Genomic DNA, 144,179 nt, shown 5'->3' with positions numbered 1-144,179 from the left:
TTGAGCGTATCTATCTATCTATCTATCTATCTATCTATCTATCTATCTATCTATCTATCTATCTATCTATCTATCTATCTATCTATCTATCTATCTATCTATCTATCTATCTATCTATCTATCTGTCTATCTGTCTGTCTGTCTGTCTGTCTGTCTGTCTGTCTGTCTGTCTGTCTGTCTGTCTGTCTGTCTGTCTGTCTGTCTGTCTATCTATCTATCTATCTATCTATCTATCTATCTATCTATCTGTCTATCTGTCTATCTATCTGTCTATCTATCTGTCTATCTATCTATCTATCTATCTATCTATCTATCTATCTATCTATCTATCTATCTATCTATCTATCTATCTATCTATCTATCTATCTATCTATCTATCTATCTATCTATCTATCTATCTATCTATCTGTCTATCTATCTATCTATCTATCTATCTATCTATCTATCTATCTATCTATCTATCTATCTATCTATCTATCTATCTATCTATCTATCTATCTATCTATCTATCTATCTATCTATCTATCTATCTATCTATCTGTCTGTCTGTCTATCTATCTATCTATCTATCTATCTATCTATCTATCTATCTATCTATCTATCTATCTATCTATCTATCTATCTATCTATCTATCTATCTATCTATCTATCTATCTATCTATCTGTCTGTCTGTCTGTCTGTCTGTCTGTCTGTCTGTCTGTCTGTCTGTCTGTCTGTCTGTCTGTCTGTCTGTCTGTCTATCTATCTATCTATCTATCTATCTATCTATCTATCTATCTATCTATCTATCTATCTATCTATCTATCTATCTATCTATCTATCTATCTATCTATCTATCTATCTATCTATCTATCTATCTATCTGTCTGTCTGTCTGTCTATCTATCTATCTATCTATCTATCTATCTATCTATCTATCTATCTATCTATCTATCTATCTATCTATCTATCTATCTATCTATCTATCTGTCTGTCTGTCTGTCTGTCTGTCTGTCTGTCTGTCTGTCTGTCTGTCTGTCTGTCTGTCTGTCTGTCTGTCTGTCTGTCTGTCTGTCTGTCTGTCTGTCTGTCTGTCTGTCTAGCCACCTACGACTTTCAGCTTTCCTGGCCGTTTAGATAATAGTATCGATACCAAACTTGGTATGGCATAACATGACTTTATGAAGAACATATTTGACAAGTCATAACATGAAAATCATGATGTATGTCATGAATGTCATGATTTACATTTCATGGTCCTGCAGCTCTTGCGGTGGTTTCGTTCACATGGCATGTTGCTAAACTGATATGGCATGGCACGGTTGCGTGGCGAACACAAGCGACAGATCCTAACATGAAAATCATGTCAAGCGTGTCATGTAACAACATGACTACATGTCACGCTCATGATGCGCTGGCGGCCACTTCACTAGCTTCACTTGTACCAGGTATTACAGTACGTGAATGAATGACGAAGGCATGATACTGGTGCAAACATGATAAATATGAGATGCGTGTCATAAGACAATTTGACTACATGCCACACTGATAATGCGCTCGCGGCTGTTTCGCTAGTTTCACAAATGCCAAAGTTGCTATTACGCGACGACAATAGATGACGAAAGTTTGTGAGTGGTGCAAACATGATAATCATGAGATGTGTGTCATGTGAGAACATGACTACATGCATAGTCAAGACGCCAATACATTTCGACGTGACGCGGTGTGCCTGCTCGCCGGCGTTCATTTCGTCGCGTCACGCCGGCGTTACCACGCCAGGCGCCGGTCCTGCCATATACTCGCAGGTGTGCGCCGAGCTGCGTTGCTTTGATGCATGCGCGTTTCAGTGCGTCCGGCGTCCATCCGCCACGAAAAGAGTGAGACGCAGTGTTGTCTGGGTAACGCATCGGCGCGAAATGCAGCATGTCGAATTTCGCGCCAGTGGCTGTTTGGCCGCGCTGACGGACACTGGTCGCGCCGTTCGCACCTGGCGTTTCGCTAACGTAGCGTCGCTGTGCCCAGCGTGCGTGCGCGTCAACGCTACATTGGAGTATATTGGAACCTTCATGATGTGTTCACGGCCATTTCGCTAGCTCCACATATACTTAATTTGGTGTTACATGTCGTCATTGGATGACAAAATGTATGACTAGTGCAAACCTGATAATCCTGACACGCATGTCATGTAAGAACATGACAACATACCACGCTCATAACGTGCTGGCGGCCGTTTCGCTAGCTCCAGATATACCAAATTTGTATCAGGTTGCGCGAATAAATAAAGGTAAACGACACATCCGAAAATGATAATCTTGACACGGAAGTCATGTACTGCATCATTTACTTCCACCTTGTAACGTTGTGCTGATTTTAAAGTGACATATCAACATTTCTCAATCGTGCTTGGCGAATCATCGATTCCCACTGTACTTGGGATCTGGCCATTTTTCTTGACGCAATGAAATGGGGACACTCTCATGGGGAATGGACAGTTTATTATTTTTTTTTTCAGCTGCAGTGATCGAATGTAAGGCTGTTGGCCATTCCAACCCGATAGTAGTAGGCATGCGGAAAGGTCGCCGGAAGCCATAGGCCACACGGAAGAGTTCCCTGAACTCGAGATAATTCATACGGAAGGCGGAGCTGGACATAGGGATCCAAGTTATGTAGACGAGCGTTGTACAATTCCCCGAGTTCCACTACCACTGGGCAAGTATTATTTCACGTGCCAGCGAATGAAGCCTTGTAACTGCCTCGGCTGTGGATAATAGTAAAGTGGTGGAGTGGACATATTCGCCAATCATCTGCCTTGTCGTTACCGCATATATATATATATATATATGCAGCAATGCTCGGTAAGCACTCATATGACACGTTTTGTTTTGCAGTTTTTTTTATCGCCTGAGGGTTCGCGCCTGATGCCCAGGCAGAGGCGGAGGCAGTTCCCTGGACTCTATAACGTTATTATTTCTTCTTTTGCGTAATAAAGATGTAGTCATATCAGCGCCTACGATTGCTCATTAAGTCCACAACAAATGACGGCATATGACATCGACGACATTCTTTGGGGTCACGGAAATGAACCCTGCTTGTAAATGTTCTTTGACGAACTCTAAAGTAGCTTGGAGGGTGGAAAGTTAAGTTCAACAGCCATTGATGATGCGAAATTCGAGCATAATAAAGCCACCACAGCGCTCTAATGGCCTCAATCCAATCTCGCAATAATCTCAGTGTGCACACGCCACTGTTATCAGTTATTTCTAAAGAGTGTCCAAATGACCTTGGTACCCCTTCGGTTATACAGACACAATGATAATCTGGTATTGCCGCTGCGATACATGAAGTAAAGCGCACTGGGTGACCGTATACTACGCAGTAATGAGAGTTCTAGTGTGGTAAGTCGGTGACTCTATACAAACACTCGGCTCTATATTATTCTCCATCGTCCTTTGCTTTCTCTTCCTTCAGAATTCGGGGCTGCCAACCACGATGAAAACATTGTAATCACTAGAATAATGAAGACGAATTGATTCGTTTACGGAACACACCTTGCTTATCTTTGTGCTTTTCTGGTTTTTTTCGCCGCATTTGTGGGGTCTATCACCCCATATATCGTGGTGATGGATGTTCAACCTCACGGGGCACCATCCGAGTCCGGTTTGACCGCGGGGACTGCTTCGAGGAAGCGAGGAAACGCGTCCAGTGAGAGTGAGGACACTGAGCTGCACTCCGCATCAAGCGACGAGTCCTCGGACGACGGCTTCCAAGCCTGTACCACAAGGCTAAACGACGGATCGTCAATGCATCTTCGGCATCAAGCACGACCACTGTGAAAACTGCCCCTTAGCGATGGCCTCACTCTATCCTGTTTGTGCCGCTGAAGGCTACCGACGGTCTACGCGGGCTGAACAGGCAAGCGCTCTCTGTGTATCTCGAGAATATTACGCCAAATCAGATCAAAGAAGTACATCTAAACGCAAGAAGGAACATCTTGGCAATCGATGTGCTGAACCCACGTGCACTAAACGCGCTTCCGAAAGTAACGCAACTGGGTAACATCAATATCCAGTCTATAATACCAGCTGATAGCACCACTTCAACAGGAGTCATTTATGACATCGCCAACGAAATTCCAAACACGGATCTCTCAGTGCTAATGAAACCGGGTAATGAAGATAACGTCATTGTTAATGTCAGCCGCTTTCGTAACACACATTGTGTGAGAATTACGTTCAAAGGGGACTGTCTCCCCTCCCATGTGGAGGTTGGCCACTTTCGTCACCAGGTCCGACCATTTATTCTAAAACCTATGTGATGTCATAAGTGCCAGAAGATCGGCCATGTGCAGGGAGCGTGCAGGAACTCCGAAGTGTGCCCCCGATGCTCAGAACCACACACCGAGGACAAATGCAGCGCAACCATACTGAAGTGCCCTAATTGTCAAGGTGCCCACAGTGCATCTTCCAAAGACTGTCCATGCATAAAGAAGGAGTTTACTATTCTTAGACAAATGGTGCGAGACAGCTCTACCCACAAAGAGGCCACGGAAAAAGTCCGGCGAAGACGACGACGTCACCGTCGAAGATCTTCGCGAAGAACACAGTCAACTACAAGAAGTAAGTCAATTCATCTGGGAACGGCGCCCACTGCAGGGTTCACCGCGGCGAACGCAGACGATGGAAGAGAGAAAACAAGTAGATCTCTCTCTACTGAAGAGTGGCCGCCACTTACGTGCACGCAACTTGTGGAAGAACCGCATCAGAAGCCGCATTCATCAGAGCAAGCTGCGACAACAGAGGAGCAGCGAAACTTAGATAAGCAAGTGTTTGCTCTTATACGACCCATAATTAATGCCATTCGCACGGTGTTAAACAACGTGCGCACAACGTCAGCCAGAAGTGCACTTCAAGTACTGGACGCTCTGAATCTTGTACTGGCGGCTCTTGAGTAGATAATGGCCGACCAGCCTGTGTCTTTCAGGGAAGAGGTAAAAAAAGCAACATTTTTTCAGTGGAATGCACGGGGACTAAAATCACACATTGCAGATTTCCATCGGTTCGTTTCCACCAATATGTTTCCCATCATCGTCATCTGCGAGCCAAATTTATCGAGCGCTATCAGACTCTCCGGATACGAATCATTTATGTCGCCTTGTTATAGTGGAAACAGCAAGGTCCTACTGTTTATTCGACGTGACCTGACCTACATTCTTCGGTCTGTACCCCCTAACAACGATAACCAATATATATGCTTAACAGTGAAGAAAAAGGGTCTTATTGTCACTGTTGTCGGTGCATACCTGTCGCCATCAAGTAGATTTGACCACAGAAGACTAGGACACATCCTATCATCCACTCCTGGCCCATGGGTGATCATCGGAGACTTCAACGCCCACCATACGCTATGGGGGAGCCCGAAGATCAGCGCAAAGGGCAGAAGTCTGATAACGTTTGCTTCAGACAACGAGCTGTGCTTGTTAAATGATGGCAGCTCAACATTTTTACGTGGCCCTGGATACAGCAGTTGCCTTAACTTGGATTTTGTTTCTCGAGGTCTCGTCAGATGTGCCGGATGGTTTGTGGACATAGAAACACATGGGAGTGACCACATTCCCACATACGTCAAGATCAGAGGATTATCACCTTGCAAGGTACGCGAAACTATCCAAAGAGTGGACTGGACCACGTTTGAATCTCTCATGGAAGAACACTGTCAAGAGAACACCTCATTTGACTTAGAAGGGGTGATCAAGTCCACTGTGCAAGACACAATGTGCACCCTCACATGCTCTTCGAGAGTAACCGAATTCGATGTGGAATTAGAACAACTTCGGCTCTCCGACGGCGTGCGGAACGAAGGTACCGACGCACGAAAGCAATCGACGATTTACGAATCACTAGAAGTCTTCAGAAGAAGATACAACGCCGCATAGACAAGCTAGAGTCACAACGTTGGGCAGCCTTCTGCGCATCGTTAGATCCTCGCAAGCCTTTATCACACTTGTGGAGGACAATAAGAGGGCTCCGGACAGCTTCCATTCAGCGGTCTCCATTCAAGGCACTAGCCCTCTCTCAGCAGAGATCGGAGGTCGACGTGGCAGAAGAGTTCTGTGCCAACTTATCTGGTCAACTCGCAGATCCCATCTCCGCGCTCTCAGGTGTTGGCACGACATCACACAATCACCACATAGACCAATTTTTTTATTTTCATGAGCTTAAAGCAGCACTAGCTTTGTGTAGACGGACATCAGCACCCGGGCCTGATGGAATATCATACAGAGCACTGTGTCACCTTGGTGAATTTGCGAGGAGTGCCCTCCTCGAGATATACAACGATTCGTGGCGAGAGGGCACCCTCCCAGTTAACTGGAAGACCAACCGTTTGTTTCCATTACTGAAGCCTGGCAAGTCACCATTGGTGCTCACATCATACCGCCCGATTGCACTGGCTAGTTGCTTGGGCAAAGTGATGGAGAGGATGGTACTTGAACGGCTAGAATGGTTCCTGGAGCATCACAACATCTACCCGGACGCTATGACGGGATTTCGCCGTGGCCGGTCATCAATTGATAGCGTCATAGATTTGGTCAGCTACGTGCAACACGAAAAAGGCCGTAAGCGTCTCTGCGCTTCTTTATTTCTTGATGTTAAAGGGGCGTACGATAACGTCACACAGGAAGCTGTCCTCACCGCTCTCAAGGAGGTAGGAGTGGGTGGTCGGATGTTTCAGTGGCTACGCAGCTATCTCTCTGAGTGATCATTTTTCGTGAGAACCGAGGATGGTGACACTTCGCTACATTACAGCCACCGTGGTGTTCCCCGGGGTGCACACTTAGCCCTGCACTATTCAACCTGACGCTAATAGCTCTCAATGAGCATCTGCCAAGTACTGTCAGATTGTCAATGTACGCGGACGACATCTGTGTTCGGACGTCTGCAGTAACACGTCTACAGCTGCGAGCGCGAATTCAGAGAGCTGCTACTCAAGTTGCAATTTACCTCCGTCAACGAGGTCTAGAAATTCCTCTGAGAAATGTGCGCTTGTGGCATTTACGCGCAAACCAATGCAGAACTACAGCGTTCTGATAAACAGCGAAAGGATACGTCACCTCCGATCATACAAGTTCCTAGGTGTTATAATTGACAGAGACCTCTCATGGAGCTCACATGTATCATACATGAAAAGGCGATTGACAGGCATCTGTCATTTGTCCAAGTTCTTCGCTGGAAAGAACTGGGGAATGTCCACAACAGCTATTTTGCGACTATACAGGATTCTTTTTCTTGGATTCCTTCGGTACAGCCTACCTGTGTTAACCAACGTAAGTAAAACAAGCATACGAATGCTTCAAAGTGTCCAGGCTCAAACACTCCGGATATGTTTAGGCTTGCCCCAAAGTGCGTCAATAGCGGCAACTATCGCCATCACAAGCGACAACCTCATCAAGACCCATATTAATATGGAAGTGCTGAGGACACATATACGACACCTTGCTCGAACTCCTCGACATCACCTAGCCTCTCTACCAGTGGTCCGACCATGCACATCTTACTGCAAAACAGTGACCGCACATGGTAAGTCGATCCCAACTTCATTTTCTCCTGCCGCTATACCTGAGACTCCGCCATGGTGCCTCGCTCAACCAATGATTAATATTACATACCTGGCGTCCAGAAAAAGGCCAATTTGTCGTCATCCGCTCTTCAACAGCTCACACTACTTCTCTTGTATATATGAGAAATACCAAGACTCCACACATATATACACTGACGGATCGGTTCAGCCGGACAGCTCTACAGGAGCAGTAGTGATACCAAGGTTGGCCACGACAATTAAATTCAAGACTTCTCACGCAACAACATCAACGGCAGCAGAATGGGCAGCACTTCGTGCTTCGTGCCGCGTTGCAATTTGTAGTTGATCAACCTACGCGCAAGTAAACTATTTTCTGCGACTCGAAGGCGGCACTGCAGTCTCTACTATCAGCCTTACGCCGTGTACCACACGAGCAGCTGGTACTAGAGATAGCAGAAGTTATACACCACCTGACTGAGAAAGGGCACCAAATTACATTTCAGTGGTTGCCCAGTCACTGCGGAATCATCGGCAATGAACGGGCCGATCAAGCTGCCCGCTCAGCCCACACAGAAGATCATAAACTACGATTACCACTTTCTAGGGCAGATGCTGCACGAAAGCTCCGCAGGCTTGCTCACCAGCAAACCACATCACAATGGAATCAGCCACATTTCAAGCATGCCCGACTGTACCCGCTTGAGCCTACGCTAAGTCTTCAAGTCCCGTCGAGGCTTTGCCGAGCAGACCAGACCCTGTTATGTAGGCTGTGGTTGGGCGTTGCGTTTACCAACGCCTACGCTTTCCGCATTGGGATGGCCGACACCGCAGCCTGTGGCCACTGTGGCAAAGAGGAAACAATCCAACATATTCTTTGTGACTGCCTAGCGTATAGTAAACAATGACTATGCCTTCGCAAGGAACTCAACGAATTAGATGATCGGCCTCTGTCGGAGCAGGGAACTCTGCAGTATCGACAGGATGCGACTTCACAGAATAAGACCCTGAAAGCGCTACTACACTTTTTACGATCGACCGGCCTTACTGAACGGTTGTAGCTAGGACGTCCTTCCTGTGTGTGTTTTCGTTTTCTTATGAGTGCGCGTGCGTGGTTTTCTCTTTATTTTTCCCCTTTCTTGCCCCTACTTCCCCGCCCCCAGCGCTGGGTAGCAAACCAGATGCCAATATCTGGTTAACCTCCCGGCCTTTCCTTTTTCACTCTCTCTCTCTCTCTCTCTCTCTCTCTCTCTCTCTCTCTTGTAATCACTAAGCCTTTGACTTATATCTTTCTCTTTGTCTCTCTCTTTATTTCTTTGTTGATGTCTAGCATGAGCCTGCATTAAACATGAGCTGAAAATTGCTGAAACCAGGAAATACTTCATTTTGTGCTCGAAGGCTATAGTAGACAGCGCAAGGTTTTCTCGCAGTAAAATCATAAAGAACAATTTATCAGCGTTAATTTATTTCGAAGTGCGCATTTCATTGCCACTTGAATAACACAAAGAATCGATCGCAGCAGTAGTAAATATATTACTTAATTAGCAGCGGCATAAGCATGGAACTAAAAATTGAAGGGTCATTAAATAAATACTAAGTCTTAAGAAAGTATCTTATTTGAATACAGAAGAACATGGACGATATAACGTGACAATTATGCGTTCGTAACTCCTTTTCATTTGCTTTACCTTAATTGCCGCTAATTTCAAGTATATAAATCACTTGAGAATGACGGATTGAACTGATTCAGAATTACTTTAAAAATGTTGAGTCTTCTTCACTCGACGATTCGGAAACTAAGGCTTATAGCAAGATTCCCTCAGCACTTCAATAGAAAATTCGGGACGCACATGGAAGTAATTCTGTATCGGACAACTCCTTTGCGGCTACATTACACTATAGAGATACGTGCTTTCTCAACAGCACGTTTCAATTCATTGTTCCTCCCCAAAACCTGCTTTGTTTTCCGGTTCCCTGCGTTGGCGAACCGGACACGGGAAACTATCACACGCGACCAGTAAAACGCTCGACAACGATCAATCACGCTACTCACTCTTGACACAAGCCGTCAAGTGCCGTTTCGCGTTCCTTCAATCTCGTGAGTTTTTTTTTCTTCTTTCCGCCCTTGTTCTATTCTTCTCACGCTCGCGTGCCTAGGCACCTTGCCCCGCCCTGTCGTGTCTAGCGAGCCTGCATGGCGCCAAGGTTCCGCTTGTCGCGGGTGCGTGCTTCTCTCTAGGCATTCGCCGCGTTGCTTGGCGGCGCTATAATATCCTACACCGCGCAACATTACACGTCAATTCAAACACGGATCTTTCCTCTTCACCACCTGCATTCCCGCCACAGCACCTATCTTCTTCATTTCTATGTGGGGTTGTTTCCAGCACATTGTCTACTTTTGACCACAGACCTTTGTTTTGTTCTGTGCTGTGCTGTACTGCTCCGCTCAGTTCTATTGTAAATGCCTTGCTATGGGGAGGTTGAGGTATGTTACCTCGCCTACTCAGAAAGAAAAAAAAAGAAAAGAAGCTTACTCAACATGAACAATAATCCGCCGAAGAACACATATAGAACACTGAACCAAGGTACAAAAACTTGGTAATGTATAGTTTGCTCGCAGAAGTTCACACTGCAATTAGGCGTCCCCACACACAGTTCTATGTTTCCACACGAACCAAAACATCATTCCGTATTCAACCACACATATTCGTATATCACAAGCACTTATCCAGTCTGGTGTCCATTAAGAAGTCTTTCAGGAAGTTGTCCGTCTTTTTCTGGAGGTGTCCACGGTATTTCTGTTATGTGAGGGGGCGTCTGTTCAAACGTGCTAGTTTGTTCCTTAATTTCTCTTTTTAATTCGCGCGCTATACGTGCTACAAAAGAATATGTCCACTCATTCTCATGTTCGTAACTACAGTAGCATTCTGGTGCGATGCATTGGTGTATTTTGTGAAGGTATTTATACGCTACTTCCAGTCGAAGTCGAAGTCTGTGGAATAGAGTCTCCGCGTATCGTAGGATATCTGCCTTTTCACCACAGACAATCCAATGGTCTCTAAGGTATGTACCACAAGACGACTCGAAAGCGAAAGCTGTCTACTTCTTTTCCATCTCATCGGATGTATTGATTCCCTTCGGCTCCTTCCGAAAGCTTTCTGCGCTTAACGAGGTTCTGAACTGCTACCGTGATCAGCTCAAGCTTGACCAAGCGAGAATGTCCAGTGACATGCTCATCATGTGATGTCATGGTGCTGCGCCTTTTGGTAATCACCAAAGTTTTCATAATCAGTAACGTCACACTGACGTCATCACGTGACTTCTAGTAATATCTTAACTTGTCTTCACGTCGATGCTGGGGGATGCTGGTTGATGATCAATTTTAGTGTTTTAGGAGGCATCAAACGCTTTCGCCTCATTGTCCCAGAGACCAGGAAGTATAAAATGAAAATGTTCGGCGAGCAATAGGATAGTTCTTGACGTTTTTACCGGAGAGTGGCTTCACCACCAGGCTCGGCGACTACCTTCAGGAAAAATAGGATGCAAGTGACTTTCATGTGGCAGAACACGAGTACATGTCAAGAATGAGGATAAATAGTTTTTTGAACACTATCGCCAACGTTATCTCTTCTTTTGGGTTTTTTTTTTCACTCATTTTTCCTTTAAGCGGAATAGCAGGTCGAACAAACAGCTCCTCTGACAGATCTCTTTCCTTTTCACGCATGTAGGCATTTCTACCTCCCATTATCCAACGTCACCTACAGGCGTTCTTTTTCTTTTTTTCTTTTTCTCTCCCGCTATGTATTTCCTCCTCACCCTTGGCCTTTTTGTAAAAGGTAACGCGAACGCTTTCGCGTGACGACACACATCATACGTCGCTGCGCGCGAACAGCCGAATACGCACGCGATAGACGACAGTCTGATTCGAAGTCAATTGGTCGTCAATCACAGCGAAGTGGGGCCCGTTTAGCTTCGGAAGTGAGAACAAGAAAAAGACGGATATTTTGATTGACACCAAGTGGGGGCGTCTGGAGTCAAACGGACTGTCGGCGGCACCGTTGACGCCCGTGCGTCAGCACACTGTGTACTTCCGCCGCCCCTTGATTCAACTCGAAAGGCGGAGATAGTGTGTAGGAGGATAAATGGACCTTTCGGAGTGCGACCACGCGTTCGTCAGCGTGAATGCGACAAAATGGCCGCGTGATTCTATGCAACAACGAAAGGTAGAGAGCAAGTGGGTAAGAAGGTAGAAAGCTAGATTAAAAGAATGTGTAGAAGGTCATTCTTAAAAAAAAAAGTTCTGCCATATCCACGAAGTGAATGATGATGAGTGGGTGAAGCTCCGTAGGTAAACCTGGTAAACCACGAATCCTCCGTACATTTTGCCCACTCGATTTTATTACAACGCTCCCCCTAGCGTTCGTCGCCGCACTAAATCGAACGATTGTTTTTCACCAATCACATGCGCCATATGTGAAATTCTCCCTATTTTATAACATCTCGCATCTTTCATCATCAAATACAAGTACCGCGGTCTAGTTTATAACATCTTACATTTCATCATCAGCTACAAGTACCGCCGTCTAGTGAACACTGCAAGAACTAAACGAGAGGTGGCTACATACAGCGGACGCACCTCCTAACCCTTAAGGATCTTGGCCGCTAAAAATATGTTTCACTCGTGCAAGAACCCTTTGTGTGAAGCACAAATCACAGCCACTTTCGCGGATCTTCGTTGCAGCTGTCATGCCGAATCACTGCATATCGTGCAGCCTGAAAGCGTCGATAGAGAAAAGTGCAAATGCATTTCAGAGGAGGCGAAATATAATTTTCTAATACTACTCAGAATGTGCCAAAACAAGACAGCGTTATTTCTGCAACGCACACGCGTTATTCGAAGGTTGCGAATTCAAACGCCACCGACAGAAAGAGTGATTTGTCTCCACATTAATTCCTTTTGGTTTAAATGAGAACGATTATATTTAAGAACACACAAATATTCTTTCTACGTTTTTTTTTAAAGTGGAGTGCCTGTCGGTTTGATTGGTCGTGAATAATGGAGAAAGTGAGGCCCACGGGCAATTCTCCTTGTTTCGTACATGCAGTTGTGACGCATAAGGTCTGCTACTGTTAAAAAAAACTCCCAAGCATTTCCCCGACGGTGAACATGGTTAAGTGCGAATACACGGGGTGATGCTATGAGGGGTATTTATTAATTCGCACTATTATATTTATTAATCACACTATGGTGCCTTTATGGTGTAATGGTTCCTGGGAATCGCAATTTGATCACACGGGGGAGTTTACGTTAACTCACTGGCGAATGCCAACGGATTTTAACTTTACTCCCCCTCACGACCCGCTCTCGACGGGAGACTGAGAGAGAAGGCGGGCGCGCGAGAGAGAGGGGTGCGCGCGCAGCTGCAGCGAGCGAGGAGAGCGGAGGAGCGAGCGAAGGGGGAGGGGGTATAAGGCGCGTTACTGACACCGATATCAGCGTCGCGTCCGTGGCTTATTCGGTAGAGCGTCGCGCTGCGGCCCGCCAAGTCCTCTTTCTTTTAAAGATAGAGAGAAGACTGTGGACGCCGCCGACGGCGGTGGATGGTTTAGGGTCGCTTATAAAGTGTATTCACACTTAAAAATATCTCCCATTTATAACAGTCTCGCAAGGTAATCAACCACACATGTCATCGTCTTCATCGCAATTTAAGATGCTCTACATCACGAGCTTCCCAAGGCTGTCTTCTTGTCTTTCCTTTTATAATCTTTCCTGCGTCATCGTGCTGGCCTCGTGGTTTCTAGTTGCTGCTTATCATCGGCTGACTAGCCTCTTTAGCCGTCTTTGACACCAAAAAAAATATATAATAATACCTAATTCACCATATATTGTTGAACCGAGTGGTTCTCCTGTTGATAACTTCTTTGCATTAAATTTTATTTGTCATCGGACTAACCAAAGTCGACTTCGTTTCTTTACTGTTCAAGCTGCAGCATAAACAATGTAACGATGTCATTTGTACTGCTATACCCTACTTTTTATCAACTGATGGTATGGTTGTATTTTTTTACTGTATACTGCAAATGACTCATAGTAGGCCGTCACCTCAATAGTTGTAGAATTAAAAGCGTATGTATAGCGATGGCAAGTGCTCAGCTGTGTGACGAATGATCTTCAAGTCCGCCAACATATCTACACGCACAAAAGCGTGCGCATGGCGAGCAGTGAGAATGCAGTTGTCGTGAAAGAAAAAAAAACTACTACATTGCCAGCACTTCTGTCTGTCAAGTGCGCCCATTTTAAGCAGGCTAATAAGCATGTCGCGGAGCTTATAACAGTGCGATATCGTGGTAAATATGCGGATCAGGTGTGAAATGACACCATGTCATTATGTTAATTTGGTGTATTCATAAGAACATAAAATGCGAAAGCACACCAGTGATATTTAGTTACACGCCACCACTTGCAGATGCCACGGGTACCTAAAAACTTCAATAAACGGAAAAGCAGTCTCCAATTGTTCAGGTAATTAATGTACAGGTGTGGCATTAGTACCGACTGCGTATAACATGTGTGACGTGGTGTGCCGCGGCATCCTAAACAGGCGTTTTATTTGCAAATTTTTTAAAAATAGTATTTTAAGTGTCAGAACAACAATATCAGCACAATGTACACTATGACGGCTGATTATGGTATAATTTTGAACAGCTGCCGTTCTTAACAGGGCCTCTGAATCTAAGTGCAAAATACGTATTAGCGGTTCCGCCAGGAAACAAATTCTGCATGTCGTGAAACCAAACACCAGTCTTTCAACTTGGCCGCGTGTTAACGCAGTCGCTGAGCTACCAGAGTGCATATATGTAAGTCTTATTAAATTGGCAAATGTTAAGCACACACTAGTAGAGATTGTTGAGTTTGGTTTAATCTCGTTCGCTGCTACCGATAGCTAGTATTCAGTGATAACTACTTGTTAGCTGTTTTTCCTGTTTCAACAGCAGAGCTGCTTATGTTTTACTGGATGCGAGCGGGGTGACATTTTGGCTTCGCTGCTATTCAGTCGTGTAAAAATGCGAAGCACGTTTTCATGCTATCTGACCAAGTATTTGCCATTTAGTACGTGGTAGAAGTATTTTAGATGTACTCGCGGCAAGGAAAGAAAACACTATATTTATGCTGATCAGAGCTTATTCCTACGTGGGCATACCACCCTTTCTATCACACACTCTCAGAGTCCGTTGTTAGTGACGCATCAGAGGTCAGCTCCAGCATAGAGCTTTTATCTCTACCAAGTGTACAGCGTTCACTGGTAGACAGAGGTATTCTACAGCAAAGCTGAATATCGACAGGTCAAAATAAAAAATTCATTCGTCGTATGCACACAAAAACTGCTGGAGCGTATGCGCCACAGAAACTGGGAAAACCCCAGTAATTATGTCTGGTTCCCTAATTCTGAAGCCGTCCACGGGCAAAAAAAGATGTCCCACAGAAGTTGGGCAATTCCCACAGCTCACAACGAGTTCACTAAAAGCTAAGAGAAGACACGGGTTACAAAAGAAAAGTATGACTTCTAAACAGACGTAACGAGCATTTGAAAAAGACTTCAATGAACTGCGGGCATTTACCCAGTGAAAAAAAAAACACTAGGGACGAACGATCTATTATTTATTTATTTATTTATTTATTTATTTATTTATTTATTTGTTTATTTATTTATTCACAATACCTTACAGGCTCCTTATCAGAGCATTGTGTAAGGAGGACGATCCATGGTAAAACATGACTGGTGATTCTTATAAAAAAAGATGAAATCAAAACGGTACAATCTGGAAAGTGCACTGTATGTAAACGGCTGCCAGAAAATCAAGAGTAACACTCCAGTAGAAAAACTAAACAAATGAAGAGCATGCACGAAACACGAACTTAATTAACATGAACAGTCAGTGATTGTAAAATAAAGAAAATTTTGGCAGCGTTTACAATACTACAACGTTAAATAATTTGTAACATCAGATAACACATCTAGAGAGAATAAATAAGAAATAACTACGTAAGCATGAAATGTTCGAGTAGGCAGTAGTGAAAGGCTTTGCAATTTGTGATCGAAGTGATATCACCAGGGAGATCATTCCAAAGCTGCATGGCAAGGGGCAGCGCAGAACAATTAAACGCCTTTGTGTTGCCGAAAATGCGCTCAAAACTGCCACGATTATGGAGCCGCCTAGACGTGCGCAGTGGGTTTTCAAAGAGAGAGAATGAGGCCTGGTGTTTTGAACATATCCATGATGCAGGCATAAAAGGGAAACACACCGACGAACCTGAAGAGGGTGCAGCGAACTTTCGAGTTTTATTTTAGTAATACTGGATTTTCGTTCGCAATTTCCCGTAATAAAACGAGCGGCACGATTTTGAACAAGCTTAAAGTTAGTAATGAAGTCGTCTTGATAAGAGGACCAAATAGATGGCGCGAATTCTAACTGCGGGCGAATGAAGGTAAGATACGCTAACTTGCGAATGTTAGGTGGCGATTTGCGGAGGTTACGACGAATGTATCCAAGCGTTTGTGATGCTTTAGCACAGAGAGCGGTAATGTGGGGTGCCATGAAAGATTGTGAGTCAAGTTTATCCCTAGATACTTGAATTACTGAACACGAGATATGACAGAGTTGTTAATGACGTAGGAAAAATTAGAGTTAGATTGTTTGCGGGTGAAATAAATGAGTTTACATTTTCCGGAGTTCAATACTATGAGCCATTTTTGACACCACATATATATAAGGTTAATGTCACTTTGCAGGATGTGGTGATCCTCGGGAGATGTTATTCTTCTCTAAATGTTACAGTCATCAGCGCACGATCTAATACTTAAGGAAACATTATTGGGCAGGTCAATAATGTAAATAAGGAATAGTAAGGGGCCTAGACCTCTACCTTGAGGGACTCTGGAAGTTACATCAGCTAAGAGACACACACAGTCATTAATTACAGTAAATTGATGGCGAGATGATAAGAAATTTTTAATCCAAGATAAGCTAGCAGAGTCCAGTCAGAGGGAATATAATTTGGAAAACAATCGACAATGGGCAACCCGGTCAAAAGCTTTGGAAAAGTCAAGAAAAATGCTGTCGGTTTGTAGATTGTTGTCCATGTTAAAGTGCAAGTCAGTAGTAAGTTCCAACAATTGCGTATCACACGACACATTTTTACGAAATCCATGTTGATTTATGAAAAAGAAATTATTAGTCTCCAAGTGGCGGTAGATGTGCGATGCAATTATGTGCTCTAGCATTTTACAGGAAATGCAAGTTAGGGAAATGGGGCGGTAGTTGTCTGGTTGATTTTTCTTTCCAGCTTTAAATACCCGAATAACCCTGGCAATCTTCCAGTCTTCCCGTCGTTTCGCATCTCCGCGTGCTCGGGCTGATCCTACAGTCCAACCGCCATAATACACACACCATAGACAAGCTCTCGCTCTCGGTGCAGCAGACCGCACGTATGCTCGCCCGTGTCCGTGCGCGGCGTGAGGGCATGCGAGAACACGATCTACTTCGCCTTGTCGACGCTTTCGTCGTTTCCCGCCTCACGTACGGCCTTCCTTATACACGTCTCCTAAAATCGGAACGCGATAAAATTGACGTCCTCATCCGCCGGGCATACAAGACTGCCCTCGGCCTTCCCCCCAACACGTCCACCGATCGTCTTCTCCGTTTGGGTGTACACAACACGCTCGACGAGTTGATTGAGGCTCACCGCTCCGCTCAAGTGCAACGCCTTTACCGTTCGCCGACCGGTCGCCACATCCTTTCCTCCATCGGCCACGACACCTCCTCCCACCCTCCGGATCTGGTCTCATTACCCCATGCTATTCGAGCGGCGTTCTACATCAAGCCGCTACCTAAGAATATGCTGGCGGGCCACCACGACGCTCGCCGCCAAGCCCGTGCCGCCATGCTTCACGCAAAGTACGCCGACCACCCGGCCGTCGCCTACGTAGATGCGGCCCGATACAATGCACGCAGGGACGCCTTCGTAGTCGTTTCCGTGTCGCCCTCCTCAGCTCCTTTGGGGCCGACCATCACGGCTGGCACCGTCAGAACGCCTTACGCCGTCGAGGCGGAGGAAGTGGCCATTGCTTTGGCCGCGACCTCGGCTGACGCAAGCGTCATAATCAGCGACTCGAAACAAGCCATCTCGAATTTCGCGCGAGGTCTCGTCTCGCCTACCACCCTACGGCTACTTCGGCCCCTACTGCAGCAAGATGAGCAGTGCCGCATAGAACTGATCTGGGTCCCCGCCCACTCGGGTCACCCCGGCAACGAGACAGCTCACCAACGCGCTCGAGGATTCGTCGACCGAGCGGTGGGCCACTCAGAGTCGGACGCCCTGGTGCCGGAGCCCCTGGTCACCTACCACGACATCACTCAGCACTATCGCCTCGAGCGATATTTCTATTCACATCCTCACAGCAGCCTTCCCAAGCGGTCCGAGATCGCCTGGCGTCGCCTACAGACCCGCACCTTCCCGTGCCCCCTCGTGTTTTCATACATGCACCCAGGTGCCATCGATCCACGCTGCTGCCTGTGCGGCAACGTTGCCTCGTTGAACCACATCCTCTGGGGCTGCCCGGAGGATCCCCCGCCCGCCGACCTCCTTTGCTCACCCCCCACCGAGGGACAATGGGAGGCCCTTCTCTCCAGCAACGACATAGACATCCAGACACGGGTCCTGAAACGAGCGGAAGAAGTCATCGAGAAACACAGCCTGGCAGCCTTCGTGGCTTAGCCTCCCTTACCCCTCACCCCTTCGACTAATAAAGTTGTTACTCACTCACTTCCAGTCTTTAGGTAGGTGTCCAGTCGACAATGATTGATTAAATATTCTGCACAGTATTTCACTTGAAAGCGGTAGGATATTTTTCAATATCTTCGCGTTTTAATTATCTACACCAGCCGATGTTGGTAGTTTAAGCTTATTCATGAGACACGCAACTCCATCCTCAGTGACCGTTATTGGTGTCATGTAAAGGTGGCCTAAATCTGGAACGTAAGGCATGCACATTTAGGTGATCTTCTTTAGTAAATACCGAGAAGAAAAGTTTGTCGAACTCGTGCGAGTATTGCTCATCCGTTAGTGGTGTGTTGTCATTGAAAATACAGATTTGTCACGATTCATTTCCAGGAGATATGGTTTGCCAGAACTTTCGGGGATTTGACTGCAAGAGGGAGCGTAGGTCATGTGAGTAGTACTTGTTTTTGGCGGAACTTATCGCTGATGAATATTCTTTCAGGCATGTCTTGTACCTTTCCCAGGAAGACGCACTGGATGAATGTTTGGCTGCAGTGTAGAACCGCTTCTTTTTATTTCGCAGTTTGCACAGCTATAAACTGAACCAGGGATTTTTGTTATAGTAAGCAATATATATAAGAGCAATATATATATATATATATATATATATATATATATATATATATATATATATATATATATATATATATATATATATATATATATATATATATATATATATATATATATATATATATATATATATATACACCTGTCCACCAACTCTGACATTTTGTTCTTAAGTGCAAGCCAATTTTCAGCCACAGACTGAAGAAAGAACGATTGTATAAAAGACTGATGGAAGAAGGCCGCTAATTCATTGTTCACGCCTCTGTAGTCCGCTCTATTGTAGTTACGAATGAACTTCGTACCCATGGAACCTATGTTTGGTACCTGTTTGTGGATGTTGAGTTGCAGGAGATTGTGGTCAACAAAACCATCACAGTATTCGATTGTGCCTATTGTATCAGTGCGGTGGTTAGCACCAAATCTAGAATATTAGTAGCGCGTGTCGGTTTATTTACCGCTTGTGAAAAGTTTAAATCCAACGAAAGGTTAATGAAATCAGTTCAAGTTCGGCAGGGCGATGATAAAGTGGGCCAGTCGATATCGGGTAAGTTAAAGTCACCAAAAAGGTACACGTGATCCGTAGGACATCCCTTGAAAGCAGCCGAGATGCTCTTTCGCAAATCATCTAGAAATAGCGGACTAGCATCGGGTGGGTCGTTGTCGACCCTGATCAGAAAGATCAGCAGCGCCAAGCGAGATAATGCTCACCGAGGCAGACAGTGTCGACCCTTACAGCTGAGTGCATGAATGGCGCAAGGAAAGCCATGATCCAGATCCGAGAAAGAATGCAACCTACGTTAGCAGTACCGGTAAGTGAACCATCGTAATAGCGGTGTTGTGCCCCTTCCCGGTTAACTTCCCCGGTTAACTACCTGTGTGGAGTGCGTGGCCAGGCGGTGAAACACTGTAGTGAGCCATGCGCGAAATGAGTAGAAATGAACAACCAGTGCACATACATACACATACATACATACATACATACATACATACATACATACATACATACATACATACATACATACATAAGTACATGCATGCGTACATACATACATACATACATACATACATACATACTTTCATTCATTCATTAAGGATTTGGAATCCTAATGACTGATGACTTTTCGCAGCGAAACTAACAAATTGAAAATAAGTAAAATAAGATCACATCAGTAGCAAAATTGTAAAAAAACACAATGAAATAAATACAGATAATAAAACTTCGTGCACTTGCCCATTACAAGAGATCATAGAGATTTATTTTTGGTAATGTAAATCTTCAGTGGTGGTTACCTAATTGTGGGGAATGACGAAGGAAGAATAATCACCCAGCTGTGTCTGAGTTGATCCAACATTGTCCGGATTGAGCTATGGACAGTGAGAGGTGCCGCTGCGTTCCGCCGTTTCACCCTTCAACAACCGTCAGTAGAGACGAAGGACTGGTGATAATTTGGGATCCTATGCTCCTATGGTATTGAAGAATCGTATTTGTACCTGTATTAAAAGTACTACATGGCGACTTTATTTCGTAGCTTACCTACCCTTAAATGAAAGGTCGCAAACGCCATAACACTACAGCTGTGAAATGCGCGAATGAATTACCTCTAACGCGCTGATGTGCAAGTTGCGTAGCCTTCCCAGCCGCTGAGTTCATATCAAGCCGGGGATCGTACACAGGTATAATTATTGATGTGTTGTTTAGCTCTCTCATTTTGACACATGTAGTGTTCAACTAGCAGTATAATAATTAACTAGTGGATAGTATAGATAGCGGGAGTTAACCAAACTGCCAGCATGTCTGATAAATGATACCTTGATGGGCCGAGGAGCAAACAGACAACAAGTTTTCTACGTGGCATCCATGACAACTGAACGCTGGTCACGGCTTTGCTCTTTTTCCGCTGTCGGTCTATCGAATGCCGTCACGCACGCTGCACTCATGGCTGCGCTTCCTTAATAAATCATGCCTGTCTGGCCTTCGACATGACCGCCGAGGAACCCCGACGTGAGGCGAGGTTTGTAAGAGCGCCTTATACCGCACTTCTGTGGCATGCAGTCGCCGCCCTGCCACTGTACGTGTCGCGATAAACGACCGCTGGCCTCCCTGCGAAGCGTTAGCGCATCGCAGAGCGAACACGTTTTATTTTGACAATATATCTCCAGTCCCAGTGAGAAACAGCTCGAGACTGCCGTAGCCTCTACCGGTCCAAGCTACGACATCAGGCATTGATTACCTTCGCTCTTTTCTTTTTCACCAATGTGTACGTCGATATGCTGTTTAGGAGGGTTGTGCTCTAAAAACAGCAACAGTATTTTTGATATACAACTCTAGTTGCGTTCCCGAACCGTTAGTCCCATGAAGTAATACTGTGGCGTGTTAGCAACTTAGAATGCTCTAAAATAGCGTTACAAAAAGAGAAGCAGGAAGAAAGAAAGACACGCGGAAAGTCTATGCTTGTAATATTTTATTATTCTGCTCTAGCGGAGTACCAGGTATTTTGGGATCACTTCGTTTACATATATATCTCTTTATCGTTCTCGGCCTTCATGCAGAATGAGCAGCAAGCTAACAGTAATGTGGATATTTTGATGAAATGTGTGAGGGACATGCTGTTTTCAAATACAGAATACGCTCTTACTACCTGTCTAGCTACAGCATCTTACTGACTAAACGCACGAGTCTCGATTAAAAAAATATAAAAAATAAAGCAGCGTCTCACCAGTGGTTTCAAGCCTGAAGGAAGTGCAGAACTGGGCTGCCTTTTTCGTTTCTTTTCAGTTTTAAATGCAAATAATTTCATAGCGAACTTCGGCTACTTTGAGCGTATCTATCTATCTATCTATCTATCTATCTATCTGTCTGTCTGTCTGTCTGTCTGTCTTTATGTTTGGGTGCTTTCGTGGTCACCTCTTAGCTTGGCGTGAACCAAAATTAGCATGGGATGGTCAGATAGTTTCACAAATATGACAGGCTGGTCAAGACATGAATGATGTCACAATCCCGTCGCGTGCGTCATCGAAAACTTTCCGCCAGACAGTGGCGCATACCCACGGGCGGGTATGTGCCGCTTGTGTGCGGGTATGTGCAACATGTGATTGACACTTAGTATATCTGCCCAGGAACGTCGAGAAGAAACACGTGAAATTTTAACGCGTGGGCGTTAAGCAACACCCGACGTCGGTATATCGTCGACCCAACGAAGGCATAGAAAAAATTTCAGTGTTACGAAAAACCTGATATAGGCAGTGTGGACCCCCTGACGACTAGAAAGAATAAATTTTAGGTTCCCAGCAGGAATCGAACCCACGCATTCTGTGTGGTAGTCTAGCATTCTACCACAGAGCTACACCAGGTGTCGGAACTGTACATTTAAAATAGACGCTAATCTTCGTGACACGTCAATAGTGGCTGCAGTGCGGCCTACCCAATTTTATAAACATTCCATATGTACTCGTTTGATACAGCCGTCATGACAGCTCAACGTCAATTGTGGCTAAGGTGCCATGCGCTGGCTATGCGATGTATGTGGCTTTGCCTGCATTGCGCCTAGCGTTGACGACAGCACACGATAGTTAGGTCTCCTTAAGTGCTTCGAACTTAAAATTGATGAGGGGCATGGGAGTTCGTCGGATTGAACCTTATGGCTACTACCTCACACTAAAGTTAATGTAACGCTTGTACAGTCGTTTTTGCCTGCATTGCTTGGCGCGGTTCTTGAGGAGAACTCCATCTTGGCCTTGTTGGTACTGCTTCTTGTTGACATTTTCCCGCTCTTTAGTACAGCACACACAAAAAAAGTTGATGGAAATGTCCTGATGTTCTTGATTTCTTTGTGTTGTATTTACTAGTGGTGAGATGTCAAACAGTGTTGCGTTTCTGCGAATATTTTGTAGGCTAGTATTAGTTTCACGCTTTCATGACTGTCGGCATAAGTACCAAAAACAAACAAAACGAAAAAACGAATAGGTTACACTCACGGGGCTTCACTTTTATTCAGGTCAGAAAAGACGGGAGTGGTAGTAATAGCATCGGCGAAGTGCGAAGTGTTTTCGTGATTTTTAAGATAACAGCCGGGCGTGCCTATGCATGAGAAAACCAACGTAGAAACTGCGGAAGGTGGCGTGATGAGTATCTCAAGAAGGCTACTTATTTTCACCATTGATTTTGTCACTTTCTTACACAGTACTTTTATTGAAGATTATCGAACTCAAAACAAATGGCCACAAGAAATGGCAGGTCCACACTGTTTTAATGTATCCTTGTGGACAAAATATACACGAGGTATAACCATGAAGAAAAGATTTGAAAGCAGATACAGAGCGACGTGGTGAGGGGAAAGTTGATGCCCGTGTCGGCCACTGCCAATCGGCGCCACTTTGAATATTATACACGATTCGCCTTGACGTGTGCTATGCAATAATAGTGAAAGCGACCTGCGGTTTACACTCGCAATTTTCACATTATAATTAGTCGGCTGTCAAGACGAAAAATAAAATATGTATCTAAACAGAACGGAGGTTGTCTTGTTTATTAGACAGACATACATACATACAGACAGACAGACGAACAACTTTGTTATTGTTTATTACAAATGTTTTTTTTTGTTGTTGTAGCCATAACCATGGTTGGCCATAACCCCGTCGTAACCAACCGTTATATACGCTTTGAAATCGTGAGCACTGACGCGAGAGGTCACGTTATAGAGGCTCTTCGTACTCGTCGTCTCTTCACAACAATGCACTGACGTGAAGGAAACGATCGGAACACCGACAGCTCAGCTCGTCATCGTCTTCTTAACTAGGGGGCCGTCTTTTGTTTACCAGTAATCCTAGCATAACTATTCTCGATCAGGTCACGTTCGAGAACTGCGGACATCGATTTGCCCCGAACAAAAATGTTCCAAGGCTCCAACGTCCCTCGCATCCCTTCCCCGCTCAGGGGCGCACAACGCAACGTCATGCCGCTCTTGTCTTCTCAGCTCAACCACCGGGGGCTCGGTCGAGACAGCCGTCAAACACGCCCCTAGGTTTTGATTCCTTTTCCTTTCTGCTTTCTCGTTACTTTGCTCGCGAATAACGAGAAGCAAGAACGAAGAAAAGACGCGCGCGCGCTCTTCGAGAGAGGCCCCCGCCGCCGAACGAGAGTGTTGCGCGAAAGGGGGGACCCAGTGGGGGTTTCGTTCCAGCGGGGGGGATCGGGTCTGGCGCGTCTTCTCCTCTCCTTTGTTTCGGGTCACGTGGTGGGGTCCGTTATAAAACGGTCAGTGAAGACCAATCGCGTCGCTCGGAGCACGTAAGGTTCGGTGACGTGTGCGTTTCGTGGCCCGAAAGGCGTCCGCGGTTTCGGTTTCATCCTTTCCCGCGTCCCCCACCGCCGGCCGCCCGCCCGCAGGCGAAACCGAAAAGACACAAGACGGGGTTGGAGTTCAGTCGGACGACTACTGCCTACACGAGGACAAGCACCTCTCGGCTGCCGCCTTTGTGCGTGGTCGATAGCCTGCCGTGATCGGAAACCTCGCGGAATCGTGACGCCGAGACCCGCTGAAGGGACCGCTTCGACCCCTTAGCGCATACATCGACAGCAGCAGTGGCAGTCAGTATGAGGTGGTGTGAGTTTGACTGACCGCCGAGTTGCTACCGAAAAAAAAAAAGAACGAAAGGAAAGGTGGCTTGCGACGCGAGCCGAGCGCATTTTGGTATTGAGGCGAAGTGGTGGTGCTTTTTAGACAAGGATTGCCCCGGTCGGCCACACAGTCTGCAGCCATGGAGTGTTTTGTGACAAGGACAGGACGTATTTTCCTACTGGGTTGCGTTCTAACTGGGTGAGTGGTACTGTTCGTACCATATGGTCATTGTCCGAGTGCTTTTCTTTTTGTCGTTTGCTCTATTTTTTTCTTGCTACTTTCGTGTCGGTACTGTGTACAGCGTATCTTAACTGTCTGAATTATTTGTTTTTTCTTGGGGGACACATTCACTATTATGGAGCGCGATAAAAAGTACGATTCAATGCTTTTCGAAAGATGAGTGTGAGCTGCTTAATCATATATCACGTGTCAGAGGGTACTTTATTATCTCTTTTTAGAGATCTTTGTATAGGCGAATTGCAGCCTCATTCTGAAACACCACTTCCGATTCACACTGTTATTTCGTTTAGATCAATCCTGTCAGAAACAAATTTTTTCGACATCCAGTACCTCTCAAATTCATTCGCTTGTTTTGCTATTTCTTATCGGCTTATCGTTATTAGCTTATCTTATCGGCTCGGAAAAAAAGAAGAGAATTGTCACACACAAAGAATACTGTCTTTATATAAAGCAGAAGTTTTTCTCAGCCAATGCTATTTTACCATGACGGCTACCCGTTACTGCAACATTATTCGAGAGAACTATGATTCTACAGCTACGGAACTATGCCCAAAGATAAGCAAAGCATTCGAATAAATGCGCTTGTGTTTAAATAAATCCGGACTTCAATTACCATAGACTAGTCCTGGCCTAATACTTATTGATGTATACGGTGCGCCAGGGCGTAGTTTCCTAATAACTGAATACCCCTGCATTAAAACACCGTTCCGTACGTAACCTCTTCCTGATACGATGAAGCTGACTGCCAGCAGAGCGCAGGAGTTAACGCCTCAACGAGGCGCTCACGTATGGCTGCTACATAAAGTGTGTCTCTTGTATAGATTCCACTTTCGTACAGCGGTCTTCATTACTCTGGAAAATGAAAGTAAGCGAAACGTTAAACGGGAAAGTATTACTTCGTTGGATTTGAAAATATAAAGCTGCATGTAACTATTATGATCAGGCGTTTACTTGGCCACACATCATAAAGTATATTTGCGTACTTATGAGCGTTTGAGACCCTTGTTCAGACATTTCTAGGAAAGCATGTGCGTGTATTTGAAAAAAAAAACATCCAGCTCTCAAATGTCAGGTTTTTTGTACATTGTTTTATGGAAGGAGTTAGAAGCCACTCTTGTATACCCCATAAAAGATGGAATACACGGCAGAAAACATTCCACATTGGGCACGTTACTTTTGATTGAGACCGTAATTATTCGGTTAAATGGCGAAACTTGTTTATATACACATGAACTACTCCTGTAATATTTTTTATTGCTAACAACTATATCATGTGTTAAGCCAAGGGAAATACAGGGCATACGCAGTCTTCAGGCGTTTCAATATGTCCATGTCTCCTGCAGGTTATATCTCTGCTTCTATTTCCTTCTTAGGACCTACCATCCCCACTTACCCACTGCCGTAGCCAAGTTTCAAGCCTGCTAAAGCAGCTGTTTTTTGTGATATGTCCTTTGCGGAAAGACATTTTATTTGCTTGAGCAACATTGGGTCCTATTAGGAATATCCAGTGATGCAATGACATAACTTTGCAAGAATATTTTGCCTAAACAATTATTCCAATAAGATCAACTGTGGTTTACTTTTGTTGAGAAGAGTCCGTGCGCGCCTAGCAAAACTTTTTCAATGGAAAGCTGGTTGATAATTAGAGGATAAACGTCATAGATCTGAGAAATCATAACCAAGGCACACGACATGAATTTATGACAGGAAAATCCCCTCTCGTAGTTCCTGTATCCTGCTGTGTAATATATGAGCTGCCACGGAGAGACTGAGTTGGAGCACCAAGTGTGTGACATCTTCTTTTAGCGCTGCAGTTTTAATTTTCCAGTGAACTGATGTTTAGTAGCCATATTTTTAAAAAAATATTATTGCATCAATATAGATGACTGGGTACCACTATGAGTTGAATGTTTATGTAATCTCTCTTTTAGAGCTGCGCGAAACGAGAGTGAACGTATTTGCAGCGAGTGCTTTTAAAAAGGTGACTGGCGTTTGAATGAACGAGTCGATTGACTGGAGTCGATGCTGTGATTTCAGAAATGAATGAATGAATGAATCAATGATCTTTATTTCACTCATATCCTATACAAAATAAGCACAAACTGTATGGTCCCATAGCCAAAGGCTAGTGCGGGTCCCATTGAAATTATACATAAGTGAATCTGTAATAGTTCTAATTAAAAATTAAACAGAAGTAAACAATTCAAATTTGGTATACAAGAAGTAATGTTTATCTGCTAACAACAGTCCCATGAATTCGATTGAACATAGAAAAAAACGAAAGTACATAACTTGTAGCACACACAAATATTTGGTGATTAGTGGCGTACAGAACTGAAGAATGATACTTGTAGTTGCAAGTATCAATAGTAGTTCTCTTATATGGCTTAATATAGAAAACAAGGGTATTGAAACATCTTTCAAAGAAAACATCTTTCAAAGAAAACACTAAACACATAAAGGGCAATATATATATACATAATGAAAAATTACAACCTAAAGTATCAGTCAACTCAAACAGAAAAAATTGCTTCAAAGTAGTATTTTTTCAATCATCTGGAAAAGTTCTGGGTATTCTTTATATAACGCGGTATGCCATTCCAAATTTTCACTCCGGTATATTGTAGTAGACGTTTGCTATAGGCATTTTTTATGGTATTGTGTAAATGCTGCGAGAATTCATACTTCAAATATGAATGGATACTAAAGTGCACCGGCACACAGCTGGAGACTTAAGGATATAGACGGGGCAACGCTTGATTCATAAGTGCAGACTTGTTTCTCTCTTTTCTTCAAAACGAGTATTATATTTTTTTTTGTGGAGTGAAGCATCTTTCAATGCTAGGGGTTTAATGAAACTGAATATGCAACCCATGCTTGCTACTTGTAAGCAGAAAAAAATGTGTTACTGCATGTACACAATCTATTCAATGGTCTTTATCTATTAGTGGATGTCTATTCTGTCTGCTTTTTTTTTACATTCGGTATGTGTCTCGGTGCCCTCGAAGACTTGCGAAAATATTAAGCTAAACGAACTTTGTCAGCTCGCCATCCTGTTGACATCACGTTAGTGAGACATAACCACTCTTGCTGCGAGTACACCGACATGGTAAAAACCACAGCAATTAGGAACGCTAAACAGAAACGGTTCTTGCACTGCATCCGCCATCAAAGTGAAGACTCGCTTGAGTGCAGCTCAAAACTGCGCGGAAGGCGGACAGGCAGGATACCACTACAGAAAGGAGCAAGAAACTTATTTCCGCCCGACCACAGCCACTCTGGCGCATTTCCAGCTGCTGGGGTGGAAAAGTTGTTGAAAAATCACCGCTTAGCGCCACTTTTGAGTGTAGCCTGTTGTGTGCCTGGGTATTGGTTTATTTTTCAAATCGACCACCGACTAGGCAACCGCCAAGCCAAACTGCGGTGAAACTGGTTTTCGTGTTTATCAATATTGCCTCGTACATTCTGTGCAACCGCCTTTTTTCTTTGTACACTGATGAAGGTCACTTCTTTTCTTGAGCTATTTTTTGTAACTGAAACTGCTTTCATTTTAGTATATAAGGTTCGAAAAAGATACATGCATCTGAAGATCTTTGGTGAGGTTGAATTGTGAGCTTCATTCTTTACCGTTGAGCATTGCACCACCGTGTGTTTGCTTCACTATAAAATCCGGTGATTCTACTGAGCCCACTGAAGCAGTTATTTGTATCGAGGAAACTTCAAAAACACTTCGAACATCACTTACTCAAATCTACACATGAGATTACAAACTGAAGTTGCAAATTGTGTTCCTTATATATTCTCCATTCACTCAACATAAATGCGTACTGAGAAAGCCGTTGGCTCTCTCATGCAGGCGTACGCCCGATTCCGTGACTATACCATGCGGAAATAAAAAAAGGAACTTTTTGGGTCTAACCAAACTTTGGAGGTTTCATATGCTTACGGATGCTCACATATCCTTAATAAATCTGTCATTGCGTAGCGATCACCATTCGGCTATTGAATACTAACTTCAAGGAAACGATTAAGGCGCAGGTCTTTGGAGGTAAGCCGTATGTACGTCTGGGTGAGAACCTTCCGGGTCTTTCGCATATAGCCAGATAAACGAACAAAAAAAAATAATTCATGCCTCGACGTCTGTTGCGGGGAGTGTGCAGTGCGCGTCTTGCCTGCGTCGTCTTTAAACCGTCAATCATGCGAACCAACCGGAAGGAGACAGCGACCTCTTCGACGACCAACGGCCGCGCGGTTAGCGTGATCCGAGCGATGTGGCCGCCTTGAAACAGCTTTCTTTCTACTGCAGTTGTCAACTGTTAATAGTTATGGACAGCGCGAAGCGGAACTGTGAACAGCGTGTTCAGCATGGGAGACTCGTAAGAAAACTCCTTTTCCATCCAACTAAGAAAATTATATGTTGAAAGTCATCTTTATTTTCCATCTAATTCAGTGTATATATTGTCTCCCGCCTCACTGCGAAAGCTTTCTGCACTTAGTTTAGAAAAAGTTTATTTACAGCATGTACAGAACACAAAGGCTTCATACCATTCCAGCAACAGGGCACATACACTTCTGCACATCTATATTTCACGACTAACATCACTACGTCACAGTGAAGACATTTGCTCTAATATACATGATTATGTTGGCATACATGTACACAAAAATTCAATGTGATATCACAATACAAGGGTATAACGATACAATAGATCCAAATAAAACACAATTTGTAACAAATGAAATCATATATAACAACTCAACGGGCGCTGCTTAGCACCAAGTTGGTCGAAAAATTAGCTGTGTCCTTTCGTGTTCCACCTTGACGAAAGGGCACGACCAATGCCGCAGAAACTCTTGCTCCCCGAGGAAGAAAAGCTCTTCGGAGAGGAACGCGAGGATCTCTCGTCTCATTCTCCCCAGTATCGGCCACAAAGCACGCCGGCGGCAATTGGCAGCTACGGCCTCACATCGGTTTCTCCAAAGGCTGAAAAGCCCCGCAACGGGGTTTGTAATTGCCTTCAATATCGCGGGTATTGCAACCTTTCTACGCCTCGCCTGGCTTTTTCATGACCTCCGAGATCAGTCCACCTTTGAGCGACGAAGCTGATGGGATCACGTCATCATATGGCATCACGTTAAGTGATCTCACATCAACGTTACGACGACTTCACGAGCTTCACCAATTTGTTAACTCATATGCTAACGTCTAATCATGACGCCCCCATGGGACGCTTTTTCGCATCACTCATCTTGACGCCGCCGACGCCAGTGGCCACTGTTTGTGTTGAGAAATCGATATCGTTCATCTTAATAAGAGAGCAGAGTTTCAGTAGCCTAAATAGGCTACATGGGCCATATATAGAAAATCCCTGCATATAAACCAGATCACATAACACCTCTGCAAAAAATGAAGCTTAGGGCGACAGAATGTCGATCTAGTTATTAGCGACTTATAGTGGACAAAAGCACCGATGCTATGCTTTGCGCTTTCCTTACTAAGCGATATGTCATCTGTGCTCGTTTCTGTCCACTAAAATAAACCAGCTTATGCTGTTTGTCAAAGTCTAGCAAGAAACATCAGCATGAAAATAAAAATGAGCGTAAGCGACCTTTAAAATTCAAGGCAAGGAGTGGATCTATAAATGTTCGCTTAGCACAAGTTGCGTGTAGTGGTGATCCCATAATGGCATGTGAAGTGCCGACTTGAAAAATGTTTAGTAAAGATGGAATTATATGGTCGTTCCCATCTGCCCAAATCAAGAGTACACGACCTGGCGAGTCCTGGTTAGCTTATTCCAATTCGTCTCCTTTCGATCTTCCTTTCTAAATTCTGCGTACATTGTAGTAACATAACGGCTAAGGTGGGGTGTTTTTCAGCCCAAAAGGCGTAAGTTCCATTCCCTGACATGGCAGCCTCCTATCAATGGGTGCTAGATATAAAACAACAAGCTATGGGAAGGGTTCATCTAAATATTATGCAACCCGCATTATGATCTGCATCCAATGAATGTGTAATATTGATACAATATAATACCAATGTTCTGAAGACCAAATTTAAAGCAAGTTAAAATGTAAGCCTGTGCTTCTGTATTTAACAGTCATTATTTTTAAATACGGTGATATAAATAATGTAAAAATTGTACAGTCTGTATGTAATGTTGCTTTATGAACAGTATTAAATGACCCACTTTATTTACAGTTTTATGCTAACACTGCGCATTCCTAATGTCGCAAAAAAAAGAAAACTGACAGGGTCCGTCAGCTAACACGTTGGGAAAGCAAAAACAATTTTTTCTTTAATCAATCGATGTACTGACCCTGCTCCGCCACTGTCCCAAAGCATTCTGTACCTAAAATGCCCTGCCCCCAAAATCACCGCCACCACGCTCGGTTTTTTAGTGCCTCCGTGATCAGCCCAGAGTTCACCAACGTATACGGCATAATGCGACGACGTCATTATGTGACGTCAAAAACATTGATGATATGTGACGTGTAACGTCATCGCGTGATAATTGTTTTAATCATCCGGATTGGCGCCGCCGACACAGGACACCGATTAATTTTCACGTTTGATGAAGCATCTGAGGCTCTCGCTTAGAAATTTATTATGCCTGCTGAAACACTTCACGTTCAACGTCACGTCAGAAGCGATGGTGTCTAGAAACCTATTTCAGCTAGAAGTGATATAAAAAAAGTTTAACCAACCAGAACGCTTAATTTCTCATTACTATTAGTATCTGGAATTTTACGTCTCGAAACTACGATATGATTACGAGAGACGCGATAATGCAGGCTTCAAGCAATTTGACCACCTGGTGTTATTAGACGTGCAGTCATCGCACAGGATACACGGGCCTTTTCGCCTCTATCGAAATGCGACCACCGAAGCCGGGGTCGAAACCACGGCCTGTTGTGCAGCAGCCGAGAACTGTAACCCATGAGCCACCACAATGAACTGATTTCTCTTAGCTTATAGTGTTCTAGTTTCTTGTTTGGGATGTGTGTACAGAAATGTCAAATGTATGTCCCGTCTTCTAATGAAGACGCTGTGTCGCAAAAAGTTTTTTTAAAAGTGCACAGTAAAGAATTTCACGTGGCAAAATTTTTCCGGTGTCCTCGGCGTGCATCATATTTATATTGCCGTTGTGCTACGTAAAGCTTCAGGACTCAATCGAAATAACTGGTGGGTTGGTTGGTTGATCATTATAGCGTAATGGTCTTCTCGTGAAACGTGGATGTTTTCGTGAGCCACACAACTATAAAGCTTCATCTGAAAGGCATAATTCCATATTGGACCAAATTATAAAGTAAAAACAAACGCAGAAAGACAACTGTAAACCATAAAGCATGTTTCGTCATGGGTGGAATGATTGGGCTGCTCGTAAACAGAAGCCTAAAAATTTGAGCAGAAGCCCTATTTTGCGGAGGTTGATGTCTGAAATTTCGAAAGTTCAACGAGTCACTTTCGAACAAAAGGAGAGAAAAAAAAGTGCCAGTGCATTTGTATATATCCGATTCTAGAGTTGCCCGAGCTCTCGTCGCTTTTACGTAAATACGTGGTAACCCGCGAAAGAGAAATGCTTTTTATACGATTGCGGCAGCGGTACCATCGTCATGGCTGCTACACACACTATAGGGACCAATCTGTTAACGCACACTCTCCTCGATAACGCACCGGGAGGCTTGCGTCATCGAGAAATAAGGGTTGTTAAATGTGCCGCTTTCTTTCACGAATGAGACGGAGCCTCTCAGATGTCTTTCCTGTTCTTTCTGCGCGTCGCTTTTTATGGACAGTTTCTCCGAAGCAGAAAGCATGCATGACCACGAAAAGGAAAGTAAACTTATGCACAAAACAAACGAATAAGTTAGGGGGCGCCAGAGACAACGCATATCCTTCCTTTCTGATGGTGCTTACTGGAGCGTGATGCGAAACAAATATTCAACTGAATCCGGGGATGGTTTTTGTTCATGCGATGCCATAGAAAGCTGCGAAAGAAAGAAAGTGGCACAGTACGTATAGAGCGTGTATGTTGTCGGTTGGGCAGCAATTTTTCTTCGGTTGGTAGTGAAGTATCACAATGTGCGTAAAGGAGCCAAGGTGTTGACGCATGCGCAGTAGACCGCGGATGGTGCCACTTGCCGATTCGGCACGGCGCGAATGACGAACCCCAGAGCACGCCTTCGTTTCCAACTTGGCGTTGCTGCTATGCAATGCACGCCAAAGCAAAGACACTGGCGTAAAGAATCTCAACATCATAGTCATTGGTGAGACATATGTGTTGTAAAGATCCTGTTTTGGCAAGGTCGGCTGTGCTCGGGGCCGCCTACATAGTCAGGAGGCGTAACACGGAAGCACGCATTCAGTATACAAATTTGTATGGCGTCACAAGAACTCGGCCATCAAGGATGCGGGTGTTATTTCTCATGAGGCAGTTGAGGCAACACGGAAAATTAAAGCAACTCAGTCATCCGTGCGCAATAACAATGTAAAGACAAAATACACTTTACTTAAAGCCTAAGCAAGCGACAGAAAACGAAGCCTAAATGTTATGTGAAACTACAGGATGACCTTGATAGGTGTAAAACTATAAAGGCTGGCGCGAGCTGGCTTCCAGACTTAGTTTCACTTGTAGACACATATGCATTGGGTATGCAATTAATATCAATTTTTGAGAGCAAATATAAGCTTTAGGAGTCGAGTGAAAAAGTGAGCAACTGTGACGTCTGTAGTTTTGTTGAGGTATGCAATGGAAGGAAGGTGTAATATGATCGAAAGGGACTGTGCCTCACGTTCACTGTTTGTGACTATTACTCTTACTTTTTTGTTATTATTCTGAAGATCTAAATTGGAGAACATCTTAAATACAAAATGATAGGCACGTTGCTTTTATATGCTTTGCACGCTCAGTCTCATCAGTATAATGAGCAAAAACGAAAGCAGCACACAACGTAAGAACAACTGCACGTTTATCAGGCGACATCGGCCTTTACACAAATATTGAAGGCGTTGTTTTTTCTAAAAGAGTCAAATGCAGAAACTGAAACTAGGCCAACTTTCTGTCGAACGTGGAGCATGCTTAAGTATTTTCAATTTCTTGAACAGTTATAATCGAAATGGGACAATCCTTTATTGTAACATGAGCCCAAAAAGGCAGTTTATAATAAAAAAATGAGTCAAGTACTCCAACTATTTCAATCAAAGGGAGCCACATTCATGAAACCAGCACTGCGCCAACAGACGTTATTGAAAAAACCAACATGGTCCCACCCAAAATGTTTCAGTAGTGTCTTAGTAGCTTAGTTATCGTGTTTACGTTCCACAATTAGGTTTTCTAGCGCGAGTTGACACTTACCTAAGGACAAGATGTTCAGGGACAAAACTCGACAGTGAAGGGTAAGAAGCTGACTTGATTACTTCTTTTTGCATCTAAGTGATTGTTTTTGGCTTTAGCTCAACAGTATTCTGTCCTCAGTTCACTGCAACACGGTACAATTGAAATACAACAGGAATGAAATAAAGATGTCGGGCGTCTATTTATTCTCTAAAGAAGAAGAAGTGGTCGGAAATGTCACAGCATAAAACTAACTGGAACAATTTTCAAGCTATTCTATTGATGCCAGCAACAAGAAAACACTGATGACAGTCCAGAATTGTGCCTCGTTTGCCAGGAAGGACCCCTCACTCTTAGAGACTAGTAATCGCTATTACGCCTATGAGTCGAATCACGGCAGCAACGGAAGCAGCACAAGTTTGATGTCAATTAAATCGCAAAATATTGCTATACCACGTATTTGGACCATTTTACACTTATTTAACGAGCTAATTCATGTTCAAATTAACTGTTTCACCCTATATGAGCCGAATACAAACTTTGCTCCACAATACTGGCGATATTTGGCTATGTAGATTTTAGCCACATTACAGATTTGTGGTACTTAGGGGAGAGGAACATACTGGCAAAAAGTAGTTTGAGCAGGTCCAATCATAATGTCAGTAAGAAAAAAGTGCGCTTTTCTCAGTTTAACTTAAAGTGCATTTGACTGTTTTAGAAAACAAACGCCTCAATTTTATCGGGCTTACCTACGCGATACTTCTCCGACACCCCACAACACAAGGCACCTTCTTGTATGCCCATCTTCACAGCCAAGCTTTGTTACGTCGGCATCATGATCAAGCCCGTAGAATGTCTCATGCTATCAGCCTCAACATTGGAGAGATGAACGATTCAACGTGCATTGACCACGGCGCGTTTTCATGCCGCACGTGGCACCTCACGCGTGGTGCTCATTATGTAAGCAACGCCAAGTACTCACGTAGCGGGCGCCAAGCCCTCTCATCCATTGGTCCGATACAAACAATTGACCGACGGTGATGTCAGATTGGAGCTACTGGCTGATGCAACAGATCTCATGGCTATAAAAAATGCCTGAGCCCTACGAGGAGACCAAGAGAGCGAGCAACGGAATTCCCGGGTCGTCGTCGCATATCAGCGCGAGCTCTCGGCCCCTTTGTCGACTATGTAACGCTTTTGCTCACCTTATACGTAACTCTTGCTCCAACTTACCGTACCCTTGAGCAGATCATCTATCAGCTCTGAGTGGAAGAGGCAGCAGGCTGAGATACCCGCTATCCAACACTACGTAGGCATATCGATGACGCCCACGCTCCCTGCTTGCAGTAGGTGCACGTTATTATGCGTTCCTACAATATGTACGCAAGACGCGTACGACGAAATGTACGTGGCGGGTAAAGGGCGCACGAACCGGAAGAGTATCGCACGACGCCCACCTACCGGCCAGAGCATAGGACGAAAGTCGCTTTTTCAGTAGAAACATGAAAGATACGAGAAGCGATACGAGGGCGACCATGTGGGTGACCGCACATATCGTTGTTTTGGTTTCTTTCTAGTGTGCGCTCTCTTTACAAGCGCCTAAATATCATACAATCGGCAATTAAAAACACCAAGTGAAGTCGTATCCTCAGGACAGGTGTCTAGACTGCACTTTCCTTACGACGTTAAAGGGAAGGATGGAGGGAGGGGTGGTATGCTATGTAATCCTACATGGCAGCATAAACCGAAAGCTTTTGACCAGCCCCGAGCATACAAGCACACACACACACTCCACAGTCCTTTTTTAATTCTCACTGCACGTGCGTCGAGTGCTCCCTACGGCCGATAGCTGCATGGGGCACAGATAACAGCACGCATAAAAGCACAGACAGAGGTTGAGATGCAAGTCACGTTGGTTGGAAAGAGCTGCCAGATTGAAGCGCGCAATTGTTACCAAAATTGCGAAAGCACAACCAACTCACTCACTCACTATATAACTCCACTCACTTACTCTCTCCCTCACACACACACACACACACACACACACACACACACACACACACACACACACACACACACACACACACACACACACACACGCACGCACACACACACACACACACACACACACACACACACACACACACACACACACACACACACACACACACACACACACTTTAACGCACAAACGGAAAAGACAAATGTCCCGATCCCACCTCCGTGACGCAACACGTGCTATCACTGCCTTCTACAAAAAAAAAAAAAATCCTACCAACGCCCATGAGTTCGTTCATCTTCTTTATTACACAAAAAACTGGAAGAGCAGTGCAACGCAACTTTAAAACTTGTGTCAAAAAATTAAAAAAAAACTTAAATAAAAACTAAGTGGAACGCTAATAAAACCGCCTAAGCTGTTTGCAAAGGCAGTGGATTCCTACAGGCGTCAACGCAAAAACCACATTTCAGACCTGGCATAACCTTCTCGTTCCCTTTTGTTCCGCTGAATGCATCATGTACTGAAGGAGAAGAGCAAAAATAAAATCTAAAACAACTTACGAATAAACTCACGATGAGCGAGTAATCTTGAAACAAGAAAGGAAGGAAGAGTTCTTTTATGCTCGTCTCTCCGGCGCATTTGTTGACACGCGAGCTGCCTCCGCAGAGAAGTGAGATGGCCCTGTGGAGGAAGAAGACGATGAAGAAGAAAACGCCGAGCTCCCTCGCATGCGCCGCTAACAGCGCATGGGCCACCGCGCGCGCGAGCTGTCATCGTCGGCGAGACACGCGAGGCACGCGAACCGTGCACGCACACCCGTCGTCCCACAAAAGGCGGACGAGTGTCGGGCCTATTTCCGTGCCGGATTCGCCTGCGATGGTTCCTCGCAGAGAGAGAGAGGAGTAGAAATTTATTGGCGAGGAAAGGCGGCCAGCAGGCTTACAGAGAGGCCGCAGCGTTGGATGAAATCTATCCGGACGGTATTTTAAGAAGCTGCATAGCAGCCTGTATAACCGCGATGTTTGCAAATCGTGCCACAGTCAAAACGCTAGCAGCACTTGCCTACACACACGCGATGCTAAAATTCACATATCTCAGCAGGCAACGCTGTGTACTTCTAATAAAGTGGTAAGAAAACGGCAATTTCATGCACACATCATGTCGATGCATGCGTTCGTTCCACCTACGCAACTAAGACAGCACCTTCTATTGTACTGCACGGTGCTGTGATGTAAAGGAAGAATCATCTTGGAGTCAGGTCACACTCATATCGAAGTTTAATGCAAAAGCGCCCGCCTGCGGTGCTTTAATGAGCACAGAAATTGACGCTGGTGACCGAGTTAGCTGCATGCACTAACCTCGGTGCAGCGTCAATTTGCTAACCATCAAAGCCGAAACTTCCTAATACTGTAGCCAGTGTGAGTAGTCCCAGTTTTACTTCAAGGATCCATTTACAATTCAAAAATGAAAAAAAAAATGGCAGCATATCCACGGAGTGAATGATGGAGAGTGGGGTGAAGCATTTGTCCGTCCATTCGTTCTTGCTTCCGTCCGTCCATGCGTCAGTCTATGTGACCGTCCATGCGTCCATCCGCCCGTCAGTGCGTGCGTCTCTTCGTGCGTCCATCCTTGCGTTCGTCCATGCATCCGTCCATGCATCCGCCCCTGCGTCCGTTCATGCATCCATCCATGCATCTCTCTGTGTGTCCATTCGTCCGTCTATTCAATACTCCAAGTACCACCATCTCGCATATTTTCATCATATATTCCCCATAGAGAAGCACCGCCATCCAGCGGACATTCGAAGGACTAAACGAGAGTTGGCATACGCACACTTTCTTACGGCTTGCGCTTCGGGTCTACTTCCCACCTTTAACCACCTCGAGTTCATGGTATATACTAGTTCACTGTATTCATGACACTGCGGCCCAACGCTCGCTATACCTTTCTAAAACCAAGAAGGTTACGCCAAGCGAGTATAACGTACCAACCCTATCTTGTCAGATAGTGCTCTATGTACATACCAATGGCTACTAATGGGGCGTGGAAACTTGGGCAAGTTGGTAGGACATAACTCAATGCAGGAATAGCGCCACCTAAAAGTAGTTACTTCGTAACTACGGAAGTGAAAAAAACAAGGACAGAAAAGAGCGCTGGAACAAAAGAACAAGAAAAAGAGTTCGTTGTACTAGAAATGAACTTATGAAGCGTGGAAACTTGGGCAAGTTGGTAGGACATAACTGAATAGCGCTCTTTTCTGTCCTTGTTTTTTTTTTCGCTTCTGTTGTTAAGAAGTAACTACTTCTAGGTTGCGCTGTTCCTGCATTCAGTTATCTGTTAATGGGGATCGCAGCATGTGCGTTAACTAAAAGCCGAATGCTCCTGTCTCATTCCGCCCCGCCGTGGCGGTCTCGTGGCTAAGGTACTCGGCTGCTTACCCGCAGGTCACGGGTTCGAATCCCGGCGGCGGCTGCTGCATTTCCGATGGAGGCGGAAATGTTGTAGGCCCGTGTGCTCAGATTTGGGTGCACGTTAAAGAACCCCAGGTGGTCGAAATTTCCGGAGCCCTCCACTACAGCGTCTCTCATAATCATATGGTGGTTTTGGGACGTTAAAACCCACATATCGATCAATCAATCTCTCATTCCCCTTTGGCAGCCATTGGCATGTAAATCTATCACTCTTTTTTATTGTTCAACAACGCACAGAAGTTATCTCTCACTGGCACTACTTTGAAGATCAAAATGTTATACATGTTACATACTACAACGGCTACGACGGACGAACTGGTGCCGTTATAAGGAGCTTCGCCCCTGCAATTGAGGAGCCATTCCGCTCTATGAAAGTGAATGACATCAGAGCACGACTTGGAGGTGGCAACAAAGTTTGAACCATAACTGATCACACACCCTGGAACGAAATCCTAAGTGTCTGTACAGATTGTCTGTCTTCAATTTAGCGTGCGCTTCTTTTTTTCATATTTTCCATTTGGGCAGCGCGCCTTTTTGCCGCGATATGCATCGTCTTGTCTGGCTTGGCACATGTGCTTACCGTTTCGACTACGAAAGGAAGCTTTTTTTTTTTTCATCTATTTGCACACACACGGATGGAATGGCCTTTAGCCTTATATAGCGTCGCTGTAGAAAACCGGGTCTGAGCGGCACCCTCAGCACACTACCAGCGAAAGGCAAGAGAGAGAACTGCAAGTGCGCTTGCAAGGTACCCGCTACGCCATAAATCGTAATTTTTGTGTAGCAGCGAAGCCCCACGATGTCATTATTTTTCATTCTGCGGAGAAGCAAGGTACTCGTCACACATTTTAAGACATTATATGGGCAGTTTGTTGATGCTGCATGGCTGATGACGATAAGTAAGAATGGCTGAGTCTTTTGTAATGGCTTGGAAGTTTTAAACGGGTTGAACTATTTAGTTTATGGGACTTTTTTTTACTCTTTTTACCACACTATATAACGTATGCCAACGTAATCCTTTGCCTGACGTGGCGCCTTTATATTATCTTTTGTGAGGGAGTTTCAAGCATGAGCATTTCTTTGCAATAGAATACCCAACTACCACTCAGAGTGCCTGGTTCTCAATACCACCCGATCCCGGGTATTTTTTTTTTCTCTCATTTTGCGCGATATTGTTTACGCACCCCGGCAGCAGCGGACAAGGACGCCGCCAAAGTCGGCCGATTTTGTAATATCATAAGAGCTTTTGCAGTAAAGCAAAAGCTCACATGATCAGAGTTTATGAGGACAAATCTCGAACCTCACTTGAACACTTTACTCTGAATGCCTGAGCCAGGTTATCTACAAAGAGTCGTCCCAAAAGGGTAGCACGGGAACACAGAAACACACGCTTTCGGTGCTCCACGCTTAATGTGAAATGCCTGCCACTGCTATATACGTGATAATGGTAATAATAGCTTTCATTACATCACGCATGATTCTCTTAAGTCCAGTCACCATTATTTGAGCGTTCCTATTCCTAATCACCGTTTACTAGAATTGATAAAGGTATTTAGTAAGGTATAGTAAGTTTTCTTGTGTAGGAACGAGTATATTCTCAGCAAGCATACATCGATTATCTTTCATACCATCATCCTAATAAGCAATATTCAACTAATAATAATATGTATCACAATTGAATAAAAGAAGTGACTCACCGAGGCTCTCAAACTCAGATGACGCGTCGCTTTTCTTTCGGAATTGTGTGCTCGCACTTCGCCCAAGTGATTTTCCGGAACGGTAGCAACAACCGGTATCAAGTTGATCATTGCCTTAAGCTACAGTTGAAAGGCTCGTTTCTTTCCCGCGTAGCCACTGCAAGCTTTACGAGCAGCGCATCTATTTCGCAAGCATCGATTGATCGAAAACAACGTTTCTGGGACACCTCACAAGACATAATTTGCGTTAATTCTCCCCAGTTCTGCCGATATTTTTTTCTCGCTTTTTTCTATACGTATCCAAACGTGCGATATGCGAGCACCGCATCAAACCATGCGCGCGCTGGCATTGATGCATCGCCACAGCGAGCGGTGTTATCTAAACATCCGGGTAAACTACCGAACGTCGAGCGCTGTCCTAAATCACTTCCGCCCGAGTGTATCTCGGGTATACATATACGCTCGGTTAATAGTTAAGACGAGTGAGTCGTGCGTCTCGCAACGCCTCGTCGCGCGTTGCAGGTCACGTGCTACATTCCGCCACATAGCAGGGCACACGCAATGGAAAGGTGGCCCGGAGCGGCGCTCTTTCGACATCATTGTCAGCACAGATCTGCAGTCATCAAGCGGAAAGATATTTGCAATGCAGTTTCACGGGGAAACGACGGAGGTATACCCGCCTTTCTCTCGGATACGTGGTGCGTTGTGTACGACCCACTCGGTCTGCTCTGCCGCGGAGGCAAACGAACTCTGAGATTGGGTGAACGTGTCAGGCGATTTCTGTAGCGTACGTCATTCACCCCGTTTCTGCTCGCTATTCACATCTTCTATTCGCAGTCACTGCGGGTATGTTGCATGCGGGCGTATCGAAAGGAAGTGAAGAAAGAGGGGGGAAAATTGTCTCTTTATAAAAAAAAAGGGGGGGGGGGTATGATGGCCGTCTGATCCTGCCAACTTGCGATCTCAAAAGCATCCGACCAAGACAAATACCGCATATGGATCGCGAATCTTTCCGTACACGCACCAAGAAAGAAAAAAAATATAGAATCAGAAACTTATACAAGCGCTGGTGCCGGTATGTCAGTGCATCATGGCGCGAGCCAAAAAACACAACAGAAACAAATGATAAAAAATTGTTTGTTTGCAGATTCGAGCAGGACTGAAGCAAGTTTCAAAGTTACAGTGTACGCGCGATTACCCCTTGTTTCATTTTGTGCCCCTTCGTTTTTTTCTCGTACGTAGCTCGTTCGCACACCCGAATAAAAGAACGACTGTTGGGGATAACAAAGAGACCTATCTATATAGATATTGTTTGTTTCCAGCCTCTAGTGCGACAAGGTAAAAACAGCTGAGCGAGTTCCGGTTATCGCAGCACAAGTGATCGAAATTCCTCGTTTGCGAGATAAAACCACGGTGCCGAGTGACCTGTCATTCAGACGTCAGTATACACTAGAGTGCTCTCAGGCGTAAGTGGCTGACGGCAAAATGCTTGTCAGTACGTATGGAGCTGGCGAAAATTTGAAACTTGATCCTTCTACCATTATTTTATATATTTTTTTTCAGCTGTTCATAGTCTGAGTTCGATAATGGAATACATTCATTTTACGCTTCATTTCTCACAACGTGTTCAATAGAATCACGATGGCTCTTTTATGTTTTAGTGCTTTTGGTAAACTGTTGGTATAGAATAACATGCAGGAATTCGATGGGCGTATGTGAATGAGCCTCTCGTATTATCGAAAGTTTCTCTTTTCTTACAGAGGATCAGAAGCATACGAATGAATTGTGAATGTACTTTATTTTTTTTTTAAATTCAGTGAGACGTTCTAATCTGCCGCTAAGTATAAGTAAATATCCACGTGGAAATATATGTTAGCCAGCCGCGCATGTTTTATATTAGCGGTTGTTGACAGTTGCGTCACGATGCCAACAGCAACATGGATATCAGCAACACCAGAAGCGGTAAGCTGCGCTGGTTTACGTAAGCGAGTCACATTCTAAGTGAGGGCTGTACGCGCTGTGATGCTTTGATTCGGCCTCTTTTCTTTGTATTTATCTGCTGCTTTTTTCACATTTGCCTATAGCTTTTCGTGTGATTATGCAATATTTTTGGTCCCCCTCGGTTAATTTATCACTAATGTCAAATTCGCTTTGTGATTATCTATTTTCTGTTTTATGGTCTCTATCCCACTCGTTTTCTATTGTTTGCTGTCACCCCATTCTACTACTTCGACAGCAAAAGCTGTTATGAGATCCCAACTCGGGTCACGCGCAGTTGTCCGCCGCCGCCGTCGGTGTCCGTAACCACATCGCGCGAAGTTAGAAAAAAAACTTGCACCAAAAACACAGTGGGGCTCAAAACCCGGGTTTGCTGGCTGCCAGCCCAGTATTCGACCACCGAGCTTCGCCGGTGCTTGTGAATTGTTCGTAAACCCAGCACGAAGACACAGTGGGTCTTGAACCCAGGTCCACTGGGCTACCACTCAGCTACGCTGGGGCATGCGACTTGTTGGCAAACTTGCCTTAGGCAGGTTTGATGTCGGGAAAGAAATGTTGTTAATACTACTTATCAAGTGTTTTAAAACATCGAAAGAACAACCAGTCGTCGCACAATGCGAATAGCGTAACGATGGGCCGTCCAATGCCCTAACCCATTACAAAAGCTAGTTCTTGTTCCCCAAGTAACTGTGGTACATACCCACTTCGGCCATAATTTCTCATCGTCGTCAGCCACTGAATGAACAATTGGCACAGAATTCTCTGCAAGTGTCATCATTAGATAGGAGACGCAGCGTGATACCAGTGTGAGACACGAGGTGATAACAAAGCGGTTTCTTAAACTTCTCCGCCGTTGGCAACCATTAAAAGCTACCTTCAACATTTGACGCTATTTCAGAGAGTTATATCACTAACTGCTAAAGTACTCGCTGTACCGGCTAAGTGGTTAAGCTCGAGTGCGCAGGTCCGATTCCTCTCGATTATAAATGCCGTAGATTAGAATCAACGAAAATAGGTATTTTGTCATCTGCGTTGATTCCTATCGTTTTCGTCTTAATTACTGCACTACAGTCAAAGACAAGATATAATATCACTCATGCTTTGCCTTACTTAATTGACTGTCGGATTCATTTAGGCCAGTTGTATCTAACAAGTCAATGAAGAGGGATTATAGTGAAATTAGAGTGCCTCCTATATACAGCAGAGGCTTTCGCCTGTGGTCTCCACAACTTTGACTTTTTTTTCTATTGCCGCATATGAAGGAGGCTGTCAAACTGACTGTGGCGCTACTCGGCTGTGTGAAGTTTTCGATTTGTTCGTGCACAGACAAAGTGGCACAGGGGTCAAACTAATGCATATTTGCGCTAGTCTGATCGAGTGACCCGGTGTCTTTTCCTGTTCTTTTTCCTGACGGTGTCTGTCGCAACGCTCCTGTCTCCGGCTCATTGAATTGCATAAGGCATCTCAAGCAGCATTTTTAGGTTTACCTTCGGTTTCGTTGCATTTTTACTTCTGCGCACCATGTTTTCCAATTACTGCCACGAAACTGCTCTTCGGAAGGATAGCGAAAAAAAAGGAGGTCAGCGCTTTAGAGAGCACGGCTCCGAGTACATCAAACATGCCCAAAAAAAGAAGGTGAAATGCAAAAATGTGAAAAAATAAAAGGTAATAAAGATAACGACTAGAATGCTTGGGCGGAAAATTGCCGTAGAATGCAAAAGCCCCAGCTACGAGCTGACGCCTGTCACAAGTACGCGGTGGTTGAACGAATGGCGTCCGGAGGGCGAGCCCGATGTGCCGGATCATGCCACGCAACCTAGAAATTTGTCACAAGGTTAGAAGTGCAAGAGCTTGGCGGACCTCGACGCCAAAGGAATACAGGCGACTCAATTAAGCCTCATAGGCTAACCATATCAAGTACCGCTAATTTGGCGACGATCAGGCGTTACGCTGCATTGGTCCTGCTTAATTGCCGGCGATGATCGCGGCTTGAAAAGAGGTATGCTGGGAAAAGGAAAGGAAAAAAAAGTTATGTAACAAAGCCAAATAGTGGGGGCGGGTAGAGGAAAGGGCGGGGATAAATAGTGAAGGCGTCGCCACAAAAGCACTTCTTTTTTTCTTCTAGCGAGCTCTTGCTTTGAAGGTGTTTGTGTATGTTTAGTTTATACATTATAAGTGAATCAGATGACAGTATAAGCTCATATAAACGAGCAAGTTTGATGCAGCGCTAAAGACGAAGACGTAAAAAACAAAGTGCATAATACGAAAGCTGTCTCGATGTCGAAAAAAACAAACATGAAAACTGAGCTGAGCATAGCCGTCATGATTATCCGTAAGAAAGGCAAACATGTCACTTGACCGTACACTTCCCAGGCAGATATGCTAACTTCTTGTATGGGAAGGAAGTAATGGCATGGCTTAGACGCATCCTTTTACGTATTAGTATTTAGCGTTGCTTCAATCAAGCAAGTATTCCAACTAACCCAACTTTCCGTTTTACTACATTGCATGAGCAACTTTCATTTGTTCTTCACAGTTGTCGTGGTTTCAGGTTCTACCTTGTACCAGCGATCACTCGACATAATCCGGAATAACACACTAAATAGAAACTTAGCCACTCGATTGCGTCGTTTCTCAGCGTTAGCTTATTGAGTATTATCGTATATTGGCCAAGACTGGCTGCCAGGCTGGCGCTCGAAATCTTACCCAAAAGTCACGAGTTCGATTCCTACCGCGTCGGTCGCATGTTGGAGGAGGCGAAATACTAGAGGGCGTGTACTGTGTGATGTTAGCGCGCGCTAAAGAATGGCAGATAGTAGAAATTTCGGGCACCCTTCGTTAAGGCTTCTTATATAATCGTATCGTGGTTCGGGACGTAAAATCCTAGATATTCTTCTTCTTCTACTTCTTGGCTCACGGACTGTGACGCTGTGTGTGTGTGTGTGTGTGTGTGTGTGTGTGTGTGTGTGTGTGTGTGTGTGTGTGCGTGTGTGTGTGTGTGCGTGTGTGTGTGTGTGTGTCCTCCTGTAGCTCACTATATCTCTTTTGTTTTTGTTATCTTCCTAATTTCCAATCTGGTCGACGGCTAGGGGCCACGGGCAATGCCTGACACCATTGATTGAATATTATAATAGTTTTTCTCTCTCTTTCTCTACTTTCTATTCTCGCACATCCTTTTCACCTGTGTACAGCAGCATACCGGTTAATCAGAATCATCCAATAAACCCGCTTTTGCCTTCTCTGCTGTTTTCCTTCTCTCCTAGTGAGGGCACTTGAGCCGACTACTTAGACGAGGACAGAAGGGGAGACGACATACACGTCTTGTCGTCTCCCTTCTGTCCTCGTCCAAGTAGTTGGCTCAAGTTCCCTCGCTCTGTTCAACCAGTCAGCTCAGGCAAGCACTATTGTACGCTTACTTTCCGCCGCGAGGACGTATGTAGTGACAAATCGCACCTCATTCAGCCACTCATTAGGTGGAGCCAAGTTAAAGCGAAGTATACGAGCCCGCAAAAAGTACTTGCTTTTTTATACGTATCGGGCATTGATGATGCGAAGTTCAAACTTAATATGGACTAACGTTTACGTATTGTTCTCCCCAATTTGTTTATTTAGCACCACATTAACATGAATCGTACATGAGAGCCCGGGAGAGTGGCAAAGAAAAAAAGTATAAACGTTTATTCTCGAAACATTGTTCCAAGCGACGCTCCACATCATACTGAAGGGTGGTGGGAGGGGCTTACCTTAGAGAGCCCTCAATACTCCGGCTTATACTGCACTGTTGGCTTTGGCGACGAGTTGTCGATCGCCTTCCTGGTCCTCGAGCTGAAGCTTGGGCTCCCATGTTTTGGTTAGGTGGTTTTCATTCGAGCACCCTGCATCATTCCCCGTCGTCTTCGGTTGCATATGGCGGATTGCATGACAATGACATTCAAGAAGCATGCTTGCCAGGGTGTCCGGTACGCTGCAGAGTGAGCATACGTAGCTCTGATTCGTTCAGTATACAGAGGGTCCAGTAACATTCAATGGGGGTATGTGCTGGTTTGCGGGCGTCTGGAGATCATTCTTTCTTCTTTGGTCAGTTTTGGGTGTGGTGAGGGTACACCCATCGCTATAGTCTGTACTGTTGCCGTAGCGTGGAATAGGTGTTCTGTATAGCATCCGTCTTTTCAGCCACGGGTCGGGCAGCCAGTGGTTCAAGGTCAGCTCTGCTGGCATGCTCGTGGACAGCGGCATGGGCCACTTCCTTTCCCTGTTGACTCCCGTGTCGTGGCGCTTATACATATAAGGAAAGTATCCGGCTACTATGAAATTTGGGTGCGAATGATGATTGGTGTTAGGTCTCTGCCCATATAGGGTACACAAGCGGAGAACATGAGGTAAAGATAACGCGAAAGCTGTGATCGTGAGGCCATGTAATTTTATCTCAAGCTTCCTCTGGCTTACAAGGCTGAGTATGGCATATGAGATATGCGGCTTCATAGAAAATATTCACCTTTCTTTCCTTTTGTCCTTGGTTTGCCTCGCAAATGAATGAATGAATCATCTTTATGAAAACTGTGACTGTTTTCTTCGGGTGAGGCGGGGGGAAGACGGTATTAACCGCTGTCTCATCCCAGCCTGGTACTAGTGCTTGTCGCTATCATAACCCATCGGCCTACAAGCAAGTGAAGTGATTTTCGCGCTTCGTGAGCATGAGGCGCTTCTGCGAACGACTCTGAGTGGTGGTGCAGTCCGCCATGCAGCAGCACATTTACCCTTCATTTTTGTAATTAATTGAGTTTCTACTCTTGAACTTTATATCCCCCTTTTCCATTCTCTCGACTTAAGCTGGCCAACCTGAGACTTGTCTGGTTAACCTCTCTGCCTTTGTTCTGTTTGCCAACTCCTCCTCCTCCGACCAATCATTTGTTTTTCAGTTTATAATGAAACGTTAAGGGTACAGCCTCGAGTTAGGCTGCATTATCTTAGAAGTGTTAATAAACTCGGTCGCGAAATGTCGCAACCCTTGCTGGTAAAATGATGCTGAAGCTATGATGCTGATGCTGAAATGATGCTGATGCTGGTAAAATGATGCTGATGCTGATTCCGAATGCCGTGTGCTGTGCAAAGCCGCGGGAAGCGTCCGGGGAATAGGCCGTAACGATCGGCAATTGTCCGGGCTAACAAGAAGTGACGGGTGCCGCATGCTCGCCAGTGAATTCAAAGAAGGAGAAGAGAAGAACGATTCCCACTTTCAAAAGTCCACAGCCACGGCGTTCTATGCAAACAAGCGCCGAGGCTAAGCCTTCGTTTCGTTGCAGACTACGGCGACGCCGTCCTTTCTCTTCTGAAGGGTACGCTCGGTGTTCGTCCTGCACTGGTTTTTCGGCGTCGGCGGTGCGAAGTGGCTGCATTATACGTGAACTCCCCCCCCCTCCTCCCCTCTACCACCTACAGAAGTTGACACGACACACCCCGTCTCACGACAACTCTCGTTGCAGGCCCTATAACACACTTCTTACGCGCTGCTGCAGTGAAGAGAGAGTGGGCGCGAGATTTTCGAGTGGGAGATAGCGCATAGGAACTGAGTCGTCTTTCTTAAGCGGAATAACGAACGGCGCTTTATGTCGTGCGGATGGCAGGATGTCCGAGGGAAAGCGTCCGGGTCAGGCATCGGCAACAAGTGCGAGCGATGCTTTCCAAGCGCGGCATTCACTCTTTCAAAGTCCGGCTGATCACGCGAGGGGTCCGCACGGATGCGACCTGGATTGCATCTCAACGCGCCGCGGACCGTGTCGATCAACGAGCGGACGTGTCGGCGGTGTCGGCTGCAGGCGTCGCAGGTGCTGACCGATAGTTGGCCGTGGATGATTTTGCCACCGCCACATATGCGCGCGTGCCGCTTGTTCCCTGGCAGACCTGCCTCAGTGTCTTTAATGGATAACTGCGTCGCCGTCCTTATAACTGGCTTTTTATCATTGATGATCAAGGGAGAGGGTCTGTAAACTTTTTTTTTCTTCTTACAAGCTAATTGGAGGAAATGTGAAAAGCACGAGGCAACGAAGGGCAACTAGGAAGATGTAATCGAGCAACGAAATTTTCAGATGGATGCGAAAGATTCTTCTTGGATTGTTTGCTAACATAATAACATATTGTATAATTCTGCAATACATACCTTCGTAAAAAGATTTGGGAGGCTTGACGCGACGAGAAGTTATCGAGTACGTCGATAAATGCCACGTTTAGGCAAGAGTACTAGTATTCTTCATGCATAGTAAACAACTCTCGTACTCTGTCCTTCTCGTCTTCTGCTCGGTTCTGCTCGCGTTGGTACTTTCGAACCGATAGTAAACCGTACGCCACAGTAATTCTGTTGGCCTTGATCACGTTCTTTTTGTTGAATACAAAAACATCATGTGTGTAGCTGTTCAGTTATGACCAGTGCTCATTGTACGAATACTTCCGTTAACAACTGGCATATTGGAACAATGGCAGTGTGTTCTACTAATATACCATGCTACGCTTCGAATCGCGCATTATTACATATTTCGCTTAGAAATTATCAAACGACGTCAGTGACACTTCTCCCCCGCCAACAGGGCTGCAACACTTCTTTTCACGAAGGAAACAACTACGGCTGTCTGGAAAACCTAGTACAGTCAAGAAAGTATGTTTGCTTGTCTCTTGTTCCCCCGTTACGCTGTGGGGAAGTCATCCGTCTGTCCAAATTGGAGGGTGCCATTACAAGCCCCGGACTCAACCAACAGTTATGGGCAGTTCAATGGGCCCGCGATGCAGCGGAGGGACTTGGTCTTTCTGTTCCGGCGTGGGAGTGGCCCGCAACGTCCTAAGCGTGTTCCGAAAGACCAATTCAAGTTCATCCATCCATCCATCCATCCATCCATCCATCCATCCATCCATCCATCCATCCATCTTTCCATCCATCCATCCATCCATCCATCCATCCATCCATCCATCCATCCATCCATCCATCCATCCATCCATCCATCCATCCATCCATCCATCCATCCATGGAGGCGGAAATGTTGTAGGCCCGTGTGCTCAGATTTGGGTGCACGTTAAAGAACCCCAGGTGGTCTAAATTTCCGGAGCCCTCCACTACGGCGTCTCTCATAATCATAGAGTGGTTTTGGGACGTTAAACCCCACATATCAATCAATCAATCAATCAATCAATCAATCAATCAATCAATCCATCCATCCATCCATCCATCCATCCATCCATCCATCCATCCATCCATCCATCCATCCATTCATCAAAGACCAATGTTTTTTCACGTTAAGGCACACACTACCAACGTCATGCTACAGTAGATTCTTAGCAGCCCCGCCCCGGTGGTCTAGTGGCTAAGGTACTCGGCTACTGACCCGCAGGTCACGGGTTCGTATCCCGGCTGCGGCGGCTGCATTTCCGATGGAGGCGGAAATGTTGTAGGCCCGTGTGCTCAGATTTGGGTGCACGTTAAAGAACCCCAGGTGGTCGAAATTTCCGGAGCCCTCCACTACGGCGTCTCTCATAATCATATGGTGGTTTTGGAACGTTAAACCCCGCATATCAATAAATCAATCAGTAGATTCATAGCAGTTTTAAACGCAATGAATCGAGAAGAATGAAAAACTGGGAAGGAAGGATGCCTCTGGGGAAGGGTGTGTCAGCTTTACCATGATGATGATGATGATGATGATGATGGCCTAAACACGTGGCTCACACCACCCACTCTGGGGTATTGGCCTAGGAACGATTATTTAGATAGTGGATAACAAGTTACTTTTAAGTCTAAGAAAATTCTATTATGGTTTCAAGAAATCCAATTATATTAATTGAGAGATTTGCAATCAAAACCGCATTGATTCTATTAAGAATCGTTGAACAGCAGACCAGGTATACCGGGGATAATGACCTCATAAGATTGCTCTCAAGGAGATATAATAAAATTCAATTTACTTCAATTAAAAGACGCTTTTAAGCATGTAGTTCTTCTCCTTCTTCTTCTTCTTCTTCTTCTTCTTCTTCTTCTTCTTCTTCTTCTTCTTCTTCTTCTTCTTCTTCTTCTTCTTCTTCTTCTTCTTCTTCTTCTTCTTCTTCTTCTTCTTCTTCTTCTTCTTCTTCTTCTTCTTCTTCTTCTTCTTCTTCTTCTTCTTCTTCTTCTTCTTCTTCTTCTTCTTCTTCTTCTTCTTCTTCTTCTTCTTCTTCTTCTTCTTCTTTACATGCTTGGTTTCAGTTCCCTATGGCATGCAGAGAAAAGTGTTTCTGCTCCACTAACGTTGTCGACTACTTGTTAGACTAACTGATGCCTGCCTCCTTCGTCAATTTTTGTGGACCGGTGGTGAGTAGTGCGAATCACCCCATTCGCGTGGTGCGTTCCTGTTTATATGATGGACTGTGACCACGTGACACAACGGGACTATGTGGCACACTGTGACGACATGAGACGCGGACGTTGCAAAGCCTCGTCGTTTCAGTTGACGACAATCCGTGGTGATGTTATCCTTCCCTATAGGACGCAGCCCTCTCCATAGCCGTTGATGAGGAACTGTGACATGACATACACGCTAACAGGCCTAGACCGGTGGTTCGCCCCTGAAAGAACATGCTCGTACTTTTCTTAACTTCGTGTTAAAGCACCGCCTGGAAAGATACGAGCTCTTACTTTGCACGTCATACGAGGCTCAGACAGCGAGCAGTTGAACTAACGCATTAGGCAGAGCTAGCAATATGATAGGAAAGCATATTCCTATTGGATTACGTATTGTAGTATTTCTTACGCGACTACACCAGAAAAGGTGATGCCAGAAAGATATGAGCCATGATTTGTGACGGATGTGAAATTCGTCACCGACGTGAGCATGCTGTCAAGATCACACATAACTTGCGTGCGAGAATGGGCGCAGCACGCAAACTATTTGCATTCTCTCAGAAAAGATTTAAAAAAAAGCGGAATGGTCAACGGCAAAAATAAACGAACATATGCACGCATAAAACAGCGAATAAACAAACAAACAATAAAAGGAGCAATAACGCAAACTGGAAGTAATTTTTTTTGCTCTCTCCCTTTTATTCTCTTGAAGAGCACTCACGGCGTGTCTCTCACTTCGCAAGTTCGCAGCATTTGACGCATCGGCATATTTAAGTACGGTTCACTGCGCAGCGTGTGCGAAAGCAGCTGCTCTGTCAACGCAGCGACTTGCGCGCCCATTTATATTTTTTTTTTCTCCCAGCGCCAAGCGACGAAGTTCGCACGTTCCTCATTGACAGCACGCGTCAGTTTTATATGCATTTGCCCAATTACATCCCGCGGTGACGTTTCGCCACGCGCGGCCACGCTGACACCCAGCCTATCGGGTGCGAAGCTGCATAGATCTCAACGGCTGGACGAAGAGCGCAGCGGCACGCCACATACAAGCCGTTGGGTGCCCGGTCTCCCTTATGAAGACCGGGCACCCAACGCAGTCTTCCTTTACCTCGCGAGTTTCGATGGCGGTGTAGTTCATTCCGAAATCCAGCCAGCAGGCGCAAGGCATGCGGACGTTGAAAGCCAAACAAAAATGCATATACGAAACGGGCGGGAAAATGCAAAAGGAGGGGACTCTCAGGACAGCCGACGCACGCGCGATCAGCCAGAAGCATGGCGGAACGCAGCCTACAATTAAGCCCCGCGAGAGCTGGCGATGCGTGCTTTAATTTTTGCATAGAGTCACTGCCGCGTTGCGAGGACGCGCGCTCATTTAGAACAGCGTGTCGGTCCCGCGCAAGTGTGCCCGGCCCGTCGCGCTGCCTCGTCCCTTTAGTGTCGTTCACGACCGATGGTTTGACATGCGGGAGCTCTCTGCCGTCGTCGACATCGAGATATCCGCAAGCAGCTCCTCGTACAAGCTAAATATAAATACTGGCACGTTGGCAGATCAGGATCAGGCAGTGGACGCACAAGGGGACAGCTACAGGCTACCCGTGCGCACGCGCTCGGAGTCTTGCTGCTGTGGCGTGCGTGCGTTAAGGATCGCTGACAGCACGCAGCCGATCGCCGAAAGAGAGCGCATGGTGCAGCGAAGTTTACTATGGCCCGGCAGATGCCATAGCTTTCAAGAGGCACGTGTCCCAGTAGTATGTCACCATACAGCGATGGCGCCTCTGGCGGCGAATCGGCCTCCTTTGCGCCGTGTTCTCCCTCACCACTCCCAATGCGCATATTCTTGTTCGTGTGTATATAAGAAAGTAAATCCTGGGAAGAAACTATGAACCACATTGGTACGTGAGCGAGTCGTCTTATGAGGGTTGCTATGCACTGTGAGCATGCTCGTGCCCTGTCAACGCCGTCGCTGGTGAAAGCGCTTAGAAACATTCTGGCTGATGCACCGGACATTTCAACTATACGGACTGCTTGCGAGACCGCGCACACCTCCTGCTTTGGCGTCTATATTTCAATCTTCCAGGTGTTTACCGACCGTCTCCAGCGAGTAACTTGTTTTCTTTGATGAGAGGGGGTGTCATAGTTGCGTGTATTCTCTAGCATTGACTTCAGGCTAATAATTTCTCAGGTTTCAAGCGCCTGCACCACGATATTATTGCTATACAAGCCATAGCAAATGACCCAGGATCAATGATGACCACCTAGGATTCATTACTGCCCGCCTAAATTGAAGTATACCATAGTGTTTATGCCATTTGACCCACTGGAACTACGTCAGCCGGGCGCCGCAGTCAAACTCAATTCACATCGAACGCATGTTTTGGCTAGACACACATCTGATCATTGTACAGGATGACCTGATGGTCATCATGTGTTATCCTATATTGTTGTGCGTTTTTCGAAATGGTTTGCGGACAATGAAACGCATTGTTGTACGTTTTTGAAATGGTTTGCGGACAATGAAATGCATGGCAGTGACCACATCCCCACCTATATAAAGATCAAGGGGCTAAGCAAGTCGGAAATCGTGCCCACTTCACGGATAGACTGGTCAAAATACAGATCATCCACAGAGAAGCAATACGAGAGAAACCAAGAAGGTTCTCTTGAAAACCTAGAAGGTATAATGAAGGCCGCTATCCAAGAGGCAACGTTTAATTGTGGACCTTTGCCAGATTTTTGCAAATATGAGGTGGAGTTGGAGTGACTTCGAGCAATGCGTCGTCGCGCCGAACGACGTTATAGGCGCACGAAATCCATCTACGACTTGAGGGAAGCGAGACGTCTACGAAAGAAGATTCAACGTCGAATCAATGCACTGCAGTCGCTACGATGGAAGTCACTATGCGAGTCGCTCGATCCCCGCAAACCTCTTTCGCAAATATGGAGAATAATTCGCGGCCTACGAACATTGCCACAACAGCATCGTCCGTTCAAATGCCTTGCTCTCCACCAAAGCCGACGTGAAATTGATGTAGCAGAAGACTTCTGTGCCAGGGTTGCAAACAAGGGGTCCGGGATCAACATGAGTAACCTACGAAACGCGCCGGTGTCCAGAGACACTCGGATTAACAATATGTTTTCTTTAGAGGAGCTTCAGGCAGCATTGACAGCATGCAAGCGCTTGTCATCGCCTGGACACGATGGAGTCACTTACATGGCCCTTGCTAACCTAGGACAAACAGCTCGGCGTGCCCTTCTAGCTGTATACAATGGCTCGTGGAGCAACGGTTCGGTTCCTCCTTCGTGGAAGTGCAGCCGCCTTGTGCCCCTGCTCAAACCAGGCAAATCACCTCTGGAAATGGCCTCCTATCACCCCATCGCGCTTGCCAGCTGTTTTTTAAAGGTGATGGAGAGAATGGGGCTGACTCGCCTGGAGTGGTACTTGGAACATAGCAATATATACACCGATGCATTGACCGGCTTTCGACGTGGACGGTCTTCCATAGACAATGTTGTTGATCTTGTCACGTCTGTACAACAGCAGAAAAGCCTAAAGAGATTATCAGCGGCACTTTTCTTGGATATAAGGCTGCATATGACAATGTACTACATGAAACCATCCTGGACGCCTTGGGCAGCATTGGATTGGGAGGCCGCGTTTACCAATGGATCTACAGCTATTTGAAGGACAGAACCTTCTTCGTTCAGACAGAAGATGATGCAACAAGGCACCATCATACTTATCGCGCTCAAGGTGGGGTCATAAGCCCCATACTTTTCCACCTTGCGCTCATCGGCCTCGTTGACGTCCTGCCACACTCCGTACATCTGTCGACATACGCGGACGACATCTGCATCTGGGCATCAGGGGTCACGCGTCTAAACGTACGAGCCAGGCTTCAGACAGCGGCTACACTGACGTCAAACTACCTTCAAGTACGAGGACTGGAGCTGTCATCTGAGAAATTCTCACTGGTTGCGTTTACGCGCAAGACAGTGACGCCATACCGCATCAGAATTAATGGACACATGATCAGCTATCAAAAAACCTACCGTTTCCTGGGAATAATAATAGATCATGACTTGTCTTGGAGCCATGATATCGCTTACATGAAGAAGAAACTGACCATGATCACCCACGTACTAAGGTTTCTTGCGGGAAAATCATGGGGTGCATCGGTACGAGCCATGCTTCAACTGTATGCTGCACTTTTTCTGGGCTCCATGCGCTACAGCCTACCTGTGCTTGGCAAGGCCCGCATAACAAACGTACGCGTCCTCCAGTCATCACAAGCTCAAGCACTGAGAATATACCTCGGGCTTCCGAGATGCGCATCCTCAGCAGCGACTGTCGCAATCGCTTATGAGCACCCTATCACAACCTACATTCGTGTCGACGCTTTAAGAACGCACATAAGACATGCCACCCGGATTCAATCGCATCACCTCGCCTCCCTTCCTACTTCCAGGCCACGCTCTGCGTTCTGCTCTATTATTGCCCCACATCGCACGGTGATTCCCACGAACTTCACGCATGCAGCAAGACCGTGGTTACCATTGTGGTGTCTACATCCACTGGAAGCCCTGATAACCATCCCCGGAATGCAAAAGAAGAAAAATTTGTCAAATTTGTCAAACAGTACTGTTTCTGCATGAGAAACACAGTGGACGCATTCACATTTACATGAATGGGTTGGTCACTTCAACAAGTTCAACAGGCGCAGTGCTAATTCTGGAGAAATCCATCACGATAAAGTTCAGGACCTCGCATCTGACATCATCCACGGTGGCAAAACTCGCCGCCATTCGTGCCGCTCTGAAGTTCCTATAGTTGAAGAACCGCAACAGACATGGTCAATCTTCTCCGACTCTAAAGCAGCCCTCCAGGGCATTGCCTCGCCATATAGTCATGAACCAAACGAACAGCTAATTGCTGAAATACGACTGCTTCATCACCAGGCTATAGAGAAACAACATGCCATATAGCGTATCAATGAATACCAGGCCCCTGCAACATTGATGGAAACGACCGTGCAGATGAAGCAGCCCGATCTGCTCATGATGATGCCCCTTGTGCAGCTATACCATTATCAAGAACGGACGTCGCTGCAAGGCTTCGATCACTTGCACGAGAACTGACACTCGCTCAGTGGACTTCACCGGCATTCACCAACGTCCACCTTCATAATTTAGACCCACACCTACAGCTCCGTATTTCATCAGGAATAACCAGAGCTGAGGAGACACTTTTGTGCCGTCTGTGGATTGGGATGGCCTTTACGAATGCTTATTCGTTTCGAATCGGAATGGCCAGCAGCCCGACATGTGACAACTGTGGCTGCGCCGAGACTTTCTCCCATCTTCTCTGCAAGTGTCCTCGCTTCAGCGTGCCATGAAAAGAACTGTCGAAAGCTTTAGATAGACTAGACAATCGCCAATTGTCGGAAGAAAGGGTATTAGGGCACTGGCCGAGACCGTCCTCTGCACGCAAGGCATTGAGAGCGTTGTTTCGCTTTCTGCGGGCAAGTGGTCTTAGAGACAGACTGTAAGCAGCGTCGTGGATTGTCTGATGACCTTCTCTCCCCTTTTTTACAACGTCTCTTTTCCCTCATCTTTTGTCCCCCTTACCCCCTTCCCCAGTACAGGGTAGCCAGCTGGTCTGAGAACTGGCTAACCTCCCTGTCCTTCCTCTTTCATTCCTCCTCCTCCTTTGAAATGGTCACATGCGCTATCATGAAATAGACGAAGTTGTATTAAAAGCCTCTTCCAAATCCCTCCTACCTTCCACTGAGCGTAATGTATTCCATCTGCGATGTTGATATCACTACGAAAATACCTGTATGGCAAGATGTTGAACGGGTCCCAGTTCGTCTAAATGACAATTTTGCTGTTTTCGCCACCACTACTCAGGTCAGATATTAAGGGCCTTTCAACTTTGTACTCGCATGCATGGTGCCAGCGAGTTTGATTTTTCTGCACTATACACTGAATAATGTCCGCCAAAAGGCTTTGCAAAGCGGTTATAGCATTTGGCTAACGCCGACCATGCCTTCGCACGAAATATCTTGTTTAAGGGAAATACTGAATAAAAAAGGCAAAGAACAACGAGCAGAAAAAATAGACAATTTAGTGAATTGCTTAGAAATTCCCTGCCTTGCAAGGCACAGTTCGCGAAGATGTTACGCAAAGCCTCCAACTCCAATGTAAATATTTTACAGTTCAACGCAATCAGAGATGATCTCGCCATACTCTGAGCTAATACTCTGAGCTAAAATACGTTTACAGTGTTTACAGCACATGAAAACCTGAGTGAAGGGATGTAGGAAGCGTTCGATGACGATGAGAATGAAATACAGAGAAAGTAAAGCTATAAATAAAAAAAGCCGCCCACATCTTCCCAAGGGGGGAACTCGAGTAAATGCGTCGTACAGTGGTCGGGCTATCACGTGAATGTCGCGTAATTGGGTATGCTATGGGAATACCGAATTGCTATTTCGTCTTTTATATTCTTATTTATTGAATAAAACTGAAGCGTTGCCTTCAACGAGGGGGTGGGACACTGATGTTAGGTTGTGCCCAACTACAGATTGAGTGCACTGCTGCTTCAACCGCACCTACCCGAATCAAGCAAAGTGCCAAATCAAGTGAAAGCCAAGACGCCCTTGACTGAGTTCCGAACGCACGCTCCGCCGCCGAAGCACGATATATATATATATATATATATATATATATATATATATATATATATATATATATATATATATATATATATATATATATATATATATATATATATATATATATATATATATATCAAAAATTTAATTTAATCTTATCCCTGCACTGGGAAAGGGAAGATTTAGACGATGATCAGTACAGCACAATGTGAGAAGACCATCGCTTTTTATTATTATTATTATTAAGTTTATTATTATTATTATTATTATTATTATTATTATTATTATTATTATTATTATAATTATTATTATTATTATTATTATTATTACCAAAATGACCACTGTGGGCAGTGCCTTTGATAAGCATAACTGCCTGCATTCACCTTTTTTTAAAATAAACTTTTTTCCTCCTCATGTCCCTGGAAGCGAGGCCACTACAGGAAATGGTGGTTCTGGTGTAACTATTCGAGTCGAGATTGCGCCATTATGACATGAACTGTAGATGCTCGGACTAAAAGTGAGCGTATCACGAAGCCTCACATTTTCGCGCTTCAATCCGTGAGTATTTTACATTCGACTGCCTTCGGTACGCAGCAAGTGTCTCATACACAGAGCTGCAAATGTCTCTCTCTCTCTCTCTCTCTCTCTCTCTCACACACACACACACACACACACACACAAACACACACACACACACACACACACACACACACACACACACACACACACACACACACACACACACACACGCGCGCGCGCGCGCGCGCGAAAAGCTTGATGGCATTTAAAGGGTAACGTCCAGGTCAGATGAGACTGCATATATTTCTAGTGAGGCATAATGAAATTTTTACTTGGTACTATTAAGCGCAATATAAAAAAAATTGTTGTGTAGCTATGGTTTGTTGCTCATTTTAAAAAAGTACAATTAAAACGCTAGCCCACTGCACAATCACACACGTACACAACCAGGCACTGTTCATGTTTTGTTTGGTTGTATGCGTTGTGAATGTGCCATGTATCTGCTGGTTTTAAAGTTGAAGCGCAATAGATGGGACAGAGAAGTGAGATCATCAGGACGAGCGCTCCTCGCATCTGTGTCAGTTTTTTGCCCCGTCTTTTGACTTCATTTCAAGAAGTACGCATCACCAACTGGGCCATGCTTCCACTCTTCTCATTTCAATTTTATTGGCAATTTTTTTCGGCAAGAATCTACAACTCCGACTGCGTTTACCTCTTTCCTTTTTTGCGACACGCCAGGGTATCATCAAAAGAAATACTCGTAGAACTGTTTAATCTTTCGAAATTACACACTGGGGTAAAGCCGTTGTGGAGTGTGTGGGATGAGGTCGGCCACCAAGGATCTTGTTGTTTTCTTTGTCTTAGTTGTCATAGTTGCTGTTCATCCAGCCTTCTCGGCAATAATGAACAATACTCTTTTGGCTATTAGTGAAAATATGCGCTTTGTGATATCTGCAAAACATTTGAAGCGGTCTTGCAAAGCTTGACTTCAATGACGTAGGATCACCCCGCTTATCCTGTTGAACGAGCGGAACTGCAGAGATGACAGAAACAAGATATTCATAATGTTTTACGTTGCACCGCAGTGTACTTCACCATTCCCCACCCACCCAATTCAAAAGGCGTCGCCCTTCTCGCACAGTGCACACGAAATCCATTGCGTAAAACCTGAAGCTTCTTCTTTTTCGTCGATTCGCTCGCGCACAATGCGTTTTTCGTGACGCCGTTTATCATTTTCTTTGGGCCCGTTTAACGATGCACCCCAGTGGCCCTGACACGTAACGCGAGCGTCTGCTTATTGTTCCTGAGTGAAATGGGGCGTCCGTCTCACAAAAGAGGTAAATAAGCACAGAAAGAAAGCAGTTTAGAGCGCCTCGGCACTGCGCTGATGCAAAAATCGATCAACCCTCTCTCCGGGGTCCTGCCCTCGTGTTGCACGTTCCTCCTATGCAAACGTGTTTGTGGGATGGACCCGTCGGCGCATGATCCGTGGCGTATACGGCACTAGGTCAAGTACACAGTTCACCAGCTCGCTCTTTCGAAGGGCAGACTGCTACGTAGACGTCTGGGAAAAGACACCTTCAAGAAGATTTACCAAAACCACCGTGGGTGATTTTCACAAGACGCTCTCACCCCGGACTCCTGAAATCGTATAGCAAACACCCGAATTCACGTTTTACACAGTTTCCGCCGGTTCACTAAACACACTCGCTACTGCGTAGCGCGTGTCAATGGCAAAACAACCTTGCATGAAAGTCGCTTTGAATACCGAACTTGCAAGCTGTTGCTAGTGATTTGAATATTTGCATATATAAGATGATGACACCAATGTGCAAATTAATTTTAATGCCATCCGATGAGACGTACCTCAGCAGAGAAATACGATTGCGTCATTGCAACAAGCCTGCGCGAACGACTGTGGTACTAAGAAATGTCACCCTGCGGACTGTGGACTGCAGGAATAGGGCGCAAGATGCCCTAGTTTTTTTTTTTTTCGAAAATCTGCCCCTAGACATCATAGTTTATACCCTGGTGGAGAGAGTTTCGTACTAAGCGCACCGACGAGCACACTGAAAGAAACAAGACACTCCTTTCGCCCAACAGCTGATGCAGCTGCCTGTTCAGTTTGTTGTCGTTGCGTCTTTTTTAGTGTGTAGACGGAAACCCTCCTCACTGTGGGCAACCAACTTGCGAAAGCTAACATTACTCCAGTCTAGCATTCTACCACTTAGCTACGCTGGGGCGTGTGACCTGTTGGCAAACTTGCCTTAGGCAGGCTTGATGACGGGAAAGCAATCGTGCTAATACAGTTTATAAAGAGCTTTAAAACAGCGAAAGAACAAGCAGTCATCGCACAATGCGAACACCGTAACGAGTGGCGTGTCTTTGCTCAGATAAATAACTGTGGCGCATACCCACTTCGGGCATAATTCATCATCGTCGTCAGCTACTGCATGAACAATTGGCACAAAATTCCTCGCAATAGTTTAGCGGATGCCGGGCTTCTCAGAAGAATGACGAAAAATAGCAAAGCAAATGCCGGCCTACTCCCCTAAAACGTTTATTATTAATGTCGTAGTGGGCATCAAGCAAGTGTGCTTGCAGCAGTTACAAAATGACTGTTTAGAAACCGAGCCTCTGAAAGGCCGCTCTTCTAGCTTTCGCTGTGACTGTGCTGCGCATTCAGCACAGGCCTGGCGTTTTTTTCCCCCAATTTCTCAGTACATTTCAAGTACTATTCCCTCAGTGCGTTAGTCGTACGATGAGGTATTTTCGACGCCTTGAACAATATCAAGAACATTAAAATAAAATCTGTAGACATGCTTGCTCGGTTGCTTGAATACTGAAAGTAGAGCATAGGGGACAGTCATCCAGTAATAGCCGCACCTGCATCATTCGTCGAGGAAGTGTCCTCCTGATCACGCCTTCCACATCGCCTTCCTGATCACGCATGAGGAGAGCCATATGAACCGAACTCTCATGAATAATCAATCGCCTTGTGCTGCGAGTCTTAGTTCGATATGTAAAACACTGGTACGTTTTTTTTCTAGAGCTTGCTACGGCATATGCGACATTTAAAAAAAACGAATGCAAAAACAAAGGGAGAATGCATGGAATTGAGAACAAGCGTGTTGACACAACCAAACTTCAAGCTGTCAGCAGCGACACTGTTTGACTGTTTCAGAAAAAAAAAGAATTGTGATAATTCCTATGTTTGCCAAGTGATGAAACCGGCAGGCAGAGGGCGTTCGAGTTCCGGTTCATTAGCTTTTTTAAATGCGAAGCATTTCTTAGCAAATTTCGGCGAGTTTGAGCGTATCTATCTATCTATCTATCTATCTATCTATCTATCTATCTATCTATCTATCTATCTATCTATCTATCTATCTATCTATCTATCTATCTATCTATCTATCTATCTATCTATCTATCTATCTATCTATCTATCTATCTATCTATCTATCTATCTATCTATCTATCTATCTATCTATCTATCTATCTATCTATCTATCTGTCTGTCTGTCTGTCTGTCTGTCTGTCTGTCTGTCTGTCTGTCTGTCTGTCTGTCTGTCTGTCTGTCTGTCTGACCCACAGATGGAAGCATGGACGAACGTACAGATGAATGCACGGACGAATGCATGGACGGATGGACGCACGGATGGACGTATGGACGGATGGACGCACGGATGGACGTATGGACGGACGCATGAACGCACGCATGGATGGATGTACCGACTCACAGATGGACGTAACCACCAGTAGCACGTTACCACCAGTGGCACATACCCGAAATAGCGGTCCTTACGGTTTTGACCTCCAAGGTGGTTCGGGTGTGAGATTTCTTTTGTGCGTTGTTGAACAATAAAAGATAGTGCTCAATGCACATGTTACTTTCTGCTAAGGGGGAATGAGAGACAGGAGCATTCGGCCTTTAGGTAACGCGCACGCTGCCATCCCCATTAGCAGCTATTGGCATGTACATTGAGCACGATCTGACAAGAAAGGGTTGCTACGTTATACTCGCTGGGTGTAACCTCCTTGGTTTTAGAAAGGTTTAGCGAGCGTTGGGCCGCATAGCCATGAATACAGTGAACTAGTATATACCATGAACTCGAGGTGGTTAAAGGTGGGAAGTAAACCCGAAGCGCAAGCCGTAAGAAAGTGTGCATGTGCCACCTCCCGTTTAGTCCTTGAAATGTCCGCTGGATGGCGGTGCTTCTATATGGAGAATATATGATGAAAAGATGCGAGATGGTGGTACTTGGAGCGCTGAAGAGATGGACGAACGGACACACAGACAGATGCATGGATGGACCCATGAACGGACGCAGGGGCGGCTGCATGGACGAACGCAGGGACGGACGCACGAACAGACGCACGCATGGACGGGTGGATGGACGCATGGACAGTTACACAGACGTACGCAGGAACGGACGGAAGCAAGAACGAATGGACGGACGAATGCTTCTCCCCACTCCCCATCATTCACTCCGTGGATATGCTGCCATTTTTTTATATGCCGTAAGTTTTAGTTAACTTAATTAGACGGTTTCCTCATAATGGTATACCTCATCGAATAGTAATATAAAAGAACAGCTCGAATTCGGTGAGTTTGAAGCTTTTATTAGAAGGCAAAAAGAGAGAGAGAAGTTAATTGAGGTTAGCGCTAAGAGTGTCAAGCCTGGATGATGTTCGCAGCAGAGCAGCCTTTTTTGTTTCCCTTCGGTTTTCTCTCGTTTTTTTTCACCCTCTTTTTTGATTGTTCTATTGTCCAGTTTTCCTTGTGTTTTTTTGTTATTTCTTATTCTTGATATTTTTCAAGCTACTTTTTCTTTTTCTCTCTCTCTTTCTATATCTCACTTTCTTGCTCTTGCAACCTATATATACGTGGTTTGCGTTGTTGTGTTTTCTTGTAATGCAGTCATGACCGCGCCTAATATCATCATGAGGATTCTCGAAGAATAGGAAGAACACTTTTTTCCTTGAAGCGAGCGCGTGCTCGATATATGCTGCGGCTGACTTATGCTATTTATGTGATTTTGACCGCGTTTTGCCAGGTTACGAAGACAGCATACGGCAGCACATGGCAATCGCAACCCTTAAGGTGCTCCGCATTAAAGAATAAAACAAGCACGGATATATTCCGAAGTGTGCTTCAGACAGGCACGTGGTAGTTAGAGCTCACCTGCCAAGTTGTCGCGGGTTGGGTGTGAACGCTAATTGCAAGCTCTGAGATCCTGCTGCACACTAATTACACGTTATGTATAATGGTTGCGAAAGCCGCCCCTCGCAGTACGCAAATCTGTTGTGATTGAGCGTCATATCTCATATTCTATGTGTTGCACGAATGGTATATTTGAACCTCGGCACGTCTTGGCTGTGAATAGCGGTGTAGCCCCGCGATTATCACCGACCTAATTGTGATGCTTAACTTTGACGCAAACGCTATTTCACTAGAGGCCACAGGGAATGTTCACAGGCATACGCTAGGTGCACGTGGCGGATTGCTTGTACGTTGGTTTTGAAAAAAAGTTAAAGGTCGCTGAGTGATCGGCAAGAGCCAGTCGTACACCACGTCACTGTAGCTTTCATATTATTGTACATTAGGAGATAACTTTTAAACTAAAAAGCAACAATACGGAATGAGCTAAACTAGGTAAGCATGTGAAGAAATAGGTTATCTTGCTCTAGTTGGCCGGAATACTTCGTGTATTTCATCAAGCGTAGTAGAAGGTTCCAGTCTCATTGCTTAAGCCAGCGTGTATTATGATCCTGCAACTTTTGTATTCCGGAGTGTACTCGAAATTGCTGGGTGTGATACTGAACGCCTGTTGCTGCACTCAATTCTGGAATTATATTTATTACATGCACTGTCACCTTGTAAAAAGTAACTAACATCACGATCAGGGCGTCTATAAATAAATATGTGATATTCTTGCCTATGCTTATTAAACACGAGAAGTTTCGTGCAACCTGCTTTCTCCCACTGCAGTAAACTTAATACAAAATATCTAAATATTGGAGTACCTAAATTGATAGCAATATTCCAATTGACCTCAATGTAATTGTGTGCCCATGTGTTGTGTGTTAATTTTAACGGTGAAGGTGTGCACAAATTCAATTCCAGGATTTTTTTTGTCTGTTGCAAAACAGCCAACATAACAGCCAAAAAAAGTCCTTCTGTGAATTGAATTTGCAGATAAAGCGCTGAACGTCGACCTATTGACACTGATTTTTAAAACTGGATTACAATCAGATTTATTTTTAGCATGCATGCCACAAAGGTGCAGGTTAACGTAGGTTACTATCGAAAATCCTATTTTAGCTCGAAAGAGTCATGTCAAAAGGCATATAGGTAATAACAAGTGAAAGGCGAAGGGGGTGGCGCGGTGTTGCAAGCGGCCTGCGGGCCGCAGATAGCCCTCCCCCACTCCCCTCAGCAAGGTGACATGACACCACATACTGACCAGCAAATACCGTTCGCAGCTTGCATTGGAAGGCTCATTTTTACCTATGTCCACCTCTCTCCTTATTCTCTTCTCTCTTACTTTCAGCCAAGCCTTACTATATGAATCAATGGATGGTAACAAACAACTTAACTATAACATAGCTGATTGGGCGAGTTGGTGATTCATGATACTTCGAATACGAGCGAGTAAATAAAACATGGACTTGGGCAGAGAATGTTTTTGTCTATTAAGGTCGCTGTTTTAGTCGGGCGCTCGTATCGGAGGATGTTCGTCTGCCGGTTAACCTTTCCTGCTTTCCGCATAACGTTTATCTCTCTCTCTCTCTCTCGCTTTCACTCTATGTGGAAATGAATGGGCGAAGAGATTTTCGAAGTATTTGGAAGATGCATTAGAGGAGGAGGAAGAACAGAGAGAGAGAGAGAGAGAGAAGTTTATTTACAGAAAGGCAGAGAGGTTGGCCTGAGTGATAGCTTGCTCTAGCCTGCTACTCTACACTGGGGGAAGGGAAAGGGGAAAAGAAAGATTAATGGATGACGATGGTGAGATAGAGAGGTGAGTATGTAGTGTTCTTTCTAGTTGAGACACATTTTATAGCCGCGTATATAGTCCAGTTGTTTCAAAAAGGTTATAACTGGTTTTGTGACCGCAGTTGCACTGTTGGTGTCTGGAGGAAGAACAACAAGACAGAAATAAAGCAGGGAGGTAGAGGCACATGCCCTGTTGGCTACCCTGTTCAGGGGGAATTGGAAAGGGGAGTATAAAGATGAGAGAGAGAGAGAAAAGAGAAGATAAATAACATCAGAATGACCGGCTTGTGCATTATAAAAGAAAAAAAAGACTCCTTACGGATAGACCTGAATTGCCACGTATGACCTTCTTTGAAGAGGCCCATTGACTCTCTCGTGGCTCAGATGAATCTCCGAAGAGAGCATACAATAATGTCCAAATAGAACTGACGTGTCTCTTTAGAAAGATTCATATACGTGGCGAGTAGAACACTGTGAAAGGAGTCAAAAGGCTCTTTTTTTGCACTACATATGCTTCCACAGGAGCTACATCTAGCTACATGTATGGTACGGCGGTCAACTGAGCTGCCGCCAATGGTGCGAATCGTGACCATTCGCAGCAGCGTGATTGAAGGTGTTTTGTGTTTTGAACTCTCTTGGTGGGTTCCATGCTGAATGGATGTGTCGTCCACGATCTCCGATGCCAGCGTAGCTCTCGCCGATTGGACCACCGTCAACGATTTCCTGACATCGAGTAGCTCTCGCCGAGTGGTTCCCCGTCATTATCTGTTATCCTTATCTTTCTACTACTCTTTTTTTTTTCATTTCCTTCTCCGATCCCCTACAAATAGCTTAGCCGTGTTGACAGATTAGGTAGACAGAAATTAGCTCCTTTTTCCTGTCTTCACGAACAACGTATTCGTGTAGGCGAGAAAGTGTTTTCTCCTTCTGAAATCCAGACACTAAGAAAGCTGAAATGTATATTAGTTCCAATTTATACTCAGAGGCATTCTCCTTACGCGTTGGATCTCCTGTATAAAGATTCACTGCTCGCACGGCGAATGACTTCAATTTTTGGTGTCGCTGATGACGTGGCCCAAGAAGTCAAACTTATTGAGATTGCTGTATTGTCCTTTCGCCTGAAGAGATGCTTCAGAAAATTGAGCTACCAACCTAGAGCATTTTTTCTATAGTCGGCGAATTGGCAGCTTGTTTTACTTTGGTAGCTGACATGTTGCAAGTTTGTTCATGCTAAGAACAGAAAATTTGTACTCAGTGTGCAGGTAGATTGTAAATAAAGTATGACCTTTTTTATGTGGAGGTATAACGTTTGAAGGTATGGCGCTATCTTCAGCAACACGCTGTAGCGACCTACGTACAAGAATCACGTAGGTTTGAACGAATCCAGACAAATAGGCTGTCTCTGGCATCATATTACGCCTTATTTCTGCCTCCAGACGCAACGATAAGCAGTGCTTACGCAAAAAAAAGTCATCAATAACATCTGGCAGCGTTGAATACTAAGAGCATTCTAGGATGCCCGTATATATCTGAATACGCCTGACGCGAAGTGGTCCACCTGCACTGCAAATTGGGCCGAGTGCGATATGCGGCGCATCAGCGTACAGCATTATTTTGCACCGACAAGGATGGAGCAAACTGAAATCGTATAGTTAGCGCATTGGCATACACACTCCAGGACTATCCATCTGAACGAACACACCGAGACCGCATTGCAGTTTCTCAGAATAGCGACGAAGCTGACACATTTTCCATGAGGTGTCTTGCCAAGTACATAAACATTACTCGTGTAATCCACCAGATGAAGCCACGTTGCCACGCTCGGGAAGGTTAGGTTAACGCAACCGGTATGTGTGTACGTATTTAGCAGAACGAGTCGGGCGTTCGAGCCATATATAGGCTCTACAGCTTTCCCCGGGCCCAGAAAGCAAATGTGTGCGTGCGTTGCACCCACGGTTGTGGATCCTACAGCGTCGTAATTCTTCCATACGTATATGTTCATTTTCTACTCTTCCCATAGTCGCTGTAGACTGTGCGAGTTCAGCAACAGCCGTTTTCCTACGCGCATTTGCCTGTACGCGTATATAGGAAGCCCTCGATTGACGTACTGTGAGCACGGCCCCTTCTTCGGTGCTACGCAATAAACGACTGCAGCCGGGCGCATTTTGATAGACAAGCCAGGTCAGCTGGTGGGTGGAGGCAGACATTGATCTCTTGGGCTGCCTGTCGGGCGCCAAGGCCTCGCCACGAGTTAGATTAGACGGCAGCTGTGGGCAATCGGGCCTCTGGCCGGCAGCTAGCCCCGTGAACAGAATGAAAACGTCAGCACAACGAGAAGATAACAGAATAGAGTGAGAAAGCGCAGAAAAGGAATGCTCACCCCTTCCAGCGTTGCGTCTTGGTCGGTTCAGCCGAGTATGACGACAAGAAAACAAATGTCTTAGCTCCGGGTGTACACCATGAGAAACGCTCTTCTGTGGCGGTGGGCAGTCACCCCTCGAAAGTCGTCTTTTGGACTCTTCCTTCTTTGCTTTCTTGTTTTTCTGCGCATCACGCGGTGGTCTGTTCTTGGCTCTTTTTGGTGCCTCGAGCCTGACATCTGCGCGACCTGCGGATACCGCGTTGAAACCTGCGGATGCATATTGCCTGAAGGTATATGGTACGCGGCCTTGAATGCAGGCGGAGAATTGTCTTAGCTTGGTCGGGCTGACGACCGAAAGTGCGTGGAACGAATGAAAGGCATCACATCTGCGCGCGTGCACCCGGAATAAAGAACCTTTTCTTGTGTTCTTTGTTAAGTGCGCTTGGTCCTGTCCTCGCGAAGACGAGGCGTGAAAATCGACGTGAGCGGGTGATGGAAACCATGACGCAGGTGATTTCCTGGACTGGTGGCTCGAGTTGCAAATAGCGAATGTAGGTCATTGTAATTTTGCTTGGTTATTGTTACCACTAGCCATTAGTCGCCGTTTACGGCTGCGAAGACAGAGAAGCAAAGGCTCGTTCGGAAGTATCGCTTGTGAGCAGTAAAGCCGAGGTTAGATGCGAGGTATCGATGAAGTGCTTCTTTTTAAAGACTAATTACAATACTGTAAGACACTTAATCTTCCAAAACATGAATGCGAGCCGCCCAGTGCATATTGCAACTTTTCCTGTTTGATAATTTTTACGTTACCTTGTATTCTACAACGTAACATTTTATTGCTCTGTTTTTTTTTCTCTTGCTACGGAGCCTAAATATTCAAGAACGTTCTCATGTTAGGTATGTTCACCAAGTCCTGCAAATCTTGGGGCCTGATATTGGTGCAGTCTAACAATGAAGTAGTAACTCCCCAGTGAAAGACTTGGCGAAATCAGGCCTTTGATTGTAGACAAATTTCTGGTTAAGATCACATATGAAACCTGCTGGTTTCTACATTATGCCCGTAAGGATAGCCCCCTTGCTTCGTCCTTTTCTTCACTTCGCCACAGGACTTACACATGATTGTTTACTTCCCAGAGTAGAGTCATTTAGCACAGACTGCTTTTTTCCGCTACGTGCATATACGTATTCACTGATATACATTTTCATTTTATACGAAGGCTGCGGTAAACTGCACCTGTGAGCACATCAGGTTATGCGTTTGATGTGTAATGTGTAAGGAATCAGTTTTAACGAGACGACCACAGTCAGTTCAGGCACTTTGTACATTGCTAACGAGATACAAAAGAGATAAAGGACAGCGAAGACAACGGGTAAAAGCTTGCTATCGTGACCCCCTATTAATATAGAAGAGGATACAGCGAGATCGAGAGAGACGAAGTGTCATAAATAGCACATGTGAAGAGGCGCATCACCTGTCAATAAGCGAGGAGGCCTACTTTCCCAGAAAAAGATGACGGGTCAGTCACCCAGAGGCTTCATTATTTGTTGATAGATTGTAGCTTGTTGGAAGCATCTTCATCGCATAGACCGGAGCACCAAGCTTTGTGGGTCATCCGGTATATGGCGAAGATAGATGAGTTCGAGTTATAGATTATTGCAGTTTTTCTAGCCTTTGTTCTCTTCAGTGCCATGGTAGGCGCCGTTAATAGGGTCAGAGGGTGTCGCCCTTTGCTCGTGATCGGCTCCTTCGTGACGGACATGGTCAAAGGTGAAGAATCAAACCCTTTCGTGTTCAGGCTCGTATTGCGGAAGTTTGTAGTGACAGTGCGAGAGCGGAGGTGACCCGAGAATCGTGTTATCTCACGACCTAAGCCTTGCAACCCCCTCCCCTCCTTATTGTCCCCTCATTATTTGCATATCTGTCCACTCTACCAACTGTACGTTGTACGGCGTGTCGTCTGGACATTGTTTACCTCTAGCGCCACGGCGACCCTCTGATGCACTTCACGGATGTCGTCAACTTCCGTGAGCTTGTACATTCACTGCTAAGGCCCTGCGGTGAAAGTTCAGAACGTGAACGAGTGAAATTGCTGAAAGTAAAATTTATTGCGATCCACGTCGACACCACAACGAAACTGACAGCTGATGCCTTCTTTCGATAACGACAACGGCTTTGCGATGAATTGGCCACGCTATCACGCTCAGGTCTCAGGACGCATTCATCAAATGGAAAAGTTTCGGCACGGCTTGTGCGCCTGCACATTAGTCTTTTGTCTTGAAAAATTGCTCTTAAAGTTTTGCATTGCTATTCATTGCTCTCCTAATGCGAAACCCTTCGAGATAACGGGCCCTTATGAGTGTGTTGCTCATTCAAATGTATTACTCTAGCATTGTTGAGCAATGTTACAATGTATACTATGGCCACTGTGTTGCAAACTTTCGGTTTGCAACAAAGAGAGGAATTCAGACATCTTTTGTGTGTGCGTGTGACTTGGTGGTAAAAATAATAACGAAGTACAATTGTGTTCAAGGCAGTCACGAGGCGGGTCAGTTGCATGGTGGGAAATATTTTTCCCGAATTTTTGGTTTCACCTTTAGAGAGTTTCATCCACACATTAATGTTTGCCGTGTCAAGGTCTCCCAATTTTCTTTTTCTGTGACGTTTTATGCATTTGTTTCTATGCAATAGGGTGCTGGGGTTATGCGCGTTTTCCTTTTCAAGTATCACTTTTTGAATTTTCGGGCTAAAGTTTTCTTTTGGTATCCCCCCCCCCCTATGCCTCCTTCCCGTTCTTTTCTTTCTTCCTTTTCTCTTTCTTTCTTCTTTTCTTTCTTTCTTTCTTTCTTTTTTTAAAAACAAACACATCGCACGTAGTTAAGAACTTTGACGACTTCAAAAAGGGCACGGATTCCCAGACTTTGAGACAGACTGGCTGACACATGTCGCCATGACAGCGCTCATATGCGACCGCTCAAAAATCGCGAAAAGAAAAATGCGACTAAGAAAACTTGCCATAAAGAAAGTAATGTATGAAGTGCAAGAAAAAGAAACGACAGAAAAAATGCTGCGTGAAGGTAAAAGCGCGAGCGACGATGGCGTTTGGAATGTAATTGTTCAGCGAGGTTATTAGAGTGAAGGGAGACCTTGTCCCAGAAAGGAACCTCGGCCGAAAGAGGGACGACGAAAGAACAGGCCAGAGCCAGTAACGCCCCACCGGAGGACAAGAGAAGGAAAAATAAATAAATGAAAATAAAACACCAGCTACGTAGTGGTGGGGAAGGAGAGGGGTTGTTCTATGCACTGGAACGGTGACCACCGCGACGGTAGCACTTATACGCACCTACGCGATCAAGCGCGAGCGGGTCTCCAACATGTTGCCAAAGCTTGACCGTTGGTCACAATCACTGCCACCCTCGAACCTCCTTTCCCTCTCTCACTTTGCCCCACGGGCCCTTCACACGGCTTTCTTTCGAATACTGAGGCATACAGACAGAATTAGTTCAAATCGCATTGCATACGCATGACCATAAAGCCTGCTCCCAGTTTATCCGTTCGCCACGGCGACACTCCAGTGATCAAGCTTCCGTTCTAGTTTCTCTACTCTTCCACCCCGTCAACATAGCCCAGCCTCGTCGTTGCTCCTACACCCCCGATGTTCCACAGAGGTGTCCGCCAACCTTCGCACACTGTTCTATACAAGACCCCTGTTGCACGCGCTACCTTGCGCTTGTGCTTGTGGAGTTCCTGCTTTTTGTCTTTGTGGTTCGCTACTCGGGAGTTGTTTCGGTTACTTCTCGGCTAAAAGCGACACGTGTAGGACCCGCGCCTCACGGACAGCATTTTTTCTCTCTCTCTCTCTCTCTTTGCAAAGTTTTTGAGCCGGTAGCTACCGGCTGTTTCTACGACAACCCGCCCTGCTCTCAGCCAAGGATTTGAAGCCGTCAAGGGCCGCGCGAGCAAGTTGTTGCGAAATTTGGCCCCCGGTGAGCCAGCAGAGCGTGTCGAGAGCGTTTCATCTTGCGCACAGAAAGGTCGCTTTAAGAGCTTTTATTTTCCGAGTGTCGGGTCCGCGTTACGTACTGCGTCCGGAAACGGCTAGAGGAAACGGTGATAGATTATTGCGTCTTTCTACAGTGACACTGACAACGCTACTTTTGGTCACATCTTAAGTAAACGGCGAGCAAGTGCTGCTATTTTGAAGCTTCCATAGTCGCGCGAAAAGTTGCCACTGTTTCATTGGGCTGAACGAGGCTGTCTTTAATTTTACTTCTGATTGTTAACAACGACTGTGGTCACAGAGGGGTGTATTGGCCGTGTTTAATGGAATGGAATGGGCAAACTTTATCCGGATTCAATTTGGGAAGTGCTTTTATTACGGAAAGCCGTATAGGACACGAGTTCCGTACGTCTTCCCTGTGCCTGTTGGGGAAGGTGTTTGCACTCTGTCCCGAGAAGCGGTATAGGAAGTCTCCGCTCTTCTTCGTGCAATATTCATGTAGTTATTTTTTAGTGGCTAAGCCTCTTCAGCCATGCTTTGTGCGTCTTCGATGTATGTAGTAGGTAGCCACTTCTCGTTTAGTTTGTGGAATGTCCGCAAGAGGGTGTTACTTGTATATGACGATTATGTGAAGAAGAGATGGCGAACGGTGGTACTTGGAGTGTTCACTAGATAGACGAACGAACAGACAGACGAACGATTGGATGGACAGACCCACGGATACATGGATGCACTTATGGATGGATGGACGCTTCGCCCCACTCATCGTCATTCACTCCGTGGATATGCTGCGATTTTTTTTCCTTCTGCGTGATGGCACCCGCTGATCCTTTCATGATCATAAAAACATTGAAAGTGAACGTCATGGCCCTTCTGTTTGACGTCGTGACGGAATATTACATTTGTGTGCGTCAGCCATTCTGAAATATTTGTTAGAGAACTGAGCGCAATTCCTTTTGATTATGAGAACACGCCCCACTTGCTTGAACAAAGCAAACAAAAAGATAAAGTGCACGCCTTAGCCTAGGCTACTAGCAAGTCATAAACCGACAAGGAAATAGAAGGCAACGACAGCTGTCTATCGGTTTGCCGGTGCAACTTCAAATACTGTTAAGTTATCTATACCACTACAAGAAGGGCCTGCTGCTCACTTACATATAAGGACATGCTGATAGGAGAAGCCAGCATTGGGATGGGCATCGTGCTATAGCAGTAATAATTCAGATATAGCTTTCTTCGGCACAAAAAATCACAGCATATCCAAGGAGTGAATGATGACGAGTAGGGAAGCGCGTACACCCTTGCGTCCATCCTTCCGTCCATGCGTCCATCCACACGTTAATCCTTCCATGCGTCCATCCGTTCATCCCTTCGTTCGTGCTTCCGTCCGTACGTCCGTACGTCCGCCTGTCTGTCTGTCTGTCTGTCTGTCTGTCTGTCTGTCTGTCTGTCTGTCTGTCTGTCTGTCTGTCTGTCTGTCTGTCTGTCTGTCTGTCTGTCTGTCTGTCTGTCTAATGAACACTCCAAATACCGACATCTCACATATTTTCATCACGTATTCATCATACACAACTACCGCCATCCAGTGGACATTCTAAGGACTAAACGAGAGGTGGCTACTACGACTGCGACACGGGACATGCGACCCACGGCGTAAAGAGCTTCGCCACTGAAAGCCTGCAGCTTCACTATCACCCTTGTGTGGTGAACCATCACTAACCATTTTGATCAAGACCTGTTCCTTTATTTTCTTTTGTAGGCATGAACACTGTTAGAGAGCGTTACGTTGAAGCCATGGAAATTCAAGCTAGAGCTTCTGTGTGCGGCGAGTGTCAGTGTTGTGTGATAATGAGCATGTGCACATACATGCTGACTCTTGTGAGATCGTAATGAAGCTTTGAAAGAAGCCTGACACCTTGGAGGCCAATTTCGAATGACCCACCCTGAAATCGTTTGTATCGGGCTTGGCCACAATAATAAACAGGTCGTACGTCAACTGTGTGTTAACGTTGTAAGTTAAAAATAAATACACAAAAGTCGTACATCGGGTGTGTGTTAATGTCGGAAGTGACATTAACACACACCCGATGTTTTGCGGAAAGTGATCTGCAGGCTGTTTTTGGCAGCTTGCTCACCCGATTCAACTCATGACACGATAAATCGAGTCTTCATGAGTAACTGAGGCCATGTTCGTTATTTTTCGCTACGTACACAGGCGTACAGTGTTGTACGACTGACCACCCGATTTCAAACTTATTTGCATAGTACCGTACAAATTCGGGTAGCGTTGTAAATATGCAGTTTACGTGGAAGCCCGAGTAACTAAACACAAGTGAATGAAGACAATATTTTCCCCGTTTTCTAACGCGGAAAGCTTTCTTACGACCATAGTGATGCACATAAATTACGGTTAGGAAAAGGGAGTATAAGCATACCACTGTTAAACATTTGCAAGAGGTCACATTTCGGGCATGTACGAAAGAGCAGACGGAAGGGCAGCAAGCACTAAAGCACCACCGTTTAGAGAGCCTGCGCACGCGGTTAACGGCCATTCCCCCGCCGGCCCCCGCCATTTTCTAACCAGCGGCCACTGAGTCGTGCACGATTCGTTCCGCTGGTTTGAAACGAAAACGCCGGCTCGTGGGGTTAGCACCGAGCGATTGCCCGACGTGAACTTGTACGCGAAGCGTTTTGCGACTTGAGTAGCCGCGCGTGATCTCCATTTGTGTAATCCGCACACGTGGGCCGGTAAAGAGGGCCGTGCTTCTCCCCGCTAACCCCTTCTCCACACTGCTGCAGTTGCTCTGTCGGACGCTGTCCGGGCGGAAGGAATGGCGAAGCAGTTGTCACTCTGCATGGCGGCTTTTTGGTTTTGTGCACGGGAGCGTGCGCACCTCAGTTACGAAAGAGTTGGTCCACCGTTCGAGTCGGCTGGTTCCCGCCGGCACCGGCCTTCACTCTCTCTCGGCTAAGCGAGGATGGCGACTCGCTAGACATTACTGCTGTTCTTTCCGTGCTTCTTCGCGGAGGACCCTTAGCGTCTCGTGAAAAATGCGCCCATTGTAGCGTTTGGTCAGACACAATAGGTCAAATGTAAGCATCTTCCATAGACGTGTGTACGGCTGCGTCAATGAATTCTGCTGGACTGGTGCCCGGGGTCGTACCGTTAGCTGGTGCCTGTGGCTGGTGTCAGTTGAACTGCGGCTTTGGCCATTTCAGCGTCTAGAAGGCTACAATTTTCACGCAAATGAATATAAATCCAGATATTTTGTTGGTGTCGCAATCGTCTTGCCCTCTTGTGTCGCATAGGTGTTTGCACGTATTTGTCATCCACGACAAATCTGATTCAACAAGCTCGACTTTCTATTATGAAGGCTCTACTTTCCATACACGAGTTGCAAAAAAAAATGTTGCTGCGCCATTTGCACATATGCACAAGAAACAGCCAATGTCCGCCATTGTGCATGAGTAGTTTCGTGCGATAGGCTGGCATGTCTAGCACCTGGATCACAAAAATATTGCCCACATGGAAATCAAACGTCTATCTCGCGTTCGTACTTCTTTTTACTGGCAAAAGTGGCGTGTTCTTGCGCATTTTAAAAAATTTGTTTTCATGCACAATGGCGGCTCAGCCCAGCGTTGCTTGAACACTTCGGGGCTTTCTTCAGCGTTGCTGGCATTTATGCAAGTCGTCAATTGTGACGTGTTTTGAAACAGAGCTGGTATGGTCAATTTTTGCGTCGTCTTCTATGTAGAAAATTATCGTCATTTGTGAACAGGTACGTGCCCTTTTCGCTCTCTTTTTCATCGCCTTCCTCCACTTCCTCGCTTCAAGAACACGAGCGACGATTTCTCCGGAGTTGTTTGCAATCACTCTGACAATGGAAGCCGTACAAAAAGAAAGTGAAACAAATTTTAGGCTAAAAAATTCTTCGTGAGGCGAGACTCGAAGTCGCCTCAACACGATTCCAAGGCGAGCATCGTAACTACAATAACAGGAACGTAGCTTTCGAGGCTAGTTGGTTCATAGCAATAGAAAAATAAAACCAGTGAAAAGCCGCTCGAAGACAGCGAAAAAGAACAAGCACACAGGAAAAGCGCTGACAGCGCTTTTCCTGTGTAGTTTTTTTTTTTTTTTCGCCGTCATAGTGCGGTTATTCACCACTTTCTTCTTCCTAACACAATACCAGGGCATAGAATAGTCTTTTATGTTGAATGGTACACTAGTATGGGGTAGTAGAGTATAGCATAGTATTAATATACTGTATAGTATATATACTTTGCTGGGACTTCCGAGGAGGAAGAAATCTCTGCATGCTCGAGCGGCGGCAGTTGCTCGAGACCCGTTCGGCTCTGCCTGCCTATGCGCACGTAAGGGATGAACTTTCTACTGTAATAAAGGCCCTAAGCTCTCTACCGAAAGTGTTTCATGAAATGAAACGGTGTAGCAAAGGGGCGGAGAAAGAAAAGTGAGATGTAGGAGCACAAATACGAGTGTGAGACGAGAAGGAAAGGGGGAGGGCACTATGAGTACAGAGACATAGATAATAAGAAAGAATAAAATGGAATAAAAAACATAATAAAAAGAGCAAAAGAGAAATAGACAAAAGGAAGGGAATGAAATGGTGATAAAGGCACACGGCGACGGAACGACTACAAATAGGGAGAGAGAGAGAGAGATAAAAATAGAAAAAAAAGATAAAGAAAGGCATAAAAGAGAGAAAAAGATAGACAAAATAACAAAAAGTCATATAGGTAAGCGAAACCTTGGGTTAGCTTTGACAACGTCAAATTTACTATCTCTAGGTGCGTACACCCTATAGGGCACAGCAATGGTACAATGTGCGAGGCCGTGCAAGATTTTATTGTACAGTTGAAAATAATCTCAATTCCAAAAGGTTCTCAGTTAACCAATGTAGACTACTGAAAAATTTTCTTCGATATCAATCATTTATTGCTCCTTCAGTAAAAACTAATTCATCCAAATTTTTTCCAGGTATATTTTACGAAAAATCAATATTTCTGTGAATATTCTTTTCGCTATTATTTGAACATATGTATTTCTTTCTGTTAAGCTACCCGATTCTTGGCCAATCCCCCATGGTGGGTGTGAGCCACAAGTTTAGAATCTACATCTACATCTATGAAGATAAATACACCGACTCAATAAAAAGATTAAAAAGGGAGCAATCGTCGATCCATGGTACAGTAGAGCAAGGGTCGAAAAACACAGAGAGGGGAGAGGGTAGAAGTCTAGCCAAGACGAGCTACGTGTTTGCCACCGTTTTGCGAATGCTTGCGATTCAGCATGGCACGATTAGTGCAAGCTACGCTAATTCTTCTTATTCAGAAGCACCATGGCCTTACAAATTACATAAATGAGTTTTGTCACGACAAAAATATCTGTTGTGCTATATATATAACTAAAAATATCCCAAATCACTAACAACAGCACTTACAAGAAAAGCAAATTTCTGTTCTAGAATTCCGGAACAAATGTGGGATCAGAGGGTCAAGTGAAAGAGAGTTGCCAGTTCTGCTCATAAAAAGTGCATTTGGGCTTCTTTTTATCACCGAATCGCTTGTGCAATTTTTCAGCTGCTTGTCTTGTTGTTTTTTTTTTTTAAGGAGGGGAGCTTATTTGCACTTTTGCAGCAAATGTAGTTACTTTAGCGATCTTAACCTTCCCCAATCTCAAGTTCATCATTCACTAATAGCGCGTTCGTTCAAGAATTTTGATAATTGGGTGTGGAAGTCTAACAGGCGTCGGTGGAATCAACAAATAGCGTTAAGAATTCACTTTCGGACGTGTATTCAACAGAATGAAGACAACCCTTGGAACAATTTTAAAAGTAGAGATGTGCTTTCATTCAAAGTATAGCATATTTTGGGGGGGGACAAAATAGTCAAGTGATTTTTGAACTTCGCTTTGTATGTGAGTGAAATATTTTATTATATTCGAAAATAGTTTCAAGTACGAGAAAATTTAATAAATTCCCACGTTTCTCTTAGTCTCCTTTTTCATGATCATTTCATTGTTAGCTCGGTAGCCTCTGACAACTCTGAAGTGAAGAAAACATTACAAAAAAAAATTCCGCAACACAAGACCAGCTGTTCATGGTAAGCCTGGAAGGCACTGATAAGTTGCCATGCCTCCCATGTTGCTCTTAAACGACTCTTCATTGAGTAAGTTTACGGGATCACCACCTCTGCACGCACTGTGTTTCATCATGAGCAACTTTAGAGAAGAAAACCGCTTTCTTTAAGGATTAAGCAAGAAGGGCTTAGAAGCCATTGATTGTAGAATGAGGATACATAATAATTACCTGTATATTAAACAAAAGTACTCGCTGCTCGTTTATATCTTAGCCACAGAAATGATGTGAAAGAAAGGCCATGAATCATGTCTGGACAACACAATGAAATAAAACTGACTCGAGGGGATTGATGGATTTCTGATAACTACTGACGTTGAACGATGACTGCAAGTACACCCTTAATCGACGACAAGCTATCCTGGAAAAAAAAATCGTGGCATCGCTTAAGTATTCACTTAAGACGACTCAAAAGCGAAGACCCTTTTTTCCTTTTAAGCAGGTGTATTAATGCTGACCCGTTTCTCTGTGAATGCTTTCTGTATCCAGCGTGGTTTTACACAGCCTTCAATATAAGAAGCACCTTTACTTGGTTTTGAATTACTTCTATGATCGGACGACCTTTCACTAAGTTACGATGTCATTTGATGCTGCCATAAGGTGACGTTAAGTCACTCACGGGTCGCTGCAGTCACGCCATGATGACGTCATAATGGCGTCTCAAGTTTTGAGTATATGGAACGTCATGGAGACGTCACACGGTGGTGACATTACGTGATTATCTTTTGGATCACTCGAACCCTACGCCACGTGACACCAACAGCCGAATTTCTTGTTTTATGAGGAATCTCAGGCTTTCGGCTTAATACCTAGACATTTGAGTGGTATTCTTACCTTGATAATGCCACCCGGTACCTTTCGAGTCTCTGTTACGATGCTGCAGAGCGCCTTATAGCCGTATATCTTGCTACTGGTAAGTACCGCCTGCATCTTGGCGGTACTTATTAACGGTGCAGAAACCTGGAGGCATGCAAAGGGGGTTCATCTTTAATTGAGGACCACGCAGTGAGCTATGGAAAGGAAAATGATTGGTGTAACGTTAAGAGACTAGAAGAGAGTAGAGTTGGTTAAGGAATCATAGGTGAAATGTGGAGAAGCTCGAGAAGATGTGGGGCACATTCTTCTAAATTGTAAAAATTATGATGTACCTCGAGAGAGCCTTTTACAAAAACTAAATTCTTTGGATAGGCGACCTCCATCAATTGCAAAAATCTTGGGTCCATGGCCAAAAGGAAAGATACAAGCCACTGCAGTGTGTGCAGTTGTTCACTTCTGGAGCAATCAGAAATAGCTCAAATGTACTAAACGCAAAAAAAGATGTATTATCGCAACTGTTAAGCGGTATGTTTCAAAACAATATTTTCGTGTTTCACTACGATATTTTTGGGAAAATTTTTGCGAAAACAGTTCCCTACTTAAGCGACAAGATCACCTTAGACATTTTATTGAACTGTCATGTTTTGTATGAACACCTAAATTGGCGTGATTACTTGTGTTTTGAAAAACTCTGTGTGGTGTGGACACTCAGTATTGAAAAGCGTGGACTCATTATGTAAGCGTTGTGCTATATAAATATGTATAGCCTTATGTTTGCTACAAAATATGCGATGCCGACTTTTGCGCAAGAGGAGTAGCCGGCACCATGCATTGGCATCAACCTCTCCTTATATACATTTAGGAAAAAAAAACAAAACAAAATGAACATGTGTTGGGCGCGGGTCATGTAGGCAGGATAACCACCGGTCGTTGAGGGAAACTGACTAGATTCCCAGATTCCAAGGCAAGCGCACGAGGGGGAGACAGAAAGCTAGGTGGGCTGATGAGATTAAAACGTTCACGTTTATAACGTGCATGGCAGCAGAAAGCACAAGACCAGGTTGATTGGCCAATCATGCAAGAGACCACTGCACTGCAGTGGGCATAGTCAGGCTAATTTTGATCATTATTATTATGATCATGATGAGTGCCTAGCAAGTGCTAAAAAGGTCACCCAGTGCGGAGCACGTCCAAACCGCGCATTCGTACACGGGGTGAACCAATTTGCATGTGCCTAGCAACACACATAAGAAAACAGAAACGCGCTGCTCTGCTACAAACAATCACGTAGTGTACGTCGACGTGCATTCTCATGAACGTCGTTTACGCGATGCATCAACCAACAATGAAGCGTAGAGTAGCTGCATTCGTGTACGGTAGCAAGCGCCAAAACAGTGTATTGCTCTGTTATGAACAGCCGCCTACCACATCGACACAGCATTTCTACAGCCTGTACGAGCAACGCCTCAGGCAACGTCGCAGGGAACGGTAGCTGTGTTCACATCGCCACTCTGCTGGTAGCTCCGTCACACTTGAGTTTGTAGGCGCACAATGGCGAGCGCGATGATTTTTTTTTCTTTTTACCTACGAGGTGCTTCTGAAGGATAATGTCGGACGTCACGCGCAACACACGGCGGCGAGCCTTGAAGCGAGCGCGCGCCGATCTTGACGGCTCCTCTCGGCGACGTTTGTTATTTCGTCACATCGTTCTCGTCGAGAACTTTCTATCGCAAGTTGTTGCTGTTACTTACTGGCCTGTTTTGCTTCGTTTGTTTGTATTTATCTGTGCATGTGAGTGCTTTTTAAAATTTTTGTTGTGTCTGTGACAGATGGTGCTTGCAGTGTAAGGTGCACCATGCAACACTTACTAAACAGAGCTTATAGGGTAAAAACGGCGCGGGAGGGAAGAGGGAGGGAGTGATTCACGGTCGTCATCATATACGCTTGACGTATCGGATACATTGCGGGATTAATTGCAGGAAACATTTGGGGGAACAATTGCGTTACTGCGTGTGTGTGTTCTTGCACCTTGTAATACATTCTTACACATGGTTAATTGTGGCTGCCTGAGGTGATGGCGCCGTCATCGCCTGAAATCGATGTTTTTAAATACAATGCGCAGCTGTAATACGTTTCGTTGCAATAGCGTGAAACTAGGTGAAACTACGAAGTTTATTTGTACGCCATTCTTTATATATTTTTGCTTATTTTCCTGCAACTAAGCTGTATCCAACTCTGTTAGACATAAAGTGAAGAAAGCAAATGCAGGAACATTAAACAGGTACGCATTCACTTTGCTAGCCTCCACTGCGAGAAGAGGAATTTTTGCCATTGATGGATACTTGTTGCAGAGAAATACATGGTAGTGTACAAAAAACTGCGCATATGTTCTATTGTATAACCTCAAACATGCTCAGTATATGTAGCAAAAAAAACTGCAGATACCACTGGCATGTGGACAAAAAAGAGGGGGGGGGGGGGGTTGAAGACAAGGTAATTATTTCTCCCATCGCTCCAGATACCTTATATTTTCTTTGAGTTCTGATCATACGAGTCTCATTAGGAGGCGAAAGAAAGAAAAGGGAGGGAGAGAACATAGTTATTTAGAGGTACTCAGTAGCTATGTAGAGTACCATGGTCCAAATGTTGTTCGATTCTGGAGTGGAAGAGCTGCAGCAATGTCTACTCCCTACCACCTGCTCCCCATTGGCGAACCCTGCACAGTTCTATGGTGGTCACCTTGGGAATTAAAATATAACATCCCAGAACATTCTTCATCTACTTTGCACGTAAGTTGTGTCTTGACCTATCGAAGCATCGCGAATGCCCGTCTCCATAAGAATCAGAATTTTAAAACATAAAGGGCAAAGTTACAAGTACTCAGTATACAGGAAGATGTGCGATAATCAGTCTATCTCCCAAACTGCTCACAGCCTGCTCAGACATACAGTGAACATACAGCCGCGTGCTACGTCCCTTACGACTCTGATGTGTCTGGTTGCGATCCCCATATAGGTGGCCTATTTAGGCCACCGTTGTTTGAGAACACGATACAGTCCAACTGTCAGGGCTGGCAAATAGACAATAATCATGACCACTCGACTGCGTCTGTGCTGCATTTATTCGAAAGCGCAATCGGTCAACTTCAGCTAGAGAACAAAGCGGGCAAATGACACATCTAGAGGACAACGGATAAGTTGTCTGTCATCATTAGCCCAATCGGCGAGCGGCTTAGTTCTGCCAACACTCAATCTGTTGGGCAGGCGCATTGTCTTACCTTGCATTGCACACCGAAGCTCCGCGTGCAGAAAAGTTCATTACAAGTATATCGACAATAGTAGGCTGCTGAATCATTCTTTTCTCACGCATGACTTAAAGAATGGAGGCGACGGACAAACAAGGCTCCTACGTCTATTAGCCTGCATGTCGTCGCTTTTGTACAAGTCTCAAGTGTGTTGAGTCCAAAGGCGCATTGTTTTCTGTTCCTGTTCCTTCTTTAACTCATTCGCTGTCACTCAGGGTAGCAAGCCAGACGCGCGTCGAGTAGAAACATTGCCTTCTCTTTCGCTCTTTCTGCTTTTCTTTATATCATATTGAAAACAAGCATGAGTTCAGAGAATGCAGAAAACGTCAACTAACACATGCTACATTTTACCTAAGCACGCAAATTTTAGCACATAAGGTAACTTGAATTTCCACTGGATGCTATACGCGCACAAATTACGTATACGCGATTAGGCTTAAGCATAATGCTGCGAAACCAAACGTTATTATTTAAAACGTGCCAGCACATTTATACACAAGCTCCCCTGCTGCGCCCCAAAGGCTACATAGTTATACATAACAACGCACGAAGTGCACGCATCGAAGTCATTTAGCTCATGTCATGTTCTGCGTCGTGCGCGAACCAACAAAAGGCCGTATTCGGGTTTTACCCTACAAGATGTATTCGGGAACAACCCTTCGTTTAGGCGGACCACGTAACAACAGACGGCTGTGACAGGTCGGGCACGCTTCTTCGGGCGATTGTCCTCTGTCTCGAAACAAACTCCAAGGATACTGACCCATATATGTAAGTTCACCGGTCGAGTGTACGGTAGCCTTGTGTAGGCGTACGAAGCCGTTCGGGCGTCTTTTCAAATTCAGGGCCACGAGAGTCATCCGCAGAACCACGAAGCCAACTATACGTGATCACAGGGGTAACCAATCTGCCTACAGCTATTCGGCACGAAGAGTCCACGGGCGGTGGACGTCCTCTGGAGCTCCCGTGATCGAGCTTTATCGAGCGTCACGCACGCCAATGCAACCGGCGACGCACTGCCTATTGGTGCTCTGCTTCTCCCCTCGCTACAGGACGGCGACGGCGGCCTCCCGTAAAGCACGCGCGCACGTCCACGCAACGTTTCGTTTCCAAAGGCAAAAGGAGTGCGAAGCGCCCCACACAGCCATGCAGCACACGCGTAGCTTATTTGTATACACGTAAGGTTCGACTAGCCAGCCGGTCTTCGAAAGATCACGCGGCCCCTTCGTTTCTTCGTCTTTGACAATGGATCTGCATACAATTGCCGGTTGCCGATGCCTCTGTTCTCGTTCAAGCGCGGCCGCTGCGACAACAGGGTCTACTTGAAACTGGCTGGGGGCGAAGCCCAGCAAAGGTGGGAAGGAAGCTACGTGGCGTATGGTTGTTGCAGCAACGGCCGCTTTCTATCGCAGAATTCGACGTTCAAGGGGAGGGCATCCCTGCGAATCAGTGAAACAAGCCCAAAGAATAAACGAACAGAGCAAGAAGGCATCCAAAAAAAAAGAAGGATGCAGCCGATATACACCCAGACGGAGAGACAACTTGTAACGAGAGTAGGCGGACACCGCGTGGGACACTCAAGAGGAGTGGAAACAAGCACCGACTGCTGGTCGCAGACATCCCTGTCCGCGGTTCGGACACGCGTCATTTGTCGCGTCACTGCCCTTTCTCTGCAGCCTACTCAATTTCGTGGGGCGCCGTTCCGAGCACACCCTTTTGTAGGTAGCACCACTCAAAAGGTAGGTGAAGAAAGAAAGAAAGAAAGCTTTAAAAACGGGAAAAGAAAGTAAGGCACAGCAACGAAAAGCGGTATTCGTCCCGGTTGGAGGGGCGAACCGCCGCTGATGCCGGTTGAGCGCACGCCGTCTCTCTCCCCCTCTCTTTTTTCCTCCTCTCAAGCGTTGCCTATGTGAGCCTGGCGCGTTCTTTTCGTCAGTCAATTGCGTGAATCGACTTCACTAGTGTTTTCCAGTTCTCGTTTGCTTTTCAAGAAGCGTGAACTCGCCGGCAGTTCCTTGTACGTACTAGCTCTCCGTCTGGCTCTCCCATGTTCCGAGCGAAGAAGCGCCCGGTCGCAGGAAAAGGAATTTGGGGGCTTACCTGTCCTAGTAACGACGTTCGAACTTCTGGGTGCTGCAAACTATACCTAGCGCCACGTCTGCCGAATATTTTCAGGTCTACGTACAACCATGTCACTTTCACACGTTTTCAAGTTGAGTTGACGCCCATATTCTGGAACAAGTATTCGTCTAGACGTCTATTTTGTCATGGGATAATTTTTTGTGGCTATTGTTGGGCTAATACATCCACATTTACAGCGAGCCGATAGAGACTCTGCCCCGAAGCTGCACGATCATATAGTAATCGTATTTATTACCACTCAGAAATTACACTGAATGACTTACTGAAACAAGCAACTTCACAAATGGTTTTGTTGAAAATATTTAGAAAATAAGCTCTATCCCACTTTCTTTACAACATATGAACATACTACACAACGAATAAAAAAATCACAAACATATGAAGCACACCCATATGCGCACTTAATGATACAATATAAGAAATCAAATTGAAGTTGGACAATTGAATGTGCAAAAAAAAAGCACATGCGAAAGCATATTATATAATCAAGCACACGGAACTGACTTTCACGTTATATCATTTGCTCATAGCAATATTCTGTTCCTACTGCGTATTTTAAACACTTAACGTGTGCAATCCTTTCGAACTTCCTATGCAGTTACTACGCGGCCTTAAGGGAGCAGTAGCGAGTGTGCATTTTGTAGTGGGTGACTGGCTTTAAACTATACAGTCATTATTATAATCCGATGTTCAGACGCCTGACCACAATGTACGCTTGTACCACGCATTATTACGACAATATTTCATGTTGAATTGTAAAACATGTACACAGGACGTGCCTGTTTTTAAAGCGTGAAAGTTACTTTCACTGCATTTATAAGCAGAAGTTATTTTCACTGTAATCAAAAGCAGAGGCGTGGCTGTGTGCTGGAACACCTACTTGATCCCCACTCAGAGCCAGAACTCTTATTTATTTTATTCGCATATTTTTCGGTTTTTCACTCACACAAAAATTACTTTTCACTCACAACCAACAATGGCACCGCCTACGCCGGAATTGCTGCGAAACGAGCTCTTTAACGCTATACCACGTCAACATGTACGTTTTACGTCCCCAAACCATCATATGGTCCTGACAGTCACCGTAGCGGAGGACTCCGGATATTTTATTCATCTAGTTTTTTGGTTTTTTTTTTTGTGCAGGGACATCGCACAGAACACTGGCCACTAACATTTAGCTTCCATCGAAATTCGACCGCCGCGGCCAGGGTGGAACCTGCTCTTGAAATAAATAACGGGGGATCACATCGTATATTAAAGTAAACTTCTGACCGTATAACTGGCGCATTCAGCATGGCATGACCGATGCCATACCTGCTGAATGCGACCTAAACGTGGTGCATATTAAGATGGAAGATGCGAAGTGCACTTACCTACGCGTGTGTTGTCGCGCATACATGCTTGCGTGATCATTTTTTATGATGAAGTGGAGGTTTCTAATTGCTTGGCAAGTCTGTGAGTGACATTTTCCGTCTAAAAAGTCACATGCCGCGATTCTTGCCTTTACGGGATTCTTGAAAACGAATTGGCGGGTCGTGCGCCAGTGCATGATGCGCATTGCAACTCTACATTGCAATAAATGTATCGCTTTCATAGTTACTTTTGAATAATTTGATATATAATAGACAGTGTTGTCTGAATGATGAATATTAAATTTCATTGGCAAATATCCTTCAATCTGTATTGCTCTCCCGTTTTTAATCGCTAAGTTAAAAGAAAGTTCCAACGCCACATCTTCAGGTCAAAGTGTCCGCACCTTGCATAACGTGACCCCCGACCATACCGGATTGTGCCACACCTTCCGAGTGAGGAGGTGGGTTGCACGCGGGGTCAGCGTTAACTATTCACCACACACGCGGCGAGTTATGTGCAAAGGAAACCATTGTCATGCCTGTTAACCTAACCACCACTGACGCAACGGCATGCACGCCACGCGCCATCCGAAGCAATCAGGAGCAGAGCCTTCTCGCCACCAATTCATTGTGGGCGGGAGGCGAGTGCGTGTTCTCGCAGAAAAGGTGGGCGATTGAGCGACGTTAAAGGGCCGCTACCCAAGGACTCGGGTTGTGAAGCCTACATTCTTGTTCTTGTTTTCCATTTCAGCCTGCAACAGCACGGCGCCCGTCTCTATCAAGGCGGAAACGATTGTTCATTCAATCGAGCCTGTTATTTACCATTGACTGCGCGGTGAGGTATAGAGAGCACTGCGTTCAAGCGAAGTATGAGGCGCCGTCAGTCATGCAATAACGAATCATTGTTGATCGCAAAGTTCTGAAACGTGTCAAAAGAGACCTGACGAGGTGATACCAATTTTCAGTTTTTTTTATGATGTAAGATAAAAGCGTGCTTTATTCGTGAAACTTTAGACTAGTTCCTACTTGATTACTACGAGATATTGCGTATAATGTATCAGCTAAGGCTGAAAAACACTTGAGTCACTACGTTTGAGTACAATGTAATGAGAGACTTATCTGGCCGTTTTCACTCGGAGTGATGGGAGTAGCTGAGGACTACAGACCTGAAGTCTTATTAGGGAATAAAATAGGATAAGCGGCAAATAACAAAGAGAAAGGAAGAGTTTCAAAACAAAAAAGAAGAAAGAAGCCAAGAAGAACATGAATGTGTGACTCGGCTTACGCAACATTGTTTTGTGCGAATTTCCTGCTTCACAAGTTTAACCGCTTAGATAGTGACTACACGCTAAGGGAAGACTTAGAAGAGAGAGAAAGAAGAACAATAACAGGCCGGGGTTTTCCAAGGCGTAAACGTTCAGCCTAATACATGCATATTTTATTCCATTTCGTACACAGAGGAAAACTCAGAAACGACACAGAAGTTGCACAAACTGTATATAGGTTTATGTTAATTGTTTGGTGCCCTCTTATAAAACAGCTTCATACCATCGTATCTCTTTAGATCGACCTAATTCATTGAAATATTCAAGTTTTCTTGGTGTGTTCTACACAATCAGAATTTGTTTTTTTCTTCTTTTTGTTGTTTTCTTCTGTTTTGTATCAGAAAAATAGAGGGATTGAGGTTTAACCCATCTGACTACTAAACAACATAAAAATACATAAAATGGACCAGTTATTTAAGGAACATACAAGAACTTGCAACAGCAGTGGAGTTTTGCTCACTACACATCGTAAAGGCAGGTCACTGGCGCGTGAACTGGCGCAAGTTTGACACAGCAATGTGGGACCATTATGCCTACTGGCTCACTACTCTGCACTTTGGTAATGGGGACGAAAGCGTACAATGTTTCTTTCGCTGAGCGCTTTTATAGCCGGTCGTTTTGTTGCCTAACATAGAGAATGCGACTTTAGGGCCCATCGAGGTGTTTACGTTGTAATATTCTTGCTCTATTAGCTCAGTTTATTATTGTTATTTTTATTCAGTTGTAATTGCATGATGCATAGCACTGGCGTGGTTGAGTTTGGGTGAACACCCAAACGCTGTAGCCTGCATTGCTAGAGAATCCAACGGACAAATATATTCAGCCGAATTTATAAAAACTACATCTGCATAAAAGATAGCGGCTGTTTTGAGAAATGTGCCCAACATTCTCAAAAATAAGTCAAAAGGCATATATGTTCAATGCCTTCAACTTTACTTCTTGTGCGACTATAGGCATTTGAAGATGGTTAAAACATAGTTTGTGACAATAATTTAAAAGTTAAAATAATTAGCTTCCTAATTAGTGGAGCTAGGGGGTCTTTCAAATGGGAGAAAATAACGATTTTAATGCGAAAACACATTGAAGCTTTAAATTATAAAATGAGAAACTTCAAGTAATTTTTGCGGCATAATGAAATTCGACCAAACTCAACGGCAATAACGAAACCAAAAAATCAATGTGCGTTACAAGAAGACGACCTCAATGACGTCACTGTTGAAGAAAACGGTTACAAAGGTGTAGTTCTTCCGCATTAGTAAATGTATGTGGGTCTTCGCAGGTGCAATATGCACACAAACAGAACGAACTTTTTTGATAATTGACATAACGACGCTCATTTATGCTGTACTCATACTGGACTTTAGGAAGGATAAAGCAGTTGCGATCTCCGCGCTTCAGTTTAGATTTAGCGGCTAAATTTGATTGAATATCATTACTTCGCAATCATTACCAGAGACCACTTTTTCAATATCTCAAAACTGCAATGAGTTCTATGTGCAAAGGAGGGCAATTCTGCATTTTAACATCACAGCTTAGCTCAAAAAATTAAACAAATGAAATGATTTAACTACCCTAATTACCAGTGCAAGTTATGTCTTTGACCGTCTTGACATACTTGCAGATACAGAAGAAGTAATGGAGAAGATTTCTAATTAATGTCACATTTCCCTGATTTTTCAGAATTTTTGACACATTTGGTGGAACACGCTCTATACTGCACAGCTGTAAGTGTAGAACCAAAGCGGTTGATCCATATTGCAAAATTTATTAGTTTGTTGAAGTATCACACAACGTTTTGCAGTATAATACCAAAAATAACGAGTAACACAAACTCGACAGCAGTGACGAACACCACGCTGCAACATGTAGCCGTCAAGAACTTGTAGCAGACATCGAGTGGCATTCATTCTTGGCCAAAAAGACAGAAATCGAGAAATTGTGCTTAAACGGGGAGCCGTGATAAAAAAAAAAGTTCTCGTAATAAAAATCTGCGTGCGACGCCAGTGTTCGGCTTAGCACACTTTCTGGGCAGCTGAAGTGACGCTAATAGCAGAATTTCAGACCGTGTAAGAGCCGCTCGAAAAACAAGTGACGTGGCATACGAAGAACAGACGACCCACGCAATGAAAACACTACCTGGCACATGGAGTAGCATAACAGGTGGTTAACCAGGCTAGTTTGTCCAGCACATCACCCGCCAAGGTGATCTAATAGTTACGGTGCTCGACTGTGGACCCGAAGGTCGCGGAATCAAATCCCGACCACGGCGGCCGCATTTAGATGAATAAGAAATACTATAGAGGTCCGTGAACTTAGATTTACGTACATGGATAAACAACACCCGATGTTCAGAACTTCTGAAACCTTCCACTGCGGCGTCCTATATGCCTTTAAAACGTGACTCCCCCCCCCCCCCCCTTCTCGTTCATCAACATGTCCAGCATATCATTAACATCTATATATATTTCTCTCTACTTCCAACGGTTCCTAAGAATGGTGTTCATAACGGTGGTGGTTGCAATTTTGCAGCAGGTGAGGGCCTATAGGCGGCAATGGTTCCACCTGAGCATCTCTTCAGTGTTGCGTGCGCGTTATCACGTGTTGAGCAGCCCGGCACAGAAACAAAATTTGTGGCACGCTACTCGTTTTCTTAGGCGCTTCAGGAAAAATGACATCTTTAGGTGTCCCGTGCCTATGACAACGCCTTTGCAAGCTACGTAGCATCGTTGTTTTTCCTGTAGCTAACTGCGGGCTAATCCAGAATAAATGTTCGATAACTATCATCAGCGCATTGTGAATTTGAAAGAATTATATAGGCCTTTCAGAGTTTACCTAAAAAGTGACTAAGTGTGATACTGAAGCAAATAATCAGGAATCACAGAAACGAAAACGGTGGCACTGCGTGTCGGCATCTCGCACAGCTAGCACTTAGGGCCACTAGCATTGAACTAGTACCACAGCATATCACAGAAGAGTTCTTTTTGCACTACGTACGCACATGCACTCAATATAAATATGATTCCCTTCAGAAAACACAGCTTCGTGAATGTAAGTGTCACAACCTTTGGCATCTTGGCAATGAAAGTAATTCACTTTAGACAAGACAAGGACGGGAGTTATAAGAAACAGTTACCATTTTGTGTGCGGTGCATTACAGCATGCCCACAACGAATGCGTGGCGGACAGCCCGTAGGTTTCAAGGACATCTATCAACGCTTCTAGCATCCATAAACAAAAGGCCAGCCCCAATCACCTGTCGAGATACAATTCACCGTGCCAGGTTGCCCCAACAATAAGTGCCTCCTCTGGCAGTTCCTGCATAGCCGAAACGATAAATCATTTTGTTTGCCCTGTGCCCTAGGCAAAATGCCTGTCAGGGTTCACCAGACAGCGCTAACTGGTCAGAGAGCGGCAAAACTACGTGGTTTTTCTTTTGCATTGCTTTCCCCACGTGATTGAATTTTTCGCACTCGTTGCCTGCTGTTGTCACACGAGGTGTTCTCATTTAACGACTCCATGCGAGCTGTCACACGGGCGCGCCTGTCCTATTAGCACATACAGCGCTTCCTGGATTGGAACCAAGTTTCGTATCCGCAAAGCCATACAAAATGAAGCGAGAATTCTCGGCCCTTGGCGACCTTCAGACTATCGCAAGGTCCTCGTGAAAAGTGACACTAATGTATGTTCTTTGTGAGAGGTTCCGTGGCAATCGGAAATGTCAGGAGCCAGCTTCCGCTCTCTTACAAACCGTAGTGCCCGGCACACCCTAATTGCAGCTGTTCAGGTTCTTTTAGGGGTGATGGAATTTTCGCCCAGTTTCGTCTAGAGACAAACGCACCGGTCAGAGGTGAAGTGGGTCCGTAGGTGCTGCTTAACGCGGAGCTCTGAAACGTTACCGAGACAGGAGTGCCTCGAGCTGCCCTGTATAGCAAGCACACGCCCTTACACCCCGTATATTGTTCTGAAGCACTAATGCGCCCTTGAAGTGTATAGTGGTATTAGCACACACATCTTTGGGACCCAGCGACATTGTAGACATGATTAGAACGCTTTGAGAGACATTATCATTCGCTTTGTTGCCAATAATGGCTCGCAGTTTTCTTGGCGCTGTTATATTGACTCTTATGGCGTCATGCGAGGCTGCGGATTGAATACAGCTGCAGATAGCAGCGTTGCGAAGTGAAATAGTGTTAGACATTTCCAGATGCGTACGGGTAGGCTACTGAATGGTCTTTTCTGCGTAGAGCTGTTTCGTGGTATGTTGCTCGCATGTTTTTAATATGTTTCTGCCTGTTTGTAACAAATTGGTAATAAGTATGGTTTACGCCTATGTGTATTTTTAACTTACAATTGTTCTGTGTGTGTCGGGTGTTTTTTCCACGTTTATTGTTTCATTGCCTTCTAGCATCCTTTTGCTCTGTATTTTGCTTTCTTCTTCATTTTTCTTCAATTTGTGGTCACGAGTTTTTAGGCACTCATGTCTGTCTGCGGGGTCATTAAAGGTAACTGATTGGATTCCAAGAAAAGGAAAATGCGAGAGAGAGAGAGAAAGTCGCTGGGGTGGGCAAATGAGACTAGGAAGTTGGCCGGTAGATTGTGGCAACAGATAGCACAAGACCGAGTGGATTGGTGGAACATGGGAGAGGCCTTTGTTCGTAGTCAGGATGATGGTGATGATGATGTATGTGCGCCCTTATGTAGTCCGCCACGATGAAGCAGTGATTATGTTGCTCGGCTGCTAACCAGAAGGTCGTGGGTTCTATCTCGGCCACGGTAATCGCAATTCAATGGAAGCGAAGTGCTATATAGAGTCCCGTAGACTGTGCGATGCAAGTGAACGTAAAGCACACTATAGATGGTCGGAATTTCCGGAGCCCCCCCTCCCCCACTAAAGCGTATCTAATTATCATGTCGTGGTTTGGGTACGTTAGTCCTTGATATTTTTAAGTCGCCGTTATGTACAGCTTTAAACTGAGAGTCTTTACGTGTACCTTGAATATAAATACATAATATTATTAGAATTTATGACACTCAATACGAATAAATGTGTACTGAGTATGAATACAATACGTGTATTCGTATGATAACTACTTTCTATAATTAAATTATAGGCCGTGAAGAATTTTACCATTCACACTTAAACAGAAATATTATCAAATAAACACTGTCAAATGAACATACTGTCACACAAATGTCACGCGATCTCACGTAGAGCTCCGTCACAGCTGCCCTTTTTGGTTTTGTTTGCGTCTTTCAGGGGCGAAGCTTTTTAGGTCCGAGCCTTGTTGTACACGTCCTTCACGCTCCTCGAAATCGACGCAGAAACTAAACACCTGCGCAACGAAAAACAAGAACATGTGTGTAAAAAACCGATTTTATGTGTATATCAATTAAGTATATTATAGCACAATACATGATCACCTCGACCGTCGGTCTGTCCATCCGTCCATCGGTCCATTCATCCGTCCGTCCATTATAAATGGTCAACGACTTCAACGTACACTTTATTTTGGACCTTAGGACCAAGCTTCACCCACTCGTCATCATTCACTTAGTGCAGATGCGTGATTTTTTTCTTATATACTTTAGTATACTTAATGTGTTATTTCTTCGTGCAAAGCGAAGTGCACATCTGTCCAAAGTTAACTGTCGAAACATTTTGACTATTTATTGCGCTGATCCGCTGAGATATAATATACCTGATATAATATACCTCTCTGTACGTGTGCAATTTTATCAAACATCAACAACAACCGACCCACCAGAGACCTTGATGAATCAGTTTTTCTTGCATGACGGGGCGCATAAAGACCTACATCAGCGGCTTCCAGTGAGCTGGTCTTATTCTAGACGCACATATGACAGTTCTGATAAAAACTGTGGATTGTATGGTACCAGTAGCTTGATTAGTCGTCGCCGTTAGTGTATTAGGCGTCGTTCAACTCATTCATCCAGTATTTTGAACAAAATAGAGCATCATTTAAACAATTCATTCGTAAGAAATATCTACCCATCGGCCAACCACTTGCTTGTAGTGTGGTAGCCTTTCTGTCTCGCCTGAAGCATTGCATCTGTTGAAGATTGCATACACGTGAAAAACTGTCACGGTCATTGACTGTCTGTGTCAGGCCAATCAAGCAGATAGAGCTTCTTGTTACAAGCGTTGTGTATGTGTTCTCTTATCAAACAAGTACAGTGTTCCGTCCCTTTATTCGCCATTTAACATCAAGTAGTCAGTGGAACTAGATGAGATTATTGAGAGCGAACATTACCACACCGACTCGCTACTGTCTCCTGAAATCCTATATGTTGTTCTTGGTATTGAGATCCCATAAGAGAGCCACCATGATAGCTCAGTGATAGAGCATCGAACGCGTAATATAGAGGTTGTAGATCCCATAAGAGATGTTCTGTGCACCTTTGTATGGATTTGCGCTTGTTCACTACTTTCCGACAGCAACAATTATGAAAGAGAAGAGTCTGCGCCCCACATTAGCACAAATATTTCCTAATATACATTCATTAGTAAAATTTGGATCCCTTGATGGTTCACTTCGGCACTTCTGTAATAGGCACCTACAACGCAAAATAGAAATGACTCATGGACTTTCTATAAGGCACGACGAGCATTTTTGTAATGCGTGCTTGTGCACTTTTTTAGGTGTTCCTGCGGAGGAATAGCTGAACTGCATTTAAGCCCGATAACCGCGTTTCCAGTCGTTCTCCTTCAGCGAAGACAAGGGACTCGGAAGATTGTCAGCATTGTTTCGGAACAGGTTTCTTTTGACAGGAATGCGATTGAAGGGAGTGGTGTTCTTTGGCGGGTTCGATAATGCCTTTGTGATTTGGTCACCGCGTCTTTTATTGTTTGTACTTTTTTTCGGCGCACTTTTTGCACGCTTCATTCAGCCAAGTGAAACTGAAGCTGTCGTGCTCAACAGTGCCTGTAAATGCACCTGTGTTGCTAGAGAGCAAACTGTCGAGTAGCCTTGGTGTAGATACTCGCTTCATGCCTTAATAAATAAAAAATAAACAATGGACGCACAAAATACAGTGAAAACTACGCTCCTCGCTGGTGGTCGTAGCGTTACGACAGATAGTGAAGAAAGGCGCGGAAACAAGTCACGAATCAAGTCCCCGCCTCTCACACTGAAGGAAACGGGAGGAAAGCGAAGAAATACGGAAATGGCTGAATAATAAGCCTCGAGACAGGACGAACCTTGGCCACAGAACCTACAATTTGTGCAAGCTTCGACGTATCAGTTCGACCGAAATTCTCAGAGCGAGTGACGCTGCATACGCACTTCGCGAAATTCAGACCTCGGTAACAATGTGACCTCGTTCCTAAAGGTTCTGCGTAGCTACTACGAACGGTACTCAACAGAGGCTTGTTAGACAGGTGCTTGTATCTGTTCTGCTGCGTATTTATTTCAAAAACATAAAGAACACTCATTGAGGTATGAGTTCCAATAAAGAGATAAGTTATTTATTGAGAAACTGGAGACGTTTGCATGGCGGCCGGACTATAGCATGCCACTCGAGATTGGTATGATAAAGAATGAAGTAACATACACACTGCGTTACATGTACAGAACGCTTACAGAAGAGAACACGACAGTCAAGGGGTTCAAGTTCTTCGATGAGACCAGTCTTTTTAACAAATTTCAAAGGTGATTTTGTTACATGATAGGGAAAGGCGGTATATGTCTATGGGTTGATTCCTCGTAAGCAGGTTCATTTTTAAGTGCAAAGAAGCCTTCATTGCTCCCAGCGTATGGAGTGAAAGCATAGGGGCTTTCTGAAGAAAAAGACTTCGAAAAACAAAAATAAAACCCTGGATATCTCGTCTCGTACATCTGTATCTTGATTTGCAGTTAGGACAATGTTGTCATAGTCGTCGCTCTTTTCTTCATGTTCATAACATTCGTGAGAGCTTTGGTTTGTTTATAACTGCATTTGTTTTATATTGATGTCATTCAGTGTAGAAGGGTGGTTGCAGTCTTCGACATTGTTAACGGAAGTCAAGAAAATCAGGGGAAATCGCTAGTCGTAGCTGCAAACGTCACCACAAAAGCCACAAGGCGCATGCTGGTCAAAAAGTGAGACCGAAACAATTACAAAGTGCAGGCGGTCAAGTGTCATGGCGTGTCCTTTAATTACAATCGTGTCTTTTCCTGTCCGTCGCGTCCCCTAAGACTTATTTTAAACCAGGACAAACTAGCCAGCCCACCAAAGCACTTTGGCATGGCTATAAGTGAACACCTTAGAAAAAAAATCGTAAACGGGGGTTGTGTACTCCAGCCGGTATTCCGACAAGTCTTCTTCGAGGCTTAAACTGAATCAGTTCTAGCCTTGAAGAAAACAATAACTAATCAGTTCTAGCCTTGAAAAAGACAATTAAGTCCACTTGTCGAAAGGTCAGCTCGAACACACAAAGCATGTTTACGGATTTTTAGGACGAAGCACGTTAAGGTCGAGCCTTGTCCCTCCGATGTCCCTCGTCCTGGCTTCCACGCGCTGGGAGCGCCGGCTGCCAGCGCGCCGATTGTAGGTATGGAAGAGAAGAACGAAGATTGTGGGTGCGCTCGTGGCACGCTGTTTGTTTCGCAGCGGCACCCCAAGCACCCGGCTCTCTTTCTCATGGCCGTGGAGTGCACATCATTTTGAAACAATGAAATGAAGAAAAAAAAAAGCATGTACAGGGTTTATTGATCCCCCGGAGCTTCACCCACTCGCCATGATTCACTTCGTGGATATGCTGTGATTTTTTTTTATCGCAAGCTTCCATCTTCCCATTCCTGGTTTTTTTTTTTCAGAGCATATGAAGACATGTAAAGATGTGTACGATGCATAGAAAACAAAGCATAACTGGCCCATCATCAGTACATAATGTACGGCACTGGAACTTCGATCTTCTTGATTTGTTTTGATCCACAGGAATATATCAACGTGAATTTCAGGTTGATTAATCTTTCTTGTTCCGTGTAATATATGAGAGTCTCGTTCTACCGAAGAACAAAGGTATATCTTAGCCAGTTCAAGTTTCTGATATCTCTGTTTTTTAAAGTATATGAAACTGTAAACATTAGAATGTACTAAATTTCAGTTACTAAAGCAATTTGATTCCGGCTTTTTGGTATTGATAATGTACTGTATTGTCATTTCATCTTAAGACCAAACCTACCGAAAACAAGGGTTTAGACCACCATAAATTCACAAACGATTTTACAAGATGGGGTCATTACTGCGTGTGGACATTATCAGTCGTAAGGCTATACGACTAAGAAATATATTGTTGAAACTGTTTATACTTTATCACTAATGATATTGTTATAATATGAAGGCCCTATACACTATACGTGAGCGACAATAGAATTGATCAGTGACTCGTTTGACACAACCTATTGACACCAACTGGCAATCGAGCCAAGAACCACTCAGTTGAACCAAGTCCTCTCAGCGTTTTCAGAGCTTTTATCAATTCACCTATCTCTAATTCCTTGAAGTAAGCTGTACGAGTGGTAAAACTAAAAGAAAAACATCTAGACCACTATTGTCAGGAAATAGGACAGGTGCTACGAACACTCTCCACCTCTCTCTCTTTGTCTTTTAAATGAAGTAACGTTGCATAACACTAAAAAAGAGTGTGGCAATTGTTCCATGGCACAATTTGACGGCCACATTATAGACCAGCCCTAGACAGAACACGTCAACGTCAGTTGTTGACGAATATGGGGCGAGAAAAGTGCGATGATTATCTTGCACAGGTGTTCTGTGATGAAGACGCACCATGATAGGTAAATTAGTAACCAGATGAAACTCTACAGGAGGCAAGATGACTGCTGACTTGGCCTCAATCTACCACATTACGTCGTCATCTTCCAAGCTATATTTCAAAATGATACAATCTTTCTCCATGTTATTTTATTCATTCTTAGAGTTTTGTCCGTTAATGCTGTTTCGCCTCTTTACGACAACCACTTTCATAACTGCCGTTTATCTATTTTTCGATTTCGGCACATTGCAGGTGAGACGACATAATGAGGCTCCCCATGAAGACGTCACAAGAAATTGGTTATAAGGTGTTATAAATTACTGCGTACTGGCTTTGTGGAAATGTTTATTTCGAATAAACTATTATGGTAGCTTCGCATTAGTGGTGCCAAACCAGAAAGAAAAGCTTATCTGGCTGGCTTTTCTTGCTTCTCTTTATTTTTTCTTGATTTATTTTCTTTCTTTGTCTTACCCTCTGTTTCTGGCACTTTTTTGCATATTTTGTGCATTTTTGTCTTTCTTTCTATTGCTGTTTTTTTTTTGTCTGGCTGTCTCGTTTTTTTCTATCGGTTTCTCTCTCTTCATACTTTTTCTATATTTTTTTGTTTTCTGCTTCTTTCCCTCTCTTTCTTTGTTTCTTTTTCGGCTTTGCTTTTTTTATATCTTTATCGCGCATTCGTTTCTTATTATTTATTTTCTTGTTCTTTTTTATCTTTCTGGTTATCTTTTCATGTTGTAATTAGCTTTATTATTTTCCTTTTCTCTTTCTCTTTCTTTCTTTTTTTCTATCTATCCCTCTCTATTCTTGTTTTTCTATTGCTCATTTACTTCTTTTTATCTTTTTTATTCTATAAATTTATATAGCTTTTTCTGTTTCAATTTTTCCATGCTCCTTTCGCCGAGCGAAGTTTTCGTTTAAGTTCTGCACCACATGTACTTGGTAATGGGGCTAGCCCCTTTGCTTGTCGCGTACCAACCTGTTGTTTTCTGAAGCGTTGCCAAAACTACGGTGAGCAACAACTTTGCTTTTAAGATTCGAAATAGATCGAGCTTCTTCAATTATCAAAAAGTAAGTGCCACACATGGCGACACGTACCAAACGTGCACTTTACTCTAAGAGCAAACGTACGCTATCATGATACGAAAATAAATACCGAAATATTTTTGATTTCGTGATATTATAAATTTTATTTGTTCGTGAGACAAGAGATACCCGCCTTTACAGTAAGGGTATCTGTACGCATTGGCATGTAGTATTGGTCTCATTTTATTTAGATTACGACATTGTAGAAAAATAAACATAGCCTGCACAGTGCGTCAGCAAGACGGATGCTTCTTTGTGAAGAAAGAAAAAGGCCCGTCAAGTTACTCACAGAGCTCAATTTAATGCGGTTCTCGCAAAGACATGAATTCACGCATCTTGAAATATTTGACCTGTCGCTGTCTGTGATGCGATATACTGCCACCAGATTAGTTTTATTACGGTAATGTCTTTGGATAATAAAACTACCGACCCTTCATTCTAAAATATTATTTAGGTCGCCATCTTGAGCGCCGGAGCTTCTCATAAAGGAGAGTACCAGAAAGTAGTTATTGCTTTACGTTAAGGAATGAACAAGTCAGCGAAAACTATATCGTGAATAGCGTAACTTAAAATCGTTTCGCTACAATGCAGCTTAGTTTGAGCATGAAGAAAAAAGACAATAGCAATGGGGCAAAGTGATAGGCAGCTGGATTAGCGGGAAATTTTCAACTTGGCAATACAGAAAGGCGGGCTAGTTGGTTTCGCATCATATACTGCTGCATACGGCGCTGGTCCTGCGTCCCTATCATCTCTGTTCTCGTATTTGTGCGCTAAAGCTTCAGTATGTTTCGACTTGGGCTTATTACCTAATGCTACTGCACATGATATATTTCGCGCACATTTCACGCAAATACCTGACCAGGAACAACTTAACGTGAAGTGCAGCGCACGTGACGAAAACATGTTGTAACCGATATAAAATCTTGGAATTTTCATGTCTAACTCAATATTTCACCATAGACATTTTAACGCTGCATTCAGATAACGCTGCATACGCAGAAATTGCAGATAACGCTGCATACGGCGTACTTACGCTCGACTCAAAATGTTTCGTATGAAACATCACTTTAGTAATCTCACGTTTTGACTGGTCATGACCGCTGTTCGAAATGACACAAAGCACAAACACTGCACTACATACACCCATCTTACAGTGCATACTGAGAAAACTGCCAGAACCAACCTTGTCTTTGACATTGTAACGATTCTCGTACATTCCGTCATGCGGTCGAAGCAACGTTAATTTTTCTAGTCGAAGTTGTATTGCTGCAGAGTGGTCTAGCGTTTATTTTAATCAATTTGAGCTAACCCCATCAAGCCAAGTGGCGGTTTACAAGTTCCTAGTAAAGGACGCAAACGGCCCTTATTCAGCAAATTGTTTCAAACGCAGACGTCTGTAACTAAACTTACACGTTATTACCAAACTCCCTTGCACAGATAACATTGTTTCTGAAAAAACCTTAGCATATGCATGTAAAAAAAAAACGAGACATTGAAAGCCTTCATTTTTTCTTTCCCCAGTTTATTCTTTATTGTCCTTTTTATCTTGACCCGTTAGGGAGATGTGAATGCTCTTTAACTAATCACGTGACGTAATAAACAAATATAGTTTACTGTCTTCGTGTGCACTGCGACTTCCACATAATTTTACGCCAGTATACTAACGCCGAATACGGTTTAGTCCACCCATGTTGAAAGCAAATGAAATATTTGTTAAAAAGTTATGTGTGACACGGAGCGTTGGCATGGCCATGGGCTATAGGGGGAGGGGGGTGAAGTCCACCCGAGATATTTCTTTTCAATATTGCATCTGTATATATACGCGCACACGTACAAGCAAACAGCAAGGTTGGCTCATCAGCGTCGCCATGCACGTTGGCCATAGCGCTGAAGCAACGGCCTTTTCGCGCTCAAGAGATAAGTATTCACGTGCCGATAGCTCACAAATTCATCACGACCACGCTCCAAATGGCATACTCATTATTATGGACACCTTCGTGGCGTCATTACTTGCTAAACGACGATGCCCAAATCGCTGGGATAATTTGAGGGCAAACAAAATGCTAGATACGAACCGCTTCAAATCTCGCATCTGAGAATGATCCACTGTCTTGATGGTCATACAACTGATATTCATTAGCATTGAGAAACACATCAGCGGTCTTATTGAGGTTGCCGCCGAGCCAAGCGCATCTGTTGAGCAATACACGAAGTAAGTGATTTCAGTGTACGCTGAACGTAGTCGCCCGAAGTTCTTTTGCGGCTTCGCCCCACCGCGGTGGTCCAGTGGCTAAGGTACTCGGCTGCTGACCCGGAGGTCGCGGGATCGAATCCCGGCTGTGGCAGCGGCATTCTTCGATGTAGCCAAAGGGGCAGGGCTCAACGCCTTCTTGAACGTTTTAATTTTGCTTCCGCATATGTACACGTACTCGTAGAAACGCACGCATGAACATACGTAAGGTGCTGTTCAGCCCTCCTGCCTCTCCCAAACATAAAATGGGGGCGTCCGGGTTGTCATTCCGTGCGGCCATTACGGGCCTCGGAGGCACAACCACGAAGTGTCGCCGTTCCGAAAGGTTTTTAATAATTATTTGCACTTAAATGCGTGAACGCACTATTGCTCAAGTGACCCTTGGTTTTATTAGTTGAGCTGTTTCTAGATGGTCGTTGCTAAGCTGTTGTGACGTTCCATCTAAGAGCACAGGAAGGAGGGCTCATTTACCATAAATCACATGTGCTGTGTAATACTATAAATCATAATATGTATTGTGCTGCATGTGCACAGAGTAAACAATCGCGCTAACATTGCGTTCTGCTTCCGTCCATGCTCAGCAGCGAATTATTCATTAAATGTGAGAACTAAGAACGATGTTAAGCCAGTCGCCGAAGGGCGTATACATTATTGGAAGTTTATAGCACTTTCAAAAGACACCCTTCTTATTCTTCCGAGCAACTTGCAATTTTGTGACAATGTTGGACTAGCTTATAGAAATGCAGCTTTATGCTTTATCTAGTTGTTTTTTGCGGAAACCGCAGTTTAAACGCAACTGCTTGGTCACAACTTGTCATTTCAGAGAGTAGTAAACGATGTCGTTAAGGATTTCTCCGTAGGCTTATCGTACTTTTCTTTTTTTTCCCCTGTTAGATTTATCTTGCTACGGTGTCCACGCGAAGCAGCTGGCATCGACACGTTCGGAGGTGACGGGAATTTCATCGGTGGCCATGTGACGCTGACGTCATCAGACTGTGCACTTCTACTGCATAGGCACTATGTGCACGGCGTCGGACGGACGCCAGCACTCCAGTTCAAGGATTTTTTCGAAGCATTCAAAACGTGAGTATGACACTGGTTTAAATAGTGTGCTTAGCTCTTTATATTTGATGCTTGAAAGTTTTGCAGGCATGTGATATATCTCTGTCATATATTGCATAGTTTTTGTCGGTTAACCTCTTGATAGGAGGCCAGGGAAAGAAAATCAAGCATACTGATCGTGCTTTTCTCGATTTGATGGAAAAGGGGAAGACAAATAGGCGCTGCCTCACAGTCAATTGCGTTCGCTGGTGCTGTCGTAACCTAGTGTTTTTTCCTTCAATTAATTGTGGCTCCCAATATTAAATAAAAAAATTGGGCCGATCCCACGTACCATGGCAATCAATGTTGTGCAACTCATGCGGAGAGAAGATGACTGCGGTGTTATTTTATTCATTGAGCGATACGTTACGAAATTACGCTAGAGATATGCGCAAACGATGTACGCACATACAAGTGTTGAAAAGTTGCGTACGTTTTATATAACCAGTTGTTTACTATTTCGTAACCATGCGAACAGAAGCATGGGTAATACCAATACCAGAAGCGGTAAGTTGATATGTAGCACTTGTGCTTGCGAAGGCGGTAACCCGGGCTTGTGTTTCGCAGACACGCAAACTTCAGTAAATGGTAAACAAGTATACAGCTGATTGTTTACCTGTCGTGACATCAGTATCGTAGGAGCACTCATGTAATATTGACAAAATTAGACAGCTAGCACTGCGACCTCGATAGACGCTTCACCAGCATTACGCTTTCACGGAGTCCATTGAGGAAGGTTTGCGGTAGAATACGTACTTGATTGCTCCACAGAATGCTTGGGTAAAAGTCTCACAGGAATCAGATATTTATTCTTTGAATTGGTCTTGTTGACGCTGCCGATGTTAGTTTCACTTAATGCTCTAGAATTGACTAACGTTTGTTCTTATCGTTTCACGAGTATGTGCCACTTGTGTTTAGAGAAAAGGGTTTTTAGACGTACGCAACACGATTTTCACGTTATTCATTTCGTGACCAACCAGACATATTCATCACGAGAACACCCATTTGTAGGTTGCTAGAATGACAGGCAGGCAGGCAGGCATCTATGTAAGGCGCAGGCAGGCAGGCAGGCTGCAGTTCGCCAAGAAACGCTTCGCATTTATTATCAATACGACGGTGCCAGCGTGAAATAAGCTATCAGCATGTAAGGCTGATATTGTGAAGCGTTTCTAGTGACAGGTGATTTGTGTTGGGGCAGCTTAGCCTATTATGAACGTTCGTGCACGCAAACGCCTTCTGCTTTCTTCGAGATCGAGACTGCAACGTTTAATAACCTGAACTCGTGTATTGCGTCACTTGTAGACCACTGAAAGACCCATCAGGTGACCATTGTTTTTTGACCTTGGAAGGCCCGAACAGAGATAACAATGCCCGCCTCCCATTATACGTAGCCCATCTAGGTGAAAAGAGACGGCTCAGAGACGAAGTAGTAATCTATTCGCTATTCATTTTACTAAATGTTTACAGCCGTCGCCGAAACTTAATACCAAGCGAAAAAGCAATTCACAAAGCTGTAGCCACATCAATGTCGTCCGAGATAATGCAGTTCTTCGGCTGTACACTGCTGGATTTACTCAAAGGTCGCGGTATCAAATCCCGGTCAAGGATGACTGCCACATTTCTTATGTAGGCAGAAAGTTTCGAGGCCCACGTACTTAGTTTGAGGAGCTCGTTCAGGAAACTCAAGTTGCCGGAATTCTCGAAGTCCTCCACTATACGGAGTCTTTCAACAAAATCGGGGTTTTTGAAAACAAAACCCTAACAATTACGATGTTAATGTTACTCGCTTAGGAGACATTGACCATTAGTGTCTCACTTTTGCTAGCACCTTTTCCTGATGTAGCAATATTGCGAGCAGTTTTTATGTTTGTACGAAATTTATTAGCGCCCCACATGGCGAAGAATGCATTTGCTTAGAGAAAACAAAAGGGACAGAAGCTTCTCGTAACTCAAGGAAATCACACAGGGACCTCTTAGGGCATTAACCGTGCTATGTACGAACGAAGGTCGCGTTGTGGATTGAGCACTTTGGTCCGAGTCATTTTGACCTGAGCCATCGATTGGCTAAACAGGTAAAAAATGTGTGGTAACAGCAGCCTTTCAGTGGCGACATCCATTGCGCTCATGTGACGTAACTGCTAAGTGCATTGACGCAGTGGACGGTGGAAAAGTTCTGACATTGTGATAGACCCGTGTAACGTACATCATGAAGGGAACTGCCAAATCTCTCCCGCATCATCAGAAGTGATTGATCATTGAAACTGGCTGACGATTGGTCCAGAGAAATGCGTTATGCAGCGTTTGTCCTCTTTCACGCCTACAGGCAGTGCACGAAATGAAACAAAGCTGGGCGTGTTCTTTTCTGAACCGTTGGAAAGTGGCGCTTTTCAGCGCCTAGGCGTACAACCGTGGGGTTAATCGCCTGCCAAGCGAATGACGTGAACTACTTGGAATGAAAGTTTGATAAGCAAAAGCAAACAGAAAGCTTGTGGAAGTGTATGCTTGCAACTTACCGCTGCTCTCGTCGTTCTCGTCTAATTTCTAGCAGTCTTTTGTTTTTTATGACTTCTTTGGTTGCGTAGAAAGTGTACTGTGGAACGCGACTTCGCGCACCCACCAACGCTATTTCAACTTTGCAGGTCGTTCGTGAGCGCAGGTCCGCACGAACAGGTCTGCATCAAGTACTCGGACATCAACAGCGCTGTGCGAGAGGCCAAGTCAAGGCTAAGTGAGCGGAATCTCGCTTTACTTTTTTTCTTTCGGGCGGATGAAGCCTTCACTCGGACGCCTATTTTCCGCTTTATATTTTTCTTTTCTACTTGGTCTAAGCGTGAGGTGCTGTGCTTTACATTTAGTTTATCACTCACCCGCCTTCCGGAGCTTTCCCCATTTTACTCTGCGCGAAAATGGGTCCGTGCTCGAGTCAATAACTCTTTAGTTCTTCGAGAATTCGGACACGATGTCAAGTTGACTTGAGTGACGGGGTCGGACCGTAACTTACAGAAAAAAAAAGGGAAGGGAACGGGAGGAGTTGCCGGGGCAGTGGTAGCTCGTGGTTTATATGACGCGACCATTGTGTGTATTCTATTGTGTCTCCTGCACTTAGAAAGTGACAGTTCAATTTACAAAAATCAGCGCGCTTACCAAAAAAAATCTATGTAGGCTACCTTGGCCCCTGTGGCAGACAGGCGTGTAAGAAAGATTGTGTGCGACACAAGTTGCTTTCCACGTAAGCATTTGTTTCAAAGCTAATGCGTTACTGCCTCTGCTGTTGACGACTGTCATCGTGAGCTGCTCTAGAAAACAATCAAGCCAATGACACCAGTAGAAGACGAAGATGAACAAGCTGTCTGGCCATGGCTTGAGCAATCTGAATGAGGCTTGAGCAAAGTGGCTGTGCCCAGTGCTTAGATTAGGAATCTCAGCCTATCCCTCAGTTCCAAGTGTGTTTGGTTTTACTTTTATTCTGACAGCAATCACATGAACACTCTAGGTGAATTTTCGTCCTCACTGTCGCCATCGTGTTCTGTGTATGTATATGTGGGTATGCCAAAAAGACCCAAGAACCAATAAATTAGAAAAAAGTTTTGAATCGCGCGACCACGGATTCAAACCTGAGACCTCTCTTTCAGTAACAAAACGCTTTAAGTGACGCCACCACGCGACATGCATCCTCGAACACGCTATCAGTGAGCAATTTATGTACACAATTTACCACTGATTATGTGCGGAGCTCGGAGGTGCATCAGTGTGTTCTCTATCACCCATGAGATGGTGCGAAAGGCGTGCTTTAAAGCAACGCCCCTACGTTTTCTTTCAATTAAAAAACTGCCCTTGAGACATGCACTGAAAAGTGGCCATTCCGTGTACTCAGTCACGACGAGGAACGCCGGAGACCCAGTGCGGTGAACGTCACTATGTCGCAGAAGAAGCAAAGGGTTAACTTCACGTACAACTGTTTAAAAAAATCTAAGAGCGTTGCGTTGTGCGTAGTCAACACTTGAAGCACACTGCTCAAGCACATTAACAACCGTGGAAGTTAGTTCGCGCTCATTCTCTGCATTCATGAGCGTTCTCTTATAGCATCATCTATTGTGTTTGGGCAGCGCGCTGCAATTTTCGTGCTGTGACAGTTGTTAGTTTTCGCTTATCCTGTGTGTGCTATATTGTGCAACATTAGTGCTTGAGAGGCATGCTACAACTTCAGAGTTGCTCTTCGTTCTCAGTGTGACGTTCCATTTTGTTGCTATCGCATTGATTGCTTCGCCCTTGCGGCAAAACTGTGAATTTTCAATTATAGATGTTCATGTGGCTTGGTAATTAGACCTCTAAACTGCTAACAGTTTGAAATGTTTTACAATATGTGAATATTTGAGAGTGAAATGACCCATAATATTGCAGATATATAACAAAAGCTGCAAAGGAAGCTCGCCACAACATGTGGTAACGTGATAAGTTTGAATAATTGTAACTATTCACATTGGTTGCAAGACGCAGGTGTACAAGAAAAAATACTCCAGTGTGTCGTAAGAACACAGTCTGAAATTTAGAGTTGCTGTAGATAACAGCTGCATGTACGGCTAATGCAATGTCACACTCATTCAATGAGTGTGCCTTGTAGTTATACCACATGACAGTTATACCGGGTCTTATATTCTTATGAACAATATTCGAAACATACGTTTGACAAGTCTCTGAATAATTGTACGTACGCAACCAGTTGTCATCTCGCAGTCGCGTGATACTTTTAGATGTTATACGAGACGTATATGGCAGCTACACGAGTTCGGTTACTGCAGCGCAGCAAAAGCACAAAATCATGCTTTCTCAATTATTAATTTGACTTGCGCTATCGTACGTCCTTTTGTGAAAAAGCCTCCTAGAGTAGTGATAGCACGTGATATTTCGTAAAATTTCTTTACAGTATTAAGGTTTCAGGTGTTAACATTTTCTATGCATCGCTTTGTTTTGCGAAAGCGCTCATCATGGACTTTTCTGAAAATGTGACCTAAATGTGGGTATATAATACCACAAGGAAATATGGCAGTGAACATTTGTCTTTTAGTACGACAAAAAGCAATTATGCCATGCTTTATGAATTCCACTAAAATAGAAGCGCTCATTGCTGCTTTAGTAACCAATCCCTAATATGTTAAATTTAAGCTATCTCGCTTATATTATTATACCATTTCCGGTTGTTGTTAAAGCTTGAACGCGAGAAGGAACAGTGACTTTGTCCTCGGTAGGGAGAAATAGCAATAAAGACGTGGCCTTGCGAGATATGAAACGTGGGCTCAATGATGTCACGCTCGTTCCAAACACGACTGCTCTCGTTTTCAGATTGATATTGCCGCGTACGAAAAATAGAGCCTGTTTTTTGGCGTAGAAGTTGCTGGATGGATGTAGGTATTGCCCACGTAGAGTAGTAAGGCGCGATGGTTTCATTTTAATTTCAATAGAGTGAACAGCAAGTGCATAGTCATTTTATTGTGGGAAGAAAATGGCAAGAGCACATCAATGCAAAATTAGGTGCTTAAAAACAACAATCATAGCATTGTACGTTCGGAGGACACAGGTGGCTGCTATTGGGGCTGTGAACATGTTATTTTACAAAGAATATCTGCCCAAAATAACACTTTTTGCCAAACAACCGTCACAAATTTTCAAGGTCATGCCTATGAATCTCACCTAGATCTTAAAAAAAAACCAAATGTTCGCGACCACGCAAGTTGTGAAGATTTTCCAAACGCTAATTTCTTGTCTATTTTCCAGATTATGTTCATCCGTATGCTGCAAATGACCCATTGCCAGAGCCCAAGGACATAGCGCCTACAGCCGAACTTACGCTGCTCGTTACCAAGATCTTAGCAACACAGTAAGTTTCTTTTCTTACGAAATACATCGTGGTCAACAAGATATCCGTAGTTACTGAGACTGCGTCATTACGCTTGCACACACTTTATTTGGCTATACAAGATCTTTCGAAAGTTATCGGCGGCCAGTCTTATAGTAATCATTTGCAGTGAAAAAAGGCACGTTCATGAACAAATAGTACACTGAGAGCATGACTTGGACAGTGTTTTAGATAGAGAGCCCTTTCTTCGGGAATATTTGACACGTAGCGTGACACGTAGACGTGATAGCCCCTCACCAATGCCAATAAAGTAACATCAAGAAAAGTCTAAAATTGGTGTCATTTAATGCCCGTGGTGTCTGAAATTTCAAACAGAGCATACCTTAGAGAAGAGAGGCTTCTAAAATGTTTTGAAGGCCCCATGATATGTTGTCGTTCTTCCCAATTGATTGGTTCATTTCTTGCGTCTTTTAGCGCAAAAGTGTTCTATCCCGGCGTCTACAATGATTTCAGTGGTGTACTTCCGTCACGAAAATGACGTCTAAAAATAACATACCAGAAGACAACGAAAGAAATCTCGATATGGGAGTCGAACCTTTGGCCTCTTGGTCGACGACAACAGCTGCCGGGCATGCTCTCCACTGGGTCACAGTCACGTGCTTTGTAGGCTTTAAAACACGCTTTTTATATCTACCACTGCCCTCTCAAAATACTCTTGCTAAAAGTAATAATGCATCATGACTGTGAAATCCATGATCAGTTCCTTCAACGCGTCCTCGCGTCGTTTCTACCCGTCCGTCCTATTCGATATGTTTTCGATAGAAGTACAATTTTGTACCGCCTTGACACATGCCAAGTGGCGACCTTACCCTATAGGCGTCGGCATGGCTCCCAGCATCCATACATACCAAGAGTAGTTTTTCAACACATAGATCAACGCGAGAGCTTCACTTTGATGTAACTCGGCGTTCCTCGCTTAGGCTCGTCAGGGAACACACAACGCGCGTTGAGTTTATCTCTAATCAGGCCGCAGCGTTCAGTAACTATAACATGCCACGAGTAGGTGACCTTAGCTGAAGTTTAGCGTACAAGTCATGCTCTTCTGGCTCCCACACCGTTTTCTTTTCACCGTAAACTACTACAGCTACCACAGGCATCCAGGACCACAAGGGCGTATTTAATCAATAATAAAATTATTTTAGACGTTGGTCATCGGTATGAAGAAGTATCGCTAAGCGTAAGCGTAGACGCATTTACATAAACAATTTTGCAAATATGGAACAACAACGAACATCGTATGTAAAGTAAGCACATAAGGTAAGGAGACGTTTTACTTTCGTGTGGCACCGGTTGTAATGAAGGAGAAATCAACCACGTTTTTTTTTTTCTTTTACTCGCTCAGCAAGAGCAAACGGCCAGCACACATGACGTATGGACCGACGGAAATTAAGCATTACTTTTCACGCCTTCGAAAAGAAACGAACATGACTGCCGTTCAAAGCAGAACCTCCAACACCGCCGCAGGTTCCGCATGACGCACGACGAGATTATGAACGGCCTGCCGCTGATCGACACGTCAAAGACGGAGCTCTACGACCTGTGCCCGGCTCACGTGAAGCCGGTGCCCTGCACCGTGGAGCGCTACCGGAGCATGGACGGCCGCTGCAACAACATCAAGCACCCATCATGGGGTGTCACCAACACGCCCTTTGTGCGCTTTCTGCCGCCACTCTACAGCGACGGTGAGTAGGGCCTACTCTCGTGACCTCCATGTCACTCTTGTTCAAGGCGCTTAATGAGAATACCACCCATGTTGCGTACCGTCACTCCACTGTGACGTCGCCGTGCTTTTCTATACGGCGCACGACTATAACACTATGTGACATGTAATGAATGTAGATATTTAGCAGTTTACCTTAGCGAAGCAAACTCATTGCATACCGATGTTTTTGAGCTTGTTTACTTGGTCTAGTTTATAAATATTTGTTTCAGAAATATGCTGTGTCAGAATCTAGTGTGGGTGTTCTACCACAAGCTCTGGGATATTTCTGAAAGAATAAGTTATTCTTATGAACGTCCAAATTGTTTTGGTGGTTAAACATATTTTTAACGCCACTTTCGTATCACTTACCTTTCGGCACGTGTTTCAAATGCCGGTATGAAAGTCAACACCAGCGAAGCCATGATTGTATAGCAGTGATCGTACGACTGCCGGTTTTTGGAGATATCCCGACTCAAGCTGCCTGCGAAATATCTTGGCATTACGGTGAATTATGTTTTACAAATTTGCGCTAAGAAGATGTGAATACTTCCAGAAAGCCAGTGAATTCGTACGCATATCTTACCTACTAATTAAATATTCACACAAGCTTAGCATTTCTTTCACAACTGCTCGTACCGGACTTCTGTATTTAAAACATAAGCAAGCAATTAAATGTAACCAATAAGCATTTTTCTGTTGGGTAGCCATTTCTTGCACAATAAAATAAGGTTAACAGAATTGAGTGATCGTCTGTAATAACGCTGCATATTGCAGGATAGCAAACCAGACACAGTCTGTAGTTAAGCTACCCGACCTTTTTGTATTCCTCCACTTTTTATTTTATTTAGTAATTTGGTTAAATATAGTTAATATTACTATACGTTCCGTTTAGTTTGAAAATTTGGTTTGAAAAGCAACACGTTGTTGTTACCATTTATCTACATTACTGGTGTCCTGTTCAATTGTTATAATTTCATTACTGGTGTCCTGTTCAATTACTGACAGCATATATGCTGTCAGTAATCTGGACCACGCTGATCAAACCCCTAATTTACGTGACATTCGTCTCACGATCTACCTTTTGTCGAACACCGAGGTCTGGGCACGCACGTGGCGTCCTCTTGTTACAGGAAACACCTAAAGAATGTCGGAAAACCACGCGCCAAATGTGCGATGACCACACGTACTCGGAAATGTACGCCCATACCTGGTCAAAGATATCGAAAGTCGTGTTTAACAGTAAAACTGAAGTAACTGTGAAAGTAAGGTCGCGGGATCGAATCCTGGCTGCGGCGGCTGCATTTTCGATGGAGGCGGAAATGTTGTAGGCCCGTGTGCTCAGATTTGGGTGCACGTTAAAGAACCCCAGGTGGTCAAAATTTCCGGAGCCCTCCACTACAGCATCTTTCATAATTATATGGTGGTTTTGGGACGTTCAGCCGCACATATCTATCTAAACTGTGATAGTATGACAGGAAGTTCATCTCCAGTTTACTCTTCCTGCCTACGGTACTTTGTTTCCTTTGTCTTTTTATTTCTTTTTAAATTTGAATAAACTATCATCTATGAAGCAGTGGCATCTCCAGATAACACATAACAAATAGAAGTTGCCCGAAAGCGTACATGAGCAGTATTTGCATATTTTTTTCCTGGCATGTATTGCCACAATGCTACTACCGTAACGGTGGCTACATAGAGCGTCCGCTTCCAATGCGGTAAGTTCCGGGTTTGATTCCCAATGGCAAACGGGAGTCCACCAGTATTTCCCAATAGGTAGATTAGTACACCAACCGGGCGCCCGGTTCTTCTGGGTACTCATCTGGAAAGGTCGGCCCATAGAGTTCTGCAAAGGCCCCTGGGCGTACCTCAACCCACCACAGCCTTGGAGAAATAGTTGAGCATCCGCCACTGTTGTTGCGGGTGGCCGAGAAATTCTGCCACCGGGCATGTACTGGTTCAATAGGTACACGCGCACTTCTGGCCTGGTGCTCGGCCGCCCGAAGTTCATAGTCACTTGGGATGGCACCCACCTTGTAGGAAAGTGGCAGTATGAGGCAGCCAGACCTGAAAATAGGGTCATCCTTTTTTTTTCTTTTTTTTTCAAAATTCTAAGACATTCAACTTTTTATACATTCATTGGATAAAGTAGGCCAATTACAATCAGGGATAAATCACAAAGGAATGAAACTCTCCCACAACTTTTCTGCTTTTTTTTTTGTTTTCGAGAGCCTAATATTTGCTACGAGTTTACAGTGAACTGCATCAAAACAGTCCACCGCTTGTTTGTCTGCTGCGCTGTGTTAATACGAGAACTTTTGAACTTATCAAATGAGGGACCGTATGCATAATATATATATATATATATATATATATATATATATATATATATATATATATATATATATATATATATCTTATATTTGATTTTTATCCGAACAACCAAGACCACCAAGGGCTTGTGACAACACCTACATTATTTCTCCATGTCATAGATACGCGTGCTTCCTCTTGCAGCTTATTAGAATGAGCTTAAACGACAAGTTGAAACTTACTGTAAGTAACGCATAAACACTCGAGCTGATTGCGCTGCGTATTTCAGCCACCGTCGCCTTCTCACATATTGTCGACGCTCCTATTCCGGGGGCAGGGGTAACCATAAGCCTACTGTACGTATGTTCGTGATCGTGCCTGCATTTCTGTGTGTGCTTGTAATATACATGAAAATTTGAAACATTTCAGAGGGGGCAGCTCTACCAAACCCTGCCGCTAGGCTACTACAGTGATTTCTGCCTCCTTTCGGGGGCACTACTGCATTTGCTAGGTGTTACAGTGCTCTGCTTTAATACCAAGAGCACTAGGTTTGATTCCCAGGGCTTTTGGGCACCCACCGGCTTTTATAACGGATAGGGAATGTTACAGAAGTACTCGTGTATGCAAATGAAATAAATAAACCCACTCTAACTGACGCTTACGTTTGACGCAGGTGTGCAGGGTCCCCGACTGGCGGCCGACGGTGGTGAACTACCCAAGGCTCGCGCCATCAGCAGCTTCATCCACCGAGATTTCGACCACCCGAACAGGCAGCTATCGATTCTGGTCATGTCTTGGGGACAATTCATCGACCATGATCTCACACTTGCTGCACCACCGAGGGGTGAGAATTTGGCGTGATTATACGATGCCAAAAAGATCTCCGCATGCCCAAGATATGAATTCTCGCTGTGTTCGCATATCACGAGCAGTCTAAGAACACATTCATTCAAGTTTTGAGGCACATTTATTAATGTCGTTGCGTCAGCTGAACTTTGATACTGCGAAATGCCGTAAAGATTGTCACTGAGACACTTTTCATGTATAGATGAAAAGTACTATATACTCAGACAATTAAACAAAATAAATGCAGCTTGCGTTCGCCATGCGAAGCCTGAATTATATGCGGGGCTTGGTGGCCTCCGTTGCTTGTTTCCGAATATCAGCTTCTCACTACAAGCATCATAATAGCAGCATTAGTACACTTTGCTGACAAAAATGTCTATTGTTATGCCCTTACACATTTCGTACACTCTTACCGTTTCTTATTCTGTTTTCTCGATCTCTTTCTTTTCTGTTATTTACTTTCTTTCCCCACCTTAAGTGTAGGGTAGTCAACCGAGCCAAGCTTGGTTAACCGCCCTATACCTTTATTTTCCCTTTATCTCTGTTTTTTACTAAGAAACCATCCTTAAAAATCTGGGCCTAACGTCTCCGCTGCCTCTTCGGTACAGACGAGCGGGACCTGGATTTCGAGTGCTGCAGTGTTCCAAAAAAGTATCAACATCCGCTGTGTATGACGATTGAGGTGCCTCGGGATGACCCCTTCTACGGTCAATATGGCAGAGACTGCATTGAGTTCAAGAGGTCCCTAGCTGGTCAACGACCCGGCTGTGCTCTAGGTGAGTAGCTTGCTCCTCACGTCAATAACTCGTCTCGTGTCTCCGCAATACATGGCTTAGAGTGCTTATTCTGTGTTTGATTGTCCGACACGAACATTTCAGAAGGTCTTCGGTGAAGTATTGCAGCGTAAATAATACCGCCTTTCTCCTCCATACTAGCTAAGTGTAAACACATCAGGTGTAAGCTAAAGGCAGATAAAGATGCGATTAGAAAAATATCATATCTGGGTTTATTGGAGTGCGCGCGTTATAATTCACAGCAACGGCCTTGTCACATTGTTCAGATGGGGCTCAACTGGTATCTAAAAGTTGCTCAGTGAGTTCAGTGGTCTATATAAGTCAGCAATACTAAAATTATTTTGCCACAAGACAAAGTACGACGTACAATTTCAATGAATGCCCCAAGATATCTGAGGATGATGAAATAAATTTGTGCAACGGCAAGCACAGCTGTTTGAAGACTTTCTACCTGCGTACCTTTTGGCTGCTGTGTTTGACACTTCGCATGCGTTGCGTGCTGTGTCACATGGTACCACATGACAGGTACGAAATTATGCAGGACTTCACACTAAGATGCAAGCTTGAAGAAGCAAATAATTCTTGAACAAGGGGTGTCGTTGGATCTTACAATTCAAAAGTTATCTTTTCTTCAAGGCTGTTGCAGCCTTCAAGAAAAGAAGACCGTTTGTTGAAGCTAAAGCACCAGCGACAGCCCGTATCCGAGAATTTTTCTTCTTGTCAAATTATACGATTGATGAGTCTCTGCCACTAAAGAGCCTCTTGATAGCGGAGAACTGCTGTGCAGGCACTACTGCAAAATAGTGACATGTGAGCCCCTTTTCGCAAGCCCATTTCCTCCTCTATATTTATTATGTTACACTCAGCCTTTGCACGTTCATATTTTCTTCAGGGGGTGCAGGTACCAATCCTCCACAGACATTACGTAGAGCACTTAGTGTAGTGCATGGTAGGCTGCTGTCTTCGTATACTTGCTACTGACGAGTACTCAAGAACTGCAGATAGTTTATTCGCACAGAGGATTTTACCTTTGTGTTTTCAGCACCATCAAAACGTAGGATCAACAGAATATCTTACTGTTGCAGCTTAATGATCTACCTTCTCTCTTTTTTTTTTCATAGGTCCACGATCTCACATCAACATTTTAACGCACGCTATTGATGCCAACTTCATCTATGGATCGAGCGATGCTCTTGCCAAGAAGCTAAGGTCTTTCCATCGAGGTAAGCGTTTACTAAAGAATAAAATGGTCTGCTGTAAATCCTGTACTTTTCAACGAGCTGTTTACTGCAATGGCAATATTCAAAAGTGCTCAGACCTAAGGGGTATCATTGAAAACGACTGGAAAAAAGGGCGATGCGTGTGGTAACCAGGACAATTGGTTTCGGGGTGCGATATAGCTCAACGCATCATTGAAGGGGGGGGGGGGAGATTGTGATGTCGCAATGCCGCCTTAAGTGAGACATCATTGGGTATTTCACATTTTGAACTCGTTAAAAACGTTTCCATACCTATAGGAGTACACATGCATTCAAGCTTCATATAGCGTGTGTTGCAAGGCACTAATGGTTTCACTCTTCGTCGTGATTTGTACCCGGAAAGATAACTGACAGCGGGGCGAGTCGGTACTGGGTCATTATTGACTGCGCAACACCAGACATGAACGGCACGAATAACGTAACAGAACGAGCGCGAACTCACAACTGGCTTATTATAAACCATAAAACACTTAAATTTACTGTCGTTGCAAACACATGTGGTGGCAACCAAACACGCGGACATAATTTGAAGCACTGATCCACGGTCGTGTAATTTCTCTCTGCTCTTCATTCACGTCTAGCGTTGCGCACTGAACGACAAATCGTACCGCGGGCGTTCAGTTTAGCTGCTTGCTTCAGCAGTAGTTCTTTTAGTAACATAATAGTCTTTCCCTACAAGTTCTTTTTAAAAGTAAGATAAGATAAAATAGACGAATTGTGATTGCATGAATGCTTTAATGACCCGCAGTGTCCTAAAACAATATTGACAAAATAAAAAACTCCACATTCTTGTGCTATAGTTGCACATAAGCATCCCATAAAATAAACTGTGTTCACATTTTGCAGACAACGGTGAGATCGCAATTCGATTAGCAGCTTGAGTGGCAACTTCTAAGGCATGTTCATGGCACTTTCCCTGGACATGTAGACAAAAATCATGCAAGGCATGATCTTGGTGCTAAAGACGACTTATTTAGGCACTCATGTGTTTTTTTTCTTGTTTTGAAGATAGGCTGTAAACAAATTTCTGTTTGTTTGTTTATCATTTCAAGGAGCCACACTAGGAGTGAATATTATAGACAAATTTTGATTTTTACGATTACAAAGCATGTTGTGACTTAGTTCTCTTTTTTTCCATGAACTTTTGGGCCCGAAAAAGATTTGTAAACGAAACAGCTAGTCGAATACAACTGCATCGAAATTCAACTTGTTGCGTTGAACGTCGTTGACCTTTCCGTTTCTGAAGAGTGATCAGCTTTTCTTCTGAGTGCATTGGTGAAATAGAAAATATGAGATTCGAGAAACAGTGTTTTCTTTTCATTTCGTGGTGTTGTTTATATGGGTAAGAACACTGATCCTTGATGTCTACGGTTTAGGACACCTGAGAGTCTGGGATCGCTTCCGCAATCTGGGACTGAAGCCAATGCTACCACCAGAGTCTGAGAACCCAGAACGAGATTGCATCGCCCGCCCTCGACATCTTTTCTGCTTCTTGGCTGGTACGGCAACGGTTTACTTTCCTATAGCTAATGCTGCATGACCAATCACTCATCTTAAGTCCTGTGAATGCTGTTGGTACCACTCGATATGTTGAAAAAGAAAACATATCTTCCAGAGGTAAATAAACGATACATTATAATAATGACAATTAATAATTGGTATGGTTTAACGCCCCAACACAACGATGTGATCATGAGAGATGCAGTGTTGAAGGACTCCGGAAATTTCGACCACCTGGCTTTCTTTATGTGCACCCATATCTAAGCGCAAATGCCTTAGGCCTTAAGCATTCCGCCTTTTTCGAAAATGCTGGCGCTGGGGCCGGGATTCGATTTGTGACTTGTGGGTCAGCAGTCGAACCACTAGACCACCGTGGTACGTCAAACCAACAGTAGAATGATGATATGGTAGCTGCCATAGGAATAACAACAAAATATGCTCTTTACAAATACACGGACAGCTCTCTCTCCTTCATTCGAAATCCCACATGCCTATGACTTTCCTCAGGCATCCAAGCTCTACAGAGCACATTATTACGCAGCGATGAACGCGAATTTCCGGTTCCGACAAATCAGTGCATCTCAGGAAAACACAAGCTCTGAAATATTTGTCATTTGTTTAGTGCTCCATCTGTTATTGGATAACGACACCGCTATGCCGCTGTACTGACTTTCAATCTCGTCCAACTCAAGGTTACACCAGTACTATAAGCTAACGATAGTGTTCAGAAAAGCAGAACTGCAGAAGTGCAGCGCGAGAGATGCAGATAAGGAACAAGTTATTTATGATCAAGAGATAGAACGAATTATTTTAATGGGAAGCTGTAGTAGTTTGCCTGGCTTTTCACTTGACATATTACTCCAGGTACTGGGTGATGACAATGATAGATATAGTGATAAACACATAACACATGCAGTCACACACGCGCACTACACTTTTCACAACGTTTCGTTCAGGTTCGTTGTGACCCGCAAGAACGTAAGTGTGTTGACAGATATTCTAGGCTCATGGCAGAACAGTTCCGGAGCTTTACGCGCCACAAATGCGCTACTGACATTATGATGAAGTACAAAGCTAACATGTGAGCAGAAAAGAAACTAAACCCCTAGTCTTTTTTGTTTCCCAGAGCCAACATGACGCCAAATTATAATGAAGCTAACGAAACTATGCAGGACATTATTCGTACTTTACACTTCAGTGTAAAAATAAGCGGAGCAAGTGACTTCAAACTGAAAAAAAAAAAAACCAAACAATTGGGAGCAGTCTGTGGGGTCCAAATGCACAGCCTCTGTAATAACAACCCAACACTTGAATTCCCCCTCCCCCCCAATTTATTTTAAAGACGGTAGGCTTTCTTGGGCACCTTTGACGCTAAAATTTTGGTCTGTCTGTCTGTCTGTCTGTCTGTCTGTCCGTCTGTCCGTCTGTCTGTCTGTCTGTCTGTCTGTACGTTTGTCTGTCTGTGGTAACAAATCTTTAATGGCACCAAACGATACCTCAAACGGCCAATCCCATCCGCAGAGCCTACCAAAATTGCTAGTTTCAGCGTTCATACTTGTGTGATTGTCAATTAAAGAGCACTTATGGCGCATATCAGAGGCGCCATAACAACACGTCGATGTTTTGTATGTGTGCCTTTATACTAGAGAAGGCACACACAAGCAATCTACGGACTGTAGCGTTTATCACGCTGCACTGACAGTGCAACGTGATGCTCAAAAAGGCAAGCGTTTCTAACGCTTTGCTAAGACGACACGGTGGTGGCACCTGCCCATCGCATTGCGTTCTGCTCCTCATCGCTTCCGAGACAGACGCGCATTTTTCCCTGCGGGAGCGCACGCCTTTTTTCGTTCGTTTTCGAAGATAACTGCCAGATGGCGCTCGTGTATAACGTGCCTCGATGCGCTAGTTCACCTTCGCTGCACGGATCGAGACTTTCCAACTCAGCGCTTCCAGAATACAATTCACCGATTTTATTGCCCATAACATCAGATAAACAGTTTGTCCGCTTTCTTCACACGGAAGACTATCGTCTTTCAACAACATTTGCAGTGAAACATGCAGATACGGGCCCAGTTTGTTTTTTGTATCTAAAACTAGTTACTTCACTTGGTTCATATTAAGGCCTCCACTTTGTAAAATGTAAGCTAAAGGCATACCAGTCTTTATTTCGAATAGACATGCAGGATGCTTTTCATGTGTATGGTGCACGAATCTGCGCATCTGACTCTCTTCGGTGTGCTAAGGAGTGCTACTTTGTATCCTGATGTGCAGGCGATGAACGAGTCAACGAACAGATCCACCTCACGGTTCTGCACACATTTTACGTACGAGACCACAACCGCATGGCCGATGAGTTGGCACGTCTGAACCCGCACTGGGACGACGACCGAATCTACCACGAGACGAGGCACATCATGGCCGCCGCAGTCCAGTTCATCACCTTCAATGAATTTTTGCCCATGGTGGTCGGCGAAGAAAATATGGTTCGATATAACCTGACTCTACAAAAGGAGGTGAGATGTTATGTGAGATTGTATGAAGGTCACGAGGCGAGCTTATATTTGTGACGTTTGCATTGAAGTGTAGGTATAGAATCGAGCCATTTGAAGGAATGAAAACATAGCCGCATACATTAAGCATGATCCCACCGACACCCACATCATTTCCGATTCATTACAATCTCATGGCCCACAATTTCCAAGTGATGACTTATTATTCACGTAAGAAGCACAAAAAATTTATATAGCTACTGTTGCTCGAATGAAACAGATACCGAGCTCCGCATAAGATATATAGCATCATAGACGTGCAACTTTTTCTTCTGTTTTCAATAGATTCGGCTAACGAATATGCATATCGGCTAACGCTAGCCTGGACAACACGTGCATGATAGCTTACTATTATACAGTAATAGTAAGCTATCAGTAACCTATTATTGCTGCTGGATATGGTTCAATCTAGCAGTCATATTATTACTCTGTTAACCATTCTCAGATGGAAAGATATATATATATATATATATATATATATATATATATATATATATATATATATATATATATATATATATATATATATATATATATATATATATATATATATATATATATATATATATATAGTAAAGTTGAGTGAAAAAAGCAGGGAGTTTAACCAGAAGAAAACTTTCGGTTCGCTACCCTGCACTCGGTAAAAGAATTGATCGATGTGTGGGGTTTAACGTCCCAGAACCATTAAATGATCATGAGAGACGCCGTACTAGAGGGCTCCGGAAATTTCGACCACCTGGGGTTCTTTAACGTGCACCCAAATCTGAGCACATGGGCCTACAACATTTCCGCTTCCATCGGAAATGCAGCCCTCACAGCCGGGATTCGATCCCGCGACATGTGGGTCAGCAGCCGAGTACCATAGCCACTAGAACATCGCGGCGGGGCTGGGGAAAAGAAAATGGGATAGAAATGTAAGGAGGGAAAAGAAAGGAAAAGGAATGGCTAAAAAAAAAACGCGCACACACTCAAGCATGAAAGTGTCACAGTCATATGCGAGTTCGATTCACCGCAAAATTCAGCAGCACATTTGACGGTTCTGACTGGAATGTCGACCGTTCCGGAGTGCTGAAATTGACTGCTTCGGAAGCAGCCGGTCATCGAGCCGTGCTAACGTGGGCGAAAGCTGTTTACGAGCTATAGTGAGGACAGCCACGAAGGACGTTGACAATGATTTTCTCACTGCCACACTGATCACACGCAGCACTCCTAAGTGCACATGTGAAAGTGTGCCGCTGCTACGCTTCGTGTAAGCGAGTACAGCGTGTCTAGCGAAACTTTCGCTACGTGCCAGTGTTTTCTCCTTGGTTATATTTACGGTATCCACCATTCATTAAAGCATTCATTTATCAAATCTATTGCCAGTAAGACATGGCCACAATCATCAACCGCAGAAAGAAAATTCTTGACGGACCGTTTGTGAACGCAGAGCTGGAATATTTTTGATGACGTTAGTTAAATTTTCCGTGCTATAGCTGTGTATGTTCCCTTTGATCTCTATCTTGCGGGGCATTGCAGGACGCAATTTACGACTAGGTTTGTGCCATGCCACGTAAACAGATCAAGATCACAGTGTTTTCACTGCGATAGCAATTATATGGACACTCTCGGCCAGATTTTGCCGTCGGCGTCGATGTCATGCACCGTATATGTATACGCATCTAAATATGTGAAAACGCAAGAAAGAAAATTCAGACAAAAACACTCCGGCGCACGTAATCGAACGTGGGACCTCCACGTCGTGAAAGCGAGGCGTTAACCATTGAGCCATCCCGAAGCACGTGTTTTACCGGTCAAACGTCAAGCTGTTTATATCTACCACTTACCGCTGCTCACGAGCATCTCGGAGGGAATTGTGTTTCCAGCATTACCATCAAGATGGCACAATGAGCGTGCGTCACCACATCGTGCAGCGGCAGCCACTTAAATAGGGAGTTTTAGAATACCGTTTGCAAGCGCTGCGGGCGTTGTAGACGAAGCGGGCGCCATAAGAGATTTAGAATAACGTTTGTCCACAGAACACCTACCGTTTGCTCTGCTGCGAACCGCAACGCACGATCACCGCGACACCGTAGCCTCGAAACCAGCGCTTGCAGGCCACATGCGGGCCGCCATCACCTTAGAAGTGTGGCAGCTTGGGCTAGTTGGTATGGCATGACGATAGTTATAGCGCGAGAACAAAATGACGACACGGAGACTAGAAGCGCTCGTGTCCTTCGTGTCTCTCTGTCGTCGTTTTGGTCTCGCGCTATAACTATCGTCCACCATCACCACCCGTAGCCTCGAAACCAGCGCTTGCGGGCCATATGGGGGCCGCCATCACCGCACTCAATTTCTGATTTTCTGCGTGCGGTCCGCGAACGCGAGCCCCGATTCACGTTACGACGCATGCACAGTGGCAGCGACCGTACCGCAGGGCTCGCGGTGCGCTATTCTAAAGCTCCCTAATATCCTGCGCGTACTTTGCCTTGCTTGGAGAAAGGGAGCGACGCTGTCTCGCGCGCCCTTATCTAGTGGTGGCGAGGAGGGGAGGATAGTACGTCTTGGCTGGCCTCGGGCTTTGTCTGGAGCTATTCTGCTGTAGTTAACGGGCGCACAAAGGTCGCTGCAGTCATTGCAGTCTCAGTTTCCGAAAAGCGCGCGTTTTTCAGGCACAGCGAAGTAACAAATGAGACGCTTATTCGCGTGAAACCGTACCTGTGAGCACATTTCGTGCGTCATTTGTGCGTGAGAAACGCGGGGCACGTTTCGATCTCCTTTCCATTCTGCGCGTGACCTTTCAATTTGTTGCTATCGCGTTCATTTCTCCGCCTTTGCGGCAAAGCTGTGAATTTTTAAATTCCAAACCTCACTTTAGTATTTCACATTGTTTTCAAGACACTTGTTTGTTCTTAGATGATGATATAAACAATGTACGCTCTGCAATTTTTGCACTGCTTACCACACTATGAAACTGGCGAATGATAAGTGTCTTTCAACCCCTCCTTCACATAGTTCATATCAATAAAAATAATACGTTTCGCTGACACACGCTAAACGCGTTGCAAGGAAGCAGACACATAATACATAACAAAAATACCAATGTAAATAATTGGTGAATATCAAAGGGAGTCAAACCAAGCAAGTAATATTGCCACTTACACATGCGTAGTTCCATAGAGCAGCTAGTGGTGCTCATGCCCGTCCAAGAGTGCACTACAGCGTTTGCAGCTGAGATACAACCGACTGCTCGATAAAGCTATCCAGGTTCTCAGGTGTTGTGGCTAAGGTACTCGGCTGCTGACCCGCAGGGCGCGGGTTCGAATCCCGGCTGCGGCGGCTGCATTTCCGATGGAGGCGGAAATGTTGTAGGCCCGTGTGCTCAGATTTGGGTGCACGTTAAAGAACCCCAGGTGGTCTAAATTTCCGGAGCCCTCCACTACGGCGTCTCTCATAATCATATAGTGGTTTTGGGACGTTAAACCCCACATATCAATCAATCAATCTCAGATGTTGTTCTACGGCGAGCACATCTTGCTCAATTGTCATCGTGCAATAACAGTGATCGTTCGACGAATATCTGCCACGAATCAGGCGCTAAACTGCTCAAAGAATTCTTGGGTCATTTTGGAGGTTTATGGAATGCCAACTGCGGTAGATACCTGACACCTTTCTTGTGAGGCTGTGGTCAGTGAGCTCAATTTTTTTATTTCCGCTGCAGGGTTACTGGCACGGCTATGATCCTGACGTCAACTTGGCACTCTCCAATTCCTTCCAATCAGCAGCGTTCAGGTTTGGCCACACGTTCATCCAGGGTATGGTCAGACGCTACAACAAGTACCACGAGTTTATCGGTAAGAATCACACTGTTCTCCAAGCATATAGTTGTATTGTATCATAAAGACATCTGTAACTCTTGTGGAAGCACCAGCACTATACAGTGTGTTCTTTATTACCGTTATAAACCACATGAAGTCATCAGTGGCCCTTAAATATACGTTCACTTCCTCCGGATTGGTTGCCTCATTAGTTTCCTCAATAATGGTCAAGTCTGATTCTTATATTTCAAGAGTTTCTTGCCATAGAACAGTGATGAAAGCAGTATTTTACATTCATGCGTCACAGCAAAGTAACTGTATAAAGTTGGAGATTGTAACTCCTGCAGTGGCCTAACAGTGCGATTTATGGCTCGTTATTTCCAAAGCAATGCCAAACATGTTTTACAACATCAAGACCAAAATAGCCGTAAAATCTGTTTGGAGGGAAGCGCCATTGTTGTGAAGACAAATTTGTAGCGGAAAAGCGTTATAAGATAATTGTACATTTTCACAATCTATCAGTAACATAACGCAGCTGCTGGGATGATAAGGTCGTAGATACAGCGTGGGTATTGACCAAAACAATGTCGAATAACGTAGAAACATGGTTTGTGCCAATATGTGTTGGGTCGAAAATTTCATCATATGGTTTTCAACAATGTTTTCGTAAAGAATAACTAATAGATGAATAACTTACTTTTGCGAGCACGCATTGTGTGTATGCGTGCGACCGTGTTTATTCAAGAGTTTTTCCTAAATAGTATCAAACAAGCGTAAGTGATATCAAACTTTCTGACCATAAACAAGAAATAATCATACATTTGTCTGCAAGAAAGTAAATTAGAAACCAAAGGCAAACATAAGATGAGTTTAGAAACCAAGTAGAAACGAAATATTAAACTAAAATGGCATCGGGAGAATCATAGTGGTCATAATGCAGTCCGATGCACTTCGAACATCGTGTCTTTATGGCAACTGTTCCGTCAAAGCTCACTGGAGTGTCTTACAATAGATCCAGCAAGCTAGCATCAACCTTGCATGCAAAAGGAAGATGTAAACGTTTATTGCCTAGTGCTGGTGTAAATGCCTGATGCACCACAGAAAGTGTGAAAGATAATGACTCTATGTATTATGGACATTGTCACTGACAATAGGTATGTTGCCCGCATAGAACAAGTCAAACGATCTGGATTATAGTAAGTTTTGGTCACAGCGCATCGGGTAAAATGGCTCCAGCGTTAGCGCAAGCATTGTTAAACTACATTGCCATATGCACTCAGCTGAGCTGTACAGCTGTTCACCGGTTTTGATCATCAGTGAATACGAAAAGTTCCATGCGCCTGCGTGTACTTCGTCCTATGCTTTTTCTTCTGTACTATATTGCGGTATTGCGACGAAGATTTGACGATGTCTTTTTATATTTCTCTGCAGGTGAGGACCTCCTGCGGAACCTGCTGCGGCAGCCTTTCATTGTTTACGAGCCTGGAAAGCTCGACGAATTGGCTGGAGGTCTCATAAACACGCCAGCCCAAACTTACGATCCATTCGTTACGCAAGAGGTATGGCTTCTGCAACCCCGCTGTGGCAGCGGCGTTCATATCTGTCGGTAGACAATTAGGATATCGCTGCAGTAAAACAATGTGCTATGCTGTGCGCAGGCATTGACGTAAAGTTGACTCACTATTGTAGCGTAAAATGATGGAAGGGAACAAAGTAAAAACCTTTCATGAAGAATTTTCCCCCGAATATGTGCCATGCGCATCCCAGTGATTATGCCATCAGTCTTTATACTTCTAAAATCACTACAGACTTGAGCGGTGTGCTTACAAACCACAAGGACACGCAGCGTCATGCTGCTTGCCCTTGTGCTCTTTCTGTTTCTGAATAATTAAGTACAAGATACTGTATGGTGCAATATTTGACACATATAATCCAGTTTCCAATTCCTTTAGCCTAAAGCGCTAAATTTGATCACACACACTCTCGATTCAGTAGATTGATGGGTTTACGTTCAATTGCTTTATTCGGCGTACACCCATCGGCATTTCGCACGCCGTTTCACGACACATAGGAGTCCGCACGCAGCAAAGTAGGGAACTGCAGTGCAGTTTCGTCTCATCGTTCCTTTTCTGGTATACAGAACAATCGTTCTATGGTGAATGCGTACGCAAGGTAGAAATTTTTCAAATGCTGGCATTGAATTTAGTTACATTTCAATCGCATTCATCTCCCTCTGCTCATATATTTATTTCCGAAATGCTCTACCTAAGCCTGTGTTACTCTGTTATAAGGTTGTTGTGCGGGACGCGAGCGCGGCTGGATGGATGAAAAAACGTTTCTTACAAAGAAAAAAAAATGAAACAAGGGTTAGAAACAGGTCGGTGGGGTCCCTAGTCCAGGGCTCCACTGGCCTCAGCAAGCCACCGTGCCTGGTCCAGAAGCGCCATTGGGCCTCCTTTTCCTCGCTGGCGAGCAAGGTCTCCCGCTGCTCCATCGTGAATTTTCTCGCTGAATTCTGAGGCGTAATAATTTTAGCGGACCTTAACTTACATTCCCATGTAATGTGAGCAAGTGTTGGCTGTCCTCCGCACCACGGGCAAGAACCCGCGTATGCGGTTGGGTGCATCGCATGTTTTAAATGCAGGTGCGGATATGTATTTGCCTGTATAGGCGGCGCCACTCTTGCACTTCTTTTACACTCAGCCGAGAATGGGGCGGGAAGTATCGCCTTCATTGTCGACGCTGGTGTTCTAAGATATCTTGAGGGGTGTGGGCAGCCTGGAGTAGCAAACGGCTATCTGGACGAGAGGCGGTTGCTCGGTGAGTAGTAGCTCGAGTTGCACTGTCTGCTCTATCGTTACCCGTTTCCACTACATGTCCGGGGCACCATATGATGCAGTGTTCCTGGTCTAGGGTGGCACCTAAGTGGCGGGCGACGCACGCAGGTACACGGCCGTTAGTGAAATATTGACAGGCTATTTGAGAGTCCATGAGGATATAAGATTGCTGTCCCATAACGCCTTTGGTTTTGATGGCGAGTGCTACCGCGAGGGCTTCCGCCGTGTCCGCAGAGTTCGTCTTAGCAGAAGCACAGGTGAATAAACGCGGACTGCGCACCGAACCAACAGCGGTCAATGAAAAGTCATGGATACCGCAGCGGGCTGCATCTGTACAGACCGTGTCTGGGTCCGTTTTGAACTGTTTGGTGAGCTGCCGGGCTCTGGCGTTGTGACGCGCTCGGTGGTACAACAGATTCATGTTTTACGGTATAGGAGCGATATGGATTTGGACACGGATACGAGCGGAAAGGGGCACCAGTTCCTCGTCACTATATTGGGGCCGTGCAGGATATCCTATGCCACGTAATATTTCCCTGCCCGTGGGTGAGAGGCTAAGTCTTACTCGACCCCACCGTGGTGGTCTAGGGGCTAAGGTATTCGGCTGCTGACCCGCAGGATCAAATCCCGGCTGCAGCGGCTGCATTTCTGATGGAGGCGCAAATGTTGTAAGCCCGTGTGCTCAGATTTGGGTGCACATTAAAGAAACTCCTGGTAGTCGAAATTTTTTTAGTCCATCACTACAGCGTCTCACATAATCGTATGGTGGTTTTAGAACGTTACACCTCGAATATCAATCAAATCACTGGCGTTCTACAGGAAAAAAATGATTTCGAGAGAGAGAAAGATAGCCAAGACGGAAGCTATAGACCTTATGAGCGTGATGTCGAAGGCCCTTTCTCGTATAAGTCTAGGCATGTTTATGCCAGCAAGTGTCCCCATTTAAAGTTTGCAGTGATCACCATTTCGAGCTCACCGTCTTATTGAAAGCGGTAATAAAGCAAAATGACAGTGCAGGTTTTAGTTGGCTTCATAACATGTACGTTAGCGATACGAGAAGAGCACATGTCACATTTAGTTCGACCTTATCTTTCAGAGGTATATTAAAAAGATTGTCCTGAAACAATTTTTATATATATCATCCAGTTATTGAAACCTTCCACTAGAGTTTGTTCCTGTATTTCAGGTTTATGATCACCTGAAATACTGAAACAAACACTTGACCTGCGTGAACCACACTATCATAAAGGGGCAGAGCGTTACAATCGAAGAACGAAGAGAACCACAAAGCCCAGGGGCTAATCTTCGACCTCTTTTTTCCACCAAAAATATCACAAGCAAAATAACTAACTAACTAACAAACGAAGCAACCACGGCAACACCCAAACTTATGACAAAAAATACGCTACACATTCTAGTATCTCATCATAAAGAGTGTGGGTATCGGGCTTGCTGCGTGCCGTCCCTAGTTAAAGCAAGAACGACGGAAGCTTCACATTAAAACAAAGCAACAATTTATTTATCTAAACATGGGGCGCTGGAAGTTAAGCCTATAGGGACGCGCGGCAGCTATACGCAGCGATCATGATTCCGGGCAACAGCAATCAGCCAGCGTGGTGACAGTATCCGCTCGTCGTGGCAGCCAAGGCTCCTCTCCTCCGGACAGCACGCATGCTGTCCTTTTCGAAGGGTGCAGGTGGACCACGCGCAACGCGACTGCGCAAAGTGTGGAGCTATCTCTGAAAATCCTTTGCGCGTGGTTCCCACAAGACAGGAACGTGCACCAACAGAGTGATGCGTCTCTTTGTAATCACCTTATAGATGCACCACGCAAATGCCCGCCCCTTTCCCAACAACTCTTTTTCGCTATTTAATAGTCCCACGGACGTCTGAAGTGGTGCATGAACTTTTGTCTTTATTGATTTGGTATGCTTCCACCGACATCACGTGCCCTCAGGTTTTCATGACGATAGATCGCTGAGGTTTCGCCAAGCACCGTATCCTCACTCTTATTTACTTCGTTCATTTTGTACCTTCTTGTTCCAGGTAACGAACCACCTGTTTCAAAACCCCGAGGAACCCTTCGGCAAGGACCTGATCGCCATCAACCTCCAGCGGGCCAGGGAGCACGGCGTACCAGGGTACAACTCCTTCCGCGAGTGGTGCGGTCTTCCACGGGCGCACACGTTCGCCGACTTCGAACCTTGGCTCAACAACGGCACGGCCTTCCGTTACTCGCAGATCTACAAGTAAGGGAAAGGCATAAACCCTTAAGTTTATACCATGCTGTCACAACATCGACGCTAGAGGGAAGGTCGACTCGCCGCTAACACAAAAGGGAGCTGCATGTCTCCCATGGTTGGCGGAAAAGAACTGTGACCTTTCCATCATTCACACTCGATTTCAATATCACAACATGCATTTATTATCACTTCAATAGCACGATATCATTACGAGAGATGCCGTAGAGGTGGGATCCAGAAATTACGAGTACCGTTGACTCTTTCGCGTACACCTAAATCTAACACACGGGCTTCTAGTCTTTCACCTTCGTGTGGCAGCCGAGACCGGGATTTGATCCCGCTACTTTCAGGCAAGCAGCAGAGCTCCATAAACACCTTCGAGGTGGGTAGGAATCATATTAGGAAAAAAAATCAACATATGCTAGGGCCTTACAGCGCGAAGTAAGATTGACACTACAGGAGAAGGGATCACACAGGGCATATATAGGGTGCGTATACAAAAGTCGTCGCTATGAAACTAGAGTATTGAAGAAGAACGGCTATTTGGGCTAGCTGGTTAGATTCTGGTATAATAAGGGTTGCAGCGCAAGGACAAAAGGGTTGGAAGAATGGCAAACAGAAGGCGAAGAATGAAAGACGAAGAGGACAACACGTCTTTCAGCACTTTCGTGCTTGCACTGCAACCCTTATGATAATGAAACACGAGTAGTTGTGTTAGCTACCAGCTCCTTTTTCTCGTGCGCCCTTTTTTCTGTTAACGTGTGCCTTCCACCCCTGTAATATTATTATCTAAGATAAAATAAAATACCATGGAATATGTCTGGTATTCGTATTCAAGTGTTTGACGCAATGGTGTGATACGGCCCCGCATGCATTGCCATATCAATTGCTAGCTTCGCTTAGGTTCTCAGTGCGTGCCTCAACCACACCGCAAAAAAGTAAAATAATAAAAAAAGAACACGAACGTTAGTGCACATAGCGTTGGTTCTTTAAAACTGGCTTAAAATGCCTACGGCAAGTGCAGCTGTGCAATATTTCCTTTTGCGGATCAGCGAAAAGCCCGCTACGCGTCTTTGAGGCAACACGTGCCGCTGCTGACATTGCTGATGTTTTTTGCTGATAAGTATGAAACAAACGGTTCAATATCTCTGAGCGCTTTGTAAGGGGTTGGCCTTCGAAACACTTGCTCGTAGCACAATTCACTTGTGTTGACGCTCGGCGCGATTCTATATGCTTTTTCTACGCAATATTTGGTTTATTAAGGACCCTCCTTCCCCTACATAACATTCATAGTGGTTTTTTTGTTTTTGTTTTTTTTTGTTATCAGAGCAGTTTCAAGCAGTGTCGCGGCTGTTAAGTGGGACATGTGCTTGCTACACAAAATGCCTCGGTTCGATTCTCACTGGAACGAAAGGTTCTTATTCATATTATTTGAAACTTTTGCCGAGACAACACTCAGTTCTTGCTCACAACCAACAAAGCCGGCACTGACGCTAACACCAGAACGAACTTTCTAACACTACCACGTTAATAAGTACCAACGTAAGATAAATGACAGCAACGAGACCTTATGCAGTATAGAGGAGCATAAATTGTCAAGGTCATGGACGTAAGAGGAAACAAAGGCGGAAAATGATGATGGGTGACATAAAACAATGCCAGGTCACCTTTTAGGACTCTAAGAACGTGCGCGTAGAGAGAAGGAGCTGAATGAAACACATTGTCCTTCAAATGATACCCAGGGCATGTTGGCTGAGAACCAACAATCGCTTGCAGCGATGTTGCGCACGCGTGCGTCACAAGGAAGTCGGAGCAAAATTTGGCCTGTCCGCCGCCGAGTTTTGCACTTGGGCGTCATGGGCACGAAGCGAGTTTTCGATACCACCTCGTTAAAAAAATTTGTTGCTTATTGTTCCTAACCTAATGCCTTGATGTTGAATTGCGTGGAAGCTGTTACGCGTACCATGATGGAATACGGCGGCTGCATTTCCGATGGAGGCGGAAATGTTGTAGGCCCGTGTACTCAGATTTGGGTGCACGTTAAAGAACCCCAGGCGGTCAAAATTTCCGGAGCCCTCCACTACGGCGTCTCTCGTAATCATATGGTGGTTTTGGGACGTTAAACCCCACAAATATATCTATGATGATGGAATATAAAGCATGTGTGAATTTTTATTTTCTTGTGGATTTATTTTTTTGGAATGTAAGAACATGTGTTTTCAGTTATCCGAAGGGCGATACGCCTATTTAAAAGTTAGAAAATGGTCACTAGAATGAAATATAATTACTAACAGCGCACTGTTCTGTAGCTTCCAGTGCAACCAGTATCGACGTAGATAAAATCATTTGGTGCATCGTAACTTTTAAACATTCAAAGAATCGCGCATTAAGGCAGCGCCATCTGTGGAAGTAGCTTCATAACAGCTCTGCAAACGGGAGCAGCAAAAACCGGTCCTCTGACGCTACATTGGCTGCGGCGCCAACAGAAGGCGCCACGGCATCGCTCAAGCGGTGAAAGAACGCTCTTGCATTCTGGAATGCGAACACCATATGGAAGCGTGGCAATTTGGGCTAGCTTGTATGACATGGCGATTGTTACGCAAACAGAACGACGACACAGTGACAAGAGAAGATGAGCACTAAAGTTAGCGCTCGTCCTCTCCTTGTCCCTTTGTCGTCGTTCTGTTCTTGCGCTATAACAATCACCATATGAAGAAAAGAAAAAAAAATCGGCAGATCCCACGCACCTGGGAATCGACGTTATGCGAAGCATGCGAAGGGAAGGTGACCGTATTGCAATTTTTTATTGAGCGTCACGTCATGAAATGACGCTAAATACTTTCACAAATCTTGCACACACAGCAGACATATGTTGAAGATTTGCAGATGTTTATATAACCAGTTGTTTGCACTTGCGCAATGATGCCAACTGGAACATGCGTATTAGCAACAGCAGAAGCTGATATGAAGCGCTGATGCTCGCGAAAATGCTGGCCCTAAACACTGCTGCATAAATCAACTTCAGCAAAGGGCAACTAGCCACAGTTGCCATTAACCCGACGTGACGGCTGTATCAAAGGTGTACATTTGTAATGTTTATGAAATTAGGTTGGTAGCACTGCAACCAGTATTGATGTTTCACGAAGATAAGCGTCAATTTGAAAAGTAGTTCCGAGACCTCGCGTAGCTCTGCGGTAAAACGCTTCATTGCCACGCAGAAAGCTTGGGTTCGATTCCAGCTGGGACCCTGACATTTATTCTTAGCATTCGTCGGGTCGACACAACTGATGTCGGGTATTTATTAACACTCGCGCGTTAAAATTTCCCATGTGTGTTCTCGTCGTTCCTGGGTAGATACTAAGTGTCAATTACCTCTGGCACATACCCCCATAACACCGACACATACCCGCCCGTCGGTATTGACGCTGTCTAGCGGAAAGTGTTTGATGACGTGCGCGAGGGGATAGTGACATTATTCATGTCCTGACCAGCGCGTCATATTTGTCGAACAATCTTACCCTCCCGTGCTAATCTTGGTTCATGCCAAGTTAAGGGGTGACCATGACAGCACCTAAACGTAAGCGGCTACATAGATAGATAGATAGATAGATAGATAGATAGATAGATAGATATGCTCACAGTGGCCGAAGTTCGCTAAGAAATGCTTCACATTAAAAAAAATTTGCTGGAACCATTTAATTGACTTCAAACTTGGAAGTGCGAAATCAACAAGGACAGAGACGAACACAGAAGCCATAACAGGTCACTGCTCTCTGTCTTGCGCTTCTGTGTTCTTTCCTGTCCTCGTCAAGGCGCGCTTCCAAATTTTGATAATGAACCAGCAAGTTCCGCCACGCATTCTTTTAAGCTATATTTCAATAGTCATGTGAACGTGGGGAGGGGGCACGAAGTGTGTCCCATACATAGTCTAAATAGGAAGAGGGGACGCTGTGATTAAGTCACCCTCCCTCTGAAGAGAACCCTGCACACGCCTACGGCCATTTTTATTACGGATAAGACTTGACGTTGTAAGCAGTTAATGCATTTTCTTAGAGCTTCGTCAGTTGGTGTCGCCCCAAAAATGTCGTGTCATTATTTTTCTGTCTAAACAATTTTAAATTTTGTTGAGCTGACCCTGCTATGTAGTTCTAGAATTTAAGTCAGAAAATGGCAGTGCTTGAAGCACCTAATTGTTCAGTCACTGTCGTGGGCGTTGCCAGGATTGTGGCAGCTCCTCCCCCCCCCCCCCCCAATTTGCTATTTTGTCAGTTTATGGAGCTGACTTTGCTCCACCCCCTCTTAGGAGACTGGGGAGAGGGCGGCCATCTACCTCCCCCCTCCTCGTGTGCGCTCGCCTATGGTCACAATAAGTTGTAGTGTAGTTTCGTGTTTTACTCACGTTACAGTGATTTTTCACGCGAATGAACAATTTGCTCATTCATAGCCAGTTTGAAATAGTCTTTGTGTCTTTGTTCGTCTGGGGAGTGACAACCAGTTCTTACTACAATTAATTTCTCACATGTGCGAAGGGCACCAAGAATTATACGTACCTTATACGAAATTCTCCCCAATGGTATGGTGAGATTCAACTACGCAAGAGCGTGAAAGTGTCAAAGGTTCCGTAGTTATGTTTTGTAGAGTGATTTGCACCGCTTCGTTGTGGATCAAGTATACGTGTGCACACATTACTGTTCTCACACATTGCATCCATCAGAGCAGCAGAAGCCGCGGCTTATTGTCAAACATTCCACACTCATGCACCAAACAACTGCAACGAGTATTGCAGTCTCGACGATCATACTACGTCAACCGTTATATTCAAGTTACTATACTTAAGCTTTGTTATTTCAGCGTATTTGCTTCATCTGCCCTCTTCCCAGTCCGTGCCCTAACCCACTGTGATGAAGACGGTGCCTTATTACTACAGACTGCAGCGAATGCAGGGTGTGCACAGCCCATCAAAAATCTGCCACTATCCCAGTTTTCAGTTCTTAGATCAAGTTTTATGAAATATGAAAATGGTATTTGTTCATACCGGACAAAGATTAAAATAAAATAAGGATGTTAAGGGAAATGCAAGCAGCTTAAGCAAGCTGTACTTTAATGGGTATTGGGATGTAAGAGAAGGCGGAAAGGGTAAGGAATGGTGAAAGGAGAACACAAAGGCTACGGTTCGCACGTACACGCTCGCATCATTCATTGTTCCGTTTATCAGAAGTAGTCTGTAGGCTCACATATCACAGTGAGGTTCCTATTCGCAGTATTTGTAAGCTGTAGGGTCAAACCGCCCATTATACCTGTGTTTGGGGATCAGCAAAAGACCGTTACGCAATGTGCCGTAAGCCCGTTGTTCCTGCGGGAGAATCTTATCTTCGACACCTGTTTTGTTTTGTTCTAACTGTTTTGCTGTAAGGAGGTTGAGGTCAACATTACCTCGGCTACACCATATCAAGAAGTTCTGCCGCAAAAAAAAAATAATATTGAATGGTACCCAAAAATGAACAATCCGGATAAAACCTCTTTTCGCTGTACATGCCCCGAAACAATACAGCAGTATTGACTTAATACTTTAGAAAGGGGTGGGCTGGCGTCAACGTTGACACACTGAGAATAAATTTGCAAACCCAAAGATTTGATCCCTACTCAACACGTTCTTGTAAGCTTTAACTTGATTTACTTTTGTTGCCAATATCTATTGTAACCAACACTCCATAAAATTTAAAAAAAGAATAGTCTGGAGAAGACTAACAGTGCTTCTTTAGCATCCATGCTTGCCAATCGTACAAAAAAAAATGTCATGGAAGCGTATAGTTCATTTCGAAAACGAAAAAAAAAAGGGGGGGGGGCAGTGAAGTATTAAAAAAAAGTGCACAGCCGTTGTCTTTGTCGTTCGCCTTCTTCGCTTAGCGCGCCTCTGAAGACGTTGACATACCTTCCCCGCAAAGATTTAAAAAAAAAATCACCCGTCTGTCCCAGAAAGGATGCAGTGGTTGTGAAACCGGCGGACACCGTGAAAGGATATCCTTTCACGCTGAACACCATCAAGCATCTCAATGTTTTCACTATCATTACACAAATATGTGGCGGGAGCACGCCATAATTTAAGAAAGGCATTAGTACTTAGTTCAATAAATTACTTCCTATTTCAACATTGAAGGCTATAGCCTTCAATGAGCTCATATTACATTGAGCTCATATTAGACACCTTGCTCGCGCCCCTGCCCACCACCTAGCTTCGCTTCCAGAAGATCGACCGAGTGCCTCCTTCTGTAAGAGAGTATTGACTTTCCGTGAGTGCCTTCCAACAGTCTACACACCTCCGGAACGGATACTAACACCTCCTTGGTGCTTGGACCGACCAAAACTGCGCTTGACAGTGCCGGGGATTCGCAAGAAGGCGGAGCTCTCGGCGCCAGCTTTAAAGCAGATGATTCTACTCATGCTACACGAAGAATACAAAGATCATGTCAAACTTTACACGGATGGCTCGACAACTGTTGGAGGATCTGCAGGAGCTGTGATCTTCCCAGCAAGAGCCGAAACCATCCAGTTCAGAACGTCACACAAGACGACATCGACAGCCGTGGAGCTCGCGGCACTCCGCAGCGCACTCCGCAGGATTGACCAAGAGACACCACAAAAATGGAGCATTTTTACTGATTCGAAACCAGCTCTCCAATGTCTACACAATACTCTACGTCGTGGACCTCAAGATCAATTGGCGCTCGAAATACGACAACTGTACCATCACCTAATAGACGAAGGACATGACATATCTTTTCAGTGGTTACCAGGCCATTGCGGCATCATCGGTAACGAGCATGCCGACAATGCAGCTAAGAATGCTCACGAAAATGGAGTGATGGAACCTATTCCACTATCAAGAAGCGACGCAGCAGCAAAGATTAATACGCTTGCGCAGGATATCGCAAGGTCTATGCGGAATACGCCCGGTTTTCTCCACACCCGTCTTCACCGCCTGGACCCATGCCTACGACTTACTATTCCATCTGGCCTACCCCGATCCGAGACGACCCTTCTCTGCCGTATGTGGCTTGGGGTGTCTTTCACGAACGCTTTTGCCTGCCGTATCGGAATGAGAGACAGCGCTACATGCGATCATTGCGACAATGACGAAACAATTGAACATATTTTATGTCAGTGCCCCCAGTACAGCTCTCAGCGACAGTCCCTCTCAGCAGTGTTTGCTCGCCTCGACGACCAGCCATTTTCGGAGCAGTCAATTTTGGAATGTCGGAAAGATCGAGCTTCACGCCAGAAAGCAACGAAGGCGCTGATGAAGTTTCTGCGAGCGACCCGCCTCGTAGAACGATTGTGACACTACTGTGTGCGAGTGTGTGTATGTGTGTTTGTGCTTCTCTTCCTCCCTTTCCCCTTACCCTTTCCCCAGTGCAGGGTAGCAAACCGGATATGTTTTCTGGTTAACCTCCCTGCCTTTCCGCATTAAATTTTCTCTCTCTCTTTCTATAGTGCTATTACATAGACAAAGGTTGTTTTCCGGAGTAAAGCTCTCCTTCTCGGTTTCATAAGCACTGCTACCACGAAGTAAGAACAATCGCGACATTCCAAGTTATACTTTATCACACTGCTGTTATGGGATCATTACAAATTCAATGCTACTTCTAAGAATATGTTTGCATACAAATGAAAAAAATGTTATATATTAATTATACGCGAAAGCGAAAACGTCTCCTGTGCAGATCACTTACCCGAGGCACATCCGATCGAAATTATTTAATAGGTAATGTCACTGTACAAATCTTGCCCACAACCAAACTTGTTTAATCCCTTTTCTCAAGACAGGGCTCCTAGTTGAAGCGCTAGCTCTAGCAACATTCACTGTTCGATAATTTCTCATTCCTTTGATTCTCCCCTTTCCCCTAACGAACTGCCTTCTTATGATCTGATGCCCTGCCGTGGTGGTCTAGTGGCTAAGGTACTTGGCTGCTGACCCGCAGGTCACGGGATCGAATCCCGGCTGCGGCGGCTGCATTTCCGATGGAGGCGGAAATGTTGCAGGCCCGTTTGCTCAGATTTGGGTGCACGTTAAAGAACCCCAGTTGGTCGAAATTTCCGCAGCCCTCGACTACGGCGCCTCTCATATCCATAAGGTGGTTTGGGGACGTTAGACCCCACATATCAATGAATTCTTATGACCTGATACGGAAGGTATATAAAATCACCTCCATTCAGTTGAATGAGTAGTTAAAAGTTTCCTTCACGCTTCGCTACTTCGTCTAATGTGAAGAATAACAGGCATGCTAACCATATGTGCGAGTCCCCACTAGGCCAACGCATAGAGAATGATTACGATGACACCAGCTTTTTATTGCTCCATTCTCAACGTGGACAAAATATTTCAGGATTCTAGTTTTTCTATGCGTGTTTGAGTGTGTTATACGACAAATTAGACGGCTTTCTTGCTTAATAAAAGTAAATTGAATAACAGTGTGCTCTTGCTGTGAGAACCATGACCTCAGTATTGAAACCGGTGCAGTACACAAGTTTGCCTCAAATATGTATGTCTAGCAAACTCAGCAGTCGCACAATACGTCAAGAGCTATGTGTGTCGTAAAATAGCAACCTGAGCATTTACTTTTCCTTTTTTATTGGGTCAATATAAACACATTTGCTTTCCTTGATCAGTTTTTGTTTTATACCGCATGGGTACCATACAAAGCGCAGGTTCACAGGGTATTCTGTAGGCTCATATAGGAAACAAGTTTACGTCATCAAGCTACAACAGAAAAAGAAATATCACGTTCATTCGCTTTTTGCTATATAGGAATATGTGGACATAGTTTTTTTTTAGCGTGAGCACATTGATACAATCTAGTACGCAGACATTGAATAATTGAGTGTCCGCCTGTTTGTTTTTTCAGTTGTTGTGGTTGTGCGCAGCTTTCCCCGGCATACTATCATGTATTGGATGAGGAGTAGCCTGGGTCATACAGAAACATTAATCTCTACATATGCAATTACTCAGATGGACTGTGCCAATTGAAGCCAATTGAACATAGGAGACGCATCTATATACAATCATATGTGTGCAACATGTTTCTCTCTGTAAGGACTAACGATTTCAATGTGCTTTAACATTTACATGCAGAAGAAAACGCATATCTACGTCTAAACGCCGGTTCCCTTCCTACATGCAGGCACCCCGACGATGTGGATCTGTGGAGCGGTGGCATCTCCGAGAGGGTCATGCCGGGTGCGATGATTGGTCCCACTTTCGCCTGTATCATCGCGAGGCAGTTTTCGAACCTGCGGAGAGGAGACCGGTTCTGGTTTGAAAACCCTGGCCTGCCGTCTTCCTTTACGCCAGGTGAGATGCCTATAGAGCGCTTCCCGGAATAACAAAAAAAAACTAAAAATTTGAAGCTTGCAATAAGCTACAGAAGCCTTGAAACATAAAGAGTGGATTGTTTTCAAGACTAATTTCATTGCTTCTGGGCTGTTTTGATGCCTTAGCTAGGCGATGCTAGCTTATTTCTAGGTCGTTGCTGGGCTTTATCTAGGGAATGCTAGGTTGTTTCTGCGTTGATTCTCGGCGCAGAGAGGTTCGAGTTAAGCCATAGACTGTCACAGACCCGACACGGGAACGACGTTGCCGTAGGTCTTCCATCTCTTCTCAGCCACCGTTGACTTTCACGTTCCCAGTATTGTCTAGTGCGTACTCGGGGTCTTCGGCTCACCGTCGCTTTCTTTTTAGTAGAAAGCCTTCTTCCTTAGTCCTTCTTTCTTTTTAGTGGAAGTTGGGAGTAGTGGCACTTACAATTTTTTTTTACCCATTTCTTTGGCGTATACTGCTGCCACCTCCATTTTTAGTAAAGCAGTAGTGAGTAGTGGCATTAAAGCAATTTATTTCGCGTATACTCGTTTACGATGATGATTGTTTTTTTTTCTTTGTGGCAGCCGTTGGGCTTGATGTTGACCTGTCAGTTTTTAGTGACTAGGAATGAGTAGTAAGATTTGCCCGATTTCTTCGGCACAAACCCGTTTATCAATCGTGAGGCCTAGTACAGCTCACGGCTAGCTTAAACAGCTTCACTGTCTGATCAAACATCTGCACCCGGCGGATCTAATTTGGGGCCATCTGACTGGCGCGTAACTGCAGAATGAAAGAAATTTAATTATTGTCAGAGGGGCTTATTTTTTTTTCTTCGACACAACCAAATGAAACCAACGTGGCGCTCTCTGGCAAGAACTAGCAGTTGTTCCATGTGCCTATTCAAGCGATGAATGAAGGCCCTTAGATACAATGTGAGGCAAAGGACTATGCGCCTGGTTTCGCTGGCCACTTTCATGAAGACGGTAGGGTGGCGCAACGTTTTTTAGAACCATTACAGTTGAGCTGCTCCGCTCGCGAGCCGGAACACACGGCTGACGCGTGAACCTACGACGCGTGCTGTTCCATTTCGCTTCAATTTGCCGTGTTCCGCGGGATGGGACAAGTGCTTTGCCCAAGCTAATCGCCGCAGTTACGCACACGCCGCAGCCAACTGAGACGCGCGAAAAGTAAGCCGCTTAGGACACGTTGCTAGTTTCTACGTGCTCGCATTCTCCGTATTCCATGCGTGGTTTGCGTACGCGTGAAGAATCATGCAAGATTAAGGAGAAAGCTCCGCCTGAGCCTTACGCAAGATGGAACTGCAGCACCACTGGTTCTTGCGTCGGCCGTTCCGTCCACTTCGCAGAGCAAACGTCTATGGGGAGGTGCGGATTTCACTTGGTTCTAGAAACGCGAAGGGTGGGGAGTGGTGGTATGGCGGGGAGCTTCGACGGCGGCGACAGTGACAGCGGGGTGCAGGCCTAAAACAAATCACGTATTCAGAACATTTTTCTTGGTCTCACAACAGCATGAGCTATGTCACGTACATTTTGTCGTTTTGACTTCGCATGCCTTGTACTTCCGCACCAAAATCGGCCAGTCTGAGCGACGTAGCAGTCTTCATTTGAAAGTGTTAAGCGTCGAGTGTTCAAGAAAGGAAACGCAGTCACGCCAATTGATGATTATTACTATGGTGAAAAAATACTCCCCAAACGATGTGAACGTTTTAGTGAACAATGCAAGGCGAACGGGAGTGTTCGATTGTCTTTCTTCTTGCTCACCAATAGTTGTTATCTGCCTTGATTTGTTTCCTTTTTCAAAAACAATGCACTCGCAACATTTCATAGAAGAGTACTATGTCAGGCTGATAGCCGCATAACGAGGGTGACCGAAAAATACCGGCCTCATAGTGATACCTTAAAGAAATCACTCAGGATAGATAATGATTGTAATTTTGCTGCATAAAAACTCCCAAACTCGCCCTTTTGTTTAATAATGTATGGAACTGGAAAGACTGTGTATAATTCATTAACCAGGGTATTTAGACTGAGTGGCCCATTCAGTGTTCCGACTTCTTGCTAATGTTTACTTACAGAACAACTGCACGAGATCCGCAAGGCCACGCAGTCCAAGATTATTTGCGAGAACGGCGATGACATTCCCACAATCCAACTCTGGGTAATGAGGCTGCCACACCCAATTTAGTAAGTACCAGTTTTCGTTCGTTGCAGCCTTATCTATGATATTGTCCAGTTGAATAAACAAGGATAGTAAAGTACGCAAAAAGGCTGGCAAAGAGTTTTCAGTGTGCCACTGCACAGTAGCAATCAGTGCGCAAGCAGATACTGTCTCACGTAATGTATAATATGAATGGTAATATTCGAAATTCACAACGACTTTAGAGCCAGACAAAGTTCAGTTCAGTTCAGTTTTATTTCCCTAAGGGCCCCATTCAGGGGGTGTTAGGGGTGGCATTACAAGTAAAAATGTAACAGTGATGATTCAATCAGCATTGCAGACGATCAGTGTTCTTGAAAAGTAGTGCATGAGGCAATGTTGACGATGTCATAGGAAAATTGTCTGACTGTTTTTGTGAAACTTCAGGAAATTTAGCTGAATCAAATTCAATGCATGCTCAGAAACGAAGCTCACCCTTTGTGGTACAAAGAAAGAAAAATTCATGCCTGTTAAACAATAACAACTGTTATGAAACATTTCCCGTCAATCAAATATGACGAAACTTGCTTGCTTACGTTTAATGAACGGAAAGCTGTAGTGTAATGTAAATTTCAAAAATAGATTAATAAGCTACTGAACACATTTTAGCAGCTCGCCTTGTTTCGCAGTGCCTCCAGGATCGCACCTCATTTGACAAAGCGGCAATCTCATGTGATGAGGTCATGGTGACCTCACGATGACGTCACAAAGTTTAGAAACGTAATGACGTCAAGATTACGTAATATTGACGTCATAACAATTTGATGTCCTATACATTATTCGTGTTGACGCCGATACGAACAGTAAACTTCGCCTTTGATAATGTGGGCAAGGTATTAGTCCAATTTTTTTATTGGAAGTGATGGAGAAGGTACAGCACAAGCTAGCCCAAGGCATATTAGGCAAGTGAACGTGAAAACAGCCTAGTATTAAGAGCACCTGTGTAACAAAATCTTGCCTTATCCTCTCCGTTCCAGCAATCCAAGGTTCCGTTGTGAGGATATACCAGGTGTCGATCTGCGCTATTGGCAAGAGGACCCCGTGCACGGTGGATACTCGTTCAAGAAGTAGTGGTGCGTGTGTGTGGTTGTGCCTACATTGTTCGTTTCTTGCCCGCTCGATCGGCCTTGAAGGGGCTCAGTGAAGTGCGTGTGACACCGCCCATGGATGGATACACTGCCACCAGTTTGGTTTTTCCCCGCCACCTGGAGAGGATATACTCACCTGGAAGTTGCCAAGTGTGACACGACCTTCGTGAACGCCCGCTACGTTGTGCGCGAGCAGCGTCAAAGCTGCGCCTGCAACGACTCAACACGACTGCTACGAGGGAGTTTAAAAGAAGCCGGATAGCAAAGCGATCGACCATCACGCCGTGACCCCTACCCTCCCCCACCTTTATTTTTCTGGTGGTTATGCTGTGCTCCTAGTGAACCTGCAGGTCTCCTCTCTCTCATCTTTATGCTCCCCTTTCCCGTTACCCCAGCGTGGGGTAGCCAACCGGGCATGTGCCTGGTTAATCTCCCTGCCTTCTCTCTAGTTGTTCTTTCTCTTCCTCATCCTGCAGGTTTATTTCGCGGCGAGAAGGTTTTTCTTTCCCCCCTTTTGCCAAATAGTTGCGCGCATCGATAATATAGGGTCCATTAGCAGGGCTTCAAAAGAGAACAGTAATAACAGTTAACTTAGCTCAATGTGGTCGTAAATAAACGACAGCTTAGGAATTGACGCCTGAACTATCATGTAGGTACGTCGTACGAAAGAGAGATCGATTCGCGCCACGCATTCCACCTGCTATGTCGTGTACTGTGTGCTGTGGAAACATACTTATATCATCATGCCAAAAAAAAAAAAAAGTGAGTAAAGGTGCGCCATCTCTCGGCAAGACTGAGTGAGGAACGCCATCGGGCCAGCTTTCCTTCTGTTTGTATATAGTAATAAGACCACCGCGGTCATGTACAAACAATAATGAAACCTAAAGAAAGGAAAATGAGCATGAATATTGCCATTAAATGCTCAAGCATGGTTGATCAACGACCCCCTGTTATCTATCAGAATAAATCGGGCAGGCAGTAAGCAGGCAGTAGTGAAGCAAGATGCCTGCAAATGTATTGAGGTCCAGCCTTGTATAATACCCCAAATTATCTCTTCGATATGAAAGAGTTTGGGTGCGATAAGTTTAAAACGTGGTGAGGACGTATTTTTTATGTTTCTCTTCCATCAGCAGAGCGGGTACTGAAGTGTTCGATTGCGTCCAAGGCGCCGTTGTATACAGTTTATCAATTTCGACGGACGCCAGTTCTTTGTTTTACGATGTTTCTATATATATATATATTCGTTCCTTCTTATCAGTTCCCTCGCGTCCACGAACATTTTCTTCCGGCAGGTTAGGACCGATCTTCGATGAAATGTTCGTGGTAATCTTACGACTGCTTCGGGGCCAGGGGTAACGCTTTTGGTACTTCTAACATATTTTTTCTTCTTAGGCGCCTATTTAAGACCTTGCTACTAACAGTATACATATCTCATACAAATCAAATATGTCATCATGAAACTCGGCCGATATCTTTCGATTAAACAGCTCTTTGTGTGTATTTAGGTTTTTCTTTGTCAAGACGCCATGACAAGCTCTGGAATTTGTATTATTTAATGAGTTGCCAGGTGCGTGTTTTTTTTCTTTCGTTGGTAATATTATCGTAGAATAACTCATCACAGCTGACTGTACGTTCTGCTTTAGACGGCATTCGTACATAAAGGTTTATTGCAGAGCGAGGAAGCGCTGTTTCGTAAGCTGTGTTTACATTTCTGATTATTGTAGTGTAAGGAATGAGTCAATATGTTTAGAGATGCTGGGGTCCAATTAGTGAAATAATTCATTTGCAATCTGAATTTAAAAGGAGCCCAAAATCAAATGGAGAAAATGAAATTTGACATTGTCGACAATCACAACAATACTCACGGATTGAAACGCAAACACTTATGGCTAAGGCTATACTTTCGTTTTCAACGTCGATAGTTCGTGCCATATTGGCGTAATTTTAAATCGGAACACTTCCACGAGGGTCAGCAATACGTTTCGCAGACATATTTTCTTGGAAGTGAAGCAGTTATCACGAGCAATGTTTCATAGTAAGCGTTATATTTAAATAGAAATGTTCCGTTTCAGTCTGCGAGTACTACACGTTGATAAAAAGGGCAGTTAACAGCCACCAAGTATATATACCTCGTAAAAATTGTGAAAACTGATAAGAAAAATCAGCGATTGGTATACCCGAATCTGGCGGCTACTAATCAGACCATTCTGTTTCTTTGCCCTCAAGGGTGACATTATTCTACTCCTGAGCGTCAATGATATTGTGTATGGTGTTATCTCTATGGCAGTCTGTGATCGGTGACGAGGTTCTAACTCCCTCCTGCGACGAGTTTCAAAGTTGCGAGCACCGAGCTCTGAAAAGTTCGGTCGTTGCGAAGGGAGATGTGTTTTGCCAAATGCGACAGCGTTAGACGGTATAGATGGTAACCAATATAATCGTGGAACGTCATCATGCACGCAGCGGTGTACTTCTAGAGCACTTTTGTAATAAATATTTTCCTACTTGACTCAAAGTGAACGTTTGCATCGACTCGCTTTACTGTTACCTGCTGATAAAAATCTGGATGTTTTGTTCTAAGAACGTGCAAGCGTTTGACGAAACATCACAAAAAATATTTAGGCACGTGTCAACATAAACATGCGCTAAGAGAACGAGTGCTTTTTGTCCTCTCTCTCTTATTTATATATATATATATATATATATATATATATATATATATATATATATATATATATATATATATATATATATAATGAAGAAGATGATGCATTGTTGGCAAGCAGCGTCTACACCGCTTGGGTACTGGGTTCCTGGCTTGTCTTGTGCTGATCGTCGCCGACATCTGCCTGAACACTGTTCTCTTCCGATCACGTTTTGTTCGGGGAGCCGCCATCGCACCACGCGTCATTAAACCCCTTTTCAATTATGTATATACAAAAATGATCAGAGACACGTAATCAGGTGTGGAGGCAGCATACTGCTAACGAAAACTTTAAAAAGAATTGAGGAGAGGCATTCTGTTCTATTCGGTTTATTCAAGAAAGCAGTAAGGAGGTGAGCACGACGCTGTAGAAATTAAGTTTCAACTCAGGCTTATGGTTATCGCGAGGCGAGTTGGAAGAGCTCAAAATTGCTCTTAACTGCCAGCGCAAGCGGAACACGGGTGAACACGATGCAGCGCCTGCGTCGAAGTTTCTTTTTTTTCCTCCGTGTTTAATTTGCGCAGGCAGTCATGCTTATGGGTATTACTTATGATGATAGGCTTCAAACGACCAGTTGCAACGATTAAACGGCACAACTGATCCCTGGAATCTCGCAGGATGTGGTCAGTGATAACAACCCACGAACGACGCCAATAGATATAGTACATTACAGATGGCTTGCACGATGTATTTCTTAATATCATAGCAAAATGTGTTCTTTTTAGACGCATTTCATTCCACTAGCATTTTTTAAACGGTCTCTCGTACGACAAGAACAACAAGCGACGAACTTTACCGACCATGAATAGATTACTTTTTTCTCCTCAGATATGTGGAAAACGCCGTTCCGCATTAAAATATTCTCGATTTTCGTTTGCCAAACACTTTACTGCACTTTCGGGCAACATCTCAATAACAAACCGACACACATGCTGCTCCCGTGAAGTTCTTGACAGGTTTAAAAAAATATACGAAATAGAACATTAAAACAAGCGCACAGAAGGACGAAGTGTCGAGAAAAACGGACATTCAGTGGTGCGGCGTGAGTCATAAATGCAAAGTAATTGGGAGCCGTAGGTTGCTGAAAGTTGGGCCCAGTAGGCTGTTTGAATGCATGCGAGAAACAAGTATACTACAGCAGCGCGTCGCTAAACCCAGTGTCATACAGCGCATACATGACGCAGCCGACGAACACGGGTTAGTTGTGAGCCCCAATGAGGTCATAGCTTGGGAGGCCATGGGTGGCGGCGGTTCCGTTGTCAAATGAACCGCGAAGGGCTTCTGTCCAAGGGATTACACGGAGAAGGCTTCAGACACGAGTAAAGGTGACGCAGAGTAGTGCAGCGAGGGCACTCACGCCTGCCTCGGAGGACGAAGTCAATGCCAGCTGACCTTATACCGTGGTGCTACTTAATTAGGCATAGTTTTCTCGTGCTGCACACGTCATTCTTTTATTCTAACATGGTTTCAGAGCGTAGCAACGAAAGCGAGTCGCTCGAATGCCTAATGGTAAAAAGCGTGTCCAGATGACTTACGATGCACCATTTTCGAGAAAAATACGGTTTTAGTGCTAGTTTAAAGCACTAGTCTTGGTTTGTAGAGTTTAAAGCACTAGTTTTTGTTTTACATCCCTTTTAACATTAGTGTATGCTTAAGGTATGCGTGCCAACGTGACAATGCTAGACAAGGGCATATTCGATCTGTGAACATCTTGCGCAACTATTTAATGAAGAATGGGTATCAGACTCACTGGGATCACCGGAAGGGCTTTGCCTTATACTTATCTCTGCAGCTATTGCGAGGCAAAACGTTGTGAAAGGCTGTCTCGTACTTTTTTTACGCCGCTCGTAAAACTGCGTACCGCTTCCGGGGATGAGCGCTACGGGAGAATGCCTTACTGCAACTCCAGTCCACGTGCAGTAGCCAGGAACGCCACCACATTATCTTCGGGCAGTATCAGACATTTCCCACTACTCGCCATTCTTCGGTAGGCCTCGTAGTTAAAACACTAGTCTGTTAAAACGTTTGTTTCTCACAGCACTCATGCACAAGCACGAGATTCAGGTGACTGCGACACCACATGCACGTACGTGCACATGGTCATGTAGCGTAAGGTAGAGGATGGTCGCTGGACCATCGGGAGTATTGATTTTTTGCAGCACTTCCTCTACCAGCTAAGTTCTTTTATTGTACCTGTGACATATAGCTCCCAAGAAAATTGGAAAGAGAAGGAAGAACAGCTGCCTCAACTTGGTGTCCTCCCGCTCAAGTTGTGAGCGCAAGGAGCACGACCAGATAACTGCTTGCGAAAACTATAGATGCCGAACTGAAAGTGTGTACGAACCCATTACGCAAGGCAAATAGTTTTAGAACTTGCGCGTTTTCGAAAAAAAAAATGCGGAATAGGGTTGACGAACTTAACATCAAATAACTGAAGATCTTCGAATTCTGAATCTGACACTGTTTATTCTTGCGACTTGCGCTGAAAATAAATAAACAATAGTATATTAAGTATGCCCGACATTCGTATAGCTTAT

The 144,179-nt window shown here is 44.6% G+C and overlaps 1 protein-coding gene across 1 annotated transcript; it reads left to right on the top strand.

Annotated features, from left to right (window-relative positions):
* The first annotated feature begins 24,260 nt into the window (after positions 1–24,260).
* On the top strand, positions 24,261–141,452 carry LOC119170331 (salivary peroxidase/catechol oxidase-like). Its single transcript, XM_075876834.1, has 16 exons — positions 24,261–24,780; positions 100,320–100,508; positions 103,166–103,254; positions 106,299–106,401; positions 107,905–108,122; positions 111,126–111,296; positions 111,907–112,074; positions 113,214–113,315; positions 114,728–114,850; positions 117,126–117,367; positions 121,104–121,236; positions 122,632–122,759; positions 126,084–126,286; positions 135,460–135,629; positions 137,731–137,839; positions 138,830–141,452. The coding sequence occupies exons 1-16, from the start codon at positions 24,722–24,724 to the stop codon at positions 138,921–138,923; spliced, it is 2,301 nt and encodes a 766-aa protein (XP_075732949.1). The 5' UTR covers positions 24,261–24,721; the 3' UTR covers positions 138,924–141,452.
* The last annotated feature ends 2,727 nt before the right edge of the window (positions 141,453–144,179 follow it).

Source organism: Rhipicephalus microplus, chromosome 2 (assembly GCF_043290135.1).
Source record: "Rhipicephalus microplus isolate Deutch F79 chromosome 2, USDA_Rmic, whole genome shotgun sequence".
Taxonomy (NCBI): Eukaryota; Metazoa; Arthropoda; class Arachnida; order Ixodida; family Ixodidae; genus Rhipicephalus; species Rhipicephalus microplus.
Note: the sequence above shows the minus strand (reverse complement) of the source record. Positions and strands in the feature narration are given on the sequence as shown.

Coding starts and splice junctions, on each gene's coding strand:
- LOC119170331 (XM_075876834.1), top strand. CDS start 24,722: ATGGAGTGTTTTGTGACAAGGACAGGACGTATTTTCCTACTGGGTTGC. Junction 100,509..103,165: donor TTTTTCGAAGCATTCAAAAC/GTGAGTATGACA, acceptor TCAACTTTGCAG/GTCGTTCGTGAGCGCAGGTC. Junction 111,297..111,906: donor ACTTGCTGCACCACCGAGGG/GTGAGAATTTGG, acceptor TCTTCGGTACAG/ACGAGCGGGACCTGGATTTC.